General features: G+C 38.2%; 2 protein-coding genes across 5 annotated transcripts; one reads left to right on the top strand and one right to left on the bottom strand.

Annotated features, from left to right (window-relative positions):
• Positions 1 to 11,638: 11,638 nt before the first annotated feature.
• Positions 11,639 to 116,441, top strand: AFF4 (AF4/FMR2 family member 4). 4 transcript variants are annotated; one of them, XM_042983800.1, is made up of 23 exons: positions 11,639 to 11,831; positions 18,571 to 18,694; positions 23,465 to 23,623; positions 57,367 to 57,493; positions 61,133 to 61,927; positions 63,696 to 63,740; positions 67,691 to 67,777; positions 90,410 to 90,446; positions 92,204 to 92,252; positions 94,862 to 94,916; positions 95,593 to 95,630; positions 96,275 to 96,437; positions 97,039 to 97,956; positions 102,378 to 102,466; positions 103,085 to 103,325; positions 108,161 to 108,255; positions 108,683 to 108,746; positions 108,864 to 109,000; positions 109,261 to 109,332; positions 110,464 to 110,557; positions 111,363 to 111,406; positions 112,843 to 113,063; positions 116,200 to 116,441. In XM_042983800.1, the coding sequence occupies exons 3-23, from the start codon at positions 23,493 to 23,495 to the stop codon at positions 116,325 to 116,327; spliced, it is 3,630 nt and encodes a 1,209-aa protein (XP_042839734.1). In that variant the 5' UTR covers positions 11,639 to 11,831; positions 18,571 to 18,694; positions 23,465 to 23,492; the 3' UTR covers positions 116,328 to 116,441. The 4 variants fall into 4 exon arrangements, with proteins under 4 accessions (XP_042839734.1, XP_042839744.1, XP_042839749.1 ...); XM_042983810.1 differs by lacking the exon at positions 18,571 to 18,694; XM_042983815.1 differs by lacking the exons at positions 11,639 to 11,831; positions 18,571 to 18,694; positions 23,465 to 23,623 and adding an exon at positions 24,092 to 24,480.
• A 6,174-nt stretch (positions 116,442 to 122,615) lies between these two features.
• Positions 122,616 to 124,769, bottom strand: LEAP2 (liver enriched antimicrobial peptide 2). Its single transcript, XM_007087755.3, has 3 exons — positions 123,552 to 124,769; positions 123,190 to 123,329; positions 122,616 to 122,898 (listed from the first exon to the last, which is right to left on the bottom strand). The coding sequence occupies exons 1-3, from the start codon at positions 123,606 to 123,608 to the stop codon at positions 122,862 to 122,864; spliced, it is 234 nt and encodes a 77-aa protein (XP_007087817.1). The 5' UTR covers positions 123,609 to 124,769; the 3' UTR covers positions 122,616 to 122,861.
• Positions 124,770 to 127,310: the final 2,541 nt, after the last annotated feature.

The following is a 127,310-nucleotide window of genomic DNA, read 5'->3' as shown; positions in this document are numbered from 1 at the left end:
TGAACCACAATGTCTGGCAGTGAATTTCTCATGCTTTTGGCTGTGTTATTATGGAAGATTTACTACCTTGTTACTATAAACTTAGAGGAGTTTTCCTCTTAATAAATGTGCTCGATTTTTATGTTTATGTTCAGAAGGTTATTGTGACTTCTTAAATGAAAAGCTCAAGGAACCTATTAATATATTTATGCCTTTTCATTCGTACAAGTGTCCACTTACTGTGTTATGTCATTCGTTTTCTTCTGGTTCTTAGAGTTACTCTTGTCTGAGGAAAATCAATCTAGAGGAACCTAAAAAGGAACCAAAATTCTGAAAGTACTTAGGAGTCCAATCTTGGTGCCTTTTGATAAGTTGTGTGTATCAGAAAAGAGTCACTTAAAAGTTTAATTTAACTAAAGTGATATAAATATCTTTGTGTGTTAATATGCTGTAAAAGGTAGGAGAGGAAAAGGAAGAGGAAGAAAGGTAATTTTTACCAAAACTTAGGGCGATGTTGGTTGCCTTTTATTAAGTTTTTCTAAGCATTCATAAAGATTGCCTTTTATTATTTTATTATTATTTTTGCCATTGTGATTTGACAGTTCATGGCAACTGGTCATATCTGGCGATCTACTGAGTAAATACAAATGACTTGGATTAATCTCATGTGTTTACATAGCATAGACACCGTTGAAATGTAGCATGTAAGATTAAAAAGAAATACTGAACAATATTTCTTAAAAGTGATATACTCTGCTGTGGTGAAATTATTTAGTTGTGCATGACATCATTCTATGATGTCTTTTAAGCTTTTTGGAAAGAGGTATCGTTTGTAGAAAAATCTTGACTTGGGCTAAATAAGGGTTTTTAAAACTATGAATGTTGTCTTTTTTATATTTTTATGAGAAAGTAGAAAATTGCTTTTGAAAAAATGAGCTTCTATTTAAGTGTTGAAATACACGTATGTTGTAAGTTTAAGGAGCCTGTAACTCCTTGTATGTTTTATAGAACCAGCTGTTTTCAGTGATTGTAAATAAACTCTAAAAACATCATTTCAAAGGCTCCATACAGAACATATCAATTGGCAGGTAGATTTAATAAGTTACTAATTAATCCCATTTTACAACGGTAGTCTCTGTAAGGGCATTTTTAGCAGTTAAAGAACTTGGAAGAGAAAAGAAAAGTGTACTTAGGTTGCAACACTTGGAATTAAATAAAACTCGTTTGTGCTCACGAGCTCAAGCATCTATTATCTCTTTGCTATTTTACTTAATGCTAGCTCTTATTCCTTTGGAGGGTAAGGACATTTAAGCAAATTCTAATTATTTTTATTGTTGTAACTGTTACAAGGTGTACCTGGAGAAGTACAGAAGGCAGGAATTCTATTCTTTTCTAGTCATACAGTTCATTCAAAACAGAATCAGTGGCGGAGCACCTGTGGGGCAGGGTCGGTTGAGCATCCGACTCTTGATGTCCACTCAGGTCATGATCCAAGCGTTGTGGGATTGAGCCCTGTGTTGGGTTCTGTGCTGAGTGTAGAGCCTGCTTGAGATTCTCTCTTTCTCTTCCTCTGACCCCCGTCCCAATACAAATAAAAACAGAAAACAGAATCAATGGCAAGGTAGAGTCTAACTTCCGAAGAGTTTCTCCATATCCTGCCTAAAAGCAAAAATTTGAAAGTTGAGTCCCTGACGTATGTCTTTTTTTTTTTTAGTGTTTCTTTATTTTTGAGGGAGAGAGAGAGAGAGAGTACAAGCAGGGGAGGTGCAGACAGAGAGGGAGACACAAAATCTGAAGCAGGCTCCAGTCTCAGCTGTCAGCACAGAGCCCGACGCAGGGTTCGAACCCACCAACTGTGAGATCATGACCTGAGCTGAAGTCAGATGCTCAACCAACTGAGCCACTCAGCTCTCCCCCACCCTCGGCAAATGCCTTAAATGGTAACATTTCTCAACCACAACCATATCAAGAAGAGTCATTAGATCATAGGTTTTCATTCCACAAACATTTCATTAGTACTTTGTCCTGGAATTAAAATATAGTTGTAGGCTACACATTAGCCCTGGTAATGGGGGGAAAAACGTGCAGAGAAGGTATACTTCATATTCATAGGTTTGCAGAAAAATTGCAAAAATGCTGTTGACATATATACCTCACCCAGCTTCCCCTTATGTTAGCATCTTCCATAACCATAGTTCACCAGCTTTTTTATTAATGTCCTTTTTCTGTTCCAGAGTATGACCCAGAAAATACAGTTAGCTACTAGTCAGTCTGCTACTGTCTATAACAGTTCCTCAGTATCTCCTCGTCCTTCATGCCCTTATTGTTTTAAAAGAGTGTTTTATCAATTTTTTTTGTCTGGTGTCCCTCAGTTTGGGTTTATTGATGTGGTGATTGAATTAAGGTCGTACTTTTTGGAAGAAAATGACAGCAGTGAAGCTGTCCTCCATCCGCCCTATCACAGGATTTCTAGTGTCAATATGTCTTATTTATTATTAGTGATGTTGATTTGGTTATTTGCTTAAGGTGGTTTCAGTCAGATTTCTTCATTGTAAAGTTACCCTTTTAGTTAACAGATATCTTGGGAGAGATACTTGTGAGACCAGGCAAATTGTTACTCTATACTCACCCACGAGTTTTAGTGGATCTCATCTACAGTTATTCCTGTGATGTTTTGCAAGTGGTGATGTTCTGTTTCCCTCTCTCCTACGCTAATTGGAACTCTCTAAGATTGTGCTATCTGTCTCTTCTCCACCATTTTTTAATCTTTTAATTTTTTGAAAATGCAGTCGGCTTTATTAATTCATGAATTGATTAGCATTCCATCTAGCAAGTAGAGAGATGCTCCTCTCCCATTTATTTGATTTTTTTATACTGTGTACTCAGATGTTTATTTTGTCCTGTGAGTTAAAATCCAATAATACCGTTATTTCTTTTGTTGTTCACATTGTTCCTCCTTTGGCTATTAGGAGAGCTCCTTCACTTTGGCTCCTTTATTCTTTAAACAAATCCTCATTGTTTCTTTGCTTGTTGGTTGGCTTTGGTATTTCCTTACATCCTGGAACCACAAGATGTTCCATGTTTGATGTTCCAGTTCAGGTCTCCCTGACCCACCTTTGGAACCAACCACTTCTCTAAGAGGTCTGCCCTAGTTTTTGATTGAAGAATGGTGTTTAGAATCCAGGATCTTGGTGCTATCTTTCTAGGTTTTCTGGATTTTGAGTAACAGTGTACTAAGGTAGTTAGACAACACATGGAATCTTGCCATTAGCTGGAAGAAAGAAGGAGCCATCACCTTCAACATTTCTCCTCTAGCTTTACTTCTCTAGGACTTCCTTAGGAGCAATGCTTTCTCTGACAACAGATGGAAGAGGCAAATTCTTTAATTAAAAATCGTCAGGAGCGCCTGGGTGGCGCAGTCGGTTAAGCGTCCGACTTCAGCCAGGTCACGATCTCGCGGTCCGTGAGTTCGAGCCCCGCGTCAGGCTCTGGGCTGATGGCTCGGAGCCTGGAGCCTGTTTCCGACTCTGTGTCTCCCTCTCTCTCTGCCCCTCCCCCGTTCATGCTCTGTCTCTCTCTGTCCCAAAAATAAATAAAAAACGTTGGGAAAAAAAAATTAAAAAAAAATCGTCATTACTGCATCCTTTCCCCCACTATAATATAGCTACATTCAGACATGGGCCAAATACCTGTTTTCTCACACCAAGCTGAGCTGTTGGCAGGGGAAGAAAAATGTTATATATACGTATGACCGTACTGCCATACCTCAGATTATGGGGCCTTAATTGGAAGAAGTTGGCCCAAAGCAATATGTCAAATTGTATGTTTGTATGCTGCCCTGCAGGTTTTTACACCCTGGGCAAATTGTGCCAGAAAAAGATTTAGATGTGGGATGTGTGTGTGTGTGTGTAAAAGAGAGGGGGAAAAGGAGAGAAATGCATCATTAAAGAGGAAAAGAGAAAGGAAAGCCAATACGATACATGGGCTGCAAATGTTAGATAAATTTTAGGAAAGGGTACAGGTGGAAGTTGAAGACCTAGAAATTGCCAGTGTTCTTGAAAAGTCTTTTATGTAACCTCAAGGGTACTTGTGCTGGCTACTCAAGGTAATCCGTAATATCAACCATAAACATAAGTAGAACGCCTGTTTGGAAGATCCTATAAAACAATGTATAATAACACTTCAATAATGGTTTGCTTGGATTTCGCTCTCTAGCTGGGGAGACCAGACACACAGAAACCTGAACAACGAAGAGGGCTTTCAGTTAAACATGGAAAATTGAACCCATGTGTTTATTACCATTCCTCTGAAATCCAACTAAGATGGCATCAAAAAACAGAAAGCATAAACGCATAAGGCAAAGAGAAAGGGAGAGGAGAGGAGATGAAACACAAAAAATGACAATTCTTTCAGAAGCTGTAAAATTGATGGAATAATGGCTGCCGATTTAAACCAAGCAAGGCCAAAGCACAAGCTGGCAGTAAGAGAAAAGCAATAGGAAGCAAGCTGATTTGTGCCGCGGAACTCTGGAAAGTCTCCAAACTTGATGGCACCATACACTTGTCAGCCAAGGTGCAGGCAAGGCTTGAAGACAAAAACACCGGTGGAAAGTTTATGTGAGAATCTGACTCTACACTCCTCTCCTGTTCGTGCTGTCTTGGTGGTTTGTTTTATATTTAATCCCTTTATCGTGAGATTTTATGAATGCACAGTAGTGAGCCCCAGTGTTCAACCTGCCATGATTAATGATTAAAATGGTTATTATGTTAATTTAAAATTAGAAATGATACAAGTTGCCATATGCTAAGAGCTACTTGGGGTGTAGACAGTAAGTGCTATTAGACCACAATGATAAATTCCTAGCTACATCTTACTCTCCCCAAAATTTTCTGGACAAAACAAGAATGAAAATCCATAGGATTGCTGAATAACTTTTTTTATATGGACATTGTGTTGCACATTTGATAAAATGATTACCTTCCTTAGGAAGTCCTGAGGGTACTCCGAAAAGGTGGTTTCTATACCAGGCAAATCCATAATAAAGTCTGGGATCACAAAACATGTAAGCCAAGGCCATTAGATATTTGCACAAAGAAATCATCCGTAACTAGCTCTCTTGAAGGGAATCATGAGTATGTGGACTAAGGAGAAAATGCTCATTCATGCAAAATTTAACAGCTATTGCTAAGTACCTGTCTCTGTCCTCCAAGGATTCACAGGCTATTAGTTGACAATTACAGTATTGCTTAAGTGATAAAAAGAAGTTTCTCGAGAGCTTAGAGTCTGAAACATTTGCTAGGAGAGTTTGGATAAGCCTTTCACAGGAGGTGTATTTGGCTGAGAAAGAATTGGTGGGCATGGCTGGAAGCCTGCTCTTGTGGACACCAGCATGGGTTGAGGCTATATGGGAGGCTGGGGGAGGGGATTGCTATATTCCCAAGACTTATCTATCATGCTAAGGAATTTGTATTTTATCTGGGAGATGGCAGGAGAGCCTCACGTTAAAAAAAAAAGCACACACACACACAAAACATTTAAAATCTCAAGAATGTCAAGATTAGAAGTAGAGGATTAAGTGGCTTGATCTATAAGCCAACCCAAACCCCAAGACTCCACTAAGAACCAAATTGTGACCTGGGCACCTGGATGGCTCAGTTGGTTGAGCATCCAACTTTGGCTCAGGTCATGATCTCAGTCTTGTGGGTTTGAGCCCCACGTCAGGCTCTGTGCTGACAGCTCAGAGCCTGGAGCCTGCTTCGGATTCTGTGTCTCCCTCTCTCTCTGCCCCTTACCTACTCCTGCTCTTTCTCTCTCAAAAAGAAATAAACATTAAAAAGCAAAACAAACAAACAAACAAACAAAAATTGTGACCCAAATTCTGTAATCTCTGTGATGGTATAACTTTACTTTTGGATCTGGTATTATTAATGTAATTCTAGGAAGAAATCAAAATAATATTAGATCCTTCAGAAAATATCAAAAAAGGAGAAAAGAATAGCAGTAGAACTAGGAAGGAAAAATTAGTACAGAAATAAGGAAGAAATTAATAAAATCCATGATGTTTATTGTGTGTGTAAATATATATGTATGTGTGTGATTAATACTCAATTATATAAAATACATTGCTTTATTTCATTAATTGATCAGCTTGTAATCAACATTTAAATGCTCAAGAAAAATTGTTTCTTCACATGTTATTAGATTTATTGGTTTAATATCTTTAGCTTTAAGTTAAAAGAATGAGAGATATTATTGTAGGCGTCCAGAAGAGAAATGAGGATCACTGCTGGGGACTTTGGTCATCAGAGCCTTGACACAGTGACTTGTCCCCACCACTAATGCCAGAGAGAGTACACCCCCTTATAAGAGTCTCTACTGTGTGATTTGTGTGCTCTTGCTTATAATTTATGCAAACTCAAGACACTTATACACACCCAGCCTATTAACAATGAGAGCAGAAAGGAGGCGACAAATGTGACAGAACTTAATGATCAACTGATTACAATGGAGGGGTACCTAGGAAAGTTTCCAGATATGTTGTTTGGATAAATATTGAAACAAAAATATCCATTTTGGTACAGTTTAATTATTAAAACTATAATAGCAAATATAACCTTCACAAATATAAACCAACTCTAGCAACAGGAGAAAAGTCAGACTATTTATTACCATAATGGAATACTACAGTTTTTCAAAATTTTCAGATCTGGGTATCTGAAAGTGTTGTCTCTAGACTTTCATGGTTACCAAGTTGCTAACAGCTCTCATATTTGGATGGTAAGATTATAGATGACATTTTTTCTTTCCAGTTTTTCTTTAAAACTTTAACATGGATGGAGCTAAAGAGTATACTGCTAAGTGAAATAAGTCAGTCAGAGAAAGACAAACACCATATGATTTCACTCAAATGTGGAATTTAAGAAACAAAACAAATGAACAAAAGGGAAAAAAAGAGAGAGAGAGAGAGACAAACCAAGAAACATTCTTAATTACAGAAAGCAAACTAAGGGTTACTAGAAGCGTGGGGATGGGTGAAACAGGTGAGGGGATTAAGGAGTTCACATGTCCTGATAAGCACTGGGTGATTATTATAAAAACTTTAAAAAAACCTTTATTGAGGTGCAGTTGATAGAATAGTCTGCATATATTGAAAGTGTATAATCTGACACATATATAGTCATAAAATCAACACCACAAGCAAGATCATTAAAACTCACCCCAAGCTTCCATGTGTCCCTTTGTAATCCTTCCCACCCATTCCACCCAGTTTACTCTATCACCCCACCCCCAATAATCCTGGATAGATTTAAACCTAATGACATCAATAATCTCATTAAATATAAATGGTCTAAACACTCTAAAAGGTAGAGATTATCAGATTGGACAAGAGAGCAAGTCATGCAACTGACCAGAAATGCACAAATAGATATGCCAATACTGATAAACAGAAAACTAGAGAGTATGTATTAATAACAAAATAGATTTCAGAAGACAGAATATTACCAGGGCTAAAGAAGGTCATTTTGTGTGGCTTTGTGGTCAATACATGAAAAGGACATAACAATCCTAAATAATTATGCACCTTATAATAGATCTTGAAAATATATGTACTGGCACAAGAACAGACACTCACATCAATGGGACAGAATAGAGAACCCAGAAATGGACCTACAAACGAATGGCCAACTAATCTTTGACAAAGCAGGAAAGAATATCCTATGGAAAAAAGACAGTCTCTTCAGCAAGTAGTGCCAGGAAAACTGGACAGTGACATGCAGAAGAATGAACCTGGACCACTTTCTTACACTGTACACCAAAATAAAATGGATGAAAGACCTAAACTTAAGATAGTAAGCCATCAAAATTCTCAAGGAGAAAGCAGGTAAAAACCTCTTTGATCTTGGCCACAGCAACTTCTTACTCAACACGTCTCCAGGGGCAAGGGAAACAAAAGCAAAAATGAACTACTGGGACCTCATCAAAATAAAAACCTTCTGCAGAGCCAAGGAAACAATCAGCAAAACTAAAGGCAACTGACAGAGTGGGAGAAGATATTTGCAAATGACATATCAGATAAAGGGTTAGTATCCAAAATCTATAAAGAACTTATCAAACCCAACACCCACAAAACAAATAATTCAGTGAAGAAATGGGCAAAAGACATGAATAGACACTTCTCCCAAGAAGACTTCCAGATGGCCAACCGACACATGAAAAAATGCTCCACATCACTCATCATCAGGGAAATACAAATCAAAACCACAATGAGATACCATCTCACACCTGTCAAAATGGCTAACATTAACAACTCAGGCAACAACAGATGTTGACGAGGATGCGGAGAAAGAGAATCCCTTTTACATTGTTGGTGGCAATGCAAGCTGGTGCAGCCGTTCTGGAAAACAGTATGGAGGTTCCTCAAAAAGTTAAAAATAGAGCTACCCTATGACCCAGCAATCTCACTACTAGGCATTTATCCAAGAGATACAGGTGTGCTGTTTCAAAGAGACACATGCACCCCGATGTTTATAGCAGCACTATCAACAATAGCTAAAGTATGGAAAGAGCCCAAATGTCCATGGATGGATGAATGGATAAAGAAGATGTGGTATATCTATACAATGGAGTATTACTCAGCAATCAAAAAGAATGAAATCTTGCCATTTGCAACTACGTGGATGGAGTTGGAAGGTATTATGCTAAGTGAAATTAGTCAGTCAGAGAAAGACAAAAATCATATGACTTCACTCATAGGAGGACTTTAAGAGATAAAACAAATGAACATAAGGGAAGGGAAACAAAAATAATATAAAAACAGGGAGGGGAAAAAACAGAAGAGGCTGATAAATATGGACAACAAACAAAGGGTTATTGGAGGGGGTGTGGGAGGGGGGATGGGCTAAAGGGGTAAGGGGCACTAAAATCACTGAAATCACTGTTGCACTATATATATGCTAACTAATTTGTATGTAAATTTAAAAAAAGAAAATTAAAAAAAGAATAGAAAATATATGGAATAAAACTGATAAAAATAAAATGAGAAATAGATAAATCCATAAGTATAGTCAGAGATGTCTTTTTTTAATTGTTTCTAATGGGATTTTTAATTTATTTTTGAGAGAGACAGAGTGCGAGCAGGGGAGGGGCAGAGAGAGAGGGAGACACAGAATCTGAAGCTGGCTCCAGGCCCTGAGCTGTGAGACCGAGCCCAACACAGGGCCTGAACTTGTGAACTGTGAGATCATGACCTGATCTGAAGTCAGCCGCTTAACCGACTGACTGAGTCACCCAGGTGCCACTAGTCAGAGATTTCAATATCCATACTCAATATTTGATAGAACAAGGAGACATAAAATCAGTAAGGATATAGAAAACTTGAACAACACAACCAACCAATTCAGTTGAAGTTGTATTTATAGAACACTCCACCCAACAATAGCAGAATACATATTCTTTTCAAAGTGCACCCAGAGTATTTACTAAGATATGTTTACCCAGATAGTCTATGTTCCTAATCATAAAAAAGTCTCATAAATAGAAAAGGATTTAAGTCATGCAAGATATATACAAGGTATATCTGACCACAGTGGAATTAAACTAGAAATCAATAAAAGAACCATTTTTAGAAAATCCCCCAGTGTATGGAAACTGAATAATACACTTCTATACAACCCATGGGCCAAAGAAGAACTCAAAACTCCTTTTTCCTCAAAAGGAAAATTACAAAATATTTTTAACCAAAGGTGAAAGCAAAATATACTGGTATTTGTGAGATGCCTCTAAAACAGTACTAAGGGGAAATTTATAGCACTAAATATTAGAAAAAAAGAAAGTTCCTAAATGAATGAGTTCAGCTTGCACCTTAAAAAACCAGCAGGGACAGGGCACCTGGGTGGCTCTGTAGGTTAAGCACCCGACTTCAGCTCAGGTCATCAGCTCACCGTTGGTTTGTGAGTTCGGGCACCAAATGGGGTGAGTTTGAGCCCTGCTTCAGGCTCTGAACTGACAGTGCAGAGCCTTCATGGGATTCTCTCTCTCTCTCTCTCTCTCTCTCTCCCCCTCGCTCACTCCCGCTCTCTCTCTCTCTCTCTCTCTCTCTCAGAAAGAAAGAAAGAAAGAAAGAAAGAAAGAAAGAAAGAAAGAAAGAAAGAAAGAAACTAGAACAAAAATAACTAGAAGGAGGACCTGGGTGGCTCAGTCAATGAAGCTTCCGACTTCAGCTCAGGTCATGATCTCGAGGATCGTGGGTTCGAGCCCCACATCAGGCCCTACATCAGGCTCTCTGCTGTCAGTATAGAGCCTGCTTTGGATCCTCTGTCCCCCTCTCTCTCCGCCCCTTCCCTGCGCACATTCTCTCTCTCTCAAAAATAGATAAATAAACTTGAAAAAAGAAACTATAAAAAGAGGGACACCTGGGTGCTCAGTTGGTTGAAAATCTCTTTTTTAAAAAATTTTTTATGTTTATTTATTTATTTTTGACAGAGACAGAGTGTGAGCAGGGGAGGGGCAGAGAGAGAGAGAGACGCCAAATCTGAAGCAGGCTCCAGGCTCTGAGCTGTCAGCACAGAGCCTGAGGTGGGTTCAAACCCACAAACTGTGAGATCATGACCTGAGCTGAAGTTGGACAATTAACCGACTGAGCCTCCAAGGCACCCCTGGTCAGGTATTCTTTGAATATACCTAGTATGACTTGAATCCTTTTACCCTTATTGGGACTTCTTTTATGATCTGGAATATAGACTATCTTGGCAAATATAACTTTGTGGATGTTCTGAGTGCATTCTGAAAAGAATATGTATTCTACTATTGGGTGGAGTCTTCTATAAATGTGAAGGTACAAAGTTTATGTATGTAAAAACTGAACATGAGGGGCGCCTGGGTGACTTAGTCAGTTGAGCGTTGACATTGGCTCAGGTCATGATCTCGTGGTTTGTGGGTTCGAGCCCTGCATTGGGCTCTGTGCCGACAGCTCAGAGCCTGCAACCTGCTTCGGATTCTGTATCTCCCTCTGTCTCTGCCCTTCCCCTGCTGGCTCTCTCTCTCTGTCTCCCAAAAGTAACAAATAAACATGTAAAAATTTAAAGAAAAAACTGAAAATGAAATTGAACCAATATAAAAAAATTAGATTTTATTGTTCATTAGTGGGGTTTTTCCCCCCATGTAAACTGCTGAAAATCACTACAAACATCTGATGAGGGGCGCCTGGGTGGCTCAGTCGGTTAGACATCCGGCTTCGGCTCAGGTCATGATCTCACGGTCCGTGAGTTCAAGCCCCGCGTCGGGCTCTATGCTGATAGCTCAGAGCCTGGAGCCTGTTTCAGATTCTGTGTCTCCCCCTCTCTCTTCCCCTCCCCTGTTCATGCTCTGTCTCTCTCTGTCTCAAAAATAAATAAATGTTAAAAAAAAAATTAAAAAAAAAACATCTGATGAAAATTATGGTTTGGACTGGTATAACCAGCCTTTAAGATGGTTCCCAATGATCCTCATTTCCTGTTATTTATGCCCTTGTATAGTCCCTGCCTACACTGAATCAGGGCTGATCTAAGTAACCAGTAGGATAATACAAAAGTGACAGTGTGTGGCTTCAGAGGCTAGGTCATAAAAGGCACTACATCTTCTGCCTTGTCTCTTGAAACTCTCGGTCCATGGCATGAGGGTACTCAAGCAGCCTTGTAGAGAGACCCCAGTGGAGAGGAACAGTCCTCCAATCAACAAGTGGCAGTAACCTGCCGGTCACATCTGATCCTCCAACCTAGTTAAGTCTTCAAATGATTGATTACCACCTTTCAAGAGGCCCCCTAAGCCAGAACCACCTACCAAAGCCACAGCTGCATTCCTGACCCACAGAAATTGTGAGAGTTGATAAATAGTTACTGTTGTTCTAAGCCATTAGGTTTATTTCTTAATGTTTATTTACTGTTGAGAGAGAAAGAGAGAGAGACAGAGAGAGAGAGAGAGAGAGAGAGAGAGAGAGAGAGAGAGAGAACAAGCCGGGGAGGGACAGAGAGAGAAGGAGACACAGAATCCAAAGCAGGCTTCAGGCTCTGAGCTGTCAGCACAGAGCCTGACGGAGGGCTCAAACCCATGAACTGCAGGGTCATGACCTGAACTGAAGTTGGATGCTCAACTGACTGAGACACCCACGGGCCCCTAAGCCACTAAGTTTTGAGCCATTTGTTATGAAATAATAATTTGAAAACCCTAATATTTATATGTTTTAAAGTAAACATTTTTTAAAAAATTTTAATGTTTATTTATTTTTGAGAGAGAGACACACACACAGAATGTGAGTGGGGGAGGGGCAGAGAGAGAGGGAGACACAGAATCTCAAGCAGGCTCCAGGCCCTGAGCTGTCAGCACAGAGCCCGACATGGGCCTCAAACTCACAAACTGTGAGATCATCACCTGAGCTAAAGTCGGAAGCTTAACCAACTGATCCACCCAGGTGCCCCAAAGGAAATGTTTATTAAAAGACCACATTTAAGTTTTTGCTCAGTGTTCATTTCTTATGAGAGGTTTTCCTAGCCAACCTAGCTAAAAAAAGTACCTGTTCTCATGCTATCCCTTTTCCCTTTTTCCTCTTTGTATTTATACCTGAAAGTTGGTCATATGCATGTATTTGTGTGTCTGTGTCTTCACTAAAATAGAAGCCCCGTGATGATAAGGACTCTTTTGTTCACTCCTGCCTCTGCCATCCAGAATGCTTATGATGCTGTCTGGTATATGATAAGCACTCAATAGATAATTGTTGAAAGAATGAATAAATGAATGATAAATAAGATTGTTAATGTCTTCATTCACCTTAATAGTATACTTGGACTCATTTCTGGGGTGGAGGTGGGAGTGATGGGCATATAGAGACTGAGCCATGAACAAATTTGTACTATTTTTCATAATGTTTGCATTAGAATTATTACACCAAAAAATGTTTTAGGGATGCCTGAGTGGCTCAGTTAGTGAAATCAGCGTCTGACTCTTGAGTTCAGCTTACGTCATGAGCTCAGGGTTCGTGAGTTAGAGCCTCGCATCTGGCTCTGCGCTGACAGTGTGGAGCCTGCCTCGGATTCTCTGTCTCCCTCTCTCTCTGCCCCTCCCTCTCACTCTTTCTCTCTCAAGGAAAAAAAAAAAAAATCTTTGGGCTGCCTGGGTGGCTCAGTTGCTTAAGCATCTGACTTTGGCTCAGATCACGAATGCAGGGCTCATGGCTTGTGAGTTCCAACCTTGCGTCAGGCTCTCCCTCTCAATGCAGAGCCTGCTTGGGATCCTCTGTCTCCCACTCTCTCTGCCCCTCCCCCACGCACGCTCGCTTACACTCTGTCTCTCAAAAATAAATAAACATTAAAAAAAAGACATCAGTTTCTTGTAAGAGATAACATTAAAAAAATGTTTTACAAAATGAAAAAAAGTAATGTTTACACCTGTGTGTTTTTTTTTAATTCACTTTTCTTAAAAGGGCATTGTGGTAGGCAGCTTCTAAAATGGCCCCCCATGACTCCTGACTTGTGGTATTCATGTCCTAGTACGTCTATTCCCAGACTGAATTGGGCTGACTTGTGCAACCAACAGAATATTGCAGAAATTGATGTGGCTTCTGAGACTATATCATAAAAGACATAGAAAATTGTAAGTGGGCTATCTCATTACAGCTGAATTTCTTCACAAAAATAAAAAATGAAAAGGAGGCTATAACCCAAGTAAGTTTCTAAGTGACTCATTTGTTATCCAAGCAAAGAAAGCCATTTACTGCGGGCAAGTTCATTAAATCACATTTGATTGCACAGTCAAAGAAATATATCCAGAGAAAACAAAACTGTTTGAGAGTATTAGCCTTTCTGTTTGAACGGTTGCTCAGATTTGAAGACAGTGAGAACAACATCAATAATCAATTAAGAAGCAAAGTAAGTGATATCAACTGGATTTCCTGGACCCTCTTTTTTTCATAATGGCTTCTTTAGTTATAAATATCATACCATAACATTTACCTGTTTACAGTGTATAGTTCAGAGTTGTACACCATCATCAGAATAAATTTCTAAATATTTTTTATCACCCCAAAAAGAAACCCTGTCCCTATGAGCAGTTTTATTCATCTCCCTCCTAACCACCCAATAGTTGGTAACCTTACTAATCTTGTTTCGTCTCTAGATTTGCCTGTTGCAGGCATTTCATATAAATGGAACTACATCATATATTGTTTTATGGCTCACTTCTTTCACTTAGCACAATGTTTTTCAAATTTCATCTATAGTGTAGCATGTATCAGTATTTCAGCTTTTAATTGCCAAATGATATTCTATTGTATGGACATACCACAATTGTTTATCCATTCATCAGTTGGACATTTGGATTGTTTTCTATCTTGTGACTATTATGAATACTGTTGCTATGAACATTGTGTACAAGTTTCTGTGTGGATATATGTTTTGAATTCTCTTGAGTATATACCAAGGAATGGAATTTCTGGGTCATATGGCAACTTTATGCTTAATGTTTTGAGAAACCAACAGACTGTTTTCCAAAGCAGCTGTACCATCTTACAATCCCAGCAGCAATCTGCAAATGTTCTAATTTCTCTACATTTTACCAACACTTGTAATTATCTGTCACTTTGATTATAATCATCCTCGTGAGTATGAAGCAGTATCACATTGTGGTTTTGATTTGCATTTCCTGAATGGCTAATGTGTCGGGTATTATCTCACGTGCTTATTGACCATTTGTATATCGTCTTTAAAGAAATGTTCATTCAGGTCTTCTGCCCATTTTTTAAAACCTGAGCATTTGTCTATTCTCACTTTCTTGATGCTGTTCTTTGAAACAAAGAAGTTTTTAATTTTGATGAAGTTTAGTTTATTTATTTTTCTTTCATTGCTTGTCTTTTGGGTGTCATATTGTTTTAAGGCTCCTGGACCCAATTCCAACCTGGGAGGGGTTCCCCATACCAAACACTAAGCAATTCTTGGGTATCTGGTGGATGTCTGAGACTTCAACTGAATTCTAACACTACCCTGAGATTGCATCAGATTCTACTCATTAAGGGCTCAGTCTTACAAGACTGCCCTCTGTCCCTCACTTCAGATGCCAGACACACACCCTAGGCTGTTACTTGTGTTTCTGACCAACCAGCTATAGATTGTGGAGGTTCCAAACAATCTCCTCCTTAGATTCTTTTAATATACTAGAGCCGCTTGGGGCACCTTGGTGGCTCAGTCAGTTAAGCGCCTGACTTCAACTCAGGTCATGCATGATCTTGCGGTTCATGAGTTCAAGCCCCACATTGGGCTCTGTGCTGACAGCTCAGAGCCTGGATCCTGCTTCAGATTCTGTCTCCCTCTCTCTGCCCTTCCCCCGTTCACACTCTGTCTCTCTCTCTCAAAAATAAATAAACATTTAAATAATTAAAAAAATTAATATGCTAAAGCTGCTCACAGAACTCAGGGATATAGTTACTTTCACCATTTTATTAAAGAATATTATAAATGATATGAATCAACATCCAGATGAAGAGATACATAGGGCAAGGTATGGGCAAAGGGCATAGAGCTTCCATGCCTTCTTCTGGTGTGCCACTCTCCCCAATATCCAACCCAGAAGCTCTCAGAAACAGTCCCTTGAGGTTTTTATGGGGCCTTCATTGCATAGTCATGATTGATTAAGTCATTGGCCATTGGCTGATTGGTTGAGTGAGCGGTTGGGGGGTGGGGCTGACAGTTTCAACCTTCTAAATCACATAGTTGGTCCTCCTGGCAATCAGCCTCCATCCTTCGGTGAAGCCCAAAAGTTACCTCATTAATAAACAAAAGACACCTTTATCACTCTCAACACTTAGGGAATGCTAAGGGTTTTGGAAACTGTGAACCAGAACTGTGGCTATATAACTATATATATAGGAAATGCATTTTGGTCATTCACATATTAATACATTTAAATTATAAACCACAATACCACACATCTAATAAGCCATTACCTAATCCAAGTCTTAAAATTTTATGCTCATGTTTTATAGTTTTAGCTCTTACAATTAGGTCTGATTCATTTTGAGCTAATTTTTGTATATGGTGTGAAGTAGGGGTCCAAATTCATTCTTTTGTAAAAGGAAATGCAGTTGTCCCAGCAGCCTTTGTTGAAAAGACTATTTTTTTTTTTGATTTGTGTTTTGTTTTGTGTTTTAAGTTTATTTTTTTATTTTGAGAGAGAACGAGTGGGGGAGGGGCAGAGAGAGAGGAAGAGAAAGAGAATCCCAACTCAGGGCTTGAACTCACGAACCATGACAATATGACCTGAGCTGAAGCCAAGAGTTGGACCTGAAGCCCTGAAGCCAAGAGTGTAACCTGAAGATGAGTTGGATAAGATGTGTTACAGCTGATAGTACCAATATATGAGGAGCAGAAAAATCTCAGTTGAATAGATTTACAAACCTTTTGAAAATGTAAGGTGTTTAAAGCCTTGTGGCAAATATTTGAATTTATCATGTGTTATTGAATAAACAATGCAACAGTGATCTTTATTTGCTCTTCTGCACTTAAGCATCATAAATTCCAGGATTTTTTTTTTTTTTTTTTTGAAATAAACCTGCATAACCTGACCTGCTGCTACGACACAGCAAGTTGATGGCTTAGTAGTGGCAAAGTGTTGTTGTGATTGAGCTCAGGACACAGATGGAATTTTTCTTTAATTGATGTTAAGATAATAAAACATAAAGTTTAACATATTGGGGCGCCAGGGTGGCTCAGTCAGTTGAGTGTCCGACTCTTGGTTTCAGCTCAGGTTATGATCCCAGGAGTGTGGGATCGAGCCCCATGTCAGGTTCCACGCTGAGCGTGGGGCCTGCCTAAGATTCTCTCCCTCTCTTCCTTTGCCCCTCTTCCCAGTTCATACATTCTCTCTCTAAAATAAAAAAGGTAAAAAAATTTAACATCTTAACCATTTTTAACTGCACATTTCAGTGGTGTTAAGTATATGCCCACTGTTGCGCGACCATTACCACCATCACCAGTATCCCTCTGCAAACCTCATTTTATCTTGCAAAACTGAAACTCTATACCCATTAAACAAAAAATCCTCATTCTCCCCACCCCCCACCCCAGCCCCTGGCAACCACCATTCTACTTTCTGTCTCTATGACTTTAACTACTCTTGGTACTCACATAAGTGGAATGATACAATACTTGTCTTTTTTGTGATTGGCTTATTTCATTTAGCATAACATCCTCAAGGTTCATCCATGTTATAGCATGTGTCAGAGTTTTCTTCCTTTTTAAAGTTGAATAATATCCTGGTGTGTAAACATACCACATCTTGCTTATCCATTCATTCATCGATGGACACTTGGGTTGCTTCCACCTTTTGGCGATTGTGAATAATGTTGTGAGTTGCAAGTTTTCATGAATGAGAACTGCCCTCGACCACCGTTGAACACAAAATAGTTTGGGAATTAGCTTTTACTGAAGACTCAGCAATGCTTCTTAATGAGTTCAACCTAAAATCACAAAGTAAATTGTTGATATGTGAAACTTCTTCCACAGTAAAGTTATTTCAGCAACAGTAACTTTTTTGGGGTACAAGTAATGTCAAATTGCTTCATACACTTCCTGTGCTGTCAGAAGTTACAAGGAGAAGTAAAATGTGCATTAGCTCACACGTTTGCCGCATGTATCTTTTCTGAGCTCAAACTGCATTCCCTACAGTGTTTTCTGGACTTCAGATGTAAAGGAAATTTTCATATTTCAAAATCCACTTAACCCTACGATTGAGACTCTCCCATTCAATCTTCAATTAGAGGTGATTGCTTCTCAATGTAATGATATATTCTAAGGCATAAATCAAGAGAAGAACCTAGTAAAAATCTATACATTTTTTCCAAAAAATGAATACTCTTGTTAATATCACATGCCAACAGATTGATATCAGCATTTAGCAGTACCTATCCGTGGGAAAAGATGTTTTCAAAAGTGAAATAGATAAAACTTCGTTACAGATCAGTATTAACAGAAGAATATTTGAAAGCACTTTTTTAAAAAGTTTATTTTGAAAGAGAGAGAGTGTTTGAATGTGAGTTGGGAGGTGCAGTGAGAGAGAGAGAGAGAGAGAGAGAGAGAGAGAGAGAGAATACCAGGCAGGCTTTGCACTGTCAACACAGAGCCCAATGTGGGGCTTGAACTCATGAACCATATGATTATGACCTGAGCTAAAGTTGGTCACTTAACTTACTGAGCCACCCAGGTGCCCCTGAACATACTTTTTTTAAATGTAAGTTCCACACCCACCATGGGGCTTGAACTCGAGACCCCAGGATCAAGATTCACATGCTGTACCGATTGAGCCAGCCCGACACTCCTGAAAGCACTTTTGACGATAGGAAACTCTAACTCTGAATCTTAATCAAGAGAAATGTTATCCTCACTCCCTAGCAAAAAATTATTATTCTCATCAGTAGACTTGAATTACAAAACTTGCTCAATTACTATACTTTGAACTTCATCAAAAACATTTATGGAAAAAATTAAATCTATTGTTATATACTTACATAAGATCCTTGATTTTGCCACTTGGCCTGCAAAGCCTAAACTATCAACTATCTCACCTTTATAGAAAAAGCTTGCCAACTCCAGAGAGAAAAGAAGGAGCTTAAAGATCAAGTCTTAGGGTACTTCTGCTTAGAAGTCAGGAAAAGGTAAAGGATCTCTTGCAAATGAGCCTGAAAAGCAGCAGCCGGGTAAGTGGGAAATTCTGCGAGTGGGGCATCTTAAAATATAAGAGAAGAAAATGTTTCAAACCAGAGAGAATGGTCAACTGTGTTAAATGCTACTAAGGTAAAGGCAAAGATTCAACTTTTGAATCTGGCAGTGTGGTCACTGTTGATGTTCTTGGTGAGTGGTTTCAGTGCATGGTAGTAGTGGACAAGACAGAAAGGAAAAGCTCCAGAAGATTAAATAGCACACCCAAAGTATTTAGCGTTGTGCCTACCACATAGTATGTAGAGTAATTATCGAACCAGATATTGTTGTTGTTACCTTGCCCATCTCCCCTCACCTCTACCATTTAAAAAAATTTTTTTAACACTTATTCATTTTTGAGAGAGAGAGACAGAGCACGAGTCGGGGAGGAGCAGAGAGAGAGAGACACACACACACAGGATCCAAAGCAGGCTCCAGGCTCTGAGCTGTCAGCACAGAGCCCGATGCGGGGCTCGAACCCACTGACCACGAGATCATGATCTGAGGTGAAGTCATCTTCAACATAACTACGATTCAGGAACATTTTAACCAGAAAGAGAATAATTGCAAGAAGCTTTATTGTTCATTTCAGGAACTTCTCAAAATCCCTTTTAAATGAACACAAAATTGCTCAACTTTTCAGTAGATGATCTTATTTTTTTTTTCTCATAGTACTGAATCTTTTCTATTTTTGCAGTACATGACTTTAGATGATGGCCTACACTGTGTGATAAGCCAAATAGTGGCCCTCAGAAGATGTTCATGTACAAATCCCTGGAATCTTTCAATATGCCATGTTAAATGACAAAGGGAAGTAGGGTCAGATAGAATTAAATTGCTAATTCAGTTGACCTTAAAATAGGGAGATGATTCTGGATTATCTGAGCTGGCCCACAGCAATCACAGGCGTTCTCAAAATAGAAGAGGGAGACAGAATAGGAAGAGTGATGTGATTTAAGAAAGTACTCAACCAGCAATTGCTGACTTTGAAGCAATTTGAAGGTGAACAGGGGCACAAGCCAAGGGGTGTGGACATTCTCTAAAGGTTGGAAAAGGCAAAGAAAGGGATCGCCTCCTAGAGCCTACAAAAAGAAGCAGTCTTGCCAATACCTTGGTCCTAACCCAACAAGACCTGTATCAGACTTATGACTTACAAAATTATAAGATGATAAATTTGTGTTACTTTAAGTCCCTAAGTTTGTGGTTGTTTGTTATGGCAGCAATAATTAATATACTCTCCAAGACTCTTAAAAATCTTTGCTGTGTCCACTAATCCTAACCTATTAGATCATGAATCTCACCAAACTCTAATCAAGCCTCTGAACTGAAAAGCCCCCCAAACTGATAAATATTGCAACTTCCCTGCTCGGAATGTTACTGAATGTTACTGAGACTGTCGGGGTACTGGTCTCTCTTACCAGTAAATGATAAACTCAGCTTTGCCTTATCACCACATTGTTTGGGTGGTATTTTTGGAGAAGAGCATTTAACAATTGTTTTATCCATGTGCCTAGAATAGTACCTGATATATGTAGGTGTTACATATATGTAACGTATACGTTACATGTTTGATACATAATGAATAAATTACGAGTTTCTAAAATAACATGGAATAATATTTGTGTAGATGAAATTGTGACTTGGTATTTCCTATACATAGATGTGACTTTCAGAAAATAATTTTAGGGATGCCTGGCTGGCTCAGTTAGTAGAGCATGTGACTCTTAATTTGGGGGTTGTGAGTTCGAGCTCCACATTTGGTGTAGAGAGTACTTAAAAATAAAATCTTTTTAAAAAACACATTAATTAAAAAAAAAGGATAAGTTTTAAAGTCTGAATGAAATCTTGCACATGGATGTTTATATCAGCTTTATTCATTATCATTAAAAAATGGAAACTCAAATGTCCAACTCATGCATGGTTAAACAAACTAGGTTATATCCATATAATAGATTACTACTTAGCAATAAATGGGAATAAATTACTAATACATGCAACAACAATGCTGAATCTCAAAGGCATTATGCTAAGTGAAAGAAGCCAGACTTAAAAGGCTACATACTGTATGGTTCCATTTATGTCATATTCTGGAAAAGATAAAATTTTAGAGACAAGAAAGCATATGAGTGGTTGCCAGGAACCCAGGTTGAGGTGAGGGGTTCATTATAAAGGAGAACAAGAGAATGTTTTGGTGTAATGGAAATGTTCTATGTCCTGATTGTAGTGGTAGTTTATATAATTGTACACATTAAAAAATATGCATTTTCTTTTTTTAAAATTTTTAATGTTTTTTATTTTATTTTTTTGAGAGACAGAGAGGGAATGTGAACAGGGCTGGGGCAGAGAGAGAGGGAGACACAGAATCCTAAGCAGGCTCCAGGCTCTGAGCTGTCAGCAAGAGTCCGACATGGGACTCAAATCCACGAATGTGAGATCATGACCTCAGCTGAAGTTGAAAGCTCAAGTGACTGAGCCACCCAGACACCCTTGCATTTTCTTGTTTGTGAATTATAAAACACAGAAATCTACTCAGAATTGCTACTGAACAATATATGTTGAATACTTTATTTTTTTTTTTTAACGTTTATTTATTTTTGAGACAGAGAGAGACAAAGCATGAACGGGGGAGGGGCAGAGAGAGAGGGAGACACAGAATTGGAGGCAGGCTCCAGGCTCGGAGCCATCAGCCCAGAGCCCGACGCGGGGCTCGAACTCATGGACCTCGAGATCCTGACCTGAGCCGAAGTCGGACGCTCAACCGACTGAGCCACCCAGGCGCCCCTATGTTGAATACTTTAAAATCTTGCATGTTAATAAAACAATCATACATTTCTGGGGTGCCTGGGTGGCTCAGTAGGTTAAGCATCTGACTTTGGCTCAGGTCATGATCTCACAGCTAGTGAGTTCAATCCCCGTGTCAGGCTCTATGCTGACAGCTCAGAACCTGGACCCTGCTTCAGATCTGTGTCTCCCTCGCTCTCTGCCCCTCCCCCACTCACACTCGGTCTCTCTCGAAACTAAAAATAAAATAAAATAAAACAACCATACATTTCTTTCATTTTTTTTTTCTCTTATAGCTTTATGGTCAGTATTTTCTACTATTTCTTTATTCTGTGCAGTTGACTTACATTGTTCTGGAACATGAAAATAGAGACATTCACTTTGTTAAAATTGATGCATCTGATTAAATGACAAATAACATTTATTCCAAAATAAGTTAAGGAAACCTCTTGTAAAGTTTATTAAATATCAATTTGCATCTTCATACTTCTTTAATTATTGTGTAAAATGACAACCTTTCTTTTACTTCTCTCCATCCCCACTACCTTCCAATATAACCTTGTAAATCTTCCAAGGCAAAACTTGAAAGAAAGCAAATAAAATTGGCACAACTTCTGCGGAGGACAATTTGACAGTATCTATCAAAGTTAAAAGTACCTTTTGATCTAAAGGTTCCAGGGTAAGGATTTACGTATTAGTTGCCCATCGTATGGGGTAATTAGTTATCAGTTACAGCCTAGTTTGTAATAGCTTTGGCTTGGCAACAACCTAAATGCCCACTTATAGGGGACTGACTAAATAAATATTTGCATACAATGGAAATACTGCCCCTGGGAAGAATGAAGCAGTTCTTCATGTAGTGATAAGCGATGATGGCTAGAAGCAGAAAAACGTTCACCTTTAGCCCAGAAGGCTGACCTATAGCTTACATGGTTTCGATAAGGATCAAACATGCACTGACTCCTGAATTCTTAAAGCGTCTCATGAGTGCCTGTAAATCTCACCAACAGTTAATATTGAGGTGAATGTTAAGCACCAGAGAAATCTTCTGAAACTAGTTTTAGGAGTAGAAATTCGAGGAAGACATTTATGACCTAATACTCCCTGCAGCTCCCCTCCCCCTTGAGCACTAAGCATGTAGCCACTGCCTTCATACAGCAAAGGTACAGTTCTTTCTGCCCACAGGTTCTGACCCCAGGTTGTAATAAAAGCACCTTCTTGCACCAAAAGCCTCTCAAGAATTCTTTGTTGGCTTGTGGCCCCACATCCATATGGAAGGATACCCAGGATATTTTAAGTGAGAAAAGGAAGGAACTTAACAGTATATATAGTACATTATCTTTCCTGTAAAAAGTATGTTATCACTATATTTTAATGTTTATTTATAACATATCTTGGGAGGGATACACTAGAAAATGCCAAATGATTGCCTCCAAGACTACCATAGTTAAAGGGCAGGGATGGGAGGAGTAATTATTTTTCCTCTATTTCATCAGTTCTTTTTGAGTTTTGCACTAATAATTTCCTCATCTATAGAGATACATAGATAATATCTATATAGATATAAAGAGTGAGGCTTAAAAATAATAGGTGGTCAGTTAAGAATTTTAAAAAGGAAAAATTATACTTTTATTGATGCTGAATTACCAGTGTTAAGGGCTGACAAAAACATTTTCATATGCACATTCCTTATAAGAGTTTATCATAAAGCTCCTCAAAAACCTTGCACCTTACCAAAAGCAATCTTTAACACGCTTTTTTCTAAATTAGTTGGTAGAAAGTAACCTCCCACCCCCTTCACGCTCCTCCCAGCTTCCTGAGGCTTCTGCACAGAAAGAAAACAAGTAAGAGGCAAGAGATTATAAAGTGTTCTTCCAATGGTGAACCAGAGGTAGTGTCTCTGAACAGTTACCAAACTGCGTTCCATGAGACCCTTTGAAAATTCTGTCTGGTCTATAACTATTATTTTACTCTCAATTAAATTATAGTTTGCCCTGACTGGCAGAATGTTAAGAGATGAAGGAAAGCGTTGAAAATGATATCCTGAAGAACAGTATTACTGGCAGAAAATGTTTGGATGACGAACAGAAAGGGCTGGAGAGCCTTCATGGAAGAAGTTCAAGCGTGGTTCTAAGCATCCTCCTGCAGTAAGTCCCTGGAGACTTCCTTTCTCCGCCGACCTGTTGAGGGCCGGGGACTCCGGCCATCAACGTCAGCACCGGGAAGTCGGTCGAAGGGGCTTCGGGTTCGCCAGATCCTCGCCAGGGGCGCACGACCTGACCCCCCGCCCCTCACCTGAGTCCCAGAACCGGTAGACCCGGCTCGGCCCGTCCCCGGTAGCGGCTACGTGCACAGAAGGGTGTGCGCGTCGCGGATCTGCAGGCCGGGTCCTGCCCGGCGGCCCTGCCCTGTGCGGCCGCCGGGCCTAGGAGGTCGGGTCTAAGCCACCGGGGCCGGTGCTCCGCCCGTCCGGCGTCGTCCGACCCCCACAGCCGCGCACGTCACGGCCCCCGTGTCGCCTCCGGTCACCACAGGCCCAGCAGGGCCCCGCTTTTCTGGCGGGGCGGGGCGCGGCGTCGCCACGTGACGCCTCGCCCCCGCCCGGCCCTGATCACATGGGTGGCACGGCCGCTGCGTCAGTCACCGTCCTGGCTGCGGGAGTCGAGCCGCCGTCGCCGCCGCCGCCAGCGGACGGGGCGGGGATCCCGGTGCCAGGTCTTCGTCGGCCCGCCCCTGCCGCCTCAGTCGGCCGTCCCGGGCTGGGCCCGACCGTCATGGAGCGGGGCGGGACCTCCGCCTGTTCCGTGTGAGGCGCGTCGCCGCCGCCCCCGCCTGCGCCTTTCCAGACCTGCCGAACCCCCGCCGCCGCCCGGAGTTCCTCGTCCTTGGCAGTCTGTCGCCGCCCCCGGGCGGGCTCGAATGCGCGTCCGGTGAAGGTGCAGGCCCGGCGCCGCCGCTGCCGCAGTTGGGAGATGGTTTGGGCCTAGCGGAGCAGGGATTGGAGGTGAGCGGGGCCGACTGACTGACGGAGGGCCGGGCCGGGCCGGGCCTGGCCGCGGGGTGCGGGGTGGGGGTGGGGGTGGGGGAGACGGTGAACTGGGTCCGCCTTGGGGGCTCGGGAGACCCTTCAGGCCGGGGCTGCTCGATCCGGCTTCGCCCTTCTTCTTTCCGTTTCACCCCCACCCCCGGCCTCGGAAAAAAAAACAACAACAAAAAAAAACATAAGGCTAACCATCCTAACAAAAATTTCCAGAAATCCATCTTTTCACTGTTTCTCCTTTCCGCTTTCGTTTCTTAATCCATTCCAGCCCTCAGAAAATTTAGCGACAGATTCGTGATTTTTTAATATCCTCTTCAGTTTCAAGTTATTTGTAGAGAAAATAGGCCTAGATTTCTGGCTATCATTACCCAACTAGTTCTCGCTTTCCTTCTCGCGATCCTGCGCACGTCTCTCCCCCTCTCTCTCGCTCTCGCTCTCTTTCTCCCTCTCCCTCTCTCTCTCGCTCTCTCCCCCCCACCTCTGCAAAAAAAAAAAAAAAAAAAAAAAGGAAAAAAATTTCCACCTTCGGCTAGCGAAGGGGATTGACTAAAAATGGGAATGTGGGGGTGTAATACTTGAATAGCCGCCCCCCCGCCCCTAACTTCGCAGTCGGTCTGTTACCTAGTTATCCCGATAGCTCGGGTTTGGATATTGATGTTTAGGCCTTTCCTCCAGCTGCCTGTGCCCGGGGTTAATCTCGTAATTGACGTCAGTGCTTTGTTCCTTCCACTTTGCTGTTCCTTCCACTCTTTGAGGGTGGATCTTGGGGTATAGGAGTTTAGGACTATCCTTACTGCTTTTTCTCTTACAGTGGTTATCATTTATAGGAAGTTGAAAGTACAAATCTGAAATGCTCGTGTATGGAGTTGCACTAAGACGAAGAGTTCCATTTAGGGTTCTTCTCGTAGTCAGTTGCCATTCAGAGTGGCTTTACGGAAATTTTAAACTAAGGCCATTCTCTTTTTCAGTGACCGGTATGTCTTGAGGGAACCTAAGCAATAAGTGCCTGTGAATAAGATTATTTGCAAATGTGACGTTTAAGATACGTGTTGATTTTTAGGACTCATGTGTTTAAAAAGCTCAAAGCTTTGTTTCCATATTGATTCTGCAAAGCTTTGTGAAGTGCTTTTGTTATTTCACTGTACTTTGATTTATCAAAATTGAAATATTTATGTGAATTTTCTTAATTTGGCGTTTGATAAGAACCTTTGTGGCCTGTGAATCTGCCTGGATCTTCTTTGGTCATATGTGCATAAAGACGTGTTGGCAAGTGGCCACTTGTCTTTTAACAAAGCTGGCTTCTTTAAATTTTTCTGGTTTATTTTCCTTATTCATCACTGCATTTTTCAGTCTCTAAACATTAAAAAAAATCCTCCAGAAGTTATTTTTAATGATCTTTTAGAGTCAATTTACCTGGGAGCAGTGATTTTTCTTTTTTTTTAAATATCAGCAGTTTCATTCAGTTTGTGGTGGCTTGTATGCTGATGACTTTGGGTTTTGTTAGCTCTGCAGGAACAGTAGGCAAATTCTACTTTAAATATAAGTTTGCATCAGGTGTGGACAAGATAGGAGGTCTGTGAATGACCCAATCTTTACTGTGTGGTTTACACACACACACACACACACACACACACACTCACAAAGAGCTTAGCTGTATTAATTGGAAAGCACTCCACAGTTTTGGGGTGTAGAGATGATTGTACAGTGCTTTGGTAAAGCTCTGTAATTAAGAATTCCTAAAGATAGAATATTTTCATTCAGATTACTTTCTCTTTGTCAGATGACATACATTCTCTGTGCTCTTGAATTGTATGCCTTTTGTAATAGCTGATATATTCTCCTTTTGTATTGTAATTTTCTGATAGGTCTCTTGTAGTGTGTTTAGAACAAGAGCTATGGTTATATCTCTCCAGTATCATCAGTATTTTACACAATTGTTAGATTGAATGTGAATGTGATATCCAATCTAAGTTTTCACAAAGGGATAATCTAAAGAAAACTGTATGAGCAAGTGATCAATATTTGAAGGGGAGAAAGTAACTGTCAGCTACAGAAGATGACAGAAGGTGAAGGCTTCTAAAAGTTATGTATCTTACCTTTTTTGAAGAGCTAAGGTAAATGTCATACTTTATGTGTACCTGAGAGGAACAAAGAAAACAGGTATTTCTTCTTTTGTGGCCATCTACTGGTTTAGAATGGAGTCCAAAATGTATGAGGCCTTTTCTTTGTAGTATTTTTCATAAAATCAAAGAAGTATTCTTACAGGTATTAAAGGCACACGCGGACAGTGACCCAGAAGTACGGTACATATTGTAAAAGTTGATGACTTAGGTTTTATTGTTTACTTTAGCTCTATTCTCCAGGTATTTTATTATAAAAACTTTTTTTTAGGTCAACCGTACTCAAATTAAAAAAAATTCTTTTTAACTTTCCTATGTCATGTAAAGGTTTCCCAGCTTTTGAACTCCCAGCCCTCATTATATTTTACCCATTTCCTTTTTCATTTCCTCTGATAAGTTGGAACGATTATATTTGATTTCTGGGAGGGTGTGTGCCAGTGTCGGTAAGTGTGAAACGAGGTGTAGTCAGTGATTAAAGCTAACCAGACCTGTTACTTTGGTGCTTTTTCCTTTGGTTCAAGCAGGTACCACTACCTGTAACTTTTTATACTGAATATCTTGGTTGCTTGAAGTGATAACTCTAGTAAATGGAAGAGGACATGATAAACATGACCGTTATGGAGTTTTGGCTGATCATCTGCATTCCTGTCTGTCTTGATGTTCATTTTCACTAGCATCACATCCTGAGAATTTTAATGGTATTGGCACACAGAAAATATTAGAACCAGTGAATTCATTTCCAAAATATTACAAAAACATTTTAATATTGAGACTACTTATTAATCCTGTTTTTTTTAATGTTTATTTTTGAGACAGAAAGAGAGAGTGAGAGTGCAGGGGAGGGGCAGAGAGAGAGGGAGACACAAAATCTGAAGCAGGCTGCAGGCTCTGGGCGATCAGCACAGAGCCCGATGCAGGGCTCAAACCTATGAACCTTGAGATTGTGACCTGAGCTGAAGTTGGACGCTTAACCAACTGAGCCACCCAGACACCCCTTAATTCTCTCTCTCTTTTTTTTAAAGCTTATTTATTTTGAGAGAGAGGACTAGAGAGAGAGTGTGTGATGCAAGCACGCACACAAGCAGGAGAGGGGCAAAGAAAGAATCTTAAGCAGGTTCAGCCCTCCCAGAGCAGAGCCCAATGCAAGGATCCATCCCATGAACCTGGAGATCATGACCTGAGCTGAAATCAGGAGTTGGATGCCTAATCAACTGCACCACCCAGCCTAATTCTGTTTTTGAACAAAGAAATTTTATTTAAAATCATCTTTCAAATGGCTAAAATACAAAACTCAAGAAACAAGTATTGGTGAAAACGTGGAGAAAAAAGAATCCTTATGCACTGTTGGTGGAATTTCAAACTGGTGCAGCCACCGTGGAAGACTGTTTCCTTAAAAAAATTGAAAATAGAACTACCCTGCAATCCAATAATCATACTACTGGGTATTTACCCCAAAACTTTGAAAACACTAATTTTGAGGGATACATGCATCCCTGTGTTTATTGCAGCATTATTTGCAATAGCCAACTATGGAAGCACCTCAAGTGTCCATCAATAGATAAATGGATAAAGAAGATCGGTATATATATATACAATGGAGTACTATTCAGCCATAAAAAAGAATGAAATCTTGCCATTTGCAACAACAGTACGGATGGATCTAGAGAATATGATGCTAAGTGAAATAAGCCAGAGAAAGACAGATAGCATATGATTCCTATGTGGAATTTAAGAAACAAAACAAACGAAGGAAAGAAAAAAGAGACAAACCAAAAAATAGACTCAACTACAGAGAACAAACAGATGGTTACCAGAAGGGAGGTGGGTGGCAGGAATGGGTGAAAAAGGTGAAGGACATTAGGAATGCACTTGAAAAAAAAATTTTTTTTTAAAATATAATTCCAGTATAGTTGACACAGTGCAATTGTCTTGATGAGCTCTAAGTAACGTATGGAACTGTTGGATCACTATATTGTACACCTGAAACTAATATAGCAGTGTATGTTAATGACACTGGAATTTAAAAAAAAGTAGATATAGTCAAAAAATAAAAAAAAAATGAAATCTACCTGCTTCATCATGTATATATTTTATTAAAAAATCTGTAACCTGAGGAATGTTCTGAGGGAAGGTAATTTTACCTCTTTTGTGGTGCCAAATGAACCATGGCGGTGGCTTTTAGGAGGGTAGACAAAGCTTATTATTGGGTACCGTTTTAAACTATTTTTATAATTTCCTAGGATAGGTAAAAGAACCTTGTGCATTGTTTTTCCAGAGTTGTAGGTGTGTGGCAGGGGAAATCAGGGATTGACACGAATACATTGCTCTGGAAAGCCAGTATGGTTTGACTACCCAAATATTGTCATGATCTACCTTGGGACTGTGCTACTCGAGGCTACTTTAGGACTGAATGCGTCTCGCATGATTTTGTTAAGTTAGAGCTGGCTAGTGAGTTACAGTTTTTCACTTTGACTTTTTCTTTTCTTGTCATTATGGTAGCAACAGTTTTATGGAGAGGTGAGTATAGGCCAGTGCTTTGCATTGACAGGACTTCACACCTCTTTGCAATTGCTTCCATTTCTTCCATCTAAAATACCACTTTTCCTCTCTTGTTCCCTACCCTGTTAAAATTTCACTGTCTGTTAAGGCACAGTGGAAGTACCATTGTCTTCCTAAAGTTTTCCATGATTCCTTTGGATACTCCAACTGGGACCTACCTTTTTTGAATCCCTGCATCACTTTGTATCTTCCTTACTTGTTATGTTAACTAGGGGACTGTACCCTGCTGAGTGACATCTGGCACCATGTATCAGGGAAGACATACTGGTAAAATAAGGATTGTGTAATACTATTTCCTTATATATCTCTAAAAAATAAGGATTAAAACAATAATCCAACTTTTCAGTAAAGAAGTTAATACTAATTCCTTAGTGTCATCACATATTTAGTCAGTCTTCAGATTTCTCTGATTTTTGCACTTACTCATTTCTATACAATTGGGTTGATAAAGAAGCCATGTTTTTTGCCCTATGAGATTTCTCACAGTCTAAATAGTTCTGGCTGCATCCCTGTGGTATTATGTAGTATGTTCCTCAGTCCCTTGTTTTTTCTGTATATAGTAGTTACGTTTAGAAGCTTGATCCAATTGAAGCTTGACTTTTTATTTCATTTTTTTAATGTTTATTTATTTTGAAAGAGGGTGAGCCAGGAAGAGGGCAGATGCCTAACCAAGGCCACCCAGGCACCCCTTGAATTTTTATTTTTACTTTGTGTTTTTAAAATTTATTTTGAGAGAGAGCAAATGTGTGAGAGGCAAAGAGAGAGGGAGAAAGAGAATCCCAAGCAGGCTCTGCACTGTCAGTGAGGCGGGGCTTGAACCCATGAATGGCAAGGTCATGACCTGAGCCTAAATCAAGAGTTGGATGCTTAACTGAGTCACCCAGGTGCCCCTGAATTTTTATTTTTATTTATTTATTTATTTATTTATTTATTTATTTATTTATTTATTTATTTTTAAAGTTTATTTTCAGAGAGAGAGAGAGAGGGAACAAGTTGAGGAGGGGCAGAGAGGGAGGGAGAGAGAACATCCCAAGCAGACTCCACACCATCAGTTCAGAGCCTGATGCAGGGCTCTTTCCCATGAACCATGAGATCATGACCTGAGTGGAAATCAAGAGTGGGAGGCTCAACCAACTGAGCCAACCAGGCACCCTCTGAATTTTTACTTTTAAATAAACTGTGTTCAAAATGGGGTTTGAACTCACGACCCCAAGATCGAGAGTTGCATGCTCTACTAACTGAATCAGTCAGGCACCCCAAGGCTTGAATTTTTTTTTTAAATGGCAAGATTACTTCATGGGTAGTGTTGTGTACTTCCTCTGCAGTCTTTTTTTTTTTTTTTTTTTTAATGTTTATTATTTTGAGAGAGAGACAGAGTGCAACCTGGGGAGGGGCAGAGAGAGGGAGACGCAGAATTTGAAGCAGGCTCCAGGCTCTGAGTTGTCAGTACAGAGCTCCACACAGGGCTTGAACTCAGGAGCTGTGAGATCATGACTTGAGCCTAAGTCAGAATCTTAGCAGATTGAGCCACCCAAGTGCCCTGTTTTGTTTTGTTTTGTTTAATGTTTTTATTTTTGAGAGAGTGTGGAGAGCACAAGCTGGGGAGGAGCAGAGAGAGGGGTACAGAGGATCTGGAGGGAAGCAGGCTCTGTGCTGACAGCAGAGAGCCCAGTATGGGACTTGAACTCACAAATAGTGAAATCATGACCTGAGCTGAAGTCCCACGTGCTACTACTAACTGAGCCACCCAGGTGCCCCTCCTCTGCACTCTTAAACTTTATGCCTGTCTTCTCATCCTGTTTGTGAAATTGCTCTTGCCAAGGCCGCCTGTGACTTCTTTATTGCCAAATTATATAGTTACTGCTTACTCCTTTATCTCTTTGTCTACTTACTTTTGTTAACCATTTTCTCCTTGATACTGTTTTCTTCCTGGACTCTTACGACTTTGTCCCTTTCTTCCTACCAGTTGTGTTCTTGCAGACTTAGTTCTCTGCTAATGCTTTGATATTGAAAGTTCTTGATTTTAGCCTTGGCCTTCGTTGTTGGTTTTTTTTTTAATTTTTTTTTTTTAATGTTTGTTTATTTTTGACAGAGAGAGAGAGAGAGAGAGAGACAGAGCATGAGCGGGGGAGGGGCAGAGAGCAAGGGAGACACAGAATCCGAAGCAAGCTCCAGGCTTCCAGCTGTCAGCTATCAGCACAGAGCTGGACGTGGGGCTCGAACTCACAGACCGCAAAATCATGACCTGAGCCGAAGTCAGACGCTCAACCAACTGAGCCATCCAGGCACCCCCTAGACTTGGGCTTTTGTTTTCACTTTTCTGGATGATCGCATCCATTTGTACAGCTTCAGCTACCATCTCTTAAGTGTTTTGTGGGAACCAGAACTCTTATTCAACTGAATACCTTCCTTTGGATTGTTTAGTAGGCACTTTGTTTTGGTTAGGCGAGTGACACATATCTAACTTAAACTAAAAAGAACTTGTTGAGAACATACCACATATCCCATGAATTGTAAGAAAGGCAATCAACCCACAAGAGGACAGCTAGAACTCAGGAGCAGCTGGATCCAGGGGCTGCAGATGTGGTTAGGAGTATCTCTTTATTACTCTCTAGATGTTCTTTCTCTATTCAGTTCGCCCTTGCTGCAGATGAAATTTAACACTTAACTAATACCTTTTGAGTTTTAAATTTTATATCTGCTGCTATCAGAGAGAGGCTGCCTTGATTCTAAATCTCAATTCCAGGAAAAGGATTCATTTGGTGATCTGTCCACCTGTGGAGCACAACTTTGGCTAGGGAGCTACATTGTAATAACATGTTCTAACTGGGGCACCTGGGTGGCTCAGTCATTCAAGCTTCCAACTCTTGGATTTGATTCTTGGTTTTAGCTCAGGTCATGATCTCATGGTTTGTAAGATTCTTTTTTCTCCCTCTCTGCCCGTCCCCAGTACTCGTGCATGTGCACATGCGCATGCTGTTTCTGTCTCTCTCTGCCTCTCGTGTGTATGCATGCTCTCTCTCAAAATAAGTAAATAAACAAACAAACAAAAAAACCCAATATGCTCTAACTGCAGCATTCCAGAGAGAAGTGGAGTAAAGGGCACTCTAAAACATAGTTGTCCCCCTCATTCATCTCATAGCTATTTAGTGCACACATAGTCCTACTTTTATATATGCATATATATGTATATATATATATATATATATTAATGTTTACTTATTTACATTGAGAGAGAGAGAGAGCACACATGCAAGCAGAGAGGGGCAGAGAGAGAGGGAGAGAGAGAATCTCAAACAGGCTTTGCATTGTCATTGCAGAGGCTGATGCAGGGCTCGATCTCATAAACCATGAGATCATGACCTCAGCTGAAATCGAGAGTTGGATCGTTAACTGACTGAGCCACCCAGGCGCCCCTGTTGAATATGTATTTTTTTTTTAATTTTTTTTTTTAACATTTATTTATTTTTGAGACAGAGAGAGACAGAGCATGAACGGGGGAGGGGCAGAGAGAGAGGGAGACACAGAATCGGAAGCAGGCTCCAGGCTCTGAGCCATCAGCCCAGAGCCCGACGCGGGGCTCGAACTCACAGACCGTGAGATCGTGACCTGAGCCGAAGTTGGACGCTCAACTGACCGAGCAACCCAGGTGCCCCTGAATATGTATTTTTTAACATAATATAGCTATCTGCATATAACAGCAGATACCCTCTTCTCTTCAATAGAGACAACCCAATTTCCATCCAAAGGCCCTTGTTCTCTGAGTCCAGATTCACACGGTGATATCCTTTGTTAATTGGTCTAGCTAGATCTGCTTTGTCACATATTTGACAAAGTTGTGGGCTAAATACTAAATTTAATCATTCCTGAGATAACTGATACATAGTTGTGGAAAAACAACAAAAACACCAACAAAACTAAAACTGTTTGGTGTGGAGGAGAGAGGAAGGTAGCATTGTTCCAAAACTTACACCATACGTTGCTAGGCAAGTACAGTGTAAGGTAAATGGCAAAACCAGCAAGTATGTGGGCCTTCATCTGTTGACTTCCTTGCAAATGGAGTGAATTCTTTGGTAAGCCAAATGAAAATTTTCAGTTCTGTCAACTAGGATTGTTTTCCTTGTCTGTTGTTTTAAGTTAAGGTTAACACTGAGAGGACATCTGGAAGGAGTTTTAAGGGAAGGCAGTTCTGTGTTGGCTTAGCATAAGGATCAGTAAGCTATGGTTAGTAGGCCCAGTGCTGCCTGCTTTTGTATGGCCTGTGAGCTAAAAATGTTTTTTATATTTTTAAATGGTGGGAAAAAAATATTGTGGCCTGTGAAAATTATAGGAAACTCAAATTCAGTGTCCGTAAATAAAGTTTTATTGGGACACAGACGACACACCCATTTGTTTCTGTGTTGTTTGTAGCTGCTTTTGCTGCTACAATAGGAGAGTGGAATAGCTGTGACCGTAGGGCCTGCAAAACCTAAAATATTTACTCTGTGGCTTAGAAAAAGCTGGTCATCTCCTGTCTTAGCAGATCCCTGGTGGATAGTTGAGATTGAGTATTGTTTTAGGATTCAATGTTAGTTTACATGGTCCCTATTTACTGTGGTGGTAGTTAGGGTTTTTTGATTGTGGAATGTGTGTGTGCATGTGTATGAATAGATATAAATAAATTTTAAAAATACATAAAAAACAGATGTGGTCTGGGCATTGGCTTAGCTTAAGTTAGATATTCAGACTTCACTGGTCACCTGTACCTTGAAGGTACGGTGAAGGGGGGGCAAGAATTTCCAGAAAAGCTGGGGGAGAGGTAAGGCTGGAAGCTCATCGGATAGTTTCAGTGAGTGTTCATCATGTACGAATTAATTCTTCTACTGCTTCTCAGTCAATCCCCTCACCCCCAAATCCTGCTCTTTTCCTTGCCTTGGGTAACGTACCACTGTCATCGCCTTTTCCAGAAACCTCCAAGTTGTCCTTGATTCCTCTGTTTTACTTCTCACATCTGGCTGGCCCCAAGAGTCTACTTCCTTAACATCTTTAAATTTAAATGCTTTCTCTATATTATCTGTATTCCTAGTATTACTGCCTTAATCCAGGTTTTCACTTTTCACTGAATTATTGCAGCAACCTTCTCGTTTGCTTCCTGACTTCCCTCTAAACTACAAATCTGATTTTGTCCCTTAAAACTTTTTAGTTGTGTTTCATTTTTTGTACTGTTCTTCTAACTAGGGATTCTTCTGTAACATCTGAAGCACTGCTTTGTAGCCAGCTACTCCCTTGGGAGTTTGTTGCTGTGTTTAGATGTTGTTTATTACTGTGTTTGTGCCAAGTTATAATGCATTGTACTAATGATTTTGTGGTGGTTCAGACAAGGAAAGATGGTGAGTTCAACTGGATCGTGTCATGGTAGGTTGTTAATTTAAGCAGGCCAAACCAGTAAGAGCCCTGGCATAGTAGTTAGTGTCATGTCTTCACTGTGAGATGTATCTGGTAGATCCCATCTATGTAATTAATCAATATGAAAGAGTTTGTTTACAGTATAAGTATTTTGTTCCAAATCTCAGCAGTCATTATACTGCATACACATTTACTGTAGATTTCAATTAAGTTACTTAAACCACAAATAAGATAGATTGCAAAAGTTAACAAGTGAGGACTCTTTATTCTTTTTTTTTTTTTTTTAAGTTTATTTATTTATTTTGAGAGAGAAAGGGAGAGAGGAAGTCCAAGCAGAGTCCTTGTTAGTGCAGAGTCTGATGCTGGGCTTAATCTCACAAATGGTAAGATTATGATCTGAGCTGAGATCCAGTCGGACACTTAACCGACTGAGCCACCTGGGTGCCCCAGCAAGTGAGGACTCTTTAAATTTTTTTTTAATGTTTGTTATTTATTCTAGAGAGAGAGAGAAAGAGAGTGAGAGACACGGAGCAGGAATGGGGGGAGGTGCAGAGCGAGAGGGGCACAAAATCTGAAGCAGGCTCCAGGCTCTGACCTGTCAGCACAGAGCCCGACGCGAAGCTCGAATTCACAAGCTTGAGATCATGAACTGAGCCGAAGTTGGACACCTAACCAACTGAGCCACCCAGGTGCCCCTATTATTATTTTTTTTTAATTTTTAAAAAATGTGTTTTAAAATCAATATTTAAGGACCTCTAGCTGGCATGGTAGTATATGGTTGTATTTCCCTAAACTAGCAACTATAAATACTTGGAATTATTAAATCCATTTAGTATAACATATTCATAAGCATTTCCTGTGTTAGTATTATCAAAGTCATATTGTAGAAGTGGTTTGTAAATATGAAACTAGACCTGAGATTACATATTTCTAGGATCGACTACAACATTGTTCGTGAATTATTATGAATACGTCATAGTCTTATATTAATGTTATTTTATTTAAAAAATGTTTTTAATGTTTATTTTTGAGAGAGAGAGCACAAGCAGGGGAGGGGCAGAGAGAAAGGGAGAATCTTGCAGAATCTGAAGCAGGCTTTAGGCTCTGAACTGTTAGCACAGAGCCTCATACAGGATGTGAACCCAGGAACCTCAAGATCATGACCTGAGCTGAAGTAGGAGGCTTAGCTGACTGAGCCACCCAGGTGCCCCATGTTATGTTAATGTTACTTTAAATTTTATTTTGTATTTAATTTTTAAAGTTGTTTCTGTTTTACAGTTAGGTAAAACTTAAGAGCTATAAATATAATGAGTTCATACCTAATTTTATGTTTTAGTATTTTTTTAATGTAATAAAGTCGTCACTCAAGATCTGGGAGATTTCATTTTCTTTGCAGAGGTCTCTTTATATTTTCCAGATCTGATAAACAATCCCACAGGTCTGGTCTGATTTCATGTATCTCTCCAGTCTTAACTTTTATTTTGTACTCCCCCAACCCTATTTTCCACCTGTACTTGATACACCTGTATTCCCTGGTTGTGCTGTGCTCTCTCTTCTTGGCTGTTGCACTTGTTCTCTCTGCTTAGAACCAACCTCCCTCTTTTGCCTTCTTCCCTTTCCTTCCTCCTTCCCTACTGCCATCTTTCTCTAGTCTGGGTAGGTGCACCCAAATCTTGGGGATGAGTACTTTTATTTATTTGTTTTTTAAAAAATATTTTTTTTAACGTTTATTCATTTTTAAGAGAGAGAGAAACAGAGTGCGAATGGGGGAGGGGCAGAGAGAGAGAGAGGGAGACACAATCTCAGCACAGAGCCTAACGCGGGGCTCAAACCCATGAATGGCAAGATCATGACCTGAGCCAAAGTTGGACACTTAACCTGAAGACTGAGTCACCCAGGCGCCCCAGAGTACTTTTATTTTTAATATCCTTAACATTAGTGCAGTGTCTGGCACAGTATATGCTCTGGTTAAGTAATTGGTGAATGAACTAAGAGTGTTAACATTGTACCTTATGTGTTGTATAGGTCTATACTGAAAGATAGTTTTTAAAATGACAATTGTAAAACCTTCACAATTCCTTCTGACTTTTGTCCGAATATGTTACAAGTCTGAATTAGAAAATATTTTGAAAGTATGTTTACTCTTCTTACTTACAGTTTGATCTTTCAAAGTAAATATTCTTTGTGCCATGATAAACAACCCGTAACTTCTAAGTTATTATTAAAGAGCAGTAGCCTTAAATGGCCTTAACCTTCTTAAAGCAGTATTCCTGTTTACATTTAACTGGAACCTTATTAACAGAATTTAGAGTTAATAAAGTGGGTTAAGTTACCAACTCTTGATTGTAGCTCAGGTCATGATCTCACGGTCATGGGATTGAGCCCTGCATCAGGCTCTGTACTGAGCTTGGAGCCTGCTTGAATCCCCTCTCTGTCTGTCTCTGCCCTTCTTCTGTTCAACTGCATGCTCTCTCTCTCAAAATAAATAAACTTAAAAAAAAAAAAAAGAAACGGGGTACTTTGTTACCATCCGTTTTTTCACATATGCAAATGATGATGAAATTACTGAGAAATTCCTTTTTAGTGTGCACTCCAAGGATCTTTTGCTGTATAATGTTGTTAAACTTTTGCTTAATGTGGTATATGCATTTTTAAGTAAAAAATTTGCTTTTATTTTGCAGTTTGGACTTGTATTCTTTTCTCTTGGCTTCCTCAGGTACTGCAAATGAAAGCAGTCTTACAGTGCTCTGTTGAACAGATCATTTCTTTCTGGATGTTGTAGACTGAAATATTCAGTTTTTACACCTTCCCACTTTGCCAAGTATGATTCTGAGATTTTACAGTCTAGCACTTACATTTGGTGAACATTTGAGAGTACAGGGTTTAAGTAAAAATAGAAATTGATCATTTCTGTATGGTTTTTTTTCCTTGAACATATGTTGTTTTACTTTTAGATAAACTCTTGTAGAAAAATTGCTTTAAAAGCAACAGAGTTCATTTAATATCACTATTAATGCCTTTATTGGATTGATAATATATTGAATACAGTATAAAGAAGACCTACTCTCTTATTGTTATCAGATATAATTGAAAGTCTTAGGAAATGGGAGACTATCTGTGGATAGAAAATGATGGGCCACATCATATTTTGAAACCCAACTTTTAGTGAGTATTACCACTGACTCTTACGGCAATAACACTACAGTTGTGACCTTTATGAAACTCATCACATGTTTTGAGTATGTGTCGTATGCCTGCCACTGTGTTAATCACCACAGGGGTTAAAGAGTAAGTGAAATGATGTTTACGTGGCTCTTACTCTCTAGAGGCTTATAATAAGGAGGTGAGTAGGGAGAGTCCCTAGAATATCAGTAAATAATCCTAATGTAATACAAGTGTTAAGTGGCCAGATGAGATACAAAGAAATTCTTTGGAAAGTAAGTGATTTTAGTGACAGAGGAATCTTGGAGGGCTTTTTGGAGGAAGTGGGGTATGCAGTGAACTTTGAAATGGATGTGTTTAGAAATGGGGAGAAGGAAGGATATTCTAAGTAGAGGGACTAGTTTTTGAGTAAATATGTAGATCTGGACGTGTGTAGGTTATTTTTAGGCTCAGATAAACCCTGAAGGTTTTATAGAAATAGGTAAGAATTTAAAAAGCTGTGGACAGTTTTAAATCCTGGGATGAGAATTTAGGATTAGGATTTTCCATAGAGCTTGGAGTTTTTGATTTTTTTTTTTTTACAAAATTTTTTTTAATGTTTATTTATTTTTGAGACAGAGAGAGACAGAGCATGAACGGGGGAGGGGCAGAGAGAGAGGGAGACACAGAATCGGAAGCAGGCTCCAGGCTCTGAGCCATCAGCCCAGAGCCCGACGCGGGGCTCGAACTCACAAACCGTGAGATCGTGACCTGAGCTAAAGTCGTACGCTCAACCGACTGAGCCACCCAGGCGCCCCATGGAGTTTTTGATTTTTAAGCAGAACAATGTTTTAAGTACTTCTGTTTCATAAAAATATGAAAGTAATTATCAACTCATATATTACAGAAGTTTCCAATAGGAGACCTTAGTGGGTTTTAGATATTGCATGCTTTGAAAGCAAGAAACTGAATCAAAAGATTTTTCTCCTTTTTTTTTTTAATTTTTAATTTTTTTTAAAGTTTATTTTGAGAGAGACAGAAACAGCAGGAGATGGGCAGAGAGAGAGAGAGAGAGAGAGAGAGAGAGAGAGAGAGAGAATCCCAAGCAGGCTCCATGCTGTCAGCACAGTCCTATTGCAGGGATCAAACTCACAAGCCATGAGATCACAATCCAAGCTGAAGCCAAGATTGGACGCTTAACCAACTGAGGCACCTAGGTGCCCCAAGGTTGTTTTCTTTCTAAAAGGAGCTGTAAACTTTGACTTCTAACCATCGTTACCAGCCATTCATTCATCTTTAAAGATGAAAATAGACTTCTCAGTTTATTTGTCCATATGCTTTTAGAATTTGGTAGTAACTTTTTGAGAGAAGTTTAAACTAGTTAAATTTGGTTTGCATATTTCTCAAGTATTAGTAAAAGCCCAAGAAATATAATTTTACTTGGTTTTGGTTCTGAAAATGGTTTTGGTGTGTAAAACTGTGCAGGACTACTGGGAGAAGGAGCATTTTAGGATTATTATTGAGAGAAATATTATCTAAAAGGAAGCAGCTGGTTATAAGTAATATGAATAGTCATATTCTTATGTTCACACTTAAGTGTTGAGCATACTTGTGTGTGTAATAAACATTTCTTGAATTGAGACTTAAAGTTATCTAGATTTTTAGAAAAAAAATCTTTAAGTAGGCACCACTCCCAGTGTGGGGTTTGAACTCACAACCCTGAGATGAAAAGTCACATGTTTTACCAGTTGAGCCAGCCAGTTGCCCCTGTCTAGTATTTTAAAAAGAATACATTTATCAGTAACCCATTTGGAAAATACTGTTTCAAATGACTTCTTGAACAATTGAATGTGTGTGTAATGACATAATAAACATTGGTTGTGGTATTGTTTGACCTCTAAGATGAGGAAATAAAGTTTTGCTTTATTAGGAAAAGCTTCAGAGAGAAAGTGAATTGAGTTATAGTCATAGAATCAGAGTTGTATAGCTTGGCAGATAAGTAAAGACATGTGTTTCAATTCCGATCTAAAATAATTAATGCACACGTTAAGTGTCTGCTATATTAAAATTTGTTGCAGATGGTGTCTGATTTTAGTGTAATATGAGTCTTAATTATTCCAGTTTTGAAATACTGGGATTTTGTGATGTTAGGTGAAGAATCTCATGATCTCTAAGTATTATTTTATAGTGAGATAATTGCTCCTTTCTAACCAGGCCCTGAAGTTCATTAGTTTACTTACTGAAGTGATTGTCCACTAGGTTATGTTCTAGGTATGCAAGGCTGAACAAAACAGACAACATTCTCTGATCATGACCTAGTGGGAGAGGAAATATTAATGAACATCAAAAAAAGTGTATACTTAATTATGATTAGGTACTCTGAGGGAAAATGGAATTGTCTACATGAATTTCCTAATGCTGAAAAAAGCACCACAAGTTCAAGAAGCTAAAAAAAGAAAAGATGATTGGTGGCACTGGGAAGGGAGGTTATTCATAAGATATAAAATAAATCTGATGAGATAGGTGGGAGTCACGTCAAGTATGAAATTACATCATTGCTTTGTAGGCCATTTCAGGACCTTAAAGTTTTTCCTAAGGTAAATGGAAAGCTTATTAAAATGTTTAAAGCAGGGGTTGGGTGATATGATCTGGTTTGTGTTTTAAAAAGATCACTTTGGAGGCACCTGGATGGTTTGGTGGTTGAGCTTCTGACTCTTTTTTCTTTTTTTTTTTTTTTAACGTTTATTTATTTATCTTGAGAGAGAAAGAAAGAGAGGGAAAGTGAGTGCGAGCTCATGATAGGACTCTGGGGAGATGGGGAGGGACAGAGAGAGAGGGAGAGAGAGAATCTCATAAACTATGAGATCATGACCTGAGCCAAAACCAAAAGTTGGACGCTTAAATGACTGAGCCACCCGCGTGCCCCTTGAGCATCCCAGTCTTGATTTTGGCTCAGGTCATGATCCTAGGGTCATGGAATTGAGCTCCACGTTGGGCTCTGCTGAGTGTGGAGCCCACTCAAGATTCTCTCTGTTCCTCTGCCCCTCTCCCCCACTCATGTTCTCTCTCTCTCTCTCTCTCTCTCTCTCAAAAAAAAAAAAAAGCTACTTTTCCTCTAAAAAAAATTAGATCACTTTGCTGTATGAAATGTGGATTAGAAAACAAGGGAACCAGGAATCCAATTGTAACATTTGTTCAAGGAGATAAAGTAATACCTTGTTTTGACTAGTGGCTGAGCAGAGAGAAGTGAACAGATAAATTAAAAATATATTTTGGAACCAATTTGACAATAAATTTCATATATTAATAAAAAAATTTAAAAAAAGTTATAAAAAAATATATATATTTTGGGAGGCTGTGGTTATGGGTTGGTTGTGGAGAGAGGTTAAAGGGAGGATTGAACAAGAGCAGTTGGTTGATAGGATGAGGATTACTGGAGCAGGAGTTCCTGGCAGGGAAAAACAGATTAAGGAATCAATTCGGGATGTATTAAGATTGAGATCCCTCAAAGAACGTGATCAAAGAGGTTCTCTATCTCAAAGAGAAAAATTTGATAATGGTGCATATTTGGGTATTTGTATTGTAGGTATATAGGTGGTTTTTTTGTTTTTTTAAGTTTGTTTATTTTAAGAGAATGAGAGAGAGGGACAGAGAATCCCACGCAGGGTCTGCACTGTCAGCACAGAGCCTGACACTGGGTTCCATCCCACACACCTTGAGACGATGACTTAAGGTCAAGAGTCAGATGCTTAAACCACTGAGCCACCCAGGTGCCCCTGTGTACACATAGTATTTTAAGCAATGAGAATGTAAGGAGAGAATGTAGACTGAATCAGAATAAGACCCATGGCTGAGCACAGAGAAGCATCAACTTCTAAGAAGTCTGGTAGGTAAAATGGGAGGAGACCGAGGTGGTGGGAAAACTGTGAGGGCTGGAGTTGCAGAAACCAAAAGTATATTAAGGAGGAGAGAGCCTGTATGATGATGTCCTGCATTTGACGTTGTGGTCAAAGTTGAGTGAGCTCCAGAGGTGTCCGGAGGGATTCCAGTATTTGCTGTAGTAACCTCATCAGCCTGCCAAGACAGTGAATATTCGACTTCCACTTGAACTAAATCAGTTTAGATATAAGAAATTTGCCATATGACATCATAGGTGAAGAAACATACGATATATTTTGGAAATACTGATCTATTCATTAAATCTGACTGGGGACACACCTGCAACTAGAGGAACAGCTTGCGTGATCTGTGAAGATTTCTTTGATGCCTAGAATGTGTGTGATCACCTTTCAGGATTCAGTGTTTATAACAGATAACCTGGTGGTTTTGTACTGTAATGCCAATAGGGCATTTTAGAAGGTGGACACAAAAAAGAAGGAAGAACAGTTGAAGCTTCTCAAGGAGAAACATGGAATCAACACAGATCAACAAAATAAACATTTTCTGCATTTTCATGTTGGACTAAAACCTATAAATGACCACTGTCACCCTTTTTTTTTGTTTTTAATTAATACTGAATGTTGTGGTTTCTTGAGATTCAAAACAACATGCTTGAAATTTTGATACATGTTATGTGGATACATGTTAGAATTATTATGTGAATAAACTTGCAGCTTTTTGTTAAAAAAAAAAAAAGTATATTAAGGAGCCATTAGTGGCTGGATGTGTTGAATGGTAGGTCAACTAAGATGATTAAGTGTCTGTTGGATTTAGTAATATGCAAATCACTAGTGATCTTGGCAAAGTGGAGTGTGGGAAGTTGAAAACAGAATGTTGGGAAGTTGGAAACAATAGAAGGTTGAATAGTGATTGGATATGTTTTGGAAAACAATTTGTCTATATCTACTAAAATTGAAGATACCATGGGCTCCTGCGTGGCTCAGTCAGTCAAGCATTTGACTCTTGGTTTTTGCTCAGGTCATGGTCTCACAGTTTGTGGGTTCAAGGCCTGCGTTGGACTTTTTACGATCAGCACAGAGTCTGCTTTGGATCTTCTATCTCGCTCATGCACATGCTCTCTCAAAACTAAACAAACATTAAAAAAAAACAACATTGAAGATGCTTGCATCCTAGAAATTCCACTTGTAGGTGTCTATTCTAGAAAAGCTTTCACTCATTGGCATAAGAGAAATGCCAATTCACTACAGCTCTGTGTTGGCAGAAAAAGGGGAAACTAAATATCCATCAACTCGACAGTGGTAAGTTGTGTGAATACACCTTGGTGAAAATAAATGTACTACAGTAACATGTATCAACCTCATAACATAATGCTGAGAATTAGAAAGCCTCAGTCTTTAGAATATACCCTTTTTAAATGTTGAAAAATATGCAAAACAGTGTTAAGGATATATACATAAGTTATAAAAATATAAAAGGAATTTATGGGAATGATTATCACCAAAATCAGAGTAGTGGCTCTCACTTATAAGGTGGAGTGAGCACAAGAGATGTGATCCAGGGATGGTATACAATAGCCTTTCACTATATTGGCAATGCTATATTTCCTGAGGTGGTTCGTGACTAACACAAGTGTTTATTGCTTCTTACCCTATTTCAGGTAACTTTTTATGACACGAATGGTTGCAGAGGAAGTAGAGAATCGCCAAGAGTCCTTTTGAGAAGCTTGGCCATGAACGAAAATAGAGAAGAGAAAAGATAGAATGGTAGCTGGAGAGAGAGATGGGATCAAGGAAGCCTTTTTCTTTTTCTTTCTTTTTAAGTTTATTTGTTTTTAGAGTGGGAGAGCATGAGCAGGGAAGGGGTGGAGAGAGAGAATCCCAAGCAGGCTCTGCGCTGACAGTGCAGAGCCTGATGGAGGGCGCGAACTCACGAACTGACTCACGAACTGTGAGGTCAAGACATGAGCTGAAATCAAGAGTCAGAGACTTAACCGATGGAGCCACCCAAGTACCCTGAGTCTGTTTCTTTTTTTGAAGAAGAATTTGATCTCAAGGTTCATGAGTTCAACCCCTGTCAGGCTTTACACTGGCACCGTGGGATTGTGGCCTCTCTCTCTGCCCCTCCCCCACTTGGGTGCACACTCCCTCTCTCCCTTTCTCTCTCTCTCTCTCTCTCTCTCTTTCTCTCAAGTATATATTAACTTTTTTTAAATAAAGGAAGAATATGCTTGGATGCTGGTAGAAAGGATTCATTAGAGAGGGAGAAGTTGAAGTTGCTAGAGAGAAGTCAGTAACTGATAAAGGTCTAGAACGTAGTAAAATGGACATACTTGTTCTTTCACAGAAAAGAGATACTTTTTCTTTTTTACCCAGAGGAAATAAGAGAATGGATTCAGATGCTGGTAGTTTGAAAGTTCATGGTTGATTGATGAGAAAATTTCTGTCTCTTGTTTAATTTTCTGTTTTTAATCTCTGTTCACTAAGACAAGGCCATTTGTGGGATGCAAGTTAGGAGATAGAGTCCTAGGACTCCATGAAAATACTTGTGAGAAGTAGGAAAGAACATTCATCTGTGAAAACTAGTAAGATTTTGGGAATCTTTGAGGGCCTAGTTGAGATTGAGTTATGAAAAATGATTATAAGAAATTCTGCTTATGTTTAAAGATACAACGAAGAAAGCACAACCAGAATGGAGTTATCTTTGCTTCCGTGTTTTTCATGGCAGTATTTTAAACCTAAAGGCTGTAGAAGTCTTATTTCTGACTTTGGGGCAAGATCCTTCTCTGCAAAATACTGTTTTGGGACCTGATGGTTTGTTACTATTGGCTTTGCTCTCCAGGTGTACAATATTTGTTTCCCTACCTTTTAGGAAATAACCTCTTCAGATTCTCACAGAGAAATCCTGCCAAATGAGGCCAAGGGAGATTTCAGTACACATGAGGCTTTTTGCTTTAATACAGTGCATTGTGATACAATTACAGTTTAATAGCATTTGTTGTAAACTGGATTCTAAAATGATCATGCTCTTAGCTCTAGTCTCATTTAGATTTTTAGAGTTTAAATAATTTAATAATCTGGTAGTTGAACAGCTCCATTTGTCAGTAGTATAGATGTTCTGAGACAATAATTGAAAAAAACATTGTAGTAGGTTCTGAACATCATTTGAAAGAGGCAAGTTAAAGGTCACATTTTGCTTTTAATCTTTTTAAAATTTAAATTTGAAACGTTCTAAGACTGCATGTGTTTATTAAAATATTATAGAAGGTGGCTTTCTGCTTCATTGGGAATGCACGTTAAACCTTTTTTTTTTTTACTGTGTGCTTATTGTAATTTTTTTATTGTGGAAAAATATCCATAACATAAAAGTTATTAGTCATTTTAAGTGTGTAGCTCAATGACATTAAGTATATTCACAGTATTGTGAAACCATCACCATTGTCTGTTTACAGGTCTTTTTCATCATCCCAAACAAAAACTGTATACCCATTAAACATAATTCCCATTCCTCCTTATCCCTAGTCCCTGGCAACCACAATTCTCCTTTCTCTTTCTGTGAATTTTCTATGCACCTCATATAAGTGGGATCATACACTATTTGGTTTTTTGTGACTGTCCCATTTCACTTTGCGAAATATCCTCAAGGTTCATCCATGTTGTAGCATGTCAAAATTTCATTCTTTTTTAAGGCCAAATAATATTCCATTGCATATATGTGCCACATTTTGTTTATCCATTCATCTTTTGATAGACACTTGTGTTGCTTCTACCTTTTGACTGTTGTGGATAATGGGGCTATGAGCATTGGTGTACCTGAGTCCCTGCTTTCAGTTCTTTTGGGTATAGACATAGTATAATTGCCAGATCACATGAAATTCTTTTATGCTTTTTGAGTAACCACCAAACTGTTTTCCACTCCATCTGCACCATTTTACATTTCCATCAGCAATGAATGCTCAAGCATTCTAATTTCTCAACTTTCTTAACAGCAGTTTTTGTTTGTTTGTTTGTTTGTTTTGGTAATAGCCATCCTAATGAGTGGTGAAGTGGTATCTCATTGTGGTTTTGATTTGTGTTTCCTAATGACTAATGATGTTGAGCGTCTTTTCATATATTGCTCATTTAAAATTTTTTAAAAACGTTTTTATTTATTTTTGAGAGTGAGAGAGAGGAAGACAGTGTGAACGGGAGAGGGTCAGAGAGAGACGGAGACACTGAGTCAGGCTTCAGGCTCCGAGCTGTCAGCACACAGCCCAATACAGGGCTTGAACTCAAGGGCCATGAGATCATGACCTGAACCGAAGTTGGACGCTTAACTAACCAAACCACCCAGGTGCCACTATTGGTCATATTTTATTTCTCTTTTCTCTTTTAAAATTTTGTTTCCAGTGTAGGTAACAAAGTATTAATTATTTATTGGCCATTTTAATATCTTCTTTGGAGAAATATTTAAGTCCTTTGCCCATTTTTCAATTGAGTTGTCTTGGCACTCTTAATGAGAATCAGTTATAAATGTAATGTGTTTCTGGACTCTCAGTTCTATTTATTTGATTTATAGGTTTGTAGTAAGTTTTGAAATTGGAAAGTGTGTGTGACTTCCAGCTTGCTCTTTTGCAAGATTGTTTTGTCTGTTCAGGATCCTTTATATTTCCATATGAATTTTAGAATCAGATTGTCAACTTCTGCAAAGAAGTCGGCTGGGGTATTGATAACTGTGTTGAATCTGTAGAGGAGTTTAGGGAGTATGTCCATCTTAATAGTTAAATCTTCCAATCCACAAATATGAGATGTCTTTCCATTTCTTTAGGTCTTCTTTCATTTCTTTCAGTAACATTTTATAGTTTTCAGAGCATGTTTTCTTGTTTTTTGTTAAATTTATTTCTGAGTATTTTATTCCTAGTGACAATACTGCATGTGAGAAGAAAGTATATTCTATTGTTGAGTGGAGTGTTTTATATGTATCTGTTAGGACTAGTTGGCTTATTGTATTGTGTTCAGGTTCATTGTGTCAAATCCCGAGAGACTGTAATGTTTGTCTTTATTTATATTCTTTATCTCTTTAACACCAGATTATTTTAATGGTAGGAGACCTCAGTTGTTTGTGATAGGGAAAAGGCAGTTTAAGCAGAAAGTTGGAGGCCTCTGTTATTTAAGGAAATGCACTGGCCTACAGACCATCAGTAGTAAGGCCACAGATACAGAGGAGCACTTGAGAAATGAGAGTAATCAAGGATCCTTTTCAAGCTGTTAATATTCCATTATTTTTTTTAAAAACAGCTTTATAGAGATACAATTTCATAAAATTCACTTAAAAAAAATTTTTTTTTTAACATTTATTCATCTTTGAGAGACAGAGAGAGACAGAGCGTGAGTGGGGGAGGAGCCGAGAGAGAGAGGGAGACACAGAATCTGAAGCAGGCTCCAGGCTCTGAGCTGTCAGCACAGAGCCCGATGCGGGACCTGAACTCACTGACGAGATCGTGACCTGAGCCAAAGTCGGAAGCTTAACCGACTGAGCCACCAACGCGCCCCATAAAATTCACTTTTTAAGGGTACAATTGAACAGTTTTTAAATCAGTTTATAGAGTGTGCAGCCCTCATCACAGTTTAATTGTAGAACATTTCCATCTCCCCAAAACGATCTCTTATGCTCACTTGCAGTCACCCTTCATTTTTTGTTTTATCCTTTATTCTTGTGTAATGGTAAATGCTCAGATACATTCAAATGCTTCTCTCATCTAATTATTATCATCAGAGTAGTATGGGCATTTTATAAAAGATAAAACTGAAATTTAGGGAGGTTACTGAACCTAAAATGTATGTCTAATATATAATCAGAAATAACAATCATTTATCTTTACGTATCTCATGTACTAAATTACCATGCCTCAACTGTTTATAGCTCAATTGAAGTTTGGAACTTAGATTACTTTAAGGTATTTAAGAAATTAGTTAATAGGTAATTGCCTATGTTGGTTTTTGGTTACTAGACATTTTTGAGAATCTTTATTAGCAAGGATACCACTCTACATCTAGATTATCAAATAGTCCTTGCTTATAACTAAACGACAGGTATCACTTGACAATTTGAGGTACTGTGCATTGGGAGATAAAGGGTCCTGTTGAAAATTGATAACCTTTGCCTTTCCCGTGATGATTACAGAAAAATAAGGGAGGACTTCTTTTTGGTTCCAAAATATTCATCCAGTAAATAGTTATTACATACATGCCTGAGTTATTCTTCATACTCTTCTGATATTGTTATTTTTTTTAATGTTTATTTATTTTCAGAAAGAGAGTGCAAGTGAGAGAGTACTCACGCACACAAGCGGAGGAGGGCCAGAGAGCGAGGAGAGAGAGAATCCCAACCAGGCTTCATACTGTCAGCACACAGCCCGACATGTAGGGCTTGATCCCACATACTGTGAGAACAGGACCTGAACTGAAATGAAGAGTCAGACATTTAACGCACTGAGCCACCCAGGTGCCCCTGAGATTGCTATTCTTAATCCGTCATTGCCCTTCTTTTTTCCCAAGAGGTCCTAAGAATCTTCAGAGAAATATGAATGTCTGAGAGGTGACCTCTTTCTAATTTGCATGGTTCCTCTCTAAATACAGTTTGACTTGACTGGGGCTGCTAGTGGTGGATGAGTCTTTTGTAACAAGTGAAGTGGGTGGCGGGGGCTGCCAGTCAAAGCCAACTGTTTCCTTCCTTAAGTCCTCCAATCCTATGTTGTCCATAGTTGAACTCATTTTTGGTCTCTTTAGATACTGGATAAGTGAGAATTAAGATCTAGATAGCATAATATTTGTAGTATAGGAATTTAAAATTATTTATTTAGCTTAATTATAGTTACCCCACAGAAATAAAGAATGGAAAACTCCAGAGAGGCTGAGCATTTCCAGATCAAGATGAAAGAAGGAAGCAGAAACAAGTCCAGAGAGTACTGACAAATTTCTGCAACTGCAGTGCAGTTTACGTATTGTGAAGAGATTGAAAAGTTTAGGCATAACCTGCCAGTACAGTTTGGTGGTGATCTTGGAGGAGGAGGCAGAAGACTTGAAGCGGTACTCAGTAGAGTGAGGATGCACACGTCAGTGTAAGATTTAATCCTATCCGGGGCGCCTGGGTGGCTCATGCGATTAAGTGTGACACTTCAGCTCAGGTCATGATCTCATGGTTTGTGAGTTCGATCCCTGCATTGGGCTCTGTGTGGACAGCTCAGAGCCTGGAGCCTGCTTCGGATTCTTTGTCTCCTCTCTCTGTTCCTCCCCGACTTGCACTCTGTCTCTCTCTTTCTCTCTCTCTCGAAAATAAATAAAGATTAAAAAAAATTAAAAAAAAAAAAGATTTAATCCTAACCTGGTATTCCTCAGTTAAGATATGTGACAAATTGAGAAAGCATAGTTATCACATAATTAAAAGACTGTCACTTTAATAGGAAAATGGACAAAAGACATGAATAGGCAGTTCACAAAAGAAGAAGTATAATGGCTAACACAAAAAAGTACAACCTAGCTATCAGAGAAATTCAGTAGAATGCAGTTGACTGTAAGATGGCCAAGAACTGTCTATGTGTCGTTTTCCGTTTTATCCCTAGCTTCTAGCCCAGTGCCTAGCAATAATGGATAGGCTCATGTATTTTATGAATGAATGAAATAAACAAATGAAATTGGATTTTTTCCCTCTTAGATTGGTGACACAATTTAAAAAGACTCATGCCCTAGGATTGAGAATGGCATGATTAAACGGCAGTCTCATTATTTTGTTGGTAGGCAATCCATTGATTCAGTCTTTTTTTTTTTTTCAATCTTTATTTATTTATTTATTTTTTAATTTTTTTTATTTAAAAAAAATTTTTTTTAACGTTTATTTATTTTTGAGACAGAGAGAGACAGAGCATGAACGGGGGAGGGGCAGAGAGAGAGGGAGACACAGAATCGGAAGCAGGCTCCAGGCTCTGAGCCATCAACCCAGAGCCCAATGTGGGGCTCGAACCCACGGACTGCGAGATCGTGACCTGAGCTGAAGTCGGACACTTAACCGACTGAGCCACCCAGGCGCCCCTAATCTTTATTTATTTTTGAGAGGGAGACAGAATGTGAACAGGAGCAGAGAGAGAGGGAGACACAGACTCCGAAGCAGGCTCCAGGCTCTGAGCTGTCAGCACAGAGCGTGATGCAGGGCTCGAACTCACAAACCGTGAGGTCATGACCTGAGCCGAAGTCAGACCCTTGGCTGACTGAGTCACCCAGGCGCCCCTAATTTTTTTTTTAATTTTTAAAATATTTACTTATTATTGAGAAACAGACAGAGCATGAGCATGGGAGGAGCAGAGAGAGGGGGAGACACAGAATCCGAAGCAGGCTCCAGGCTCTGAGCTGTGAGCACAGAGCCCGACACAGGGCTCGAACTCACGACCTGAGATCATGACCTGAGTGGAAGTCTGATGCCTTACCGACTGAGCCACCCAGGTATCCCTTTTTTTAATTTTTTAATGTTTATTATTTATTTTTGAGAGCGCGAGCGCGCACAAGCCGGGGAGGGGCAGAGAGAGAGGGAGAAACAGAATCTGAAGCAGGCTCTAGGCTCTGAGCTGTCAGCACAGAGCCTGATGCGGGGCTCAAACCCACAAACCTTGAGATCATGACCTGAGCCAAAGTTGGATACTTCACTGACTGAGCCACCCAGGCACCCCTGTTTGTTTGTGTGTTTTTGGTGTGTGTGTGTTTTAATGTTTTATTTTGGAGAGAGAGAGAGAGAGAGAGAGAGAGGGAATGAGTGGAGAGGGTAGAGAGAGGGGGACAGAGGATCTGAAGTGGGCTCTGTTCTGACAGCGGTGAGCCTGATGTGGGGCTCGAACTCATGGACCACAAGATCATGACCTGGGCTGAAGTTGGGTGCTCAACTGACTGGGCCACCCAGGTGTCCCTGATTCATTCATTTTGGAAAGCACTTTAGTGATATAAATTAAAAGCGATATAGCATATACCCTCACAATAGTTTCACATACATACAAATTCGCTGTAATGTCTGAAATACTAAATTCTGGATATAGCCCAACAATCTATCAGGGGCTTTCTGGTTAAACAAATACTATACAGTCAATAAAAGACTGAAAATTCATATGTATTGATGTGGAACTATGTTCATTGTTTACTAAATGAAATAAGAATCATGTGTGTAATAATTTCTTCATGTGTATGATTATATGTGGCTCCTCACAGTATTATTTCAGGAAAGTGAAATTGTTGATGACTTTTAATTTCTAATTTATATTAAGTTTTGAGCAAAGAGTATTTGAGCAAACAGTATTGCTTTTGTAATTGGAGAAACAAAACCATTAAGGTTCATCTCTTTTGAAAAATGTGTAGGTGGAAGAATACTCCTTATTCATGTTTATATGAACAACCAAAACATTTGCTGAGGACCAATAAAGAAGAGATAGCTAAATAGGAAGACATCCTATGTCTTATATATGAAAACTGTATATTCACATTTCAGTGTCCTGGTGTTTAGCTTGTGAGAATATTAGTTGTTACATTCTGATGTTAGTCCAGTTAGTTGAATCTAATTCTTATGGATATACTCAACACCTAACAATTCTAGTTTACCCTGAACAAAGAATGATCAGTCATACTATACGTTGTGTTGCATCTATGTATTCTCACAAAGCAGCAATTAGGGAAATTCCTCCAAGTTCATTGGCAAAGACCTGCCTCATTTGTTTATTATTAAAAAACTGTGGTTTAACTATTTAGTTAACCATTTTTTCTCTTCTTGGTCATTTTGTTATTTTCAATTGTTTTACCATTAACAGAAGTGCTTCACTAAACATCTTTGTAGCTTATGGCTGTACTGCTAATTCTGTGGGTTATATCCCCACAAGTAAGGTTGCTCAATTAAAGAGTTTATTTTTTCTGAGTTTGAAACATCACTTTACCATTTTAATGACTATGTCGTTTTAGAAAAATACTTGGCTCTTGTTAGTAAATAGAAGATTTTAAATAAAACATTCTTTTCTCATTGGATTGGATTTTTTAACTGTTAATATCCGATGTATCTTTGAGTTTATTTCTGGGTTTTGTTTTGCAGAGCATTTAGTTCATTTCTGTGCACTACAATGCTGTTTTGATAATGGTGATGACTTTATAGTAAATTTTATTATCTACCTGGACAAATTCTTCTTGTTCTCTATCCAGTACTAAGTATATAATAGATGCTTCTTGTGTATTTATTAAGTTAATAAATAGATTTAATAAATAATAGATATTAATGTTTAATGTTACTATCTTAATGTTTAATATTAATATCTTGTTTTAGGTTGGCACCCTTGTTACTGTAGGGGAACTGAAACTTGGCATGTTCATAGTGTCCCCTGTTAGCCAAGAATGCTATTACACTTTCTCAAGTGTAATAAACAGTGACATAGAGGACGAGTTGAGATTTGGATGATCAATTTGAACTTGGAAATATGAAGCGGGGGGGCACATGTTAGACATGAGAGAAATACTTTTTTTTTATATTATATGAAATTTATTGTCAAATTAGTTTCCATACAACACCCAGTGCTCATCCCAAAAGATGCCCTCTTCAAAGCCCATCACCTACCCTCCCCTCCGTCCCATCCCCCATCAACCCTCAGTTTGTTCTCAGTTTTTAAGAGTCTCTTATGCTTTGGCTCTCTCTCCCACTCTAACCTCTTTTTTTTCTTGTTTTTCCCTTCCCCTCCCCCATGGGTTTCTCAGGATCCACATAAGAGTGAAAACATATGGTATCTGTCTTTGAGAGAAATACTTTAATCTTTAGAGAAGAGACAGTTTGATAGTAAATTCCAAGGGTGAAAATGCTGGAAAGTACCCATAGTGCTCTCCTGTATAAATGTTATCACTCTTTTCCTTCTATCTTTTATTTTAAAAAATTTCAGGGGCACCTGGGTGGCTTAATCTCTTAAGTGTCCAACCCTTAACTTCAAGTCAGGTCATGATCTCATGGTTTGTAAGATTGAGCCCCTCATCAAGCTCTGCATTGACAACGTAGAGCTTGCTTGGGATTCTCTCTCTCTCAAAATAAACATTAAAGGAAATTTCAGACCTATATAATAAAGTATAACATATGTCTGTATTCCCTTGATCTAGATGTACCAGTTGTCAATATTTTTACTGTAATTGCCGATCCTGCTCTACTGTTCAGTTCTTGTCTGTTTTTCCCTCCTGCCCTCCGTCCCTCCTTTCTTCCAACCTCCCTGTGTGCGTGCATGCTTGCATACACACATACACAAACTTTCTCTCACTCATTCACTCTCTACACATGCTAGATCTATATTTAGATGGGTGCTAAACCATTTTAGACTTGCAGACACGATGATGACATTTCACCCACATATGCTGTGTACGTCCTAAGAACCAAGGACATTCTCCTACATTACTAGATACAATATTCATAGTTCAAAAGCTGAACATTGATAGGATTATCTGAAATACTGTTCATACTCAAATTTCCCAATAATGTCCTTCACAACCATTTTTCTCTCCCCAGAACTAGTGTCTGGGAAATGAAGAATCACATCCAGCCTTTAGTTGTGTCTCCTTGAATATAGAAGAATATAAAAGTAACCCCAGCCTCTTTTTGTGTTTCTTTTCATGATACTGACATCTTTGAAGAGTCCAGGCCAATTTTGCAGAATTGTTCTCAACTTAAGTTTTGTCTGCTTGTTCCTGATTAGATGCAGGTTAAATTTTTAGCAGAAAGAATACCTAGGTAGTGATATGTCTTTAGTGCCTCATTTAGTGCCGCACATGATGTTATTTTATCCCATTATTGATAATGTTAACTCTGATTACTTGATTAAGGGTATTGTTTACTTCTCTATATTAAAAATTTTTTTTCTAATTAATGGTCAATGGGGTGATACTGAATATTCTGTTCCCCCCAATTTTTTCCCCAGTGGTTTTAGCATCCATTGATGGTTGTTTTGTTTGTTTTTTTGAGAGAGAGCACACATGTGTGTAAGCGGGGGAGGAGCAGAAGGAGTGGGAGAGAGAGAATCTTAAGCAGGGCTCATCCCACAACTGTGAGATCATAACCTGAGCCAAAATCAAGAGTGAGATGCACAACCTACTGAGCCACCCAGGTGCGCACCTATTGATGATTTTGGTCTCAATTATTAATTCAGTGTTCACAAAAAAAGTGATTTTCTAATTCTTTTATTTCTTCTATATTGATTAGTTGACATTGTTTTTTAAAGAAGGCATTTACTCCCTGCTTTATTTCTCGTTCTTTTATTTTTTGCTATTATTACTGTAGACTGAGGGGTTCTTTTGTTGTTGTTGTTCATTTGCTTATATTCCATTTTTGTCTTTATTTTGATGCTCATGTTTCTAAATCTGACTGATGGGAGCACCTTCTGGCTGCTTCTCATGCCCTTTTCATATGTCCCCATATGTTTTTGTGCATTTTCTTGCTGTTAAAACAAGATATTTTAAGGTCTATTTGTACTTTATCTGCTGTAGCCTTGGAATGAGCTATTTCTCCAAGAAGTCTTGTTCCATTTTCGTAGGAAATGATATTAGAAATCAGAATTTGGGTACTGAAGGTGCTTCTTTTTTCTGGGATGTCAGTGCTCACAGACGCTTTCAGTGAACAGAGCTGGAGACACTCTCAATAGACAGGCAGGCAGGCAGGCAGATAGACATACAGATTTTTAAAATAAAAGCCTGTGTTCGTTGTACTGCTACTAGTTCCTAGTCCTCAAAGGTTCTTTTTCTTTTTATTCCTTTCTATATTTATAATCTCTCTTCTTTCATAGTAACATGCCTGGATCCCTAGAAGTCTTGGTATATTTACTCATTTGCTCAATCTTGAAACAATGAAATTGCTATATCATTATGCTATACCATAGAATGCTGTTTGAAATAAACATATCAACTTAACATAAGTACTTGATAGGTACTTAAGAACAGTTTACCTTAAGCAATTAAAAAATTTAGAGAACTCTCCTTTCTACTTGCTGTTATGCTTTTAAAAATTATTTTATCTGGTAGTCCCACAGATTTTGTTTTGATGTAGCAATTTGCTAATTTTAACAATCCTTTTTCATTCTGGTAGTTGCAAATCTCCTGAGGGATATGCTATATAATAGCTTGCCTGTGCAGCAGAGATATACTTCTAATTGACTTATATTTAAATTTCATGTTAATTTTAAGGGAGCTCAGATTACTGGAATTATTGTTTGTGGGAAACTTTATCTTAGGCAGAGGTATTGATGTTCAAAAACACAGGAACAAATGTGGATCCAATAAATTATATGTGAAAGTAAGGCTGATCAGAAAAAAATTTGAGGGAATCTGGGTGGCTCAGTCACTTAAGCGTCTGACTCTTGGTTTTGGTTCAGGTCATGATCTTGCGGTTTGTGTGTTCGAGCCCTACGTTGGACTCTGTGCTGACATCATGGAGCCTGCTAGCAATTCTCTCTCTCCCCCTCTCTTTCTGCCCCTTCCCCACTTGCTCTCTCTGTCTCTCTCAAAATAAATAAACTTTAAAAAAAAGTTTAAAAAAATTAGAGAATAAGAGCTATAACTGGGATATTAGTTCTTATAAGCAATCATTTAATTTTGTTCTGCTTCTTGGCAGTCTTATTAAAAGGGAATATTCAGTTGGATGACTTACATTAAGAAAACATTTTTGTATTGGATTATTGGAGGACTTTTATTGTGGGAATCATATCTATTTGTGTAATAAATGTACAAGTGTTTTTTGCATGATTATTTTAGCACTTTAATTAAATCATGGTTTAGGGAAGGCATTTCTTTTTTTAAAAAAATATTTCAGAAATCGAATTCAGGAAGTGTAAGGAAATTAGTATTTAACACATTCCCTAGACTCTTAGGATACAGATCACTTCATATGCTGTAGCACCATATGAAGAGGTGTAAAGGTTTACAGCATTCTCTCTGAAACCTGATTGTTAGTGATATACACTTATTAATTGGTTCAAGTGTATTGTAGAATAATATTATGTTCTTCGGTTTCGCTCTCTGAATACTGAAGTGTAGATGTTTTCTGGTATTTATTAAAGAAAGAATCAAATACTTTTTGTGGTTCTGTATGGTACTAAGTACCAGGGAGACCAAAGAAAGCACATATTACTTCAGTACCTCAAAATAGCTTATATTCTTGTCTAAGTGTATTAGAATATTGTACACATAGAAACACCTTAATACACATTTCGAGCATTTAGAATATTTTTTTGAACATTAATTTACTTTGATACTAAATTGTGCAAATCACAAAGTTTTATTTTTGAATGTTTACTTGCACTGTTCTGACCACTTATAAAAATCTTCAAGAATATATTGGTTTTGCTGTCCATTCTAATTTTACAATTATAATTTATTTCCCATCTTGATTTACTTCAATTTTCTGATTAGATTTATGAATTATAAGGCTAGAAAGGCTCTACACATACAACCTGGTTTTTCCCTTTGGTCTCTTCCAGGATTCCCCACTCCCTTTAAATAAAACCAGGATAGCTGATTTACTCTATCCCCAGGGAAGAATGTTGCAGAGTCTCTGGTAATACCTTGTCCCGGGGCTCAGCATCCTTTACGTTGTTAACCAAAGGTCCCTGCTGCTATAAATAACGACATTTAGTTAACTAAGCAAGCAAATGGCAAGAAACAAGGGAGAGGCAAATATCTCTGAAAGAGAACCTAAGAAACAACAGATAATGTGTACCCATTTACAAAATTTTAATTCATCTTCTTTGTTTTGTTCTTAGTGAAAATACAAAATGCTGTAATGTTTGTAGAAATGACCCCCTCATTTTCCCCTCCACCCCAAAAGACTGACTCTTTTTCAGTACAGTTTCGACTACTATTACTAACCCAAGTTATTTTTAGATTCTATTGCTGAAAGCCTCAGTTTTGCCATTTATTGAGGTATTTTTTTTTAACAATTATTTTTGAGAGACAGAGACAGAGCGTGAGCAGGGGAGGGGCAGAGAGAGAGGGAGACACAGAATCTGAAGCAGGTTCCAGGCTCTGAGCTGTCAGCACAGAGCCAGATGCGAGGCTCGAACTCACAAATTGTGAGATCATGACCTGAGTCGAAGTTGGACGCTTAACCAACTTAGCCACCCAGTGCCCCTGCCGTTTATTGAGGTATTAATTGAAATATTAATGTATTTAGAGCAGAAATGTCGTTTTTTAGGGAATCTAGAGCAACAGCAAAGCGAGGTTAGACTGCCTTAAGGATGGACACCAAGGAAGCTGTGTTTGAGACAAAAAGGAATCAAGGAGATGCAAAGTAGAGGAAAGCACTGGATACCTGGGGGAAGGGAGTGGTAGGTGGGAGTGGGTTGTGTGCCTCTAATGGCAAAGAATAGTTAGATTTCTGAAGAGGAAGCCATGAAAGGCTTATAGGAAATGCTAAGGATTTGGGTTTAAGTACAACCTTCCATAAGTTTTAGCTGACTTTTAGCTAGCTGAATTCTTTAAAAATTGATGAGGTTAAATGTTTCAATGGGGTGGATCCTAATAGTCTGGGCTAGTGTTTCCTGTCTCGATAGTTATGCAAGACACTTGGTATTAGTTGGTAAAACCATTACCAGTACCCAGCTTCCGCACTAATGCCTGTTATTACTTGGAACTTGAAAGGGAATCTCTGATTGAAGCTTTAAACTCACAAAACGAGTACAGAACATTTAATTTTTCTTTTTATAATACAAAGATTGTGTTTCTCTTCTTAGCAACATGAACCGTGAAGACCGAAATGTGCTGCGTATGAAAGAACGGGAAAGGCGGAATCAGGAAATTCAGCAGGGCGAAGACGCCTTCCCACCTAGTTCTCCTCTCTTTGCTGAACCATACAAAGTTGTAAGTTGTCCTTTGAATGTTCCCCCCCGCCAGTAGTGTGACAGTTTTCCTTTTAAGAAAGTGTTTAAAATTGAATTTTTATAGTAGGAAAGAGTTACTAATATGTATACCATTTAACATTTTTTCCTTTCCTCTAAATCAGAATGTCCTTTTTGGGGATAAACTTGTCATTGGAGTATAACATGCAGAAAGGTACACAAAACAAGTGTTTTAGCTGAAAGAATTTTCACAACATGAACACTCTTATATAATCAGTATCTAGATCAAGAAACAATATTGTTAGCATCCTAAAATTGTCCTCAAACCCATACCTCCTTCCATCTCCCCTTTGCTATCTCATAGTCTTGAAAATGTGGTCTGGATTAACTCAAGCATTTATCTCTATATTCTTGGCTTTACCACTAATCCTGGGCAGGCATTTCACCTTTCTGAATTAAATTAATATTTTGTAAATGGGTACGCGTCATCTGCTGTTTCCTAGGTTCTTTGGGTATAACATCAATCAAAGACACTTATTTCAGATATTCTTTGTGTCTGTCTTGTTTCTTGCCATTTGCTTACTTAGTAAACTAAGTATCAATGACTATTAGTATGTTTGAATAAATGTGTTTTCACTATCAGTCTGGTTCCTTTTTCTGTTACCGTATACTAAGTTATCTTTCTTTTTTATGTGGTTAATTAACAGATTCCAATTTACGTTAAAAGCATGTTGTCAGAGACGTTCAATAAATTGAACCAATTGCTATTTTTATAGCTATCATTGTACTTGATTTGGGATTGCATAAAACAGTACATATCACTTCTGATTGACTCTAACATAGCTGCAGTGGACATAAATGTCTCTAATACTTGATTTGCCTTTGGCTTTCATTTGATCTAGCCTTACATTTTTAAAGGCTTAGGCTATGTATGGTGGCTGTAATAGTATATATTGTCACAGTAATGACCATTGTGGGTTTGCAGTATGAGATTGAGAGTGTATTAAACTTTTTTTTCTGATGAAATATAAATATAACACATAGTTTGACTTTGTTCTTAAAACATTTGGTGTTTGTAGAAGCCATTTATGAGACCTGTAGAAGCCATTTTTTTTATTTTTTAAGGTTATACTGACATCATTTATATGAGTGTGACACAAAACCTGGGGTTTGGAATTAGAGATTAAAGACATTTTGGAAAAAACAAGAGATTGGTCCAGAATCTTTGATTCATACTACCATTTATTTTATAATTACAATGTAATGAATTGGATTTGATTCCTGATCTCGATGCTGTCTATATATTTGCCTTTCTTGTTTAATAGGGGTCAGACTGATTTTCAAATAATCTAAAGTTATTATCAATTCATGCCAATCTCAAAATAAATAGTAGTGGTTGATTTCTTCTTTAATGTAATCAGTAAGCTTACTCTCATTCTTGCGTATGAACGTGAATGAGTCCTAAAGCTTGTAGACATCTTGGACTTTATTATCTAAGAATGATTTTAGTATTAATTTTAAGTGTTTATGTATTTATTTTGAGAGAAAGAGAGAGAGAGAGAGAGAGAGAGAGAGAGAGCGCGCGCCACCTGCAAGCAGAGTAGGGACAGAGAAAGAGGGGGAGAGAGATAATCTCAAGCAGGCTCCACACAGCACAGAGCCTTAGGTGGGGCTCGATCTCCTGAACTGTGAGATCATGACTTGAGCTGAAATCAAGAGTCGGATGCTCAACTGACTAAGCCACCCAGGTGTCCCTCCAAGAATGATTTTCAAAACTTAAAGTGTGTACCATTGGCTTCAAAACTTGTGTTTGTTGGTCAGAATTAATAGAATTAATATTTGAAACTTTATCACTGGCTTTTCCTTTCTTAATTTTTTGTTGACTTTTGTTAGTCACAGTAACAGAAGAAATTAAAATTTTTAAAAATGTCAGTTGGATATAACTCATTTCATTAAATTTTTGTTTCTCTTTCTAACTGTAACATTGAACTCTTAAGTAATGCAATGTTTTCCTAGATTGCTAAAATAATGAGTGTTGGCTCAGCAGCTGACCTAGAACTGAAAGACATAAAGGCACATGACTTTTCAAAAGATTTTTACTACTATTCCAATATATTTATTGGTGAAATTTGTATTTTTTTCCCTTCTGGAATCTTTTCTACATATTTCTCAATGTCCTTTATTTTTATTTATTTATTTATTTATTTATTTATTTTTATTTATTTATTTTTCAATATATGAAATTTATTGTCAAATTGGTTTCTATACAACACCCAGTGCTCATCCCAAAAGGTGCCCACCTCAATACCCATCAGCCACCCTCCCCTCCCTCCCACCCCCCATCAACCCTCAGTTTGTTCTCAGTTTTTTTTTTTGTTTTTTTTTTTTTAATGTTTATTTATTTTTGAGACAGAGAGAGACAGAGCATGAACGGGGGAGGGTCAGAGAGAGGGAGACACAGAATCTGAAACAGGCTCCAGGCTCTGAGCTGTCAGCACAGAGCCCGACGCGGGGCTCGAACTCACGGACCGCGAGATCATGACCTGAGCCAAAGTCGGCCGCTTAACCGACTGAGCCACCCAGGCGCCCTTTTTTTAAAAATTTTTTTAACGTTTATTTATTTTTGAGACAGAGACAGAGCATGAACGGGGGAGGGTCAGAGAGAGGGAGACACAGAATCTGAAACAGGCTCTAGGCTCTGAGCTGTCAGCACAGAGCCCAATGCGGGGCTCGAACTCACGGACCGCAAGATCATGACCTGAGCCGAAGTCGGCCGCCTAACCGACTGAGCCACCCAGGCACCCCCTTGTTCTCAGTTTTTAAGAGTCTCTTATGCTTTGGCTCCCTCCCACTCTAACTTCTTTTTTTTTTTTTTCCCTTCCCCTCTCCCATGGGTTTCTGTTAAGTTTCTCAGGATCCACATAAGAGTGAAACCATATGGTATCTGTCTTTCTCTGTATGGCTTATTTCACTTAGCATCACACTCGCCACTTCCATCCACGTTGCTACAAAGGGCTGTATTTCATTCTTTCTCATTGCCGCGTAGTTCTCCATTGTGTATATAAACCACAATTTCTTTTTTTTTTTTTTTTTTAATTTTTTTTTTTTTTAATTTTTTTTTTTTTTTACATTTATTTATTTTTAGGACAGAGAGAGACAGAGCATGAATGGGGGAGGGGCAGAGAGAGAGGGAGACACAGAATCGGAAGCAGGCTCCAGGCTCCGAGCCATCAGCCCAGAGCCTGACGCGGGGCTCGAACTCACGGACCGCGAGATCGTGACCTGAGCTGAAGTCGGACGCTTAATCGACTGAGCCACCCAGGAGCCCCTAAACCACAATTTCTTTATCTGTTCATCAGTTGATGGACATTTATGCTCTTTCCATAATTTGGCTATTGTTGAGAGTGCTGCTATATCTCAATGTCCTTTAGAATATTTGTGTTTTAGCATGAATGTTTTTCACTTTCAGTATTTTTTTTTTTTTGTCACTATAAAAATTATATGTTTGGAGTTTGCTTTTGAGATGTTAACCTTAAGATAGGACATGAGGTTTCTCTTTGAAAAATCCCTTTGCATTTGAAGTTTGGAAAGTCCGTTTAGAAGCATCTTTTATTTCTGGTTATGCTAATTATATAATTTTATTTTGCAATTTTTTTTGTAGACTAGCAAAGAAGATAAGCTATCAAGTCGTATTCAGAGTATGCTTGGAAATTACGATGAAATGAAGGATTTCATAGGAGACAGATCTATACCAAAGCTTGTTGCAATTCCCAAGCCTACAGTACCACCAACAGCAGATGAAAAATCGAATCCTAATTTCTTCGAACAGAGACATGGGACCTCTCATCAGAGTAGCAAATGGACTCCAGTAGGACCTGCTCCCAGTACTTCTCAGTCTCAGAAACGGTCCTCCGGCTTGCAGAGTGGACACAGTAGCCAGCGGACCAGTGCAGGTGGCAGTGGTGGCACTAATAGTAGTGGCCAGAGGCACGACCGTGACTCATACAGCAGTAGTGGGAGCAGCAGTCGGAAAAAAAGCCAGCATGGATCAGAACACTCCAAATCACGCTCTTCCAGCCCTGGAAAACCCCAGGCTGTTTCTTCATTAAGCTCCAGTCATTCCAGATCTCATGGGAATGATCACCATAGCAAGGAACATCAGCGTTCCAAATCACCTCGGGACCCTGATGCAAACTGGGATTCTCCTTCCCGTGTACCTTTTTCAAGTGGGCAACATTCGAATCAGTCTTTCCCACCTTCATTGATGTCAAAGTCCAGTTCAATGTTACAGAAACCCACTGCCTATGTGCGGCCCATGGATGGACAGGAGTCCATGGAACCAAAGCTGTCCTCTGAGCACTACAGTAGCCAATCCCATGGCAACAGCATGACCGAACTGAAGCCCAGTAGCAAAGCACATCTTACCAAGCTGAAAATACCTTCCCAACCATTGGATGTAAGTCACACATTTAAAACTTTTATTTTTTTAAATGTTTATTTGAGAGAGGGAGCAAGTGAGGGAGAGAGAATCCCAAGCAGGGTCCATGCTGTTAGCCCAGAGCCCGTTTCAGGGCTTGATCCCATGAACCATGAGATCATGACCTGAGCTGAAATCAAGAATCAGATGCTGAACTGACTGAATCACCCAGGCGCCCCTAGAGCTTTTACTGTTACGACTCTGTGAAGCAGTTTGTCTCTCTGTTGTTGTTGGGTTTTTTTTTAATGTTTATTTATTTTGAGAGAGAGTATGAGCGGGAGAGGAACAGAGAGAGGGAGAGACAGAGAGAGAGAGAGAGAGAGAGAGAGAGAGAGAGAGAGAGAGAGAGAGAGAAATGCCAAGCAGACGTTGCGCTGTTAGCACAGAGTCCAATGTGGGGTCAGTCTCAGGAACAATGAGATTGTGACCTGAGCCAAAATCAAGAATTAGACACTTAACTGACTGAACCACCCAGGCGCCCCTCTCTGTTTTAATGAGAAGGTGTATATATGTTTAAAAAAAGGCTTGTCATTGACTCTCAAGTGGATCCACAGACCTGTTAACTTCCCCTCTTGGGCAGTAGAGAAAATGCCATTCACTATTTTGAAATATTCAAATAACAGTTACAGAATAAAAGCACTATCTGTGAGATCAATATCTTAGATTTCCTCCTTTTGATTGTATGAAATAATACATATTGTGTTTAAAAAAATTAACTTGTTTTCTCATTGTGATACTCATGAATGAGATGTGGGCAGTGGTTCCTTGTAGGGAATGTTAAGATTTTTGAGGATCCATCCAGTTGGTAATGTTGTGAGGTTTGGTTTCCATGATCTTTTCTCTGGTTAAACTTAAAGGTTTGAGGCAGCTGCTCTAAATTCATACTGGTGGTTTGAAATTTACAGCATTATAACTGTATACCAAGCATCAGAATAACCAAAGAAATTGAGCATTCATTGTGAAATAGAAGTTTTATATTTTAATGTAAATTTTAAAATAAAATTTTCAAAAGTAGTGTCAGTAACTGAAAGTCATAGTTTATAGCTTAAAACGTGGTTGGAGGGATCAAGGATAGGTCAGGTGCTATTTTGAGAACATTGAAACATTTTTCCTATGGACTTGGGAAACTGTTGTTCATGGCATGTGTCATCTAAGAACTCCTTGCAAGAGAACAGTGACGTGGTTGTTTGTTCTTTCTTCAGATGACATGATCCTTGGAGGTGGATTTGAGTTCACACTTTAGCTCTCTAATTCCTGATTGTGCTTTAGAATAAACAACTTTTCCATAATTTATGAAAAGCTATATAAAATGTCCATTCTGTTCCAGACAAGTATTCTTTCAATAATATTGGTTTTATTTTGTTTGAAATGATACATTTCAGTATCATGGAATATTTTGTATATAAATAAACTTTAAATTTTTGATAAGTTTCTCACCTGAAAAATAACATTTAAAAATTTATTTCTAATCTAAGAAAGATAGGACTTTTTAAAACTTCTGAAAAATACAAAGTTCTTTACATCCTGTACAGTTGATGATTAAAATTTTTTAAAGCTTGAAAAATTGACATTAAAGGAACTTTGTCCAAAGGTTCTAATTAGTGTGGTGATTTAGAGTAGTGGGATCAATAAATATGTCTTTAAATTTAATTCACTTTCTAGCAATGTTGTTAAATCTGTACAACAAATGATACAAATCTAATAATAAATGACTCCAAATTTAATGTGTGTTTCTTTTCCTCTTAAGGCATCTGCTTCTGGTGATGTGAGCTGTGTGGATGAAATTCTTAAAGTAAGTTGTTGATTTTTTTTTTTTTTAATAGTTTCAGTCTTTTTTATTTATGATGCTCTGCTATCTTTTTCTCTCTTCTCCCCAATATTTCTCAAAGGATCTGAAGCAGGAAATTGCTTACATGCATAACCTCATTATGTCCTTAAAAAGTAATTGACTCTATTTTGCTTATTTTCATACTTAGTTTCTGAATCATTTGGTTTGTTTACTGTCTGCCCTCAAAGAACTGGTTTTGTTTGTTTTTCATTTTTAAGTAAAGCAAATTCCAGGTTTAATACTTTGCCTTGAAAAGAGGAAGAAAACAAATATAATTGCACTTTCTAAGGCTGATCAGTTAATTTAAGTGCTAAAAAACTCAGTAATTACCAGTCAAAACATTTCATTGAAAATAACTTGCTTTGTAATTCTTCTGTACATACTGGTCAAATCCTACAATGAAAGACCTCTGAATATTGCTCATTTTGAGTGTTGAGTGGAATATGTTTAAAAGTGACACGTGACCAAAATGTGTATTCCTCTTTTGGGAAAAGAAAAAGTTGTCTGTCGGAAAAAGAGAAAGTCCAGGAAATTAATGAGTGACAGTGACTGCTTTTGGCTCAATAGAGAAAAACTGTTAAGTTACATATTACTTGTACTTTTTGCATAAGCTCCTGAGTTTTTGTGTCTATATGTGCATTTCACTGTGGATACTTCTGAAAGACTACTTGCTTTGCTGCCTCCACTTTATTCTCTCCTTCCTTTCTTCAGCCCACTGCAGTCTTTGATATACTTCTATCATTCTGCTGAACCTGTTTGTCTAAGGTCATTATCTTCCCCTTCACTGGGGCTTTCATTTGAGTTCTCTGCTGTTTCTGCTGTTTTAAAGAATTTTTATTTTTTACTTCTGGAAACCTGATTCTTCCTTCCCTTGACTGTTACTATGCTTCACTGTTTTTATTTCCTTCCACCCTTGTCTCATTCTCTGCCTTTTGGAAACCTTTGTGTCTTCTCTTCTCTTTATTTATTTTTTAAATTAAAAATTAAAAAAAATTTTTATTTTAGAGAGAGAGTGGGAAAGGGGGCCTGGGGAGGAGGGAGGGAGGGAGGGAGAGAGGGAGAGAGAGAGAGAGAGAGAGAGAGAGATAGAGAATAAATCCTTAGCATGGAGCCTGACATGGGGTTTGATTCCACAACCCTGGGATCATGACCTGAGCCAAAATCAAGACTTGGGTGCTCAACCGACTGAGTCACCCAGGTGCCCCTTTTATCTTTTAAATATGGGTCCTTTTTTCTAGCTTCTCCTTCTCTTTTTGCTCTGTCTTAATTTTCCTTTATTGTTAATGGCTTCAACTATTAGCAGTTCAGTCTTTATCTCCTGCTTAGCCTCCCTTGGGTTGTGGTTTATGTCTCTTCCTTGCCTCGTAGCTGTGTGTCCATTTGCATTTCTCCCTGTTTTTTTTTAGATTCATCATGTCTAAAGGCAGATTTATTAGACTTCCTTCTATTAGTGGTACTACCATTCTCATGTGCTTATAAGTGTAAAATCTTCATTTTCTCTCATGTTCTGTTTAATCACAAAACTACATGTACGCTTTGAATACTCCTTGGAAATACCATTCCTTTATTTCCATTTCTGCCACCTTGAGCTTCAAAAATTGCAATATACAGTCCTTGCTTTGCCTTTCTGCCTTGAGTCTCCCTTCTCCTCTGTCATCTATATTGCTACCAGATTCTCTTTTTAATCCATTGTCTTCATAAGTTAATTTCCTTTTTAGAAGTTTTCAGTGAGTCTCTAAGCCCCATAGAAAGAATAGTGTCCAGCTTCAACATTCTAGACCTTCTATAGGCCGGTTCTAACCTCTTTTGCTATTGATTCACCACTTTTGCCAAATTGGTTTCACTAAGGCATATACTTGCTCTTTTACCTTTTTAAAGTAAACTTGCGTGAAATATGTTTCTCCTTAGTCTTCAGTCATATATAGATTCTATTTTTTTCTTAGAATCCCAGTGAAATCCTTCTTTCCCCTATGTCAGACCATCAGATCACAAAAATAAGTCTTTCCTTTGAATCTCACATAGTGTGCATTTTTCAGTTGCCATGTATATAAAAAGTTTAACAGCATTTATCTTTTCTCTTGCATCCTCAAAAATGCATGATATTATAATACCTGGAAGAATCTTAGATTTCTTATATTTAATTACTCTTTGATGTTACTGACCATTTATTATACATTTTGTATATACGGGGCTTGGCACATGGCCTTGGGTTTAATAGGTGCTCTGACATTTAATGATGGAGTTACATAGATTTTCTGTTGAGAGTACTTTGGTATTTGAAGTGTAAAATGCACACTGAAAACCTAGAGTGCATGAGTTTCTGTTTCCTTTCCCTGTATGCAGTGTGTAAGGAACTTCTGGTCCTGACTGCCTTCATGTTTTCTTGATATTTGTAGTCCTACTGTTTCTAGGAACTCCATCATGAACGTAAAGAAAAAACGTTTTAATCTAAAAATGATACATGTTTATTGTAAAATAAAAAAAGATTAATTCAAGGCTTACTGATTGAGCACCTGCCATTATCAAGCCCTTCAGATACAGTGGTGATAATAATGATAGTATTGCACCCTTTGAATTGATGTTCTAGAGTAGGATATTGGAAATAATCAACTATGTAATATTATTTGAGAACATGAAATGCCATTGAAAAATAAAGCGTTGTAAGAAGATAAAGAGCCATTACAGTGCAGGTGGCTGTTTTATGAGGTTCAGGTAGTATAGACTGTATCACATGCCCATGTCCCTTCCTCCTCCTGTCATTCTGTTGCCCACAGGTAGCTAGAGATTTTTTTTCATATATGAGCATTTACTAGCACATAGACTATGATTTGTATTTATCACTTAACAGTATATTGTGGACATGATTTCATATCAGTAGTTAAAATTACTCATTTTACTGTCTGGTTGGTGTTCCATTGTATGACTGTCTGGTAATTATTTCTGTGCTGTTGGATATGTAGGTTGTTTCCATTTTTTAAGCATAGGCCCCTTGAACATGTATTTTTACCTAACTATGTGGGTATAGCTACAGAGTAAATTCCTAAAAATTGTACCACTTTTAATTTATTGTATTTTCTCAGTCTACCTGATGGCTTACTTTGAGCTATATGCCAGAAATAAAACACTCCCTCCTTATTCTAAATCTGATTCTCTCTCTTTCCCCTGCTCTTCTAACATATACATTGTGATCTTATCCAAATCTCCACTTGAACATAGTTGGCATATGATTAAACAGAAGGCATTGAACGAAATCATACTTATGGCCTTGCTTGTCTGTCTTCCTTTTCATGTGCTTTTGATATCTCTCTTCTGATTTCCTCCACCTGACCAAAACTTCCTATCAGTTAATAGGTTCTGCAGCCCGACTTCCTAGGGTGCAACTGTGTGTCCATTACTTACTACGTGTATGACTTTTAATGGACAACTTCTGTGCTTCAGTTTCATCCTACGCAGAGTCAGGGTAATAACAGTATCTACCTCCTAATATCATTGTGAGTACTAAATGAGGAACAGACAGGTAAAACAGCACAGTAGGTGGCCCATTACAGGCACACAGTGTTACCTCCTTTTCTTATTATTACCCCCATCACAGCTCTCACAGCCGGCTCTTCCTCAGTAGCATTGTACTGTGTGCCTTGTGTTTGATCACAGGCTGATTTCTGTGACATTTCACAGGTTTCGGCATCCTAACTCCAAGCTTCTTGAAGCCAGGGAGTGTATATTATTTATCTTACTGTTTCTTGCCCCCATAGTGCTTTGCACACAATTGTGCTTAATTAATACTTACCGATCAAGTATGTATACTTTTGGAGGAGCTACCATGAAACCAGCATTTATAATATAAATCTGGTTTTTAGCTATGTAACTTTTATCCTTGAACTGGTTGAAAACAAACTGTAATAATTACATTTCAGGAGATGACGCATTCATGGCCTCCCCCTCTAACGGCTATTCATACACCATGCAAAACAGAACCTTCCAAATTTCCTTTTCCAACTAAGGTAAGTAAATAACATGTGTCTTTGATTCTGTTAGAAAACTCTCAATGGCTTCACTAAAATCATATGAATTCAAAATTGTCTTGCCATTCCCATTCTAGTGGGAGACAGACAATAAATAAGTGAATAAATACATAAGTTCAGATAGTGATAATTGCTATGAAGAAAATAAAACAAGATAAGGGAATCAAGAGCGACTTGGATTAAGAAGTTCTTGAAAAAGCTTTGGAGGCAATTGGGAAGAGAATTATTCTTTTATCCTTTTAAAAAGGCATCAAAGTTTGTTGGAAACTGTTATGGTATTCTAAGCTGCAGGCGCTAAGGCTTCTCAGACTGTCTGAGGAACTCCTTTCCATTGGACGTAGCAACTGTAAATATGTGCTATGGATGGAGGTTCCTCAGACAACAGTTCCAAGCTCATCTACAATCAGCAGATATGCTTTTTTTTTTTTTACATTAATTTATATTTACATGAACAATAAAAGAATATATTTTCCTTGTGGAAGTTTGATCAGGACCCCTGATAATAGCTTTCCCCAATTTTGCCTCCTCCATCTTACCGGAGCTACTTTCATACATACCTTTGCAAGTCTTTTCATATGCATTTACATACATATATATGTGATCATTACATGTAAGCACTTTCTCATGTACTTTATTTCTGCACCAGTTTATTCTGTATTTTTAATCAGCAACAGGTCTGAAAGACCTCTCCATGTTATTATGTATCTTTATTGTATACTGATAATATATTACATATAGAGGTATTTTACTTCTTTTATTTGCATCCATGGTATAAATGTTATCTTAGTTGAATTATTTTACTTTGGTATCTAAGTTGTTGCCAAGTTTTCATTTCTATAAACATTGCTTTAGTGGGTATCTTTTTCATGCCTTCTTGTGTGCGTGAGGTTTTTTTTGGGTGAAAAGTAAGAAGTAGAATTATTGATTATATATTTAATATATATTCTTAAATTCCCTCCATATCAGTTGTACCAGTCAGTACTCTCACTTGTAGTCCCTATTATTCCTCACATGCACATCACCATTTGTTATTTTAAGCACCAGTCTTTTGAGTGCAAGATGGTATTCCGTTTCCAAGATTACTCATGGGGTCCATCTCTTTACACATTTGTCATCCATGTGATTTCTGTGTGGATAAATTTACCTGTTTCCTCTGCTCTTTGGCTTGCATCCTTCACTTAAAATATTTTAGGAGGATTTCTTTTTGTGTTTATTGTTTTGTGAATTCTGGATTTAATAATTTCTTCTATATGCTGTAAATGTATCTCCCAGTTAGAGTCTTTTTAAGTATTGTGGTCCAGAAGATGTTAATTTTGATGAATATGTAGAATTTTCTCTTTCATGAAGCTGTTATTTTTTAATGTCTTATTAAAGAAGCTTTCTCCTTTCCTGGGATCATAAGCACACCCCCATTTTTTATTTTAACGTAATTGCAGTTTTGAATAATTAGAACATTTCCATCACTGCCAAGTCCCCTCACGTTTCTTTGCAATCTGCCTCACCCCCACCACTGGCCCTCACAATTACTGATATGTTTCATGTAGCTGCAGATAAGTTTTGCTTTTTCTAGAATTTCACATAAATGGAAGCCATGCAGTGTGTAATTCTTTTGCATATATGTTTGCCTTCTTTTGTTCAGCATGTATTTTTGGAATTCGTCCATGTTCATGAACATATCAGTAATTTGTTCTTTTTTATTCCTGAGTTTCTTTTTATTTGTGTTGTATGAAAATACCAGAATTTGTGTATCCATTTACCTGTTGATGAACATTTGGGTCTTTTCCAGATTTGTGCTATTAAGAATAGAGTATCTATAAATAGTGACTTACAAGTCTTTGTGTGGACTTAAGTTTTCTCTTTTCTAGGGTAAATACTGGGATATATGGTAAAAAGTCAAATTGCTGAGTCATATGCTGAGTTCATATTAAGTTGATACTAACCTAATATTTTCCAAGGTGATTTTATCACGCTTTTACTTCACCCCACTCGCATCCCTCAGTAGTATATGATAGTTTGATTTGTTCTGCATCCTTGTGTACATTTGGTATTGTCTATTGAGTTTTAGCCATTTTACTGGGCACGCAGCGGTATCTCCTACTAGTTTTAGTTTGTAATTTCCCTGATGACTAATGATGTTGAACCTCTTTTTATGAGCTTATTGACTATTCTTTTGGAAGTGCCAGTTCAAATCTTTTGCCGTGGGGGTGGGGGTGTGTGTGTGTGTTGGGGGGGGTGGTGGCCCAGCTAGGTAGGGAGTGTTATTTGTAGTTTTCTTTAATGTCTGTATTTGATTTTGGTATCTGGGAGTGCTGGCTCTTTAAAAGGAACAGGGAAAAGTTCTCTTCATCTTTATATTCTGAACTGGTTTGTGAAATTTAGTATTAATTCTTCCTTGAATGTTTTAATACACTTCAACAGCGATGCCATCTGGGCCCATAGTGGTCTTTATTGGAAGGTTTTAAATTATAATTTCAAAATTTTTATTAGATGTAAGAGCTATTCAGATGTTCTGTTCCTTGTGTCAATTTTATAATTTCCGTTTCCTCTAAGTACTCAAATTTATTGACATAGAGTTATTTGTAAATAATATAAATATTCTTTTAATGCCTCTAGGATCTCTAGTGGTCATTTTTTCCCTTTATTGGTGATTTGCATTTTCTCTCTTTTTTTCATTTTCCTTGACTAAACTAGCTAGGTTTATGAGTTTTACTGATCATTTCCAAGAACCATAGTTTACTTTTTTCAGTTTTCTATTTCTTTGTTTATTCCTTGTCTTCATTCTACTTATTGTGAGTTTCATTTTCTTTTAACTTCTTTTTTTTATTTTATTTTCTTTTTTAATTTAAATTACAGTTAGGTAACATACAGTGCAATACTGGTTCCAGGAGTACTTTTCTTTTAACTTTTTCAGATGAAGGCTTAGATAGTAGATTGTAAAACCTTTCTTGTTTTCTCTAAAACTACAGTTTACCTCTGAGCCCTACTTAAGGTGTATCTCACAAATTGTGTTATATTGTTTGTATTATCATTCATTGCATAATATTTCTTTATTCCTGTGTGACTTCTTCCTTGATCCATGGGTTATTTAGAAGCATGTGGTTTTATTTTCAAATATTTGAGGATTTTCCACATACCCTTTGTTACTAATTTTCTAATTTATTTATGTTCTTGTTAGAGAATATATGCTATATAATACCAATTTATTAAATGTTTTATGGCCATTATATGATCTTTCTTGGTGACCTTTATGTACACTATATAGAATATGTTCTGTATATATCAGATCAAGTTAGTTGAGAGTGATTAGTCATCTACATTTTTACTCACTTTCTATTCTATCAAGTAATGAAAGGAGAGTGTTGACATCTGCACCTGTATTTATGGATTTTTCTGTTTCCTCTTTGAGTTTTATCCATTTTGGGTTCATGTGTTTTGAAGCTTTGTTTATTAGGTATGTACACATTTAGGATTGCTATATCTTTCTGATAATTTGATCCCCCCCCCCTTTTTTTTTTCCATCATGAGGTGTTGGTTTTTATATCTGGTATTAATACTTGTTCTGAAGTCTACTTTGTCTGAGATTCATATAGCCATTCATGCTTTCTTTTAATTTACTATTGACAAGGTTTAACGTTTTCTATTCTTTTATTTTTAATCTATTGGTGGCTTCATATTTAAATGACTTTCTTAAATGTTTATTTTGAGAGAGAGTGTGTGCACACACAGGTGTGTATGTGCAGGGAAGGGGCAGAGAGAGAGAGAGAAAGAGGGAGAAAGAATCCCAGGCGGGCTCTGTGCTGATAGCAGTGTAAGGCTCCATCTCCTGAATCTTGAGATTATGACCTGAGCTGAAATCAAGAGTCGGATGCTTGACTGACTGAGCTACCCAGGCGCCCCTGAAGTGAGTTTCTTATAGTCAGCATATAATTTGGGGTCTTGGTTTTTTAGTTTGCCGGTCTCTAGCATTTAATCTTGGAGTGTTTAAACCATTTCCTTTTAATGTAGTAATTGATATTGGTATTGTAGGGTTTTTTTTTTGTTTGTTTTTTGTTTTTATTGTAGGGATTAAATGTACCTGACAATGTTAAATGTACTATTTGCTATTTGTTTTCCATTTGTCCCAACAATTCTTTCTTTGTTCTTTTTTTGAGGTTCTTTTGGATTGAATAATTATTTTTAATATTCTATCTGGAATTATTTAATAGGTATACTTTTTTTTTAAATTGTAAAATTAAAGCTTGAGTTTATCAAAAGACTCTGAACTTAATTTCATAGTTCTGGCTTATGAATGCAAGTCCATTCATAATTTTTTTTTAGGTGACAGTTTTATTAAGGTACATAACATACATACCATACAGTTAGTTCATTTAAAACATACAGTTAACTGGTTTTTAATATATTCGTAGTTATGTAACTATAACCACAATTATTTTAGAACATTGTCATCACCACCAAAAGAAACCCTATACTACTTAGCAGTTACCCTTCTGTATCCTCCAGTCTCATACCCTAACCCCAAAGCAGTCACTACTCTACATTATTTCTCTATTCATTTGCCTCTTCTAGACATTTCATATAAATTGAAGTATACAATATGTGGTCTTTTATGACCAGATATTTTTACATCTGGCATGATTTGTTTATGTTATATATCATTATTTTGTTCCATTTTATGGCTAAATGTATATTTCATTTTATGGATATATCACATTTTGTTTATCTTTTTATCAGTTGTTTGGCATTTGGGTTGTTTTCAATTTTTGGCTATTATGAAAATTGCTGTTATAAACGTGAGTGTAGAAATGCTTGTGTAGACATATGTTTTCAGTTGTTTTCACTTGGTTTTATATACCTAGGAGTAGAACTGCTGGGTTATATTGTAACCGTGTTTAATCTTTTGAGGAACTACCTCATGTTTTTCCAAAGTGGTTGCTACATTTTATATTTCCACCAGCAGTGTATGAGCCTTGCAGTTTCTTCAAATCCTGGCGAAGTTGTTATTACCCTTCTAGATATTTTAAGTGGGTGTGAAGTGGTTTGTCCTTGTGGTTTTGATATTAATTTCCCTGATGGCTAGTAATGTTGAGACTCTTTTTATGGGCTTCTAGGGCCTTTGTGTATCTGATCTGGAGAGATATCTGTTAGATATTTTGCTGATTTTTAATGTTTATTTATTTTTGAGAGAAAGATAGAGTGCAAGTGGGGGAGGTGCAGAGAGAGACAGAGACACAGAATCTGAAGCAGGCTCCAGGCTCTGAGCTGTCAGCACAGAGCACAATGCAGGGCTCGAACTCTTGAACTGTGAGATCATGACCTGAGTGAAGTTGGACTCTTAACCGACTGAGCCACCCAGGTGTCCCATATTTTGCTGATTTTTAAATTGGGTTGTCTTTTTATTATTCATCGGAGTTTTTTGTGTACCTTAGAGTGTAGTCCCTTGTCTGATGTATGATTTGCAAAAATGTTCTCCCATTCTGTGGGTTGTCTTTTTTGCTATCTTGATGGTGTTTTTTAAAGCCCAAAAATCTTTTAATTTTGATGAAGTCCAGTTTATCTTTTGTTGTTGTTTTTGTTTGTGTTTTTGATGTCATATCTAAGAAACCAGTGCACAGTTCAAAGTAATGAAGATTGACATCTATATTTTCTTATATGAATTTATAGTTTTACCTCTTATATTTAGGTTTTTGATCATTTTGAGTTAATTTTTATATTTGGTGTGAGATAAGTGTCCAACTTCATTATTTTGCATGTGCGTATCCAGTTGTCCCTGCACCATTTATTGAGAAGACTGTTCTTTGCCCATTGAATCATGTTGGCACCCTATGGAAAATAAATTGACCATAAATGTGAGGGATTTTTGTGTACTCTTGCATTCTTTTTCACTGATCTGTCTGTTCTTATGGCAGTGTCACACTGTCTTGATTACTATAGTTGTGTAGTAAATTTTGAAATCAGGGAAGTGTGAGTTCTCTAGACCTGTGTATATGTATGTGTGTGGTTGCTCAAGGGTTTACAACATCATACATACACCACAATTATATTAAAACAGTGTGTCATTTCACATACGGGTTAGTTGCCTTGCAACAGTTTAACTTCATTTCCCTCTTTTTATTCTTTCTGCTTTTATAATACATGTTGCTTAGCTATATGTTATAAACTTCACAATACATTATTATTTCCTACATTTTAAACAGCTGAGTATGGGGGCGCCTGGGTGGCTCAGTCGGTTAAGTGTCCGACTTCGGCTCAGGTCACGATCTCGCGGTCCGTGAGTTCGAGCCCCGCGTCGGGCTCTGTGCTGACAGCTCAGAGCCTGGAGCCTGCTTCAGATTCTGTGTCTCCCTCTCGTTCTGACCCTCCCCCATTCATGCTCTGTCTCTCTCTGTCTCAAAAATAAAATAAAACATTAAAAAAAAATTTTTAAACAGCTGAGTATGTTAAATGATTTTTTTAAGGATTAATGATATCAATATACAGCACATATTTTAAATTAAATTTTATATTTTGACTTACATGTAAACCTGTGAAACCATCATCATAGTACAGTTAATAGATCAGTTACCCTCAAATGTTTCTCTTTAAATTTTTTTTATTTTAATTTTAGTTTATTTATTCGTTTAAAAAATGTTTATATTTATTTTTGAAAGAGGGAGTACACAAGCAGGGGAGGGACAGAGTGAGAGACGGAGACACAGAATCCGAAGCTGACTCCAGGCTCCAAGCTTTCAACACAAGAGTCTGACACGGGGCTTGAACCCACGAGCCATGAGATCACGACCTGAGACAAAGGGGGATGCTCAACTGACTGGGCCACCCACGCACCCCTAAATTTTTCTTTTAATTCCAGTATAATTAACATAGGATTATATTAGTTTCAGATGTACCATATAGTAATTCAACAATTCTTTACATTACTCAGTGCTCATTATGATAAGTCTACTCTTAATCCCTTTCACATATTTCACCCATCCTCCTACCCATCCCACCTCTAGTAAGCATCTTTTCTCCATATTTAAGAGTCTGGGGTTTTTTTGTCTGTCCCTTCTTTGTTCATTTGTTTTCTTAAATTACAAATATGAGTGAAATCATATGGTATTTTTTATTTCTCTGACTGACTTTATTACCATTATACTCTCTAGATCCAGCCATGTTGTTCACATGGCAAGATTTCATTCTTTTTTATGGCTGTGTAATATTCCATTGTATGTATATACCATCTGTTCTTTATCCATTCATCTATTGATGGATACTTGGGCCGCTTCCATGATTTGGCTGTTGGAAGTAATGCTGCAGTATACATGGGGGTTGTGTATCTTTTTGAATTAATGTTTTTGTACTCTGGGTAAATACCCAGTAGTGTGATTACTGAATCGTAGGGTAGTTCTTTTTTTAATTTTTTGAGGAACCTTCATATTCTTCCCACAGTCTCTGCACCAGTTTGCATTCCCACCAGCAGTACACAAGAGTTCCCTTTTCTCCATATTTTCACCATGTGTTTCTTGTGTTTTTCACTACCACCCCTGGGACTGGCTCCTGTCTACCCCAGGCATGCACACACATGGCGGCAGCTCAGTCTGGAGAAAGTCTTTTGAAACCTCCGATTTTTAGCTCCTAAGGCTGTTTGCAAAGTAAAACTGGTGCTCTCTGTATTTCTCTTTCCCCAGTCCCTAGTCTGGAGAGGTTTTTCTCTTGTCCTAACAGTACTGCAATCCACATCTTCTCTTTCTCTCCCTTTTTTCTCTCCACTCAGGGGGATCCCTCCCCTCCATGCCCACGTTGTTTTATCTCCCCCATTTCGCATATATGCACATCTGTCCCACCAAGCTGTCTCCATCTACCTGTGGAGATTTTTCTGTCACTCCACAGACTGATTTCATGGGTGTTCCAAGTGTTCTGACCTCAGTACTGCTGTGTTTGAGGGATGAGGGCAATCCTGGTCCCCCTCATTCTCTGCCATCTTAACTCTTGTGTTTTGGATTTTAGCCATTCTGACAGGTATGAGATGATATCTCATTATGGTTTTGGTTTGCATTTTACTGATGATGATTGATGTTGAGCATCTTTTCATGTGTCTGTGGGCTATCTGTATGTCTTCTTTGAAGAAATGTATGTTCCTGTCTTTTGTCCATTTTTTAATTGGATTATTTGCTTTTTGGTGTTGAGTTGTATAAGTTTTTTATGTATTTTGGATACTAATCCCTTATTAGATATGTCATTTGCAGATGTCTTCTCCCATTCAATAGGTTGTCTTTTTGTTTTGTTGATTGCTTCCTCTGCTTTGCAGTTTTTTATTTTGATATAGTCCTAGTAGTTTATTTTTACTTTTGTTGCCCTTGCCTTAGGAGACATATCTAGAAAAATGTTGTGACTGACAGAGTCAGGGATATTACTGCCTGTGTTCTCTTCTTGGGTTTTTATGGTTTCAGGTCTCACATTTAGGGCTTTAATCCATTTTGAGTTTATTTAAAATACACAAAATTGGTGTGAAAGTGGTCCAATTTCATTCTTTTGCATGTAGCTGTCCAGTTTTGCCAGCACCATTTTTTGATGAGACTTTTTTCCCGTTGCATATTCTTGGATCCTTCATTGTAGATTAATTAACCATATAATCATGGGTTTATTTCTGGGTTCTTTATTCTGTTCCATTGACCTATGTGCCTTTTTTTGTGCCAGTGCCACACTGTCTTGATTACTACAGCTTTGTAGTGTATCTTGAAACCTGGGGTTGTGATACCTCTAGTTTTGTTCTTTTTCAAGATTGTTGTGGCTGTTTGGGGTCTTTTGTAGTTCCATACAAATTTTAGGATTATTTGTTTTAGTTCTGTGAAAATGCTATCAGTATTTTGATAGGGATTGCATTCAATTTGTAGATTGCTTTGGATAGTATGGATATTTTAACAGTATTTGTTCTCTGAATCCGTGATCATGGAATATCTTACCATTTGTTGGTGTTGTCTTTCCTCAGTGTTTTGTAGTTTTCAGAGTACATGTCTTTCATCTCCTTGGTTAAGTTTATTCCTAGGTATTTTATTATTTTTGGTGCAACTGTAAATGGAATTGTTTTCTTAATTTCTCTTCCTGAGACTTTGTTATTAATGTATAGAAATGCAACAGATTTCTGTGTATTGATTTTGTATCCTGTGATCTTACTGAATTCATTTATCAGATCTAGTAGTTTTTTTGGTGGAGTCTTAGGGTTTTCTGTATATCATGTCATCCTGCAAATGATGAAAGTTTTAATTCTTCCTTACCAATTTGGATATGTTTTATTTCTTTTTCTTGTCTGATTGCTGTGGCTAGGACTTCTAGTACTCTGTCGAATGAAAGTGGTGAGGGGGGACATCTCTGTCTTGTTCCTGATCTTAGGGGAAAAAATTTGTTTTTAAAAGTTACCATTGAGTATGGTAGCCAATTTGACAATAAATTTTATATTAAAAAAATAATAAAGGACCACAACACAGGTTAAAAAAAAAAAAAACTTACCATTGAGGGTGATGTTAGCTGTGGGTTTTTCCTATATGGCCATTATGTTGAGGTATGCCCCCCTTAAGCCTGCTTTGTAGAAGATATTTTAACTGTGCTTTTTATTTCTTTTTTTAAATGTTTATTTCTTTATCTTGAGAGAGAGAGTGATCACAAGTGAGCGAGGGGCAGAGAGAGAGGGAAGGGATTGAATCCCAAGCAGGCTTCCCTCTGTCAGTGCAGAGTCCAACATGGGGCTTGATCTCATGAACTGTGAGATCATGACTTGAGCCAAAATCAAGAGTTGGACACTTAACTGATTGAGCCACCCAGGCACCCCTGCAGAAGATTTTTACCATAAATGGATGTTGTACTTTGTCAAGTGCTTTTTCTGAATCTGTTGAAATGATCATATGGTTTTTATCCTTTGTTTTGTTGCTATACCCCAAAGGTTTACTTATGATCCTTTACAATGTTCTCTTCCTTGTACTCTCTCTACCCTTCCCATCCCTAGTCAAACACTAATCTGATTTCTGTCGCTATACATTAGTTTGCATTTTTGAGAATTGTACATAAATAGAATAATAATATATGTACTCTTTTTGGCTCTGGTTTCTTTCAGCACAGTTATTTTGAGATTCATCCATAGTATTGCATATGAAAATCATTATTTTTTATTGCCAAGTAGTGTTCACGTCTTATAATTTTACCAGTTTGTTTACCCTTTCATCTACTGATGGACATTTGGGCTATTTCTGGTTTTTAGTTAAAAATAAAGCTGCTGTAAAAATTTGTGTACAAATCTTTATATGGGCACATGCTTTTATTTCTCATCAGTAAATACCTTTTAGTAGATGGTTAATATACATTTAACTTTTAAGAATAGCTCATAATGTTTTCCAAAATGATTGAACCATATTGTATTCCTACTAGCAATATATGAGAGTTTCAGTTGCTCCCCATATTTAACCAATGCTTGTTATGGCCAGTCTTTTTAAATTTTAGGCCTGTTAGTAATTGTGTAGGAGTGCCGCCTCATTGTGGTTTTAATTTATATTTCTCTAGTGACAAATGATATTGAGCATCTTTTCATGTACTTATTTGTCATTTGTATATCTTCCTTGGTGCACTTTAAAAAACTTTTGCCCATCTTTTATTGGATGTTGTCCTCTTCTTAGTGAGTTTGAGAGTGTTTTCTGTTTTCTGGCTTCAAGTCCATTATCGGATAAGAGATTTGTACATCCCTCCAACCCCAGTAAGTAGCTTCCTTTTTCATTCTCTTAACTATATCTTTTGAAGAGGAGAAGTTGCTAGTATTGATGAGTTCCAATTCATGAGTTTCTTAGTTTACAGATCATGTTTTTTGGTGTCTAAGAAATTTTCCCTAACTCACATTCTCCTATGTATTTTTTTAAACTTCTTATAGTTTTGGGCTTTACATTTAGGTCTGTGATTCATTTTAAAGTAGTTTTTGTATATGGTACAGGTATGGATGAAAGTTTATTTTTTGTGTATAGTTGTCCATTTTCATCATCAGTGTTTAAAAAACTTGTTTCTCTGCATGGAATTGCCTTAGCACTTGCACTTAACTATATATGTGGTGCATTTCTGACTGTATTCTATTTCATTAATCTCTTTGTCTATCATGATATCAGTACCAACCTGTCTTGATTATCTGACGTGAATAATATAAAGCGATAGTGATGTAAATCCTCCAATCATATTACCATTTTTCAAAATTATTTTGATTTTTCAAGGTCCTTTCATTTTAGTATGAATTTTACAACCACCCTGTTATTTTCAGCATAAAAGCCTTCTAGGGTTTTGATAGAGATTGCATTGGGTTTATGAATCAGCTGGGGAGAATTGCCATCTTAACAGTATTGAGTCTTCTGACCCATAGCACTTATCTTCTTCTCTATTTACCTAGGTATAATTTAATTTGTTGTTATTTTATAGTTTTCAATATCTAGGTGTTCCACACTTTCTATCAGAGTTACCTCTAAGCATTTCATTTTTTAGTACTATTATAAATGGTATTTTGTTTAAAAATGTTCAATATATGTGGGGCCCCTGGGTGACTCAGTTGGTTAAGTATCCGACTCTTGGTTTTTGCTCAGGTCATGATCTCACAGTTTGTGGATTTGATCCTTGTGTCAGGCTCTGCGTTGACAGCAAGGAGCCTGCTTGTGGTTCTCTCTCTCCCCTTCTCTCTTTGCCCCTCCCCTGCTCATCTGTCTCTCTCAAAATAAATAAACTTAAAAAAATTTTTTTTAAGTTTATATACTTATTTGTCTTTTAATGTTTATTTTTGAGAGAGAGAGAGACAGAGCATGAGTGGGGGAGGGGCAGAGAGAGACAAAGGCAAAAAATCTGAAGCAGGCTCTAGGCTCTAAGCTTTCAGCACAGAGCCCAAAGTGGGACTTGAACTCACAGACTGTGAGATCATGACCTGAGCTGAAGTCGAATACTTAACTGACTGAGCCACCCAAGCACCCCAAAATAAATACACTTAAAACAAAAACTTGGAAATTTTTTTTCAGTATCTGCTTTCCCTGGCTAGTTTATAAAGATACATTTCATTTATTATTTTATTTTTTATATTGAAACCTTGATGAATGTATTTAGTTCTAGTAGCATTTTTGTAGCTACCATAGAATTTTTATTTAGACAATCATGTCATGTGTGAATGAAGGGTGTTGTTACAACTTTAGTTTCAAACCAGATGCCTCATTTCTTATTCTTGCTTTATTGCACTGGCTAGAACCTTTAATAAAGTGTTGACTGGAAGTGGTTAGAGTAAACATTCTTGCCTTGTTTTTCATTATAGAGGGGAAAGTATTCAGTCTTTCATCATTAAGTATGATTTTAGCTGTGGAATTTTCACAGATGTCATTTATTAAATTGCGGAGGTTCCCTTCTATTCACATTTGCCTGAGTGTTCTTATCAGTAGTGCATTTTGGATTTTGTTGAATGCTTTCTTTGAATCTATTGATGTAATCATATGATTTTCCTTTTTGGTTTGTGATATGGTAAATTACATTGATTAATTTTAAAAATTTAAACCAGTATTGCCTTCCTGGTAGAAACTTCACTTGGTTATTATATATTACCTGTTTTATATGTCGATTTGATTTTCAAAAAATTTTAAAAAATTTTTACAAAAAAAATTTACATCTATGTTTTTGGTCTGTCATTTTATTTTCTTATTATGTCTTTGCTGGGTTTTGGTATCAGAGTAATGCCAGCCTTATAGAATGAGATGGGACATAACTCCCTCCTCTATTTTCTGGAATAGTTTGTATAGAATTGGTATTATTTCTTCCTTACATGTTTGTTAGAATTCACCAGTGAAACCCTTTGAGTTTTGGGTTTTGTTTATAGTATAGTGTTTAACTCAATATTATATTTACTAATAGATCTAGGGCTATTCATATTATCTGTTTCTCTTGAATGTGTTTTGGTAGTTTGTATTTTTTCAAGCAACTTGTTCAGTTTATCTGTTGATTATGAAAGTTGTTAAATTTATTGGTATAAAGTTTTGATTTTTGATAATTCTTTATTATAATTTTTATATCTCTTATGATGCCACTTCTCTTATTCCTGTTATTGGCAATTTGATTCTTCTATTTTTCTTCTGGCTTGAGGTTTTTCAGTTGTATTGATCTTCTAAAAATCTGCTTTTTCTCCTTCATTGGTTTTGGTTTTTGTTGCATTGATTTCCATTGTCATCTGTATTACTTTCTTGTTCTGCTTTCATTTTATTTTATTTATACTTCTTTTAAAAAATATTCTTAAAGAGGATGCTAAGGTTATTGATGTGAGATCTTTCTTACTTTATAATGCACGCTGTTAGTGCTATAAATTTCTCTCTATGTAACATTTTATTTGCGTCCCACAAATTCTGAAATGTGTTTTCAGTTTTATTCAGGTCAAAATGTGTTCTGATTTCCTTTTTGATTTCTTCTTTATTCCGTGGATTATTTTGAAGTGTCATTTTGTTTTTGAATATTTGGAGATTTTGCTGTATATTTTCTGTTACAGAATATATTCTGTTACTTGTGGCTTAATTCCATTTTGGTCAGAGAACATGCTTTGTGTGACTGGAATCCTTTTACATTTATTATAATTTATATATAATTTATATATATAATATATATATTCTTTTAGCAAATGCTTGTGTACATTTGAATATATATTTTGCTGTTGTTCATTGGAGTGTTTTGTAAATGTCAATATCAAGTTGGTTTATAGTATTCAGTTTTCTATTTTCTTACTCATTTTAATTCTACTTGTTCTATCAGTTATTGAGACTTATAGTTAATCTCCAATAAGTTTGAGTTTATGATTTTGAATTTTCTCTTGTTCCTTTCTTCATATTTTTAAGAAGTTTTTTTTTTAGGTGCATAAACATTTGGGATTGTTATTAATTCTACATGAATGATAACCTTTATCGTTAGGAACTGACTCTTTTTAATTCTTACGATAATCTTTGCTATAAAATTTACTTTGATATTAATATAACCAGTGTAGCTTATTTTTTTAATAATTTTTTTTTAACATTTATTTATTTTTGAGAGAAAGAGAGTGTGTGCGAAGGGGAGGGGCAGAGAGACAGAAGATGCAAAGCAGGCTCCATACTTTGAGTGCAGAGCCAGACACGGGGCTCAAACTCATAAACCCACCGTGAGATCATTACCTGAGCCAAAAATCAAGAGTCAGCCACTTAATCTACTACTGAGCCACCCAGGTGCCCCTGGAGGACTCCCTTGTAACATTTTTTTTTTAATTTTTTAAAATGTTTTTATTTATGTTTGAGACAGAGACAGAGCTTGAGCAGGGGAGGGGCAGAGAGAGAGGGAGACACAGAATCTGAAGCAGGTTGCAGGCTCTGAACTGTCAGCACAGAGCCCGACACAGGGCTCGAACTCACGGAGTGTCAGATCATGACCTGAGCTGAAGTCGGACGCTTTACCGACTGAGCCACCCAGGCGCCCCTTAACATTTCTTTTAATGCTTGTCTGCTTGTGATAGATGAATGCTTTCAGCTTTTGTGTATCTGACATTTTTATTTTACCTTTTTTCTTCAGGTATTTTTGCTGATTATAGAATGCTAGGTTATAACTGTTGTCCGTTGTCTTCTGGATTGCATTGTATATGAGATATCCTTTATTGCCTTTTTTCTTTGTATATAAGGTGTCTTTTTTTTCCTTCTGGCTGCTTTTAAGATTCTTTTTGTCTCTATCACTGATTTTAAGCTCTTCACTTTTGAGTTGTCTTGGGTCTTTTCATCTTTTTTTTTGTGCTCGGGGGTGACTTTTAGCTTCTTGAAACTTTGGGTTTATAGTTTTTATTACATTTGGGAAATTTTTGCCATTATTTTCTCAAGATATTTCTCTGTACTCCCTCTTCCCCTTTTCTCCTTCACTTCTAGGACTCCATTTACATATATATTAGGCCTCTTGAAGTTGTTCCATAGCTCATGAATGCACTGTTCATTTTTTAAAATCTTTTATCTTTTGTTGTTTCATTTATGGGTAGTTTCTATTGCTAAATCTTCAGTTTCAGTAATCTTTCGTTCTGTAGTGTCTAATCTGTTGTTAATCCCATTTAACATATTTTTGATCTCAGACATTATGGCTTTCATGTCTATAGATTTGATGTTTATGTATTTATTTGTCAAGCATATATTTATTAAGTTCTTACTATGTTCCAGGTATGAGATTTGACAATGTATTTTTTTTAATTGCTGATAATAAACACTTTTAGTTAGAAAGCTGAGGGTAAAAGAATGATTTCAGAGGCCCAAAAGATATTGGAGATGATGAACATATAAAAGATTTTCTTTTGACACATTGTAAAAGGGAGCAGGGAAATGTGATGGTGCCAGGAAGGGTATAGTGATGTTGTCAGGTGAGTATTTTTATAAGATAAGGATTTTTTATATATCATATATATCATCTGTGCTGATCATGATGTTTTAGTAAAAAAGGAAAAACAAATGATACATGGGAAAGACAGCCGGTAACCTTAAGAAGTCTCCATTAGAGAGGTTGAGATTCAGTGCTGTGATGGAGGATATTAGCTTTAGAATAGAGCACAGTTAGGTCTTTCTTTATCATAGGAAGGAAAGCAGATTAGATGGGTGTAGTTGGAATTAGGTTGGTAGATTTTCCAATGATAGTTTGAAGCATACTAAAGCTTTTGACTGACCTTGCACATATTTACTATATGTTTGAAACACTACCTGGCAGTATTATAGATAGTACTTCAGAGGTATAGCATTGAATCTTTTTTTTTTTTTTTTAAGTTTATTTTATTGATAGAGAGGATGTGAGCTGGGAGAGACAGAGAGGAGAGAGAATCTCAAGCAGGCTCTGCACTTTCAGCATGAGGTGGACACGGGGCTCGAACTTACGAACCATGAGATCATGACCTGGCCAAGATCAAGAGTCTGTCGCTCAACCGACTGAGCCACCCGGGCGTCCCTAGCATTGAATCATTGAGATGTTACCCTTGTTCTAACTAAGATTGGTATTTAACAAACACAATTAGAATAGTATGTGCCAATGCCTAGAATAGTTCCTGGCATATATAGCCATTCAGTAAATGTTTGTTTACTGGATTTGGATATAAATACTCAGGTAATGTGTTTGAAATAACTTCAGTTAGCTACTTAGTGATGATTGCTTTGGTTGAGTTGCTTTTATAAGTCAGGTTTTGCTTTTTTATAGTTCATCTCAGTCTCTGAATTTTTAATGAATACACCTTTGTGTATAAAACAGTTTAAAGCTTCCTACATAACTTTAATAGGTATTCATTCTTTGTGTGTTAACCATATGAACTGGGTCCACCGAGAGGACAGAAAAGGGAGAAAGTTTTGATACTTATGGAATTTGGAGATGGCATCCTAAGGATGATGGCACCAACTGGGCTTTAAAGGAGAAGTATAAGGGTGCTAGAAGCACAGGAAGGTAAGGAGCACTCAAGAGGGCAGATTTCACACTCATTAACAGATGTGAAAGAGCAGTTCACATGTGGCTAGTGGTAGAGGAGAAGTTGAGTTTAGGAACATATTTGGAGAGCTGATTTATTAAATCCTTATCATTCACTTAAACATCCTTGATCTGTGCCATTTAAAAACAGCACAACAAATAAATCCCTCTATTCCATGTTATGCTCCATCCAGTCCTCCTCTTTAGAGTTAAACTTACTTAAAAAGTGGTTCAAATTTGCTGTCTGTATGCTTTCCTTCACTTACTCCTCAACCTAGTCTGATCTTGCTTTTACACCTCACCAAAACCATTTTCATTATGACCACTAGTGGCCCATTTTGTAAATCCAGTTAATGTTCTTTATTTCTTTATTTTCATAGGGTTCTCATGAGCATTAAATATTGTTTTAGCCTATGGGGCGCCTGGATGGCTCAGTCGGTTAAGCGTCTGTCTTCGACTCAGGTCATGATCTCATGGTTGGTGGGTTCGAGCGCCATGTCGGGCTCTGTGCTAACAGCTCAGAGCCTGGAGCCTGCTTCAGATTCTGTGTTTCCCTCTCTATCTGCCCCTCCCCACCTCGTGCTTTGTCTTTCTCTGTCTCCCCAAAATAAATAAACTTAAAATAATTTTTTAAATAAAAAAAATACTGTTTTAGCCTATTTCCTCCTTATCTCCCACTGTACGTTGCTCATCCAGAGTTACTTTGCTTCTCTGGCTTCTCCTTTTTCTCCTCTGTCTTTGTCTCTACCATTACGTTTTCCTGGCATTGTGCTTGGTGCTATACGAGAATACAAAAGAAGAAATGTGTTTTGCCTCAAGCTGCCCAATATTCCGTTGTGAAAACAAAATAATAAAAAGAATAAAAAAATTCATATTAGTGTTTAAGTGCATGCACAGTTACACACTCCATGCTTAGACCTAGATTGTCTTCTCTTTGTACCCTGTTCCTCTTCACATCGGTGTTCCACATATTTTTATCTTCATGACAATTTTTATCTTAATTCCAGACTGTATTTGAATTCCAGATACATACATCTAGTTACATACATGACACTTCTTAGATGTTGAGTTTCAGGTGCCTTTGAGACATCTTCCAGGGAGAACTTATGATTCTCCCTGCTAGTTCAAACCGAAAGGAAAGAGGAAACAAGCATGATCCTCTTCCTGTTTCCTGTCTTAGTGAAGCTAGGAAAGCCTTGTTAGAATTATGCTTGGCACGTCCTTCCCTGTTACACCCTCTAAACTATCACCAAGTCCTAATGATTTTGCCTCTTTTAATGTATTTTAGTTCCATTCATTTTTCTCCATCTTTATTCTTGCCACTGTGGTAAGTCAGTGGTCTTCAGAGTGAAAAGCATTTGCTCCAACATTGTGTGTATATTGGAGATTGGGGACTGGGGAGAAGGGGATGAAAATTTTATAGTTGTTTTTAGTCCTAAATTTCTCTATTTTTAAGTCTACAAAAACAAAATCAAAGTAGTATTGCTTCTCTTGATCTGAATGGCAGTTAGTCACATTTTATTTCTGAGGTATTCCGAGAGAAGCTTAGGTTTTCTCATTATGGAAAAGTTGATAGACTTGCTCTCCTTTATTTGCTCTTACTGGCTCTACTATATTACAGTTTTAAATGTGCATAGTTAAGGTGATTTACACAGTATATTAACTGGTTTTAATTCATCTAATCTTCACTAATGCACAAGTGGCTTAAAAGATATACCTGCAGTGAAAGTGCTGAGTGAAAATAACAGTGAGATGCATTTGTGAGCAAACAAGAACATGACAGAGCTGAGATTTATCTTCTTCTGGTATGAACTCTTTATCTGCCGCTGTACAAAGTAGGAACAAAGATGCCATAAACAGAAAAGAAGGAAACATCGGATTATCAACAGTAGTTTGAATATGCATTTATATCCTTAATCTTGCTCTTGAGTGTATAACATACCTTGAGATAGTTGCTAATGAAACTATGAAAGCATCATGGTTCATACTCACTGGTATTTTGAGTTGTGTAATAATTCAATTCAGTCCTTAAACATCGAGGTTTAGTAAAATTGTATTATAAACCTATTTTGAGATTTTTCCCAGTGTTCTATATCTTTGTCCAAAACCTTGGTCTTTCTGCTCTAGTTAAAAATGGCTGAAATCCAATAAAGAGCAAATCTACTAAAAGGCACTTCTTTATCAGGAAACACTGTTGAGGCAGGTTTAGAAAGCAAAGCTCAAGATTCAAGAAATAAATATTAGAATAAATCATTCAGTGTACAAAGTTAGCTCTATAGAGATGGGTGGAAGTGCCAGTGATTCTAGTCGTCTTTTTGTTAGATTCTTTTCCAGTTATTAAATTACTTGAAGAGCTACTTTTTTGTGCATCAAAGAAAGGTATAACAGAGACAGTATAAATCCTGAAGTATAATGTAAATAATTTATCTCCCTCCCTCCTCCTTTTTTAATGGGGCATAAAGTACTCCCGAATCTTTTACACTAACACAGAAGCTTGTATTTTTTGCACTAACAAAAAAATTCACTGGTTGTTTCATGACATAAGTTACCTCACATAAAAATGAGTTATACCCCTTCCCCCAGCCTCCTTCCTCGGCCTGCATCTCTCCCTCCTGCAAGTCCCCAGTTTAAAAAAAAAATTTTTTTTTTTTTTTTACAGTTATTTATTTTTGAGAGACAGGACACAAGTCGGGGAGGGGCAGAGAGAGAATGAGACACAGAATCCAAAGCAGGCTCCAGGCTCTAACTGTCAGCACAGAGACTGACACGGGGCTCAAATTCACAAACCGTGAGATCATGACCTGAGCCAAAGTCAGATGCTCAACCGACTGAGCCACCCAGGCACCCCTCAGATTTTACTAAACAGATGTGGTTTATGTGTATTAAATGTTCTTTAATATAATCTATAAAGCCTGCGTGCTATATGATCTAGGTTTTCATGTCTTGAGTCTCATTTCTCTTGAGTCTCATTTCTCACTACCCTTCTGTACTTTTTCCTCTTGTGGACTGCCTTTAACTCCTTTACACTACCAGTGCTCCCTATCTTTTCTGGCCTTTACATGCTGTTCTCTCTACCCTGTACACTTACCTTTCCCAGTTTACTTCCTACCTACACTTCACATCCCAACCTGAACGGTACTTGCTCAGAGAAGCCTTTGTTCATTTTCCTGGCTAGATCTGTGTGTGTGTCTCTCTCTCTCTCTTTCTCCCTTTCTCACATTCATTCACATGCTCGCTCTCTCTCTCTCTCTCTCTCTCTCTCTCTCTCCCACACACACACACACAATTATAAGCTCTTAGATAATACTGTGTATGTTATTTACCTTTGATTGCACTTCTTACAATTGCCATTTTACCTTTATTTACATGAATAGTTGCAGAGATAGTCATTAACATTTTTCAGAAAAGTGTTAAGCTCCATGAGTAGAAGGCCTTTGTGTGTTTTTCCTCTTCACTTTGTTTTCCAGTACTTAGACATATGAATGGATATCGTGTGTGTCAAAGAGTTTGGGTTTAATCCCTAGGAAAAACAGAGCCATTGAAGGCCCTACGAAATAAAGTAGTGATGACTCATACTAGGGTTTGGGCTTCAGAAAGGTTGACTGGAGACTATAGTTGAGTGAAGGAGAAAGATTAGAGCTAGAAAGTTCCATTAAATGGCCTTTGTAGATGAAAAAATGTGAGGACCTGAAGTCTTTGCAGCATAGATGAAGATGAGATGGTGTGCATTTAGTAGATGTTATGGGGACAGAATCCACTAGACTTTGAAGACCAGTAGACTGACTATTGTCAGAGGTGTTAGGGAAAGGAGTGAGAGATTACTTGGAAAGTTTGGGCTATTAACATTTAGGCTCTTTACCAGGTAAATGAGTATAAGATAATTGGCAATTGAAAGCGGTGGAGGATTATTTGTATCTGCAACATAATTCACAGGAGTGACCTTGGTCACTGCTCTATTGGCAGGTTTTTTAGTAGCTTTATTGAAATATAATCCACATGCCATGCTTTTCTCCCATTTAAAGTGTACAATTTAATGGTTTTGAATATATTTACAGACTTACGGAGCCATCAAAACGGTGAATTTTAGAGCATTTTGATCATCTCAAAAAGAAACGCCCTGTTTATCTATTACCACTTCCCTCTGTCTCCTTCTCAGCCCTATGAAACCACTCATCTACTCTGTCTCCATAGGTTTCCTTTTTTCTGAACATTTCATGTAAATGGAATCATACCATATGTGGTCTTTTGCAGGATTCTTTAACTTAGGATAATGTTTTCAAGGTTCTTCCAAGTTATAGAATATATCAGTACTTCATTTCTATTTGTGGCCAAATATTCCATTGTATGGTTATATATCACGTTTTACTTATAAACTCATCAGCTGATGAACATTTGAGTTGTTTTAAGCTTTGGGCTTTTGTGAATAATGGTGCTGTAAACATTTGTGTAGAAGTTTCTGGGTGGACATAATGTTTCTTTTCACTTGGTTATATACCTAGGAGTAGAATTGCAAAGTCAAATGGCAACTGTATGCTTCATCATTTGAGGAACTTCCAGAATGTTTTCCAAAGCTAGCTGAGCCAGTTTACATTCCTACTAGGCTTTCATTTTTCTCTGCATCCTTGTCGATACTTGCTGTTATCTGTTTTTGATCCTAGTCATCCTGGTAGGTGTGAAGTATTACCTCATTGTGGGTTTGATTTGCATTTTCCCCATGAGAAACGATGTCAGACAACATGTTTTCATGTGCTTATTGACCATTTGTATGTGCTTATTAACCATTTTTATATCTTCCTTGTAGAATTGTCTGTTCATATGCTTTGCACATTTTTTTCATTGGGCTGTCTTTTTATCATTGAATTGTAAGAGCTCTTTATATATTGTAGATAGCAGTCTCTTATCAGATACATAATTGGCAGATATTTTCTCCCATTCTGTGGGTTGTTTTTTTACTTTCTTGATAGAGTTGTCCTTTGAAGTACAAAAGTTTTTAATTTTGCTGAAATCCAATTTCTCTATTTGTTTCTTTTGTGTTTTTGATGTTTTTGGTGTCATATGTAAGAGTTCTTTGCCAAATCCAGGGTCATTAAGATTTGGCTCTAAGTTTTCTAAGAGTTTTGTAGTTTGAGCTCTTACATTTAGTTCTTTGATCCATTTTGAGTTATTTTTTTTATATTGGCTAAGGTAAGCATCCACCTTCATTTTTTTTGCTTATGTCTAGTCTGTTGTCCTAACACCATTTGTTGAAAAGACTGTCATTTCCCTTATAGATGGTCTTGGAATACTTGTTGAAAATCATTTGACCATAGGTGTAGGTTTACAGTATTATTTTTAACAACAAAACTGTATTTTAGCACTCATACTATGTGGATTTCTCTTTCACAGGTAATTCTGTCATTAAAGCAAGATTTTGCTCATTTTTAAGTGGGCTTTTAGGGATGTTTGTGTAATTTTAATACATGTTGTGTTCCAAACACAATTAAACACAATTTTAATAATGTTGTGTTCCAAAGACTTAACCTAGAAAAATGCACAATTTCCATGTGTGAAAAAGGTTTTCTGATTATGAAAGTTGAGTTTGGAAAGGCATGTTTCTTTCACTGACAGTGAGATTTTGGCTTTCTTTTTACTGGTGCTTCCTGAGTGCCAGACATTGTACTAGTGTATGGCTTACAGAGTGGTATATGACAGTCTTTTCCTCAAGTTGCTAATTGTGTGTAAAATATTGGGAGTGGGAAAAGCAAGGCAATATAGTGACATGTGAATGACCGTGTGAGGTTTTTAGTATTACTTTTTTTTAATTAAACATTTTAAGACCAAGAATCTTAAATGGAAATAATTTGCTTTCCCGAAGCTCTAAATTATGATATGAGGACCATGGATGCTGCTGAAAAGAAATGAATAATAAAGGTAGACTATTAGGTAGCTTGATGTTTTTTGTGTTCAGCTCTGGGAGAGTTCATTACTGACCAGAACAATTGCTGAGGCTGATTAGATGGGATCATTAAATTATTTGTGTTTTGTCTTTTATGCATTCTTAGGAACTCAACAGGATCTTTCATTGAATTAGCTGGAATTGAATAGTTTAGTTTAAAGCATTTTTTACTAATGAACCCTTCTCTTAATATCACTATATAATTTTGTGTCCCTTAGGAATCTCAGCAGTCCAATTTTGGCCCTGGAGAACAAAGTGAGTATTTTTTTTCTTCTTGGTTTTCATGTTAAGCTGTTAATTGAGCATTCATTTTTCATGGTCACATCATATATTGGTTTTATAATTCGTTCACGTGTCTTATCCCAGTTTTTATTATCTGAGTTTGTAATGAGTTATTATCCCAGTTTGTAATGAGTTAAACTGAATCTTGGTACATTTAAAAAATGAAAAATTATAGAGGCACCTGGGTGGCTCAGTCGTTGAGCGTCCGGTTCTTGATTTCAGCTCAGGTCATGATCTCACAGTTCGTGGGATCGAACCCCACTTTAGGCTGTGCGCTGACAGCATGGATCCTGCTTAGGATTCTCTCTCTCCCCCCTCTCTCTGTTCCTCCCCCCAAAATAAATCAACATTTTTTAAAATGAAGAATTATAGATCATTGGAGATCAAATTGACTAAGTATTTCTTGAAGCAATAAGTTCAGAGTTCATGAATTCAGTTTGATGGACACCTCATAAACCCAAGAGCATTCCTCTCTCTTTCTCTATCTTTCATGAAGATAGTTGGTTCTGTGAGAGTTACACTATATGCAAGGGAAAGGGTCATTGTCACTTATTGTAGTTCTTCTCTGCCTACGTCTGTATTTATTCTTCCTGGGCCTTTAGGTCTGGGACGAAAATCTTCTGTGTGTTACAGAATCCCCCTCTACCTCCTGTCTTTTTGTTTCTGAGAAGAACTTGAGGGGATGATAGCCTTAGGGAATTTAAATGTGATCCCAAGAGATGATGGTTACGTGAATTAATGAGTGGTAAGGCCAGGAACCTTATGAATGTCTGGGCTTCCTCATATAGCTCTATAATAAAGTAAATGGTTTTGCCAAGAACAGTAACTTCTTTAATAAGGTAGATTTACATTGGTAATCAGTTTTGGGATATAAAAATGTGGAACTTTTTGATGCTTAGTTTATTGTCTTTAGAGGTCTTAAAGCAAAGAGACGAAACTATGGAGAATATTCCTTTTTAATGTTAGCAAACTTTATTTGTATATCCACTTCTCGGTTTTACCTTAAACTATAGTTATAGGAATCTTTATCACTATTTAAAGATATGAAGAAAATAGCCGTAGGCCAGAAAGTTTACATTTTCTCTCTTAGCAACTTTTCAGAATGTCTCCTCCTTAGTTCTGTCCTCCTCCCCCTATAACTCAGTATTGGCACATGAGATCATAAGTTGCACATACTCTTTATTACCTATATTTTTCACTTAATTTATTTTAGAGCTCTGTCTATATCAGTATAAATTCTTGCTCATTCTTTTAACATTAGCTCATTCTTTTTAACATTAAAATTGTGTATTTTATGATAATACCATCATTTATTTAACTATTCTCCTCTCGATAGATGTTTCCAGTTTTTGCTGTTACAAAACATATTATGATAAACATCTGTGTTTCAGTGTGTGTTTATGTATTTTTCCAGATATACCTGTAAGGAAAAATTTTTTTCATTATAATTGCTACGAAAGTGGATATGTGCATTTACAGTATCAGTAAAGATAATATTGCCAGATTGCCTGCCAAAAAGATTGTATGGGTTTATAGTTGGACAAGCAGCATTGGAGCTTACCTGTTTCCCCCAGTAATCTTGTATTATTGGACTCTAAAGTGTTGCCAGTTTGGTGGAGGAAGAATTCTAAATGTTTTGATTTACATTTCTTTGAGGGTATACTGATACATATTTTACAATCTAAATAGCCACACTGTAGTTGCTAATTTCTGCATTCTCTTTGTTCTAGAAAGATACAATCCTTCTTCTAAAACTTCAAATGGACACCAGTCTAAATCGTAAGTTTATTGCTTAATAAGTTTATCCGTTTTGCTAAAAGTCTATGTGTAGTGTCTGCATACCAGAACACTTAGAAATGTGTCCTTAATCTTTTAAGGAAGGGGTATGCAAATGTTTATGTAAAGGGCCAGATAGTGAAATATTTTAGGATTTAGGGGCTAGATGGCTTTTGTCCCAACTAACCAGCTCTGCCATTGTAGCGTGAAAGCAAATATAGACTATGGGTGTCGTTGTGTTCCAATAAAACTTTTTTACAAAACAAGTAGTAGTCTTTATTTGACTTGTGGGCCATAGTTTGTCTTCCCCTCCTCTGAGATTACAGATTTTTCTCATCTCTTAGAGATGTGTGTATTTGTGTTTGTGTGTAGGTTGATAGTTTTTAATAAAGAAGACCAAAAAATACAGGATTCTTCTTTGTAAGCCCTCCATTTAATTGCTAAATGTAGAATATTAAATCAGCATAGTTTGTACTATATTTGTTTTCCTACTTCTTTAGTAGAACCAGGAATATATATCAAAATGTAATCAGGCTAGGGGCGCCTGGGTGGCGCAGTCGGTTAAGCGTCCGACTTCAGCCAGGTCACGATCTCCTGGTCCGTGAGTTCGAGCCCCGCATCAGGCTCTGGGCTGATAGCTCGGAGCCTGGAGCCTGTTTCCGATTCTGTGTCTCCCTCTCTCTCTGCCCCTCCCCTGTTCATGCTCTGTCTCTCTCTGTCCCAAAAATAAATAAAAAACGTTGAAAAAAAAAAAATTTAAAAAAAAAAAATGTAATCAGGCTAGTATATTGGGTGATAATAAATTCCAGGTTCAAAAGTGAACTCCTGAATTCCTGAGACCACAAGTTAACTCCATGATTAAAACAAAATTCTAAAGAAATGGTGGCCACAGTGCTAGCTTTCTAAACTACAACATACAGTCTTGATAACCTCAGCCTCTTCAGCTGAACAGAGGAAGAACTGAGTGAGAATAACTTATGTGAAATGCAACAAGTCCCCCTCACTGTTAAAGAATTCAAATTATATTCATATTTATCATACTTATTGATGTGCAAAGAATTGATAAGGGCCTACCATATATGTGTGTATCTCTTGTTGCGGAGGGAGCGAAAGCATGCAGGACCTTGAGCAGTTTGGTAAAAGCTTTGACATATCCACATGTGTGAGCAGGTTCATTGAGCTGCCATTATTAAATCATAAGGGCTGAGAGAATTCAGAGCAAGTACATTTCCTTACAGGATGTCATTCATAGACATGCACCAAGCCCTTGTCCAAAAGAAAACTCTTTTTTTCTGTCCTGCTTAACCAGGCCAGCCTTAAAACATTTTTCATAATTCTGTAATTATCTGGGTACTTTGTTTCAAGGTGATCTCTTATATGATAATCTGAATTTGGGGTCAGATTTAGAAACTCAGGTGAAGTTTTTGAAGGGAAAGTATTAATAGTTACTGAAGTGAAAGAAGATTTCCTTCCCACTGATTGGAGAGTGTCATGAAATTTTAAGAAGAAAGGTAATGGAACTGCTGGTAATGAGAAATTAAACATTTTTATAGTCGTAGTTTTCCCTAAGCTTTGTATTAATTTTTGCTCTTCTGTAAAAAGGCAAGGAGTGTTTTGTGGGTCATTACTCAGATTTTTAATTTTAATTATGATTTTTCGGCCTTAAGGAAAAAAAAAATTTTAATGTTTATTTTTGAGAGAGAGAGAGAGAGAGACAGAGTGCAGGTGGGGGAGGGTGAGAGAGAGACACACACAGAATCCGAAGCAGGCACCAGGCTCTGAGCTGTTAGCACAGAGCCTACCGAAGGGCTCGAACCCACAAATGCGAGATCACGACCTGAGCCAAAGTCGGATGGTTAACTGAGCCATCCAGGAGCCTCTAGGCAATTTTAAATTTGTAATTTTACTTTGAAAAGTGAATTTCAGAAATTGTCAGTTCATGTTTTTTTAATTGATTTGAATTTGATGAAGGAGGGTTTGGAACCTGGAATTTGTTTTTAATTCACACACTGTCATTTCTATTTTATAAGTAAGGTTTTTACCCCAAATTGTTACTTTTCCAGAGGGCATTCTTCTTTCATAGCAAGACATTTATGAACTAGCACTTTGACTTAGTGTTCTGGTTTTCACAGTTACCTGGTTGTATGAATCTCTTTGTGATACATGAGGGACAGTGAAAGAGAATTGGTGATATTTTCATTTTATCTTCCTTCTTTTTAGGAGTTATATCTCTCTAGTGGACTGTTGAGTATGAGTATGGTAATTTGATTTAATATGAATGAGTGTGTGTGTGTATGTAATTAGAGAAAAATAGAGAAAACAAGTAGAGAGAAGTTGTAGAATGTGGTTTATTTAATTAGAAAAGAAGGATATGCATTTTACTTACGGAAAAGTGAGAGCTTGTGAAAATGTTAAATTCCTACTTTTCTCACTTTGTACTCTGGATGTGAACCAAAACAGAGTAAAATTTACTGGTTCTTTTCTTTGTTTTTTAATTAAATCTTTGGCTACCACAGTGATTATTTCTAGAATGGTTAGTAAATATTTAATACTCTGGTGTGCCATGATAAACTGTTACAAAAATACTAATCCTTTCTGCATTTTCCCTTTAGTATGTTAAAAGATGACTTAAAACTAAGCAGCAGTGAAGACAGCGATGGGGAGCAGGTATGTCTACTGCTTTATGAGTTTGCCAGTTTCGTACACTGTGTGTTTTCATTGTATTTGATAAGAATTATGGTTGAATGATAGATTTATGAGCCATTTATTTATTTAAAAAAAATTTTTTTTAACGTTTATTTATTTTTGCGACAGAGAGAGACAGAGCATGAACGGGGGAGGGTCAGAGAGAGGGAGACACAGAATCTGAAACAGGCTCCAGGCTCTGAGCCGTCAGCACAGAGCCCGACACGGTGCTCGAACCCACGGACAGTGAGATCGTGACCTGAGCCGAAGTCGGATGCTTAGCCGACTGAGCCACCCAGGCGCCCCATGAGCCATTTATTTAAAAGAAGTTCCTTACTGCTTTCTGACCAGTGTAATGTTGTTTTTCTGCTCTGTCTTTAAATCTCCATTTTTTTTAATTGGCTCTTCTTTAATATTTATGGTGGATCAGAACTTACTCATGAAGCATGAGATTGTTGACAAGAACTATTAACAAATCTTTTCATCTTAGCCTGGTAATTAGTTATTCTTTAGGTAAAAACATTATGTCCTAAATGTTAGGTAAACATTGATGCATACATTAGAACTGCTAGTGTTCCTGTTAAGAGTTCAAATATTGTTCACATTAAGCAGATAGAGTGTTTATTCATTCACAGATTTCCTCTCGTTTTACTTTTAGGATTGTGATAAGACAATGCCAAGGAGTACACCAGGAAGGTATGCATCCTTTTATTTTGTTTTATTTGTAGAGGTGGGAATTACCTGATAGAATTGTAGTGTTATAATAATTGACCTTACATGGGCACCTGGGTGGCTCAGTCAGGTAAGCGACTGACTTCGGCTCAGGTCATGAGCTCGGCTCACAGTTCATTAGTTGGAACCCCGTGTCCAGCTCTGTGCTGACAGCTCAGAGCCTGGAACCTGCTTCAGATTCTGTGTCTCCCTCTCTCTCTGTCCCTCCCCTGCTCACGCTCTCCCTCTCTGTCTCTCTCAAAAATAAATAAACATTAAAAAAAAAATTGACCTCACACAGTAAATAGTACTGTGGTGGTGATTGTACAACCGTGTAAATTAACTAAATATCATCAGATTGTAAACTTAACGTGAATGAATTCTGTGGTATGTAAATCATACCTCAATAAAACCGTTTCTAAAAGGTAAGTACCAGTGGCTGAGCAGCATATTAGAAACTTTTTATGAAGTATTTATTTCATTTATAAATAAAGTTCTGAATTCATAGAATTGTAACAATATAACAGTAAACATTTTATAAAGTTGGTTTTCAGATTTGGATGTTTTCCTGTTGTCATTGTGGGAAAAAAAACCCCAACTTTCTCATTTATATGTTTTCTTTCTTTTAGTAACTCTGAACCATCACACCATAATAGTGAAGGAGCAGATAACTCCAGGGATGATTCTAGCAGCCACAGTGGATCTGAAAGCAGCTCTGGATCTGACTCTGAGAGTGAAAGTAGTTCCAGTGACAGTGAGGCAAACGAGCCATCCCAGAGTGCATCTCCTGAGGTGAGAGGGAGACAGGGGTACCACCTTCCATGGGTCTCTCATGGCCTCTGTTGATGGCCATTTAAGACTTGATTCAAATCTAGGTGGCTAGATTTGGCCACTGGGTGGCTCAGTCATTAAGGATTTGACTTTAGGTCACGTTATGATCTCAGGGTTTCTCAGTTCGAGTCCTGTATCAGGTGAGCTCGAGCCCCACTTCGAGTGAGCCCAACTTCTCCCTCCCCCCCGCCCCCTCTCTCTCTCAGCCCCTTGCTCACTTGTGCCCTCTGTCTTTCAAAAAAAAAAAAGAGTCAAATATAGAAAGTGAAGGAAAGAAGGTTAAGAAATTGAACTGTGTATCTTGGAGGAACCTTCGATACTTCAGTGTCCTTGTTACTTGAATAAATATTTGGTCTAGATTAGGAATTTTATCTTTGAAGTTGGATTCCTGACAGGAATCTTTAATGTTTAAAGGCCATTTGTAACATTAAGCTTATCTCCTCATTCAAGTGATGAGAGCTCTGATAGTCAATATTCAGCCCTTTGCTTTAGTTCAGTCAAAAGTATGAAAAACAGATGGCTCTGTGCTCTTAGACATTGTATTTTTGTTTCTGTTTTTCAGCCTGAACCACCACCAACAAACAAATGGCAACTTGATAATTGGTTGAATAAAGTGAACCCACATAAAGTGTCACCAGCGTCTTCTGTGGACAGTAACATCCCCTCATCTCAAGGCTATAAAAAGGAAGGCCGAGAACAGGGCACCGGGAATAGCTACACTGATCCAGGGGGACCTAAAGAAACAAGTTCTGCTACTCCTGGACGAGACTCCAAGACTGTCCAAAAGGGATCAGAAAGTGGGCGCGGGAGGCAGAAGTCCCCTGCACAGAGTGACAGTACAACACAGAGGAGAACTGTAGGCAAAAAACAACCTAAAAAGGCTGAGAAGGCAGCTGCTGAAGAGCCCCGGGGAGGCCTGAAGATAGAAAGTGAAACCCCTGTAGACATGGCTACCAGCATGCCTTCCAGCAGACACAAAGCAGCCACCAAAGGCTCAAGGAAACCCAATATAAAAAAGGAGTCCAAATCTTCCCCTCGACCTTCTGCAGAAAAAAAGAAATACAAGTCAACGAGTAAATCTTCCCAGAAATCAAGGGAAATCATAGAAACAGATACCTCATCCTCAGATTCGGATGAAAGCGAGAGCCTTCCTCCTTCCTCACAAACTCCTAAGTACCCTGAGAGTAACAGGACTCCCGTGAAACCCTCCTCAGTGGAGGAAGAAGATAGCTTTTTTCGGCAACGAATGTTCTCTCCTATGGAAGAGAAGGAACTTCTTTCACCCCTCAGTGAGCCTGATGACAGGTATCCACTTATTGTGAAGATTGACCTGAATCTCTTGACCAGAATACCAGGAAAGCCTTACAAAGAAACAGAGCCACCCAAGGGGGAAAAGAAAAATGTGCCAGAAAAGCACACAAGAGAGGCTCAGAAACAAGCCTCAGAAAAAGTTTCCAACAAAGGCAAGAGGAAACATAAGGTTTGTAAAGGGTTTTTGTTGTTGTTTTGTTTTTAAACATCAGAACCTGAAATGCAGTGGAAATCTCGGTAAGCCAGAAGATACCTAGTTGAGTTATAGCTGTGAGAGAAAATAGAGGGGAAGCCCAAGACCCAAGTGAAGCTACAGACAGAACAGTCCTTCAGGACCACTGTGCCTCTGCCTGGCTCCTTTAATGAAGCAGGATAGTTTCTGATCAAGTAAGAAATGAGCCAGTGCTTCTTTTCAGAGTATGTACTGGCCAGCGTATAGATGAGAGTGAAGCAGGGATTGCAAACAGGCCTTCACAACATTGTTAAAATTTTGATTTTAAATGTCTTTAGTTGGGATATATATTTTCCAGGTTGTCACATTCTCTTTAAAAAAAATGTTTTTTAAATGTTTATGTATATTTGAGAGAGAAAGAGAGCAGGGGAGTGGTAGAGAGAGAGGGAGACACAGAATCTGAAGCAGGCTCCCGGCTCTGAGCTGTCCACACAGAGCCCGAAGCAGAGCCCAAACTCCCAAACCACGAGATCATGACTTGAGCAGAAGTTGGACGCTTAACCTACTGAGCCACCCAGGTGCCCCCAGGCTGTCACATTCTGTAACACTCTCTTCTATCTTACACCCAGACCAAGTCACACTCTTTAAATTACTAATTCCAGATAAAAAATGGGCTCATCAATTTTGGACAAATTCTTAAGAATTTCACCAATCCTCTGTACATACCTGTGCCCCAGCTTTTTTTTTCCTTTTTGACCACCTATGTCTGTAGGTTTAAAACTAAGCACATCTGCTGGCACATGGCCAACTCTTGTCCTTAAAGTCTTTTGTGATAATTTGGATTTAGAGATGATGCTTAGTATATAATGTCACCTTTTTTAAACTGAGGAAGTGTGAAAACTCACAGATGTCTTTGATTGGAGGATAATGACATGTAATGAAAAGAGCTGAACAACTTATGTGTATAGACAGATTCTTTGGGGAAAAAACCAGCTTGATCTTTCAGGTCTAGTGAGACATTTTTAGAGGAAAGAAAATCTTAATGATTTATATTAAAAAATTTTCTTTTGAATGTTTATTTATTTTTGAGAGAGAGAGGGAGGGAGGGACAGAGAGAGAGGGAGACACAGTATTGGAAGCAGTTTCCAGGCTCTCAGCTGTCAGCACAGAGCCCCACACGGGGCTGGAGCCCACAAACAGTGAGATCATGACCTGAGCCAAAGTCAGACGCTCAACTGACTGAGCCACTCAGGCTCAGGTAGAGCCACCCAGTCTACCAGGTAGACTCAGAGCAAAACCCCAATCCCAGTTGACCGTGGCAATCTCACATCAGAGGATAGAAAGAATAAAGCATTTTTTAAAATGAGTGAACTGGAGGTTTTTCCTCTGTTTTTTTTCTTAAAACCACAGTACAGAAGTGCAGATGATGATACATATTTGGACAAACTAGAATAATACCCTTTTTTTTAATCTTCAAAAATAATACGATTTATAAAAATATGAATTTCTAGAAAACTGAAGCTTACTATTTTCAGTGCTATAGCTAATGAGTTTCCATTATTGTAGTATAGGGAAGCTTTTTAGACCAGTAAGTTTAGGGCTGCTGCCACTGTAGAGCTGCAACCTCAGATTGCTGGACTTGGGATTTAATTCATAGAATTACATGAAATAAGAGCTTATAAATAAATGATGGACTCTGCTCTTTAGAACACTAAGGTGCTTCTTATGGAACTAAAAAATGGTCCTTTTATGCTTAAAAAGTATTACATGTTATGAGATTTGATATAATATAGAGATAGAATATGTAATGTCCTTTTTACTCTTGTTTAAAATTCTACATTATATAACTTACAACAAAATCCCCTTCTCTAAAAGAAATTCTCCATACTCCTCCCCTTCCCCACATCTCATTGGCATGTTATATTCCTCCCAAGTTTTGTTTTTTTGGTTGTTTTTTTTTTTTTTAAGAGAGCAGGGGAGGGGCAGAGAGAGGGGGAGAGTGTCTTAAGCAGGCTTCATGCTCAGCACATAGCCCGACACGAGGCTCAATCTCATGACCCTGAGATCATAACCTGAGCTGAAGTCAGAAGTCAGATGCTTAACTGACTGAGCCACCTGGGAGCCCCCCAAGTTTTTTTATATCAATACCTGTAAGTCAGATTTTGATTTTATAAAATCAGAATCAAGTTCGGAAACTTAGTAATGGTTTTTTGAGTGTCCTGACTTTGGTAAAATTGTCAGGGGTAGTTTCTGACGATAAATCAGATGGTACTGAGAGGAGTCCCAGCTAAGAGTAATGATGGATTTAGATTATTTTTCTCATGTTTTTTGTTTTTTTTTTTTTTGTTTTTTTTTTAACGTTTATTTATTTTTGAGACAGAGAATGACAGAGCATGAACGGGGGAGGATCAGAGAGGGAGACACAGAATCTGAAACAGGCTCCAGGCTCTGAGCTGTCAGCACAGAGCCCGACGCGGGGCTCGAACTCACGGACCGCGAGATCATGACCCGAGCCGAAGTCGGCCACTCAACCGACTGAGCCACCCAGGCGCCCCTGTTTTGTTTTGTTTTTAATGTTTATTTATTTTTGATAGAGAGAGACACAGTGCAAGCGTGGGAGGGGCAGAGAGAGGGAGACACAGAATGTGAAGCAGGCTCCAGGCTCTTGAGCTGTCAACACAGAGCCCCATGCGGGGCTCAAACTCCTAGGCTGTGAGATCATGATCTGGGCTGAAGCCAACCGCTCAACCGACTGACCCACCTAGGTGCCCCTGGTTTTGTCTTGTTTTTAATGTTCATTTATTTTTGAGAGATAGCATGTGTGCGAGCAAGGGAGGAGGGGCAGAGAGAGAGAGAGACAGAGGATACGAAGCAGGCTCCACACTGACAACAGAGAGCCACACGTTGGGGCTCAAACTCATATCATAAACAAGAGATCATGACCCAAGCCAAAGTTGGACACTTAACCAACTGAACCACCCAGGCGCCCCCTCGTGTTTTTATGTGTCCACTTTCAATCTTTTGTGTAAGGGAACAGATTTCTTTGTTACAGTAGAATGTTTGCAATCTTGGGCCCTGATATTTGAAGCAGTAAGAAAATTTACAATCACTCAGGAAAGTAGCTTTGGTAATTATAGATAGGCTAATAGCTTTAGTTTTAGCAAAAAGAGTCTTTCAAAATCATCAGGTTTGGCTATAATAAAAAATATGGACAGTAGCAAGTATTGGCAGAGATGTGGAGGAGTTAGAATTTTATATGGTGCTGGTGGGAATATAAAATGATGTGTAGCCACTTTGGAACACAGTTTCAGCAGTTCCTCAAAAAGTTAAAGGTAGTGTTACTTAATTTTTTTTAATTTTAATTTTTTAATGTTTATTTATTTTTGAGAGAGAGAGTGCAAGCAGAAGAGGAGCAGAGAGAGAGAGAGAGAGAGAGAGAGAGAGAGAGAGATACAGAATCTGAAGCAGACTCCAGGCTCTGAACTGTCAGTACAGAGCCCAACGCGGGGCTTGAACCCACGAAATGTGAGATCATGACCCGAGCCGAAGTCGGATACTTAATTGGCTGAGCCACCTAGGCACCCCAGTGTTACTTTATGACCCAAAAATTCCAGTCCATTCCACTTAAGTATATACCCAAGAGAAAAGAAAACATGTCTACCCCCAAATTTATACTTGAATGTTCACAGGAGTATTGTTTGTATTAGCCAAGAAGTGGAGACAACTCAAATGGCCATTAAGTGATGAATGGGTAGATAAAATGTGGTATATGCATACAATGGAGTATATTCAGGTATGAAAACAAATGAAGTACTGTTACATGCTAAAGCATGGATGAACTTTAAAAATATACTAAGTGACAGGAGGCAGACACAAAAGACCACATATATGATTCCATTTATATAAAATGTCTAGAATAGGCAAATCTATAAAGATGAAATACATAGATCAGCGATTATTAGAGTGAAGGGAATGGGGGGAATGCCTGCTATAGGGTAGAGGGGTCTTTGAGATGTTGAAAATGTTCTAGAATTATTTGTGGTAAGGTTGTGCACTTCTGTGAATATACTAAAAGTCATTGAATTGTGTACTTTAAAGAGTGGATTTTATTGTATGTGAGTTATATCTCAATTATAATTTCATTCTTCCTGCAAAATCATTAGGATAAAAAGATGTCATCTCAAGACTCTATAGGAAATGTATTTCAGTGTTTGGGCTCTGTTTATCTAAATAGGAGACTTCTCCACCTTGAAACTCAGTTTATTTAGCATGGCTTACATGAATTTTTTCACTTCTTATTTCTTTTCTTTTTGAAACTTACCAGGGATGAACTATTTGAGGGTGACTTGTGCTGGAAACTGAAATTAGGTGAATAAAAATCAAATGTAGTAGTTGCTTTTTTCCTATTTTTCACCCAGAATGAAGATGATAACCGAGCCAATGACAGCAAGAAACCCAAAACAGAGGACAAGAATTCAGCAGGTCACAAGCCATCCAGCAACAGAGAGTATGTCCCCCAAACATGTTACATGTGTGTTAATATGTGTATGTCATTTGCTGTTGTGTACTTCCCGATGTGCTCTTATGTGCTCTTAGAATGTTCCTTTTAGTAAGTATATGTCCTATCCATGCATATGTATACATATACCAGCTAGTGGGAGATTTTATTTTTAGCTAATTGGGTCAGAAAGTTTTTAAGATTCAGTCTGTTCTTCTTTCTTTAGTGGAGTAGGGTTGAATATAGGCTAAGAATTAAACTAAAGTGTTACCACTTTCTGGCTAAATGACAAGCTTAACTGTAACTTGCAAGAGACCAATTTCTAACTTAGGAACTTATTAATATCTTCATCGTTCATCTTCTCATTTATGTAATCAGTATTTATTGAATACTTGCTGTGTGGCAGGCCAAGATTTAAGCGCTGGGTATACAACCAGAGGGTGGAAAACACATGAGATGGCCTGTCCTCATGAAATGTACACTTTTATTTTGTTTCATAGAAATCATGTGTTTTAATTAACTCAGGGAAAAATAAATTTGTCTTGAAAGCAGACAGAGAGAAATAGAAAAAAATCCATCACAGCTACATGACTGTGGAGAAATAAGGGCATTTGTTTGGTTTGGCAGGTCAACTAAGCAAAGTGCTGCAAAAGAAAAGGATTTGTTGCCTTCTCCTGCTGGACCCGTTCCTTCAAAAGATCCAAAAACAGAGCATGGCTCTCGGAAGAGGACTATTAGTCAGTCATCTTCTTTAAAGTCAAGTAATAACAGCAACAAGGAGAATAGTGGCAGCAGCAAAAACAGTTCCTCCACATCAAAGCAGAAGAAGACTGAAGGGAAGACTTCCACCAGCTCTAAGGAGGTCAAGGTAAGCCACTAGAGGCCTGAGCCTTTTGAAAAGCAATCCCATTGTCATAGGAATTCTCCAAGGTGACATTGTGCTTTGAAAATCTTGTAAACCTCTCCTTAAACTTGTAGGCCTATGTGTTTTCATCTCAAAATGTCATAATCTTGATAATGAACGTATGCGGTGATCTCAGACCGTGAAAGCAATAAGTCATCTGCCAACATGCATATTAATTAAGACAAACGCTTAATTGGAAAAGTTGGTTTTGGAAGAAAGTAGCTGATTATGATCTAATTATAAATCACTCCATTTGCTATGATCGATTGTGTATAGTTTGGAATTGGCTTTGGATTTTTTAGAATTAGATTTTACAAGCAAGTTATATTACATAAAGTGATAAGGCAACTAATTTGGCTTTGATTCATGAAGGAAATTCTTTAGGTAAATTAGCATTGGAACTATTCCTAGAGCATGATCATAACATAGGGCTTTTTTTTTTTTTTAAGTTTATTTTGAGAGAGAGAGAGTAAGTGCAAGTGGGGGAGGTGCAGAGAGAGAATCCCAAAGAGGCTCTGCACTGTCAGTGCAGAGCCAGACACGGGGGCCCAGACCCACGAACCATGAGATCTTGACCTGAGCCAGAGTCAGATGCTTAACCGACTGAGCCACCCAGGTGCCCTATAGGGGAATATTCTTAATGTTCATGGATGGAGAATTGGATCATAGAAGCTTTCTCAAGGCTATACCTTATTAGAATCTTACCCTCAGTTTTTTTACGAGGTTATTTGCATTACTTTCTGAACTGTTTTGATTGGGAGCAAACTCTGACAAAATTAAGAAAATACCTTGATTTTTTTTCTTAATGTTTATTTATTCTTGAGAGAGAGAGAAACAGAGTGTGAGCAGGGGAGGGGCAGAGAGAGTGGAAGACACAGAATCCAAAGCAGATTCCAGGCTCTGAGCTATCAACACAGAGCCCGATGCAGGGCTTGAACTCACGAACTGCGAGATCATGACCTGAGCTGAAGTAGGATGCTCAACCGACTGAGCCACCCAGGCGCCCCCAAATACATAGATTTTTAAGAATATAGTTCACTGGATTGTTGTTTGTGACTTGAGTAGGCAAAAGTTTGAGAGTTGAAAAAATTGCATTAAAAGTAGTTACTTGTGCTTATTAAATGTAGTAGTTAAGTCTTTGAAATTGAGGTAATTTTAATTGTGAACAACATCTGAAATTGAGATATATACAGAAGACTTTTTCCGCAGTTGGACACCCTTCTGTAATGGTTTAGAGTATTAGTCCTAGTGTCCTTAAGGGACCTGACTGTCCTCTTGACCTCCTTCACCGTCCCACTTCTGTGTCAACTTGCTGACTGGCTCTTTTTCTATTTTCCATCCTTTAGCTGTAGGATTTGAGGTCTGTATGCTTATTTCTTGAAACCTCTTACCTCTCTCTTTTTAAATGTACTCTTTAAGTGAGCTCACCCACTCATGTGGCTTTTGTGATCTCATAGGTAAAAACTCTTACGTCTTCCTTGTTGGTTTGTCAGGTCCTTGAAAGCAGGGATTTGTATCTTATTTTGTGTTTTCTCCATTGTTTAACTTACTGGGTAATCAGGAAATATTTGTTGGATCAAGTGTAGTTATTTGGTATTCTGTTGTTGGTGACAAAATATAAAATATAGGTCCTGACCACTTTGATTCCAACACCTTAGGGCATTTTTAACAGTTATTAAAATCGTTAATGTTAGTCTTGGCAATTTCCAATTTAGGCAATTATATATGGGTTTATTAAAGAACACTCTATAGGCACATCTGGGGGACTCACTCGGTTTAAGCTTCTGACTTCAGCTCAGGTGATGATCTTATGGTTCGTGGGTTCAAGCCCCGCATCGGGCTCTGTGCTGACAACTCATAGCCTGGAGCCTGCTTTGGATTCTGTGTCTCCCTCTCTCTATGCCCTTCCTCTGTCTGTGTTCTCTTTCAATCTCAAAAATAAATAAACATTAAAAAAAATTTTTTTAATAAAAAGAATCTGTAATTTAGTTAGAAAATGTACTTTTTCTTGTTATCACTTTAAGAATAATTAGATAATATGGAAAAACAAAATTACATATAATTTTTGTGTTTCTACATATTTGCTCCTATTATCAAATATTTGAAATATGTTGGCATAAAGTTGTTGATTACATTCTCTTATGCTTTTGGTATTTGTAACATCTCTTATGTTTCTCTTTTGTTCTTGATATTAGTTCTGTATGCCATTTCTTTTTTTTTTCCCCCTTGATTAGTATCATCAGAGGCTTATTAGTTTTACTTGTCTTTTCAAAAAAAGAGCCTTTGTTTTTGTTGATTCTCTGTGGTTTACTTTTTATTTCTATTTTGTTAATTTTTAGTCTATGATTTCCTTTCTTATTCTTTTTGTTTTGCTGTTCTGTTTACTGAGGGTTTTTTTTTTTTTTTAAGTTTATTTATTTTGAGAGAGAGAGCACAAGCAAAGGAGCAGAGAGAGAGGGAAAGAGAGAATCCCAAGCAGGCCCTCCTCCCCCTGTCAGCTCGGAGCCCAATGCTGGGCTCAAACTCATGAACTGTGAGATCAAGACCTGAGCCTAAACCAAGAGTGAGATGCTTTATTGACTGAGCTACCCAGGCTCCCTCTGTTTACTTTTTTTTTTTTAATATTTATTTTTGAGAGAGAGAGACACACACAGACAGAGTATGTGTGGGGGAGGGGCAGAGAGAGAGGGAGACACAGAATCTGAAGCAGGCTCCAGGCTCTGAGCTGTCAGCACAGAGCCTGACATGGGGCTTGAACTCACGGACTGCGAGATCATGACCTGAGCCAAAGTCAGACGCTTAACCAACTGAGCCACTCAGGTGCCCCTCTGTTCACTGACTTTTAAAGATGGAAACTTAGCTCATTAATTTTTAAATTAAGTTTAAGCCTTTTTTCTTTCTCTAACATAAGCAGTTAAGCTATATATTTTCCTTTACTGTATATGTGCATCCTAGAAGATATGGAATGATTTTATAACTCGGTTTAAAATTTTTTCTAATTTCCAGTGTGATTTCATCTTTGACACTAGAGTTCTTTAAAAGTGGATTAATCAATGTCCAAACATGGAGATTTGCTGGTTATCGTCTGGTTAGTGTTGCTACATTAATTGCATTGGGGCTGGAAAATTGTCTGCATGGTAGCAGTCTTTTGAAATTTGTTAAGATCTGCTTTATGAGAGGGATGCCTGGGGGCTCAGTTGGCTAAACGTCTGACTTCAGCTTAATTCATGATCTCAAAGTTCGTGAGTTTGAGCCCTGTTTCAGGCTCTCTGCTGTTAGGGTGGAGCCTGCCTCAGATCTCTCTCCCTCTCTCTCTGCCCCTGTCCTACTTGTGCACTTGCTCTCTCTCTTTCAAAAATGTAAACATTAAAAAAAAGATTTGCTTTATGAGAGTATAGTATATGGTAGTTCTGTATTTACTACAAAAGAATGTCTATTCTGCATATATTGTGGACAAGGAATCTGTGTAATTCACATTGATTAATCCTGTTTTCAGACCTTCTTTATGTTGATATTTTGGTCATTTTGTCCTCTTGTTCCTTTTTCCACAAACATACAAGATTTGTTTATTTCTTCTAGTTCTGCCAGGTTTTTTTGAGTTGAGATACATCATCATATATCATCATCACCATAATGATTATTTTAATTCTTTGAGGTGCATGCTGTATTGGGTAGAACTGAAAAGCTATTATCATTTAAGAAAAAAGAAATGGTTAGGTTACATGGTTCATTTTCAGTAGATTTTTAAGCACAAGCGGTAAAATTATATATTAATTGGGTTTACTAATGTTGGAACATTCATCCATTTGTAGGATAAATTCTACTTATTTATCTACTTATCTATCTACTTATTAACTTATTATGTTTTATTATGGAAAAATGTGTATAGGGAAGTAGTTGGGAAGACAGGATCAAAGGCCCCGCATAAAGGGCTATATTGATAGAGGGTAGAATAAAGTTAAGAAGCCTAGACTTGTAAAATGGGACTGCTTCAGGGGTGCCTGGTGGCTCAGTCATTTAAGCACTTACTCTTGATTTCGGCTCAGTTCGTGATCTCAGGGTCATGAGTTCGAGCCCTGCGTGGGCTCTGCACTAACAGTACAGAGATCCTGCTTGGGATTCTCTGTCTCCCCCTCTCTCTGCCCCTCCCCTGCTCACGCACACCACTCTGTCTCTCCCTCTCCCTCTCTCTCAAAATATAACTAAAATAAACATAAAAAAAAGACTCTGAAAAATGAATAAAATAAAATGTGACAGACCTGGATTCCGGGAATGCCACTTAAAAGCTGTTTGAACTTGGGTGAGTTACCCTCCTTGACACTGCTTTTTATTCTGTCCCAGTAGCAATACACATTCCATAAGGTTGTTGAAATCTTAATGACTGGCCTAAGTACTTAGTGCCTGGTAAGTAGTAAGCACATAGTAAATGTTAGATGATATTATTGCTGTTTTCAGTGACCAGTAATTATCAGTAAATTTTGTCTTAAGCACTACTACTATTTTGATAGTAGGTTTGTGTCTTCCATATGTTTCAACAAGTGTCTAGTTCAGTCATTGCCTGGTAATAGTAGACTTTGCTATTAGAATGAATGTTTTTGTTTATATAAAGTGGACCCATTCTGTTAAAAAGGACTTTTACATTGTGAAATTGTAAATGATTATAGCAAAGAAATTAATTACAGCAGTGGAATTTTTTATACTTTTAACTAGTGGCTCAAGAAATACTTCCAGTTTAACTTTAATCACCTCAGAATTTTCAACATACGTATTTTTTCAACATTATATATTTTTTTGGTTAGGAAAAGGCTCCAAATAGCTCTTCTAACTGTCCTTCCTCTACACCAACTCCTGATGCCTCTAAGCCTCGGAGAACGAAGCTTGCCTTTGACGACAGGTGAGATAAATGTTTCTTATGCTTTGGAGAAATCATTCCAGTCAGCATGTAAGAAACTTGTTTAAAATCCTATCAGTGAACAGAAGAATTCATACTTGTGTTGTAATCCACAGAACATTTAGATTTTGATTCGAAAGGCATCTGTTCATTCTGAATCTTTCAAACAACTTGGGTAAATTAGTATCTAATACTAGGGAGCTTGATTTCTGTTTCCCTAAGTAGAAAATCTGCCATGAGTTGGCCGAAACAATTCATGCTCTTAACCCAAGAAAAGCATTTGTCAGAAAAACCTGAATTGGATGTTTAGTCGCAGGTCATGTTCTTTACTTGGGGATATGAAAACTGAGGGATGCTAGAGACTAAAATGGAAAGTCTTATCTTACAAAAATATTTACTGTTCCATTTACTATAAAAATTTACATTGCAGAAATTATTCAGCAGACCATTATTTACAAGAAGCAAAAAAGCTGAAGCACAATGCAGATGCATTGGTATGTAAACATTCTCACATTTATTTAAGTTAATCAAATTAACTTAAATCTTCATTTGTGGTTTGCTCTCATAGTACATCAGTGTATTTCTCATTACCTTTATTCTCCTTTCTTCAGTCTGATAGGTTTGAGAAAGCTGTATACTATCTTGATGCTGTGGTATCTTTCATTGAATGTGGGAATGCATTAGAGAAAAATGCTCAGGAATCCAAATCCCCATTCCCTATGTATTCAGAGACAGTGGAGCTCATCAAGTAAGTGGGAAAATTTGCTGCCACGTCATTGGCAATAGTATTTCTTTGGTTCATCTTGGAAGGGGCTGATGTAGCTGTATACAGTAAAGCTAAAGAGGATGCTTAATCCTTTATTGTTCTTGGATACAGAGAATTAGATACTTCAGGGGGTATTTTTGCCTTTATTGAAGTTGGGTTCTAATGTTCTGAGGACCAAGGAAGTCATTAGATAAAGGGGAATATTATGTTTTGTGTCATCTGTTTGTTGTTTTAACTCACAGGTACACTATGAAGCTAAAGAATTACTTGGCACCTGATGCTACAGCTGCAGATAAAAGGCTCACAGTACTTTGGTAGGTGTTGGGTTCCAGCCTCTGCTAGATGACAGGCGGTTCCAGAGCAAATTATGCTGTTATGCCCTTCGGAAAGTTATCCTTGAATCGACCTTTTGTAACCCACTCATAAATCTCAATGGGTAAAGTAGAAAATAACTCAAAATCCCTACGGAAAGATTTAACTTTTTGTCAGTCTCTGATCCATTGCCCTCCTGGCAAATCCTTGGTAGAGTAGAACTCTCCTTGTCTCACATCGTCCCTTTTCCAGGCGCTTCTTTCGGTATCCTCTCTTGTTACTCAACATACCTTTCCTCAATATACCTTTCCTTAGGGAGCAAATGTTTAGCTTGCTCAGAATAAAGAATGTGGCTTGTTGGCTTGCTCCCAGGGAGATATTACCAATTTGTTTGTTAAAAGCATTTACTTTACCTGGCACTGGGCTTAATAGCTAGGAATGTAGTGTGGATAAAGTGGCACAGTCTTCTTTGTCATGGAGTCTGGTGTCTAGTGTCAGGAGACGGAAATTAAATAATCAGACAAGTATATGAATTCAGTACTTGGAAAGAAAAGTATATATAAGAGAATAGGGTGTAGGGACACGTTATCTTCAGGTAGAGGGGACATGTGCAAGAGGTGTGTGGTGGAAGGAAACAGGAAACTATCAAGGAACTAAAAAGACCAGTGAGAAGTGAAAGTGACTAGAGTGGTAGACATTGGTGACCGTGCAGGGCTTTGGTCAGCCATAGTAAGGTTTACCTGCGTTGCAGCAGAGTTGTACTATGCATAGTGGAGTTCCCTGGTTTTTGTTGTTTAGTATGAGATATTTATAATTGGATCTAGAGATTCTGCTCCTCAGTGATTTTTTTAATGCATGTGTTGCAATGACATGTTGGTGTCTCATGGGTGAGGTTTTGATTTTTGAATGTCAGCAAACAGGAGACTAGTCCTCAGTCTCTTCCCTTCCTTGAGGTGTGTACCATAAAGAGCACATCTTCCAGTTTTGCCTCAGGGTTAGTGTCGTTGACACTTATGCCATGGTCTGTTCACATTAGCCAGTCCTGTGCTCTTGGCACGATACAAAAGTTGTCTGTGCAGATATAGCCAGAGTCTGCTGTGCTGGTAAATAAGCTGCCCTTTTCCGTTGGCCAGCCTGCGATGCCAGTCTTTGCTGTACCTGAGGCTGTTCAAACTGAAGAAGGAAAATGCTCTGAAGTACTCAAAGACACTGACAGAGCACCTGAAGGTAAGTGTGAAAAAGAGGATGGTCCATGTTCTAGGACACAAAATTTGTAAAGTCTCCTATCCCAACCCCAAAAGTGCCTTCATGTCTTGCCTGCCACAGCAAGGGTAGAGCTACTTACTGTCGGTGAACTTTCAAATAGGTTTGAGATTTCTTAAAAAGTTTTTAAATCTACATATATCTGATTGTAGAACCTGTGTAGCCATATGCAATAGCACTTACTAATAATTCAGGGGATGTAGCCTCTTTTTATAATGAAACCTAATTTATACATTGCAAATGGTATTCTGTTTTACTGCCACCCTTCCTTACACTGTTACATTTGTTTCCTAAACTATCTATGTTTTTTCCTGCCAGCACCACATAAATCTTCTTAAAATCCTGCCCTGGTTCTGAGTTAGAACCCTTCAGTAGCTTACTGTTGATTTCAAGGTCAGGTCCAAGCTTCTTACCCTGACCTCAAAGTCATCAAGGTCTCTTTCTAGTTCCTTATCTAAACCTCTGCTCCAGAGAAACTGTGGGTTACATCCATTCACTTTCATGCAGCCTTTGCACATAGTATGACTCCGCTCTTCTCTGAGAATTCTCTCTCAAGTCTTTCAGAACCCCCAGCTGTCACCTAAGTATTGTTTTTCTGTTGCACATTTACACACACATACATTCTCTCTCTTGCTCTTACATTTTAGGTTCTTAAATTTGTAAAGATTCTTAAGGTCAGTTCTGGCCCAGTGCTTTTGAATATCTGTAGTACTTCAGAAGTTGTGTGATTTTTTTTTTTTTAATTAAATACATTTTATTTTTTCCACAGAATTCTTACAATAATTCTCAAGCACCATCACCTGGCTTGGGAAGGTAGGTAAATTTTATTCTATAAAGTATTTTTTGTGACACAATTATTTATTTTTGTTTGTAAAAGTGGAATGGGTGGTAAGGTCTAATTTCCAAAAATGGAAAGATGACAATTCTTTAAAAATTACAACTATTTCTAATAAAGTATTTTTTAAAGTTTTCATTTTTCTGTTTATTTTTACTAAGTTGAAAATATGGTAATGAGCATAATCTTAGAAAGAGTAGAGAAGGGGATATTTCACCTGGAGAAATCTTGAGTTTTGTTTTTTTTAAATTTTTTTTTTTTTTAACGTTTATTTATTTTTGAGACAGAGAGAGACAGAGCATGAACAGGGGAGGGGCAGAGAGAGAGGGAGACACAGAATCGGAAACAGGCTCCAGGCTCTGAGCTATCAGCACAGAGCCCGACGCGGGGCTCGAACTCACAGACCGTGAGATCATGACCTGAGCCGAAGTCGGACGCTTAACCGACCGAGCCACCCAGGCGCCCCATCTTGAGTTTTTTTAATAGCACCTCAGTCCTTCTCATAGTTTAATTTCCACACCTACTTGGGTTTTTATCACAATGGGATTATTGTGACTTTTCCTCCCTTCCTGTGTCACCCCCACCAAAAGGAGGCAAATTGCCATGAAAGCTTTTTTTGTAAGTTTATCTACTTAGTTATTATTTTTATCTTAACTGACTTTCTGTCTTTGCCCTTGTGTATTTTCTTAATCAAATTTCTAGTGCTAAAAGTGAAGATAAAAATATTCTTAACAAATAGCTTCCCCCCCCCCAACTTTTGTTTGATTTTCCTTTTTTTTTTAACGGTCTTTGGCATTTCCACAAATTTTAGTACTGCTGAAATGTACCTGTCAGAGTTCAACATGTGTTTCCTGAGAAAGATTTAATTGACAGGAAGCTTGAAATAATTGCAGTTGATTGAGAAATCTGTACCTCTTTGTCAGCTTTGAATAACTTGTTTAAACTAGGAAAATACCTGAAATGGAGTTCAAAATAAGATGTTCCTCTCTACTACCACAATTTTCTTGTGTTAAATTGCAAATTCCACCCAACTTTCTATAAAACAACTAGAAAAGTACCTATTATGTGCCAGAATAGATGGAAAGTGTGTTGAGCTGGGAGTGAGGTGATCTAACTTCTAAGTCTTTGAAGTGCTTCTAACAAGGTGTGTGATCTCCTTCCTTCTTTTCCGTCAAAAGGTGGGATTTATTATTTATTACATTTATTAAAACAAAGAGTCTAGATAGGCTGATTCACCATGGGCTTTAGTGAGCTAAGTACTTACTTAGAAGGAATTGTACTTCTCTGGGAACTCTTCTAGTTTAAAAGAATCTTTAAATTTTAAAAGCTTTCATGGAAGAAGAGCCAGTAGAACATTGGTTTCATCACATTCACCATATTCATATGAATAAGCTTCCTGTTTCTCTGTGTGTAGCAAAGCTGTTGGGATGCCTTCCCCTGTATCTCCAAAGCTGTCGCCAGGCAATTCAGGAAATTATTCTTCTGGGGCCAGTAGTGCTTCAGCAAGTGGTTCTTCGGTGACCATTCCACAGAGGATCCACCAGATGGCAGCCAGCTATGTTCAGGTTACGTCCAACTTCCTCTATGCCACCGAAATTTGGGACCAAGCCGAGCAGCTTTCCAAAGAGCAAAAAGGTAGGCAGGTCAATGGAGAGACTTTGAAGGATGAAATTGTCAAAGAGAGATTTTATGATCCAGTCAAATAAGTGTCTGATCCGCATTTAGTTTATTATGCAATCGAGAGTTGATGATAATGACCATTGCTTACCAATCATACTGAATGTACTGAATTTGGAGAAAAAATACCTTTCACTGTACTGGTGACACAGACTAAACTACAAACAGTTTTTGGTCTAAGACAAATAGGCCTTTGTTTTGGCACATTAAAGACAGCGCCAGTTATAAAAGTAATAAAAATATATGCTGTTAGGATGGGTGACAGTAAGTTTGACTTAGGTGTAGGATTACATGCAGACATTTTGTACACAGGAAATAGTTAATATGTAAGAAAGCACATTTGGCAGCTCCTGGCTGGCCCAGTCACAGGAGCATGCAATTCTTGGTCTTCAGGGTCATGAGTTTGAGCCCTGTGTTGGGTGTAGAAATTACTAAAAGAAAAATAAATAAAACTTAAAAAAAAAAAACACATTCATACTGGATTTTTAGGTCTGTTGAAAAACTTACATGGTAAAAGAGACTATAAAATAAACTATTTTCTGGCATTATTCAGTTTTAGGTTATTTGAGACTTTGTACCTTATGTTTGTTATGTCCCAAACTAAGAACATTGAGAATTATAACATATTTAAAGGTCCTAGGGAAGAATCACCATATTGTACCCTGAAATTAATATAACAGTGTATGTTAACTCTACTGGATTTTAAATTTAAGACATAATAATAAAATACTAGGGAAAAGTACTATATAAACACCATAATATTTTCATGGCTTTTATTAGCAAATATGGCAAGTGTGGCAACTATTCAGGTAGATCCTTTGTAGACCAACACTCCCATCAGTCAGTCAAGTGTCTTTCTGTCACAGTGAATTTAAATATTTATTATATAAACAGGTAATCAGATGAAGATGAACGATTCCTATCCCTAAAGAGGGATAATGGGAAGAGAAAGGTAGAAGAGGAACCCCAGCATCTAACATGAAGTTGTGTTTCTTAAAATCCAATTTTTTCTTAAAATTTTAAATACTGTCAGTGTTGCTCAGGAAAGGTTACAAAGCCAAAATTCTTATTAAGTCACTCCTGCTTTCCTTTACATTTTTTCTCTCTGATAACAGTTTTCCAGCTTCATTTTTCCTTTTTTCAATCCTCTTCTTTCATTTTTACTTTTTTGCTTGGTACTTTTCAAATACTGACTAAAGGAAAGAGGATGATGTAATGAACCCCTGTGCACCTTGCACTCAACTTCAGCTTTACCAATACAGTATTTTGCTAATCTTACTCCATCTCTTTCTGACTCCTGCTTTTCTTTGCCCCTGGAGTATTTTAAAGCAAACAACAGATATTATAACATTTCACCCCAACATACTTTGGTATATGCATCCTTGAGTGATAAGGACTTTTCAAAAACATGATCACCGTGATCACTTTAACACAGTCACCAAAATTAATAGTACTTCCTTTCTGTCACCTAATACCTAGTCTACCATCCAGTTTCCCTTTTGTTGCAAATATGCGGGTTTTTGTTTTGTTTTTTTTAAAGACAGCTCTGTTTGTTTCCAACAGAGTCCACACATCCATTGATCAGTCTCCCTCCTCTATTTTTTGGTGTTTTTGGAGGTGGGGCACTGTGCCATTTATGTTGAAGACTCAATGACACATATTCTGGATTTGACTGATTCCTTCCTCATGGTATCATTTAGCTTGCTCCTCTGTCCCCCATATTTCCTTCATACTGATTAGTTACATCTTGAGACTTGATTAGATTCAAGTTCATTATTTTAGATAATACTTCATAGGTGGTGCTCTTGATTTCCTATTATAGCATATTACAGCATATTATGAGGCATGTAATTAATGGTTATCTCTTATTTAGTGATATTAGGATTTGACCATTGATTGAATTCAGGTGGTTTTAGCCTCAGTTTGATGTAAGATTCCCTATTAAACTTTAACTTTTTTTTTTAATTTGCTTTAATGTTTGTTCATTTTTGAGAGAGAGACAGAGTGTGAGTGGGGGAAGGGCAAAGAGAAAGGGAGACACAGAAACCGAAGCAGGCTCCAGGCTCTCAGCTTTCAGCACAGAGCCCAGCACAGGGCTCAAACTCACGAACCATGAGATCATGACTTGAGCTGAAGTTGGATGCTTAACCGACTGAGCCACCCAGGCGCCCCTCAAACTTTTACTTCTGTTTTAACATCCATTGATGGTTATTATCTATATCTATTATTCCATTAGGAAATAGGAATCTGTCTTCTGATATTCCTTCTGCATTTTTTAGGTGGCATTCTATAAAGAAGACCCTTTTTTCCTCACTGTTTGATTGTGTCTTGTGTTGAGTAGGGCCAAGTCTTCATCATGAGAATGACCCCATTTTCTCTGCACATATAAAAACTCTTTACCATCTGAGTCCTGCATCCTTCTCTGTCTTCTCCCAAAATTGCATCAGGATCAGATGTTAGGACACTTTCGTTCCGTCCTCCTCTGCACCCACCTCACATCCACATCAACCTGTATTTGTTCACATAGGAAGAATCCTTTCATTTCCATCCCTTATATTTTTAAACTATACTGTCTGAAACATGGGATTTAGTTTATCACTGTTGCATGGTATATGATTGCAGCAGAAAGTTTGGATACAGGCTGTCATAAATATCTAACCTCACAGGAGCTCTTACAGGGAAACATGCACAGAACATTGTCCTTTTTTGTACCACTTGCTTGTTACACAAAAACAGTAAACAGAGACTGTTTTGAGTACATCGTAGCACTAGGTCCCCATTTTAGTAGTGTATACTGCATACTAGCAATTGATAATTTCCATTAGTGGAATTCTGCTTTTATGTATAACACTTAATGCCTAACCATACAGTCTGTTGGAAACATTTCATGACTTAGAGAAAATAATGTAGCTTGAAAGACAGAGACTGTGGGATGGATGGTTTGTTCTAAAACATGGACAGTCATCATTTTAGTGCAGGCGGGAATCTTTGTTTTGACTTCCTATGAATACTGTTTTATAGTCTAGACCAAACTTTTAAAGCAGTGTTTGGGGAGAGCATGTGTATCATTTAATGACTCTTTTTGGTTTTCTAGAATTCTTTGCTGAACTGGATAAAGTGATGGGCCCTCTCATCTTTAATGCAAGCATCATGACAGACCTGGTTCGATATACCCGGCAGGGACTGCACTGGCTTCGCCAGGATGCCAAGTTGATATCTTGAACTGAACACATTCTCGTTGCCTCTGATTTTCTCCACAACACTGTGTCACATCACAAAGGAAAACTGCCATAACATGCCACCTAGTCGACACTAAGAATGAGGAATGGTTTTTTCCTCCCTGGTTCATGTGTGTTGTTATTTATAACCCAAAGCCATGATGTCAGTTGACCCCTTTAATATTCCCAATATGGAAAATTATTTAAATGTTTTTAAATCTGCAGCACATTGCTAAGACGGTTTCGGTGATCTGTAATAAGATTGAAATTCCAGCTGCAATTCATAACTAATCAATTGAAATCCTATTTATTTTAATTTTTTTAAGTTCCCAGATTGGGGCTAGTTTAAAACTTAATTATTTCTGCTTATGAATTTACTCTGTTGAAAATTTAGCCTAAGTTTAATGTAGGCATTTTTATTTATATACTTTTGGGAGCTTTGTTATCTAATGTCTTTTTGTGGTAGCTCTTCTAAGAGTAAGAGTTGGTTCATCTAAAACGCGGACGTGTTCTTTCTGTACCTACTACCTGATATTATTTTAAATCGTAACTACAGTTTTCTTGCAGAATTTATACTTAGTATTAAGGATATTCTTCTACACATGAAAATCATTTAAATATGAGAAGATGACATTCTCCAGAGAGAAGATGAAATGTGTCTGATTCAGTATGCATTACTTCCGGAACTGTGAATGTGTGTTAATAACACTATAGCAATCACAAGGTGACTATAGCTTGCATTTAATGCATTACAAAAGAGGGCAGGTAAACTTTCTAGGAGACGGATGTCGTGTGAAGGGTTTCATAAAAGGACAATCTTGAACTTCATGGATTTTGCTAAAACCATGTGTTCTTTTTTGTTGCTAATAACTTGACGGTTTTGAAACAGAGTTAAGTTACTGAGGGACAAACAATGATCCAGCTCCGGGGGATGTTGCCTGTATCTCTTTCGGTGATGGTGTTTGAAGGGTTAAATCTCTCTTCAGAATTCTTATTTGTAAAATGTTTTTGCCACACTAGATTGTGATGCTCTCATGGGAGCATGCAGTGACTAATGCAGGAATGGGCTGGAGCTTTGCTGTGTGTGCTTTTGCTGTACAACTTACAGTTTATAATGCCTGAGGTAGAGATGACGTTCTCCTTTTAGACTTGTCTTGTATTGACTGCCTTTGTATTATGAGGGCCCCCTCACCAATGATTTGTGTTTCCGATGGGATCAGAAAATTCACACTAGAAAAGTATCTAATTTAGTTCAATGTTAGCTCTCTTGGGAAGGGGAGGGGAGCAGGGGTAGAGCTTAAGAAGCCAGCTCTGTAAGAGTTGTGTATCAGAGTACCTTCCCTGTAAGGTGCATATAGGCGTTAAAAGCGAGAAATGTACCGTCTGTCATCCCCCTTTCGTACCCCTATCATGTCTGGTGTGCCTTAAATCTTACCTTTGAATGAAACCTTTATGGATTGTTTACAGATGAAGTTTTACACTAGGACCAGATCACCCATGTGGTTGGTCTTCAGCAGTAATAATGTTAAATTCTCTTTACTTTTTAATCTTCCTTTAGGGTCACATAAAGATTAATTATTTCAGAAAAGCTAATGCTTTGGTACATGACTTAGTCTAACCTGTTGGGTAATGCTGCTTCAAAAAATAGTTTATCCTTTTCCCCATTCCAAAAATGAATCCATCCAATCAGAAAAAAGGATTGCCCTGCTATTTACAGATGATTGCTAAGATTTGAAGTGGGAAAGACGGGATAGAAAATCTCCCAAGCCCAGTGGTGCATTGAGTCCTCTGTGTTTGAGTCTTTTTTACACTCATTTCTGAAGCTAGTGAATCCTCATTGTCCTATGGTTCAAATTTATAGAGCGTTTTAACTGTTTTGTACCTCGGGTTGTTTTTGCATGTCGCTGAAGATCGGAATCTAGAAATTTGGTTGAATTTAACTTTTTTCCCTTAGAGAAGTTGCCTCTGAAATCTTTCTGACTTCATCTTAGTATGTTTTAGGAACAGTTTTCCTTAAGAGGACGACTTCTCAGTGATCTAGGGTAGTTATTGAGAAACTCACCCCTGTTAATCAAGTAGTTGTATGTCCTGTCCTTCTCTGATTGCTCTTACTCTGATTCCTTAATTTGCAGTGATGTCTTAGAAAGGGATTAAGTGTCCTCTGAGCGTTTATACTTTTCAGCAACAGCAGCCAGCTGGGTACCTCTGAATTCCAGTGTGTTCTAATCTCTTGTGTGTCCTGAAAGGCAGCAGGAGTGTTTCTGGGGTCACACTGATACTTGGTTAAAATATAGTTTCCTGCATGTTTTCTGGTGCTGCTCTAAGTTAATTCTCTCTCTGTAAAACTGTTCATTCTTAGAGAATGAATTTTTCAAGCTTTTCATCGTGGAGGGATTTTTCCCACCAGGTGGTAATGGGCAGTGGATCAAAATCGTATCCTAAATAATTGAATTTTTAATGTAATAGTCTGTGGAAACACCACTCCCTTCCCTCTGTGTCCATCTCCTCCAAAGTTGTCTGTGTCTTCATCCGCTCCAGCACAGACTTTGGACTCCTTTATAGGCCACCGTTCCTCCTTCCTCAATAGGTGTCTTCACTGTTCTGTAACCATTTAAACCTGAATTTGACAAGTGGCTAAAAACTTACTTCGTCTGAGACTTGTACTTAATATATAGTTAATTATAGAAGTAGCAACTATTTAAAAAAAACTCTATTGACTGCTCTTTAAGACCACACTTGTATGCCAGGAGGCAGCAGCCTACACCATTGGACTCTTCACAGGCATCCAGTGGACAATGGATGAAGTTGTCACATGTAGTTTTGCCCAGCCTGGGCTGGGCTGTGGGGAACACTCCCCTCCAGGTGATTCAAGCTTCCACAGTCCAGCCCGGGGCCAGTCTGGCTGGGGAGCATTCAGCCCATTTCTTGCCTTAGGGCCACCTTTTCCTGGGCAAGTAGCCAAGAACTAACTTTATAAGAAATGAGTACTTCAGATCAATCTTCAGCTATAGTTGCTGAAGAGTGGAGAATCTTGACCATCACGAATTTAATTCTCCAACGTAAAAGCAGTGTAGAGTAATGTGTGCACGTGCCCACAACATGCCTGTGCTCCAGGTAGCTCTCGCACTGGTGGATCCATAGGCATCTGGGCTGCGCTTTGCATTCACTTGTGGCTTTATTAGATTCACTGTTGTTGTTGTTTTTAATTGTTGTTTTTTTCTTTTTCTTAAAGAAAGGTTTAATCAGCTAGATCAGACAAGCATCATTTTGTACTTAATGACAGAAACTTTGGGAAATTATATTCACTGAGTGAGCTTGCATTGTGAAGCAAGAGCCTACAAAAGGCACCTGTTCTAAATGAAAGTTCTGGTTCTGGAGGCTCGCAGCACTCTGGAGTTTCGGAGCAGCCAGTGGTTGCTCCAGTCAGTGATGCCTGATTGTGTAGAGGAGAGGTACACTGTGCACTCTTCCTAGGCGTAAGGGTATGCAACTTTGGATTTTAAAATTATGTACACATACACACTTTATATATATGTATGTATGTATGAAAACATGAAATTAGTTTGTCAAAAATGTGTGTGTTTAGTACTTTAGCTTAGTGCAACTATTTCCACATTATTTATTAAATTGATCTAAGACACTTTCTTGTTGACACCTTGAATATTAATGTTCAAGAGTGCAATGTGTATTCCTTTTAGATTGTTAAAGCTTAATTACTATGATTTGTAGTAAATTAACTTTGAGAATATATTTGAGCCCTTCTGTAGTATAATAAGGGCTCTTACAGGGTGGGAAGGATTTTAATTTTCCAGTTGCTAATTGAACAAAATGGCCTCATTATGTATTTTGAATTATAGGAGTTTGCCTCTGGGTCCCAGGAACATCTGATGGGAATGACTGTTTTAGGCAGATTGTGATGATTTTTTTTAAACCTAAGTAAATCCAGAAGCAAAGCATTTCATGTTCATGTAGACTCCTATAACTCATATTCCCTAGTTATGTGGAACACAGATTTCATTTCAGTTTTCATGTATTTACATGTTGGAGAGGCAGACTTTTTTTCCAATAATAAATAACATTGCACATCTAAGGTTGCTATTCAGTAAAATAAATAGAGATAAGTGTCAAATTATTTGGAATATGTAGTGACAAGAGGCCAATGTTTTTTGTGAGCTTGTCTTTGACATACTCCGTAACGGAGAAATTCAGTTTAGACATCGAGACCCTAGAACCAGGCTGGCAAGTGACAGGAAGGAAGTTAGTAGTAGTACGTAAAGGGGATGCTGATTCTGTTCAGTTGAACCATATGGTTAATTAAAGTCACTGCTCTAGAAAAGCAACGGAAGAATATCTAAATCTCTTCTTTTTGATGGAATCTGGTTACAGAATATGGCATTAGAGTTAAGTCTAAACCGAGTCTTACAGATCTTTAAGCATCCTAAAATAGCAGCCTAAAGTAATCATCACATAATGAAGTTGACTTTCGGAATGTCAGCATTGACCTCTCCTTGCCACCATTGCTCAGCTAAGCATAAATTGCCATTCTTAAAAAGAAGCAAACAAAAAAGCTTCCTAAATGAGCATGGAAAAAAAAGCTCCCACCCAGAAATTCTAGTAATATGCAGTTTTTGACCTGTTACTGTTTCCACGTGGGGTTTCTTTTCAGCTTTCAACCACTGGAATTTTCTACTGGCTATGTTCCTCTCTGGAAAATATGTTTGGAAATGCTGCCTTTCAAATCAATGCCATGGTTATCCATACTGTTGAGTTTGTTGTTACTGTTCAAGAAGTGTCCCCCTTTTAAAACTTTATGCACACACCTGGCAAATCACTGACATGAGCGTTCAACAGTACTGGGGTTTGGGGGGGGGGGGGGGGGCGGGGCTCACCAACAGAGCTGGCCCGGATGGCAGTGCCTAAAAAGGCACTACTTTTGAGGACCAGATGTGAGGTAGGTTGGTTAGCACGGTTATGAAAATTTCTATCTAGCCTCCGTTTTGAATGGTTTTAAGAAATTTTGTATATGGAGGATGGAAATGCTTATATATTTATTGAATCCTTTTATCTTATTTGACATTAAAATTATTTGGTGAATAACGGTTTGATATTTGGGGAGGGTTTTGGAGGGGAAGCAATGCCGCTGATAAAAAGCCTTGTTGATTTTGCAGAAAGGTACTGTTAGTGTCTGATAAGATGCCTTTGTTTTGTACATGATCCAAATCTTTGTTTTACATTTCTTTTATCCAAAATATTTAGGCATCTGACATTTTCAACCAAAATTTCAATTATATACTGTGATTTTTATTTGTTGCAATACATTAAAATTTCAGAGGTACTTTGGGGCTCAAAAGCTAGGATTTCTAAGTATGTGCATTTCACATAATAAAGCTGTTAATGGTGAGCAAAGTATTATATACTAACTAGATTTTTCCACATCTGTATAGTATATTATATGTATTTTGTGGTATTGAGATTATAGAAAGTTTAGAGTGTCAAACATGCGTTTAATGTGTATTTTTAAACAAATTTATGGCAATTAAAATATTTGGAGACAAGGGTATCACATTTCAATTTGTAAAGATCTTTTTAACTCTACTGTGTCATTAAGATGCTTTGTATAATGCCAAACCATAGCTGGAGAAACTAAGTTTAATAAATATCAAATAGATTTTCTGTATTAAAGTTTATAAACACTGTGCTCTTTAAACTTCTTCAACTCTTACTCTGCCTTTTCATGTAATTTCTCTTTTGTAGCTTAGTGTCTACTGCTTCTCTGCTTGAAGAGTCGGTCCCCTAGTCCGGCTCTCCTTTTCTGATGACAGAAATTCTGAACTTGCTGGCCATGCATCCTTTTGCGTAGATCACAGTTCACCCTGCTCCAGTAGAACTCAGAAAAGTCTTTTCTGCTGTTCTTGGGGGCTTGGGTTTTATCGTTTTATTAAACTAGATTTTCTTCTTCCAGTTCTGCCTCCTTTTCAGTCAGACAGACTTGGGCCCATCATCGGGCAGTAAGTGCTGACACTGCCCATGTCTGAGGCCTTGCTGAAGAGTTCTGACCTGGAGCAAAGGGCCGGGATCCAGGGCCACAGCTTGTGAACTTGCCAAGGCTGATCCTCTGGCTCCTATGAAACTTTTCTCTTGCAGCCTGCCATTGTGTTCTTTATTTCTTACATGTTCACTTTCACTGTCCTTTCCAGATTGAGTAGTCTGTTACTAGGCAATGTTGGGGTTTTTCTGTAGCATACAAAATGAATCCTTTTTCCCCTCAAAAACTTGAATTTGAGACTGAAAATTTCAGTTTGAGACGTTTAATAGTATACATAGAAAAATAAACTCTAAATTGACAAGTTTAGTTAAGCTTATCTACATAACATTCTAAGAAGAAATGGAGACCAGTTTAAAGCATATATCTGTCTTTAAATATTAACACAAAATTGCTTCACTTAAGTGTCTCCAGCCAAAATGCAGTTCATCAGTATTCCATAGAATGGAGCATTGTTGTAGGTGAATGCTGTCCTCTTTTCCCCCGGTGTGTACGTCATTCCTGGGCCACACTTAGGGAACAGCGTCTTTTTCTTAAGGAAAAGAAAAGGTGGTTTTTAAGACAAAGGTTTAGCAGTGCCCAGAGACATGTCTTCTGTGTTTCCTTCCTCTCCTGGCTCTATCTAACCTCAGGATAGACTGCAGAAAGGAAAGGCACCACCTTTCATGCTAACTTTGTTGAGCTGTTCTTGGTTCTCAAGTCCTGAGGGATTCTCCATGGAGCTCCCGGCTACAGCCCAGGCAGTCGTCTCTCCCAGTTTTATTCTTAGATCTGTGTGTGTGCTCTTCTGTCCTCTGCCCTTCTCCCAAGTTTTTGGAGTTACCTGCACAGCCTCGTGATACACTCAGAATCATCTCTGCAAGAGGATCCGATGGGCCTGAGGGAAACCCCTCTCCAAAATGGAGTCATTCTCCGTGGCCTTCTCTTCATTGAACTCGGTTCCAGCATGGGAGAGCCATCTACCTGTAGGGCAAAGACTAGTAAAGCTCAGGCGTGGAAGAGGTGACCCCTTTCTGCACACCTTGGGAGAATGCTCACCGCCAGGATGCTGTAGACTCAGAGCAGAGGGACTTTTCCTCAAGGGCTGAGTCTGGTTCTCAAGTTCGGTCTACAATTCCCCACCCCCCACCCCCCGCCACACCCACCCCTCCACACCACCACAATCCCTGTACACCCACTTCTTACCTGGTCCAACAGCAGCAAGCAGATCATGAGCACCGCAAAGAGTTTGAGATGCCACATCTTGACAGGGAGGCTGTTGGAGCCTGAAATCCGGGGGCAGTTCCCACTTCCTTTTATAGACTGAAATTCACCACTTTTATGGTTGCCAGGTGAGATGGGGGCAAAGTTTATATTTGCAACCACAGTTGATGTAATAAGTTAATGTCTACCAGAGGAATGTGCTCAAGGCCTGCCTTTCAGGCACGTTGTATTTACTGATCCCTCATTTGGACTTTGAGTGATTATGTTACTGGCTTGGACGCTATTACCCATTTTACCAAAAGCACCACCCTCTCCTTCCCTTTGAAAGCCACGTGAAGCCACTGAGGGAAACCAGGCACCTAGCCACATTTTGATTCCAAAATAGCTCAGTGAGGTCACCGTAATCAAAATAAAATTCTAATAGTGAGGTCTTCAGAAATAGTGTTGATCCCTTTCAGACTTGTCTAGGAAAGAAGCACCAGTCTATCATGTTGCAGGCAATTGGATAAGGCCCTTAGCTCCCTTCTTTGGGAAGTTGCTTCAGCATATGTGATCTAACAGTGGCCCCAGATCCCCCTTTTGTACAGATGGACTCTCATCCAGTTATCTGCTCCAGATGGTCCCACTAGAAGAATGGACCCAGCTGTGGCAAGTTCAAAGTCTGGACTACCTGCCTTTTCCCAGGGGAAGGGCAATCAAGACTGATGTGGGACTTACTTGAACTATGGGTGAATAGAATGAATGAGTATAGGTGGTTTTGTTTTTAAAAATGTGAATGAGTTCTTAGCATCCTAGGTCCTAAATCAGTGGGATTGCTTGATGGTGGTGACATATGACAGCAATCCTGGAATTACAGGCTTTCTGCCCAGTAGGTGACTGGGATCATCTGCAGAGCATAGCCTTCTAGCAGCCTCAGGGGAGCAGGCCTAGGGCTGAGATATTGCCAAAGCACAAAACGTCCATCAGCTTCCGTAGGAACAGCTGCAGATTGCTAGAACAAGAAAGTGTGTGTACCTAAGTCATGAGGTGTTATGGGTACTCCTTAAATGACATGGGCATTTTGATAAATGTGGGGGAAAGAGCTGTAACTTATGAGTAAGATTGATAGGACTTCACATCCCTCCTATGACCTGGAAGGTTAAGCCAAGACAGATGTAACAAGATTCCTTGGTGTCTCCCTAAAAACTTGGCTGATACGGGGCCCCTGGGTGGCTTAGTCGGTTGGGCAACCGACTTCAGCTCAGGTCATGATCGCACAGGTCGTGAGTTTGAGCCCTGCATTGGGCTCTGTGCCGACCGCTCAGAGCCTGGAGCCTGCTTCGGATTCTGTCTCCCCACTTCTTTGTCCGGCCCCTGCTCACACACTGTCTCTTCTCTGTCTCTCTCAAAAATAAATATTAAAAAAAAAAAAAAAAGCTTGGCTGATACCTCTTTCCAAGGCCCTTGTTATCAGGATGGGTATTTGGTCTGAGGTTGCCTGTTCTGCAAGGTAAAGTGGAGGAGACGCAGAACAGCAGAAGATAGGACAGCATAAATGCCAATCGTCTTATTGAGGGAGCAGAGAGTGGGAAGATGGACCTCAACTGGAGCTAGGGGAGTGGGGTGTGGCCACAGATCTGACGGTCCTGGTCCCAGTCCACTGATGACCGTGCAGCCAGGCCCCGAGGGAGACACCACTACTTGCACTTTAGGAACTTGAAGAAACAGACTAGCTGGTTGCTCCTTCCCCTTAGGCCTGAGCTTGGATGTTGAATCAGCCCAGGTAGGGGCTTAACCAGGAACCTCTGTGGAGTGGGGAAGAAGCTATGTGATGACCTAGTGAACTTTGGGTAAGAACACAAATCTGATTAGATAAGCAAAAGACTGACAACGTGATGTCCTAGAGACAGGTCTGTGGCCTCCGTGCCAGCCTCCCCTTAAAGAGCATGATCTGCCAAATGGGATTTGGAAACTGATAGTTCCAAACATGGTTTCTCCTCATCTTTCATTTCTGCCTTCCTCTACTCCAAGCAAAATCAAACTAGCCAATTCCCCAGGCAAGGAAAAAGCCTGAGGGTCCATTGTGTACAGGGGGATAAAGTCTTATTTATCATAATGAGTGTGACAGCACTGCAGAAGCCTTTGGGATTCAAGCCTCAATCTTGTTTGCCACCTCCCCTCCCAAGAGGAAAGTCCTATCAGTTCACTGCCCATGGAAGGAACCCGGTTAGGAAAAGTATTCCAAAATATGCCTACATTACCTCTGTAGTTGTTTAAGTTAAACATGGAGCAAAAATCAAAGTTTGAAAAGGAAAGTGGCATCTGGACAGCATGAAGCTGAAGTGACAGCCATTGTCCACAACCATCCCATAGCCCTTGAATAGTTGTGAACGCCTATTCCTGAAATAAATAAAAATAATCAGTGGGCTCTGTAACAGTCAAGTATTCGCTGAATGAATAATCATACAACTACATCTTCCTCCAGCAGAAAGGTCTAAGCAGCCTTTAACAATCTCAGCCATAAAGAGAAAACAATGCTTGGCTGGGAGGCAGGAGCCCGGGGTCTGGGTTAACTGACCAGTGGTCAGTCCTTTCCCTTTGAGCTTCAGTCTCTTGTTCTCTCAGTGAGATGGGAGGAGATCTGAGACCTCTCAGCCACTGACATTTGGCGGGGGGGGGGGGGGGGGGGGGGTTTCAAATGATTAATTTACAAAAAGAAAATGAGAAGCATGTTGGATAGCTTATAGCTAGGTAACTCTGATTACAACTCCCAGGGATTTTCTGCTGCTGAGGTAAGTGCCGGGGATGAAATGAGAGAAAGAGGGTGTAGCTACATGAGCAGTTTGAAACACATTCCAGATGGAGAGGAGACCATTAGGGCTTGGCCGTAACTGGAGACTTTTTTGCTGTCCCTGAGCAGGACAGGTCTAATAAAAAATGAAAGACTCTGAAATGGAAAAACTCTTCCAGGTAAAACTTCAACAAAGGGTCAAAGTATATTTGCTTTTTTGCTGGCTGGAACTGGCACAGACTTCTGGCCCTACACTAGGTAGGCCTGCATCTCGAGGACTTTGTTGGCAAAGCGGAGTTCACTTCGCTGCATTCTACAGCCCAGAGATAAGAGCCCTTGTGGGGGCGGGGCAGTGCTGAGGAAAAGAAGGGCTAGATGAGTTAAGTGGTTGTGCCCTGGAAGCAGAGGACTGAGCCACAGCCAGGGCTGGAGGCTCCAAGTGGGTGGGTTATAGGCATTAAGGCCCACGGCAGTGGTCCCCTTCTTCCTTAAGAGACTTTAAAAGTTCTTTTCTTTACAGATCTCTGCAGATAGAATGGTCTCCAAAATAATCCCAGGTCCCAGTACAGTAGCACTGAGCTATGGTAACGCAACACATCCCCACACACACCCCTTTCACCCACCGTCCCCATCACCCTGCTACACAGGGTTCCGTGCCCCCCCCCCCCCCCCCCCCCCCCCCCCCCCCAGTTTAGAGAAGGAAGCCCTTTGGTGAGAGACAGCCTTCTGGCAGCCTTTAATAATTTTATTCAAAGCAGAACTTCAATAAAAGAGATTGTAGCAGGGTCTTCTCAGAGCATTCCTGGGATAAAAAGGATTCAGACCCAGACTCAGGGCCTGGTCTGTGCTGAAAAAGGGTTAAGTTTACTTTTGAGCTGTTATCTTTAAAGGAGTCAAGGAACCAAGAAGAAATAACATCTTGGGGTAAAATGGAGCCAAAAAGATGGGAGAGGGTAGCCATCTCCCCAAGG

The sequence above is a fragment of the Panthera tigris genome, chromosome A1, assembly GCF_018350195.1.
Source record: "Panthera tigris isolate Pti1 chromosome A1, P.tigris_Pti1_mat1.1, whole genome shotgun sequence".
NCBI classification, from domain to species: Eukaryota; Metazoa; Chordata; class Mammalia; order Carnivora; family Felidae; genus Panthera; species Panthera tigris.
This window is presented reverse-complemented; position numbering and strand designations above follow the sequence as displayed.

What these genes read in the sequence shown, in the direction of transcription:
- LEAP2 (XM_007087755.3), bottom strand. Translation starts at nt 123,608, where the DNA reads ATGTGGCATCTCAAACTCTTTGCGGTGCTCATGATCTGCTTGCTGCTG. An exon ending in GCTTGCTGCTGTTGGACCAG is followed by an intron (nt 123,330 to 123,551) that starts GTAAGAAGTGGG and finishes TTTGCCCTACAG; the next exon opens with GTAGATGGCTCTCCCATGCT. An exon ending in TGTATCACGAGGCTGTGCAG is followed by an intron (nt 122,899 to 123,189) that starts GTAACTCCAAAA and finishes CTTTTCCTTAAG; the next exon opens with AAAAAGACGCTGTTCCCTAA.
- AFF4 (XM_042983810.1), top strand. Translation starts at nt 23,493, where the DNA reads ATGAAGGAAAGCGTTGAAAATGATATCCTGAAGAACAGTATTACTGGC. An exon ending in GTGTGGATGAAATTCTTAAA is followed by an intron (nt 63,741 to 67,690) that starts GTAAGTTGTTGA and finishes ATTACATTTCAG; the next exon opens with GAGATGACGCATTCATGGCC. An exon ending in GAGACAGTGGAGCTCATCAA is followed by an intron (nt 109,001 to 109,260) that starts GTAAGTGGGAAA and finishes TTTAACTCACAG; the next exon opens with GTACACTATGAAGCTAAAGA.